The sequence below is a fragment of the Mesoplodon bidens genome (assembly GCF_964165515.1).
Source record: "Mesoplodon bidens genome assembly, chromosome: 5".
NCBI lineage: Eukaryota > Metazoa > Chordata > Mammalia > Artiodactyla > Ziphiidae > Mesoplodon > Mesoplodon bidens.
In genome coordinates, this window is record NC_138161.1 from 95510574 (window position 1) to 95654752 (window position 144179).

The following is a 144179-nucleotide window of genomic DNA, read 5'->3' on the forward strand; positions in this document are numbered from 1 at the left end:
AGGCAAACCATGGACTAAAGAAAGTATTTATAATACATGTGTTAGGTTTAATAGTATCTCCCAAAAATATGTCTCCAAGTCCTAACTCTTGATACCTGGTGAATACGATCTTACTTGGAAATAGGGCCTTTGAAGATGTAATTAAGTTAAGGATTTTGAGATGAGATCATCCTGGATTTAGGATCCAGGATCCAAATCCCCATGCTGGATCTAGTGACCGGTGTCCATATAAAAGGACGGAGAAAGAGAGTCAAGACAAAGAGACACAGGGGAGAAGCCCATGTGAAGATGCACGAGAAGATAGAGGCAGAGGTTGGTGCCATGTAGCCTCAAGCCAGGGAATGCCTCTAGCCACCAGAAACTGGAAGAGGCAAGGGAAGGAACCTCCCCCTAGAAACTCCAGAGAGAGCTCAGCCCTGCTGACACTTAGATTGTAGACATCTGGCCTCTGTAACTGTGAGAGAATAAATTTTTTGTTGTTAAAAAACAAACAAACATTAGGGCAAGCCATCAGTAAGGGCAGAATGGACATTCTTGCCCAGGAACTGACACTGCAGTCCACAGGCAGAATTCCTTTATTAGGGAAACCTCGGTTCTGCTCTTAAAGTCTTTTAACTGATTGGATCAAGCACACCCAGATTACCCAAACTAATCTCTTCTACATAGAGTCAACTGATTATAGATATTAATCACAAATACTTTCCCAGTAATACCTAGATTAGTGTTTGGTTGAATAACTGGGTACTAGAGCCTACCCACAAAGTAGGTATTATTAGTACTCTGATTTTGTAGATGAGGCCAGAAAGATGAAGTGGCATCACTTGCAAAACTGTATCTCACTTGCCAACTCTAGAAAGAAATCCCAGGAGTTTCCTCTGACCCATGTGCAGACCAGCAGCAGCAGCAATCCACGGATGTTAGAAATGCACACTCTGACCTAAAGAATCAGAATCTGCAGTTTAACAAGATCCTTAAGTCCACAATTCCCAAGTACAAAATTTGAGAAGCAGTTGCCAAGGATACATCAATTTTCTAAGTCTCACTTCTAATTCAACACACACACACACCGCTGTACTCCAAGCTCAGGAAGTGAATCACACAAGAACAGAGGGTAGTGGCCAAAAGGTTTTCCTTTATTGCTGCTGGCCGAGTAAGCAGGAATCCTTGTCTGACACCCTAACTCCACCTCATCTCATCTCACCCCTCCTCCTTTTAGCTCTCCCTCACTAAACGAGCCACTGACAGCTAGCTACGCCTAGGCTGGGCAGAGCTTTGGAAACTTTGAAGGGAGAGGGAGGCGATGCAGAAGTTGGGGGTGAAAGGAAAAGCATTCTTCTGGTTGCACTGCCTGCTCACAACAATTCCTTGCCTTCTGCCCTTAAGAAAAATGGCGCTCGGAGTAGATCACTTCCGTTTACGGAGGCAAACCAAATCGGGAAGGGCAAGAGACCGGAAGTGACCGCCTTCTTGCTTCTCCTCCCGCCGCCTCCCAGTCTCCCAGCCTCTCTTGGGAGAATGAGGCGGCTTGAGGGCTGTGGCTGAGGTGCGGTTGCTGGGTGACAAGTCGGAGCCAGGACAGGGTGAGTGCCCGTAGCCTCGGCCGCGGGCCGGTTCACTTTGCTCGGGTGACCTTCGTCCTGCCGGGGGCAGGGGGCGGGGAGTCGTGAGTGGGGCGCTCTGTGACGAGGCGCCGCCGCGGTCCTGCGGAAAAGAAGGGAGCTGCTGCGGTTGCTAGTAGGGCTGGTGGCCGGGTTAGGCCCGCGAGCCCGGGGTACCGGTAGCCGCGGCCGGCGCAAGCGGGCCGGGGGTGGGGTCTGGCTCCGAGCCCTGCGGGCGGGGCGCCAGCGCCTGGTGTGGAGGACGGGGAAGGCCTTTCTCCAAGGTCGGCGTTCACCACCAGCTGAACCGAGTTGTTACCCCCACCGTGCTTTCCCGCTTGTCCCCTTTGGTCTGTCATTTCCTGACGCTTTGGAAGGCTCAGCCTTCTTTATGGTCCCTCTGCTGCATTTGACACACATGCATACCAGGATTAGACTGGTGTGTGATCGTTTTTGTTTGGTGTCTTTTCAGGAGAAGCTGCCACCAAAACTTATTTTTCTTAACTTACACACCTTGAAGTTCTTGGTACTTTGGCTGGAAACGTTAATACTCGCTTTAAGACTTGCCTCCTTATTTGTTGCGATGAGAACTACTTCTTTCTAAACGTTAGTATTGTATTATGATCTTGGAATTTTATTTCCTCATTCTGCATATCCACCTCCACCCACCTAGAGGTCCAGGTTGAAAAACTTAATAACTTAGTTACGGTTCGTGAACTTGGCTTCATGTCACTCGCTGCCGTGTTCCCTCATGTAGTTAAGAGTCACATGCAGGGCTTCCCTGGTGGCGCAGTGGTTGAGAGTTCGCCTGCCGATGCAGGGGACACGGGTTCGTGCCCCGGTCCGGGAAGATCCCACATGCCGCGGAGCAGCTGGGCCCGGTAAGCCATGGCCGCCGAGCCTGTGCGTCCGGAGCCTGTGCTCCGCAACGGGAGAGGCCACAGCAGGGAGAGGCCCAAAAAGAGTCACATGCAATCATAATTTGGCCAGTTTCATCATCAGCAAAGGGAACTAAAGTAGAAATTGCAATCAAGATTTTGGCCAATAGAATTCAGTGGAATATCACCCAAAAGTAGTCTTTAATTGTCTGACTAAAACACTTCTCCCCCAGGGACTTCCCTTGTGGTCCAGTGGTTAGGAATCCGTCCTGCAATGCGGGGTGACGCAGGTTCAATCTATCCCTGGCTGGGGAACTAGGATCCCACATGCCATGGGGTAACTAAGCCCGTGCTCCACAACTAGAGAGCCCGTGTGCCCCAACTATAGAGCCCACGCACTCTGGACCCCACCCCGCGCCGCACCTGACGCAGCCAAAAAGTGAATATATAAATAAAACACTTCTTCCCCCCAGAAATATATCTAAAAGTTTGGAAGTTTGTTTCGTTGGGGAGTTAATGTTGCTGGAAGTGTTGTTAACTCACATGTCTTCATCATCCAGTTTAATTTGTACTTTTCTAACTTTTTATTTTCAGCATAATGGCAGAAACTGCTTCTCCACTGAAGCACTTTGTGCTGGCTAAGAAGACAATTACAGCAATCTTTGACCAGTTACTGGAGTTTGTTACTGAAGGATCACATTTTGTTGAAGGTTAGCTCCTCTAAGTTTTATAAATAATTACTTTTGAAAATATATAAAGGTGCTTTATTCTTTCAGTCTTGGTTACTGAACACATACAGGGGATTGTGCTCTATGAGAGATACCATAAAAAATAAAACCCATTTCTGCCCTCCAAAGGAGGAAGATTGAATTATATTAATAGCAACTAAGAAGTGCATATGTGAGGTCCTATTCTAAGCACTTTATTTTATTAATAACTCATTTAATCCTCACATCAACACTGAGGCGGATATTAATCACACTCATTTTAAAAATGAAGGAACTAAGGCACAGAGAAGGTAAGCAGCTTACCAAAGATCACGCAGCTAGTAAATGCCCAGACTGAAAGTCAGGCAGCCCGCATTTAGCCATTTATACTTATCACCCCCATCAACTCAGCAGTTAAGCCAAGATCTGAGACCTATCTTATCTTCTCAAATGAGGCTGGGATGCAGTGGGAAAAGGGAAAAAGGAGTTTTCTTAAACAGTGTAACTGTTCAAACAAAGGTAGTGAGAATGTCATACTGGGAAATACTACTTTAGAGATAATTGTTGACCTTCAAGCGTACAGTGAAAAGGGAGGGATTCTGTAAACTCCTGTGACAGTGGGAAAACATTTGGTAGGTTGGTAGAATCAAACTTTTTTCCTTTTCCCTCCTAATTCTCTTTCACCAGATTTTGAGTTTCTTGAGAGTAGGGATCCTGCCTTATTTTGTCCGTATTACCAGATCTGACACAAGTTTTGCGTTGAATGAGGAAAAAAATACTGGTTCAGAATCTTAGTTTTCAATGTGGAAAGAATTTGAGCTGGCATGGTGACTTTTGAATAATACTTTATTCTAAAAAAGTTGATGGGAAGTGAAAATGAAGTTAAATGTAACATCTTCTGTGTATTGAGCATGTAATAGATGCTAGGAGCTATAAACTCTAGGAGCTAGTGAATTCAGCTTTAGAATCTGAATTCATTGTTAACTGTTATTGGTGGGTATCAAGCCAGTAGACAACCAAACCACAGATCGGGAGAAGGAAGGATTTATTACTTGCAGCAGGTAAGGAGAACACGGGATCTTTCCCAAAGCAGTGTGTCCCCAAACAGCAAAATTGGGGAAGTTTTAAGCTAAGGGTACATGTGTATTCATGAAGGGGCTTGAGCAGAGGAGAATTCAGCATAGAATTGGAGCAAAGATCAACAGAGTCCAGGTTCTTAGTTGACTGAAGTCAGGAGGGTCAACATCATCATTCAGTTCTCCACCTGGGTGGGGACTTTAGTTCCTGCAGAACTCAAAGATAGATAGATAGATAGATAGATAGATAGATAGATAGATAGATATACACACGCGTGCACACACACACACACATATATATGTATGTTTCTTGAGGAGGAACTGGGACTCTCCTTTATCACTCACTATTGTTTGGCTGCCTTTTCTCTTTTGCTGCATTCCTTTGTTCCCTTAAGATCATCGATTACTGAGACCTGTTCAAGGGCGAGTATTGTGGCCAGGCTTAGATCACAAAATGGCTTAGGCCAGAATGGATTCTCTTAAGTCAAGAAAACCATTTCTGGTTCTCTTTCTCCGGGGACCCCATAACCTATCTGCTTACATTACTGGTTCTAAAACCTCAGAAAAAAATGTTGCAAAAAAGAGGCAAAGCAAGTAAATCAGGAAGCACATAGAAGGCAAGAATGAAATGAAAAACAAAGATGAATGTAATGGTATTTAAGCCAGTCTTGCCTTTATTCACCAAATTGCACATATTTTATCAATGTACTTGAAAAGTATGGTGAGATGTGAAGCTTAAGTTTAATTAGATGGTCACTCAGTAAGTTGTGTCAGTATTTGTCTCTAATTAGGACCATTCAGATAGCCAAATGAATCTTCATGTTTTCACCTTCAAAATGAGATGATAAAAATGTAAAAATATATATTCCTGAAATATAAACAAAACTGAGATACTTTCCTACTTTTCAAATCGTTGCTTTCCCAGCTACCGCCATCTCTGGACGAAGAGAGATTGGGACTGGGGTAGGCAGTTACTCCCAAACCTGACAGGAGTGGGTTACAGTCTGCAATTCTCTTTTCATTCATGTTCAAGGAGCTGTCTTGCTCCACCCCTGTGGGAAGCAGACAAGAAGCAGTAAGATAGCAAGGTATTACCTAGCTTGAAGACCTCCTTGAACCATATCTTTATTTTGGGGAGACTACCCATTCACACCTCACTCTTAGCATGTGAATCCCTCTTCTCAGTTCAAGATTTGAAGCTCCTGTCAAGATGGAATAATAATAGGTGGATATTAGGTTCTAGTTTTGCTGTTCAGAAATGCTTTTTTGTCTTAGGTGGGTATTTTGTATCTAGATGAATAGAGACCTAGATGAATAATAAGTACCCTTTTGACTGGACCCCTGTAATTTTTAATAATTTTGAAATTCTTTTGGGCAGTATTCTTATGACCCATTGCAACGAGGCACTCACCTTTTACCAAATATTCAGATACCATGTTATTTTTATTTTCAAATATCATGTTAATATAGAACAAACCCCAAATATATGCATATCTTAAGTATTCTGTTTTATAATTAACTTAATATTCACCTATATTACTTTCTCTAATACCATTTCAATTTTACAGCAACATACAAGAATCCAGAACTTGACCGAGTAGCTACTGAGGATGATCTGATAGAAATACAGAGGTATAAAAATAAGCTTTCCATCATTGGTGAGGTGCTGTCTCGGAGACACATGAAAGTGGCATTTTTTGGCAGGTAATCCTATATTATTTCTTCTCAAGGGTAGTTTCCAGATACTAGCTTTTCTTATCCGCAGCTTTGTTGCTGACGTTGCAGCAAGTGATATTCTTCGCCCTTTTCTTCACAACAGTTTCTGCCTGTATTAAATGTTAAAAGCTATTAGCATGTAAAAGAACTTGTTCATTTTAGCTCCTGGTATAAAATAAAGCTTTATGAAGGTCAATCATATTTTTATTTTTTAAGGATGCTCATCTCTAAGAATTGGCTTCTTAGCCAGCTATAAGAATAGAAAAACAGATAAGTATAATTTGTGACTTACTCTTTTTAAGTTTCTATTGATTATCAGGTGTGCCTTCCAAAAGGATTTTCAGCTCCATGATTCCCAGAGGGAGAAAAAGAAGTGCCGTTCCTTAATGAAACTTCTGGAGTGGTAGAATGATTTCTGCCACAGCTCATACATTAATTTAAGGACCATTTGTTAACTACCTATGTACCAGTCACTCTGTTAGGTACTAGAGATGCAAAGAGAAATGACGAGGCCCCCACTTGGTTGTTCAGATATCATGTGCTGTTCACCAATAGAAGCATTTATTTAGTCACTAACCTCGTAGGCCTTCTAAGCTATTTCCCATCTTTGGGCTTTAGCACTTGGAATTTCCTATGCCTAGAATTCTCTTTGCCTTGTTGTATGTCTGACTCCTTCTCACTCTTCAAATCTCATCCTAAATGTTACTACAGCAGAAACCTTTCCGGACCACTCTAAGTTATTCCTTCTCAGTTATTCTCTGCTAAAGCACCCTGTTTATGTCCTTGAAAACTTTTCTCAAAGCTCTGTATTTGTTTGTTTTTTGTTTTATGTTGTTATCTGCTTCTTCCACTTGACCATATTCTCAAGGCCTTAAACAGTCTAGTATGAAGTAGGTCCATGAAAGAGGCCCTACCCCAGGTTAGGGTGGTATAGGAGTGGGAGGGAAGAGACCTCCTGGAGAAGTGATGACTCAGTTGTCCTGCTTGAGAAGAAGAAATAGGAATGAGCTTTGCATGTGAAAAAGGTCCAGCCCAGATTTAAGATGGGATGTTAGACCACATCTTGTGATGGGAAGAGTGGGCTGTGATTTCAGATTGTAATCTGGTGAAATTTGTTTTACAAAATTTGCATTCTAAAAAAGTTGGCCTTTGACCCAGTGAAAGAACAAAGTTTTTACTGTTATGTTTTGTCATGATTTTGTGTATTCATTCTTCAGGACAAGCAGTGGGAAGAGCTCTGTTATCAATGCCATGTTGTGGGATAAAGTCCTCCCTAGTGGAATTGGCCATACAACCAATTGCTTCCTGAGTGTTGAAGGAACGGATGGAGATAAAGCCTATCTCATGACAGAAGGGTCAGATGAAAAAAAGAATGTGAAGGTATAGTGTTTGATCTTTAGCAACATAATGTACCTGAAATAATGTCCTTAACTTGTTCTTTTAAAAAATTTTTACAAGATATCTGCATTGCTAGAGATGGAAGAACCATTAGTATTTCTGTTCATAGCTTTTAAAACCATCACTAATATTTTGAATTTTCTAAAATTCTTTTGCTTCAGAGCTAAGTTACTGGAAGAATAAAACCTGTCCTCACCTAAATGAAAGTAAATTAGAATTAAAAGTTTATAAAATTTTTAAAATAGTGTTCCTGGTGAAAAGAACATTATTGAAGTGTGTTGTTGCTGTTTAATCTCAAATCTTGTCTTCCTAAAGAAAACTTTGTTTAAAAAATTGGACTCTGGAATCTGTTTTTGACACATCTGTGCCTTTAGAAATCGTTTTTGCCTTTGGAATATTTGGTAAGCATATTCATTAGTAAATGTTATAGCTTTACCAGATAAAGGCCAGTGGTAGTTCCCTACCTTTCATAAATTTCTTAAGGAATTCAGGGGCACTAGATTTTTTTCAGCCAAACAAAAATAAAAAGCAATTAGGATGCAAGATGTTTACTCTGGAATGAAAGCAATTGGTAAAAGACACTGCTTCTCGCTATACTCGCTTTCTCTTAAGTTGTAAGATTTCTCCCACAAATGCAAAAGTTCAGTGTGTGAAGATCCATGCTATTTTAGTTTTGGCTAAACTGTAGGTGAACTCATAGGTCTAGTCCTCCTTCTGTGAGTTTGCTGTTTGATCAGAGAAAGTAACTCAATCTGTCTAATACCCTTCAGATTACTTACAAACAATAAATAAGATGATAGTTATGAAAATATTTTTAAGCCATACAAATGAAGGAATCACTTATTTTATAATCAAGATAAGTAGCAGACACTATTCTAAATACTTTTAATAACTCAAACCTCACCACAACTCTTGTCAGGTGGGTGCTTTTATTATTTTAATTTTATAGGTAAGGTATTAGGATTTTTTTTTTAATTAAATTTATTTATTTATTTTTGACTGCATTGGGTCTTCGTTGCTACGCACGGGCTTCCTCTACTTGCGGCAAGCGGGTGTTACCCTTCGTTGCAGCGCGCTGGTTTCTCATTGCGGTAGCTTCTCTTGTTGTGGAGCACAGGCTCTAGGCATGTGGGCTTCAGTAGTTGTGGCGCACGGGCCCAGCTGCTCTGCGTCACGTGGGATCCTCCCGGACCAGGGCTTGAACCCGCGTCCCCTGCATTGACAGGTGGATTCCTAACCACTGTGCCACCAGGGAAGCCCAGGTATCAGGATTTTAATACAAGTTTATAATTCTATCAAAAAGTTTATGAAAGCAAGCAGAAAAACCCCTACCTAACATTGTCTACTGTGGAGATTCACTTCAAGCCTGTTCAGGACTATTGTGCCCATTTGAAAATAGATGTTTCCCTTTAAAATTTCATACAAGTCACAAAAGAACCATCGAGGTATGTGTACTGATGCCCTTTCCTTGATTATTAATTTTGTCTTAAGCCCTTTGTACTTAATTGTATGTTTAACACATACATGAAAGGTAATGAACTAATGTATGTCAGAAGTCATCTTGAGAAATAGAAATATTTTAGGAAATTTAAGTGGAAAGAGAAGACACAGTCATTGATTTAAAGCAGGCTTGTGTGAATAAATAACTGCCTAGTGATGTTCCTTTATTTTTCCCCCGTTATTACTAAGCAATAAACTCATTTTAGAAGAGTCAGAAAATACAATTAGACAAAAAGAGAAGAAACTCCAAAACTCTTACACTTCCAAAATTCTTTGGTATAGAGTTAAATTGGTGTTTCTCTGTATTTTTAAAACAAAATTGTTTTATATCATATATGCTATTTTCTTTCTTTGTTAATAATTTTATTTATTTATTATTTATTTGGCTGCACTGGGTCTTCATTGCTACACGTGGCCTTTCTTTAGTTGCAAGGAGCAGGGACTACTCTTCGTTGCAGTGTGCGGGCTTCTCATTGCGATGGCTTCTCTTGTGGAGCACGGGCTCTAGGCACACAGGCGGGCCAATAGTTGTGGCATGCAGGCTCAGTAGTTGTGGCTCATGGGCTCTAGAGCGCAGACTCAATAGTTGTGGTGCACGGGCTTAGTTGCTCCGCAGCATGTGGGATCTTCCCGGACCAGGGATTGAACCCATGTGCCCTGCATTGGCAGGTGGATTCTTAACCACTGCACCACCAGCGAAGTCCCATATATGCTATTTTCTGATTTGCTTTTTTTCTCTTAATATATTGTGAATTTCTTTTCATACATACAATATCAATTTCAGGGGTTGCATGGGATTCATTGCCAGAGTTCCATTTTTTGGACATTTAGAATGTTTCCAGCCCAGATTATCGTTATAGAAAGGTATGAGTAAACTGTTTCAAGGCCTTATTTTTTTTCTTACTTGGTAATTTTAAACCTCAGGTTTCTCAGGATTGCTCAGATGGTTTTATTTCAAAAGATTTAAAGTTCTGCTTTTTCTACATGTTTTGCAAAAATAAATGTACCGAATCATAATATTTTAAATTTTTATTGAATTTTGTTACAAGTAGAGTTTTATTTTTTCTTTCCTTCCCACTTTAGACAGTTAATCAGCTGGCCCATGCCCTTCATATGGACAAAGACTTGAAAGCTGGCTGTCTTGTACATGTGTTTTGGCCAAAGGCAAAATGTGCCCTCTTGAGAGATGACCTGGTTTTGGTGGATAGGTAAAATTACATATGAATTGTTTTCTACATACGTATTTGTATTTTTTTTTTAGAAATGCTGCTTGCTTTTAGCATGTAGTATGTAAAAATTTTAAATGTTCAATTGCTTAAAAAAATGTTCAATTGCTGCTTTGTTCTCATTTGCTAGATTGTAATGGAATAGATAAGTTATTATTTTTTTGTTTTTTAATGGTTTCATAAAAGTGCCAATTTATCAGTTTAATTCTATTACAGGAAATTTCAAGAATTGTCACTTTTTTCTCTAGACTGACTTTGTAGTTTGGATAATTGGTTGGGCCTTAGAGATTGTCTCATTCTAGATACCTAGATAGATAACTCTAAATAGGTATTATTTTTAATCAGTAATTATTCTTGAGACTTAGTTTACCAAAATCACCACTGGACAGTTCATACAGCTTTTCATTGTTCAAGAATTAATCGAATGCTTTTGTAATTTATTCGGGCTCTTCTGATTAACCTGCATTTAATATGTTTTTTCAAAAATCATCCTACTACACTGGTGCTTAATAAAATGGTAATGCCTATCTCTTTAGCATAGTCCTTAACCAAAAAAAGTAGTTAAATGATTTTTTAAAATTGTGGTGTGCTCTTTTGTTTTCTTCAGTTAAAATTTCAGTGTTCTATGGAAATCTTTATTTTTTTGGTTGAGGGTCTTCCCTTTTGATTGAAAGCGAGTTTCAAGTAATCAACAGAAATAGTTCAGATGAGAGAAGGTGCTTGGGAAATTTAAATATTTGGTTTAAATATAATATTAACTAATTAATTTTTCTTTATTTCATGGCCAGATTGTATCCATGACCCCAACCTGTTAACTTGCCTATTTGTCACAGGACATATCAAGTCAATGTATAGACAGTTGGACTATACTTTTTATAGTATAGATTGTATATTAGCCTAGGTTTTATTTTCTGTTTTTCCATTGCTTATTTCCAGTCTTCCAAAGCATAAAGATTTAAAAGATTAAAATAGTGAACATGTTACTTGCTTTGTCAAAAATCACGAAATTTTCTCTCTTTAGTAAATAAACTTTTTTTTAGCATTTGTTAAGTTGTTGATTGGACAGGCTCTGGGGGTTGTCAGCAGAATAGAAGTATATAAAGCACAGATTCTCAGCTTTCCACAACTGCTGTCTTATAGCTGAGAAAGTAATTTAAATCTCCTAGGCTTCAGACTGATAACTGGTAGAAATCCTATCCTTTAGACTTCAACTAATTCTTAAAAGTTTAAAAAAATTATCTCTCTGTAATCTAAATTTTCTTTTTAAAGAATATATAATACAATTCTTATTTTATTCCCATTAGTCCAGGTACAGATGTCACTACAGAGCTGGATAGCTGGATTGATAAGTTTTGCTTAGATGCTGATGTCTTCGTTTTGGTTGCAAACTCTGAATCAACTCTAATGAATACGGTAGGGTCTAATGATTATTTTGTTTGAATGATAGGAAATGAAATGATGTCTGTTTTAATTCTGAAAAGTGAAGGAAGTCCAAGTCATGGATTAGAAAGAATCTCTAATATCAGAGGTGAACGAAGGGGTTTGTGTTTCTGTGGGATTGGAAGGGCTGATTCTGGTTTGATGGCTCTAGCTTCTAGTGAATATTGGAGTTCACGGTGTGATACATGTGTGTTGTTGACATTCACTGTGGTTATTTACAAGTTTCTGAAGGAATAGGCATCAGAATTGTTAGGCTGTTGGCTTAAGTCTTTTGAATAAAGTATAACACTCCCACCTCACCTCCCTATCTGGCAGGCAAGGCTTTTCATACTTTGAGTTTTGTCAGCCTTTTCCGGCTTTATCTGTGTGCACTGTAGGTTTCAGCTTACCTGTGTACACTGTAAGCTGCTGTCAAACATAGAAGATTATTTATCCAGAATGTCTAGAGCCAGACTTATTTCAAATAACTTTCCAGAGTTTCAATATCTAATATCTAAAACTATTGTATAATCTTAAAAAAATGTTATTCATCAGAAGCATATAAATGGCCAAACACCATTAAAACCTAGGTGTTACCAGCAAGACCTGTTTTGTCACTGTGTTATTAGTGTTTATATGGCCCAATCTATATCACATAAACCGTGTTGCTGTGACAACACTGACAGTTGTTTACAACCTGATGGTATAAAAAATAGGGAAATGTTTAAAATCTGTTTTAGAGTAACTACATTATTTAGGTGTTGGATAAACAAACTTTGATACACATCCTGACTTTGGTACCTTTGTTTATGTTATTCTTTGTGCACAGTTCTTCCCCCTCCCAATTTTTCATCCTTCAAAAAGCCCTGTTGTCAGTACTTTTCAAGCCCTTCTTTATCACCACTTCCTTCTTTATGGGGCATTTCCTAATTTCAATTGGATATTTATACTATTTATGGCATATACCTTTATTGTTTATTATGATGTGTTGTACATGTGTCTTACATTATTATTTACTTAGTCTAAATCTTCAAAAAGATTTGAGGTAGCTTTTTGAAAATATGGACTGTCATATCTAGCAGTATCTTTTATGTCATGCGTATAGTAGAAACAGATAAATATTGGTTAAATTGAATTTCAAAAAAAGACTGATGGGAGGAGTAGGAAAATCTTAACTTTTGCTTTCTTATATCTTCGTTTTGTCATCTTTGAAAGTTTAATACTCAGAGTGCTTTGGGATCCTTTATCAGTGGGTGTTCATCACTGTTCTTAAATGGTTCAAACTTTGAGATTCAAATAAAGTTTCAAGTATAAAGGTAAAAATAAAGGAGCTTTAAAAAGTAAACATACTGTTGGATATTTCATGTTTTTCAGGAAAAACAGTTTTTTCACAAGGTAAATGAGCGACTTTCCAAGCCTAATATTTTTATTCTGAATAATCGTTGGGATGCCTCTGCATCAGAGCCAGAATATATGGAAGATGTAAGTTATTTTTTTCTTTAAGTTTTGAAATACAGTCGTGTACATTGCTATCTGAAGAAACAATACGCCTCATAGAATAGAGAACATCATAAGCAGCTATTCTCTTGAGAAGAATATAGTTACAGAAAACCTGAAGTGGATATGTGATAGAGACAGAGTATTAAGCTACTTTGAAGGAAAGCTATGTTATAAAAGTACTATCTAGTCATTTTAGATCTTGAAATGTCCTTCTGTTTCTTTGTTGTTGTTTTTTTAATATTTATTTATTTGTTTGGTTGTGCTGGGTCTTAGTCGCAGGCAGGCAGGCTCCTTAGTTGCAGCTCGCCGATCTAGTTTCCTGACCAGGGATCGAACCCAGGCCCTCTGCATTGGGAGGGCGAAGTCTTAACCACTGCACCACCAGGGAAGTCCCCTGTTTTTTTTAATTCTCTATTTAAGTATAACATGACAGAAAAGTGTACAAATCATAAGTGTCCAGCTCAGTTAATTTACAAATTTGACACCTGTGTAAGGATCCAGATCAAGAAGGATCCGGATCAAGAAGCAGAACATTCCAGCACCCCAGTATCCCCCATTTCCAGCCTCTGTCCTCCAACCCACGAATAACCACTTACCATGTTTTCTGATACCCTAGATTAATTTTTCTGGTTGTTCAACTTTATGTAATGGGATCACATAGTATCTACTTCTGTGTCAGGTTTTTTGCTCAACATTACATTTGTGGTATGTATGCATACTGTTGTGCATAGCTGAAGTGCATTGCTGTGTGGTATTTCATCCTATGAATAACAATTGATCTGTTCATTCTGATAGTTATGGGCATTTGGATAAATTTCCTGTTTTTAGCTATCATGAATAATGCTGCTATGCATATTCTTTTTTATTTATTTATTTTTTGGCTGTGTTGGGTCTTGTTGTGGTGCATGGGCTTCTCTCTAGTTGTGGTGTGCGAGGTCTGTAGTTGTGGCACGTGGGCTTAGTTGCCCTGTGGCATGTGAGTTCCTAGTTCCCTGACCAGGGATTGAACCAGCATCCCCTGTGTTGCAAGACAGATTCTTAACCACTGGGCCACCAGAGAGGTCCCTGTGCATATTCTTGTATATGTCTTTTTGGTGCACATTGGTGTATATTTCTGCTGAGTATATATCAGTGGTTCTCAATGTAAGTGGCTGCGCGATTTTGGCCCCCAGGGAATATTTTGGTTGCCACAATTGAGGGTGTGTGCTACTGGCATCTAGTTGGTAGAGGCTAGTGATGCTGTTAAGCATCCTATAACACAGAACAGCTCCTGCCCCCAAACCAAAGATTTATCTGACTCAAAATGTCAATAACACAGGAATCAGTAATCCATGGGTATAATCTAGGAGTAGAATTGCTGGATTACAGATTAAGAATATGCTGGGGGTTTATTGTTTGTCTTTTGGCCTCACCACGTGGCTTACCAGGATCTTAGTTCCCTGACCAGGGATTGAACTCGCCCCCTTGGCAGTGAAAACAAAAGAGTCCTAACCACTGAACTATCAGGGAATTCCCAAGAATATGCTGTTTTAATAAATACAGCCCAAGTGTTTTCTGAAGTGCTCATACCAGTTTATATTCCTACCACCAGACTGAGAGTTCCACGTGATTTATATCCTTGCCAACACTTAGTATTTTTTGTTTTTTTCATTTTAGTCATGCTGGTGGTTTTAGAAACTTCATTTTAAAAAGGGTAGAGAATCTGATATTTGGTCTACAAATAATATTTAATTTGCTTGATACTACTTTTTCTGATTTTAATAGTAGTATGTGTTTATTATTTAAAAAAACTTAGAAAATACATTAAAAAATAAAATTGACACTATCCCATCACTATTCACATGTTAGATTATTTGCTTTCATTCTTCCCCTCACCCCCCAAATTGAAATTTTGCTTAATATGACGATTTATATCCTGTTGTTATTAACTCTTGCTTTATAATCATACTCTTTCAAATTGGGGTCTCATTTAACCATCAGAGAATTAGGAAATATCACCCACAAATTGTTCTTCTCCATTCCTATTTATCTTAATTTTATTAAGTCTTAACATGGAGATCTCTTATCATAGCCATAATGCTAAAGGCTGGTACTAAACCCTAACTAACTTCTAATCCTTCTTCCTAATTTAGATACCCAAGTGCTATTGTTAAACCTAATGTTAGAGCTCCAATCCCTAGCTAATGCATTCTCCCCAATTTTAATTCCAGGTAGTTTTTTTTTTTAATATTTATTTTTATTTATGTATTTAGGCTGCGCTGGGTCTTATTTGCAGCATGTGGGATCTTCGTTCCAGCATGTGGGAGCTTTTAGTTGCAACATGCAGGCTTCTTAGTTGTGGCCTGCTAACTTTAGTTGCGGCATGCATGTGGGATCTAGTTCCCCAATCAGGGATTGAACCCGGGCCCCGTGCATAGGGAGTGTGAAGTCTTACCCAGTGGACCACCAGGGAAGTCCCCCCAGTGTTTTTTAGAAGAAAAATATACCATCTGTGTTCTGATTTCAAAATAAAAATAACTTCATTATAGCAAATTTATTGTAGCACTTAATTTCTGATTTTAAAGGTATTAATAGCTTCACTGTAGAAAATTTGGAAAATAAAAGCTTAAGGAAGAAATTAAAATGCCACCTAGTTTTGTGGGTATTGCCTGCATGCCACGTATTAATTTACATAAATATGTGTACACATCATATATCCTTAATACAGAATTAGGAACCTTTCCCCATGTCATTAAACACTAATGTTTGTCTACAGTATGTTTCTTAATGGTTGTGTAGTATTTGATGGTCCATCAGAATTTTAAATGTTCAAGGAAGAATCATTAAGTTAAGAGGAAGATTTCCTGTCAGCAAGTATCAAACTTCATTTATTAGAATTTTTGGATTTGTTACGTATAAGGCAACTGTTACCATATCATATAATAATAATATCACTATAAGTGAAGTTTAGTATAGGCCGGTAACTGTTATATTTGTTTAATTATTCGAATTCTTTTAATACCCTGTTTTTCTCTAGGTACGCAGACAGCACATGGAAAGATGCCTACATTTCTTGGTGGAGGAGCTCAAAGTTGTGGATCCTTTAGAAGCACGGAGTCGTATCTTTTTTGTTTCTGCAAAGGAAGTTCTTAGTGCTAGAAAGCACAAAGCCCAGGGGATGCCAGAAGGTGGTATGTATTCATTATTTCATCCTTTTGAAATACAAATAGATTATAAAAATAGCATGCTAGAAATCTTATCTTGCTATATACTAGGTTTTAAAATCTTCACCTATATTACAGGTGGGGCACTTGGAGAAGGATTTCAGGCAAGACTGCAGGAGTTTCAGAATTTTGAACAAATCTTTGAGGTAGGAATTTTGTGAATGTACTGACTAATGTAAAACCATAGCATTGTTTGGAGAGTGATCATAATCTTCTGTTTTCACTACTTACCTTTGTCAATAATCTTTGGTGTTATTTAGTGTAGTTTCTGACACAGCAAGTAAAACGAGGAAAGTTGGAAGAAAGAAAGTCCCTGCAAAATGGATGATCCATAAGAATGGAAAATTAAAGATTGTAATTTCTTCCTATTCTTTTTCTTTAATGTATTTGTATTTAAATGAGACACTAGTTTCTAATATTTTGTTGCTTAGTGGGTAAAATATTCTATATTCAATAGTCAGGCACAAGATTAAAGAAATGTAATTGCTGTTGGAATGGATAATAGAGCAAAATGAAGATTTTTTTTCTTTTGATAGAACATAGTTAATGTCATTGGACAAAAGTTAATTACATTTCTAAACTGTATTGTCACCTGTTAATTCTCTGTGTTTTATGCCAAATGTCCTGAACAAACGAATACAAAAATAATTAAGGTATAGGTCCTGTATTTTAGGAATCTAAACTGCTGAGGTGCATGAATAGATAATGTGTGTGCAGCACTGGGGAGGGAAGATACTCTTATGTTTTGGTGTAGGTGTTTTATTCAGAAACATTAAAAGTTTCTACATTGACTGAAAAATTCTTTAGCTGTTAATCTTCTTGACTCTAATTTATCTCTTAGTTGTGCTTATTAGGTTGCATATCTCCTCACCTGCAGATGAACACAAATACTTCAGAACTGAACAAAAACTTCCATCAGTAATTATTCTTCCTTATAAGTAGTAACTGTCTTAATAGTAAGGACATAAATGTTGAATGTACTTGGCAGAATTTTTAAAAATTAACCATTTGCTCACTATCCCCTATTTTTAATTTGGTGAGAGAGAGAAAGACCATTAGGTAGATAAAGACAAGGTGTTTAAGAAAACTCACTCTCTGCTATCTTGGTAAGATGTTTCTGATTGTTCAGAGGCCCCTGGGATATCAGTAGGTGTCTTGTCAAGCTAAGCTATAGGATATATGATATCCCAGTTACTCAAAGACCATTGTTTATCTTCTTTCCCTTTTGCTTTCACAAGAGATTGAATGCTCTCCTCACTCTTACCAGTTGTAGTCATTTCATCCATGGAGAAAATAATTGGGGAGCGTATCATTGTTTCCCTTGTCTTTTCTTATTTACTGAGCTTTTCTTTCTTCCTGTGTGTTTGTGTGCATGTGTGTTTGTCATTGATTTCTCCTACCAAATTATATACTGTTCAGTTATACATTTACACCTCTTTCATATTGGTTCCTGGTACAGCATTTGATTTCCCAGAATATCTCCTTGAAGAGGTGGGAATGAGAAGAATAAAAGATGTGCTGTAGAGCACTGGTTTTCACACCCGGCTGATGATGAGGTACTTTAGAGAACTGCAGACTCCTGACTCATCTCAGAGACTAATCCAGTAGGGCTAGGATGGACCTAGGAATCTGTTATATATTTAAAGCTCCCTGAGTGATTGCAATAATCAGGCAGACTTAGGAACTATTCTTTTTAATGTTTTTAGAAGAAACTTGGCATTTCACTTTTTTATTGTAAAAGTTCATTTGAGCATCTAAAAATTATATATGGAAAAAACTGTATATGAGCAAGAGCATGGAGAATGTTAGGCTTTAGAGTTTGAAATTTTTGTTTAAAACTATGATATAAAATGAGAATCAGCTAGAAATTATTTGAATTTACCTAAAGAAATAATCAGATGGCAAAAAATTTTGTCTGGATGGCCAAACCTTTTTTTGGTAACTGCACTGACAACTCTTTTCAACTTTTTGCCAAAGCTAAAATATGTTACTTTTAAAACTAATTTTGGTAATTTATGACTTCCTATAAATTGGTGCATTTCTGAGAATTTATGATTTAGTATAAAATTGTTTATTTAAAAAATTTTTGTATTCCTTTTCTATATCTATATATATACTTATATGTAGATATAGATGGATAAAGGATACAAGAAATATCTGTGTATTTTAAACCTTAATTGGATTTACCAATTATCTGATTGCTTTACTTTTCCTCCAAAGACTTTGGTTAATTTATCAGTTGATACATAGTATTTTGGGGGTTCTGGTTTTTTTTGTGTGTGTGTGTGCAGTACGCGGGCCTCTCACTGCTGTGGCCTCTCCCATTGCGGAGCACAGGTTCCGGAAGCGCAGGCTCAGTGGCCATGGCTCACGGGCCCAGCCGCTCCGCGGCATGTGGGATCTTCCCGGACCGGGGCACGAACCCGTGTCCCCTGCATCGGCAGGTGGACTCTCAACCACTGCGCCATGAGGGAAGCCCTATTTTTTGGTTTTTATTCATTAAATTCTATGTTAATCTTTACACAAAGTTTCTTTCTGCTTTCATTATATGAGTGGGATCGTTTTTTGCTTTTTGGTCTTTAAGAAAGGATTTAGGGCCATGAATTTGTGAGTGTAGCTTTGGATGTACTCTAGGTTTCAGTATCCAGTTTCATTGTTGATTAATTTTTAATGATAGCTTTTGGCATTTCCTATTCAATACAGGAGTTATTAAAATTCAGATGTTTTGATTATTATCATCTAACTTTTCTTGATTTTTTTTGCATTGTGATCACAAAATGTGGCCTTTATATACATTTTCTCTGTTTTTAGAATTCAATATTGTGTGTGTAGTCTTATAAGATGATTTTTGTGTAAAGAAAAACTGTACCAAGTTAATCATTTTATCAAACAGTCTGATCTTTGTTTGCCATGGACCTCTTGAGATTCATTTGGTTTAAAAGAAGCTGAATATTATGAACTTTCAGGGTACCAAGTTAAATAAGGCTTGGAAATTAAATAAAATCAGTCAAGAAAATCAATGTTAATTCTATTCATATGTTTCCTTGTTTTCAACCTATATTTGGACAGGTGTATATTCTGAACGCAGTTTAGCAATCTAAAATTTTTTTGCCCAAATATTTGGCCATTAACTATTCTTAATAGTTTTGTGTTAGTGAATTTGTTGTGAAGGACATTCCTGGGACAACTGGTGAAATTTGGAAATGGACTGTATGTTAGGTTAATAGTATTGTCCCGGTGATAAAAGTTCTGAATACAGTAATTGTTTTGTGGTTGTATAGGAAAATGTCCCCGTTCTTAGGAGACACATGTTAATATATTTAGTAGTAAGGCTGTGGTGGTTACAATGAACTGTCAAATTGTTCAGCAGGAAGAAATATATACAGGTATGTATAAAGATGAATATCTATATAGACTTATCTATATAAATCTGCATGGAGAGAGAGAAGGAAAGGTAAACAAAGCTGAATGTTAACATTTGGTATATTTACTTGAAAGGTATATTGTATCTTGGTGTTCTTTCTTGCAATTTTCCTGTCAGTTTAAGATATTTCAAAATAATACGTTGGGAGTGGTAAATAGCATTGTTATTGGGTATTTAGGGTCTTTAATCAAGGGGACTTGTCAAGCTGGTTGTATGTCTTTTTGTGTGTGTGTGTGTGGTACGCGGGCCTCTCACTGTTGTGGCCTCTCCCGTTGCGGAGCACAGGCTCCGGACACACAGGCTCAGCGGCCATGGCTCACGGGCCCAGCCGCTCCGCAGCATGTGGGATCTTCCCGGACCGGGGCACGAACCCGTGTCCCTTGCATCGGCAGGCAGACTCTCAACCACTGCGCCACCAGGGAAGCCCTGTATGTCTTAATTACACATAAATATTAATATTTACAAATTTGTAACTACGTATGACTAAATCATCAGCTGTTTTCTGTAGATGTTATTAGAAAATCAGAAGATGATGATAATTGAGATGTGATTATTGCTTTGGTTCTAAATCTTACAGCCTACAGGATACTCTGACAAGATGGAATTTAAATTGTCTGGTGTAGTATTTTAAACTTCTCCTTGGAAAATTAGAGTTCCTGATAAAATAAGTCTGGGAACTGCTGCATGCTATATATTTCTCCCATGGAGATTCTTAAGTATATTAGTGTATAAAGGGCTCTGAGAAATGGTTCAGTAAAGAACCTTTATTTAAATTAGCATTCCCTGGGACTTCCCCAGTGGTCCAGTGGCTAAGACTCAGTGCTCCCAATGCAGGGGGCCCGGGGTCAATCCCTGGTCAGGGAATTAGATCCCACATGTTGCAACTAAGACCTGGTGCAGCCAAATAAATAAATATTAAAAAAAAATAAATTAGCATTCCCTGTACTTAGTTTGGAATAGAGTATTCCTTTTGCAGTTGACTTCTGATATTTTTCTGATCAGCGGGAACGTCAGTGTGGGATACTTTTTAATTAGAAAAAGATTGCCTGTTTTCTTCTTTATACTTATTCACCAGTGTATATTTTTGAATCAAGGAGTAACTTGTATATTGCCTAATAACTTTTGGAGGTCTTTTCTTTTTCTCTAGTCTAGCTCTAATACTGTGCTGTTATCTACAAATTTGGGGTCTTCATTGCTGATATCTAGATCTGCTTCATCGAGGAACAGAATTTCTTTTAACTTTTTTTCCTTTTAAAAATATTTTTATTCTTTTATTGTTTTTGTGACGGTTAATTTGGCAATTTATGAGATAGTTATTTAAAGTAAAATTAAAACTTTGTTTTGGTCATTAAAAAATAAGCAGTTTGCACTTCAAATATTTAATATTGTGTAGATATTGGTGGCTTCTGCTTTGGCATATACAGAACAGGAATACTGTAACTTCTTATTACTAATCTCTTCAGGATTAGTGATAATTGAGTGATGTATAAATGAGCTTGACAATGTGCAAAAGTAAGACTATGCACTGAAAAAAAGTAATGGGCTCTGAGTTAAGACATAAACTGTTAACTACATGAATTACCCTCATGTGCCCTATAGCTAAAGAAATGAATCTGCTTTGTTTTCTATACCTCAAAAAAATACCAAAGAGAGAATTTAAAAGTCTCTTCTGTCTTAGTGAAATAATCATTTTAGAGATGTGAAGGCTCAGCATAGATTATAAATAGAACACTGAATGAATATATAATATACTAATGATTTCACCATAACAAATATAGTGCTAGAGTATTAAGTGACTACCTTTTAAAGCTTAAAAGCTATTTATTTTGATAAAGGATAGTAATTACTTTCAGAAGTAATTACCACAATTTGTACTGGTTTTATATTAAGTTCAAGGAGATGAATTCATGGAAATATTGGAGAGTTGGGGGGTATATCCCTAATTTGATGTCGTGACCCAGATGAGTGTTCTTGGTTGTTCAAAGACCAGATAGTATTTCTCTACACTTGCGTTGTTTTCAAATGTTATGTCAGTACAGAATTTGACTTTTCTATGATGTAAAAGTGAAAGGCCAATTTTAATTTAATAATTTTGCTAGCACTTAAATGATGAATCACAGTAAATGTTTTAAATAGCAAGTAATATGCACATATATTGAAACTGAAATAAAATTTCACAAAAGAAACATCCATGATCATATGTGGTGCATTCTGATGTATTCTCTGTGTAAAAAACACTGGTCATGAAACACTAATTGATTTGTACAACTGTTAGTAAGTTGTGAGCTACAGTTAGCTTGAAAGTGAAGCATGAGATAAGGCATCATTCTGACCTGTATGCACACACTGTAGTCCAATGACAATAATGGGATTATCTTAGAAATAGCTTTAGATATTTTTCTATGAACAATTTAAAATATTACTTAGGTTGTTTGCTGTTAAATAGTATTTTTCAGTTTGTTCAAGCTTTAATCTGTAGAAGTCCTTTTTACTAACTTTATGTGATCATATCGTTCATTTTTTTCAATGTAGAATTCTATTTCATGGCTTAAGAACTTCATGAGGTTTTCATTGCAAATATGAGAAAAATCAAGATAGATGGACTAGAAGTAGATTAAAGGTGATCCAAATAAAATTAGTAATCCTAATAGGAAGCCTTGTTTAACATTGAAAATAGCACCCTTTTTAATTTATTTTAAAAAATAATATAGTCAAAGAACCATTGCACATTACTGTGTAAAATTACACAAAGCTATGAACTTGCTGTTAAAGCCTTTAACTTTTAAATTTTTGACATTTTTTTTTACCTTTATAATTTTAAGTTGTGTTTGTCATCCATTTATTTTCTATCCTTATGTCTGTTTTGGTTAACATTCCAAACAGCAAGCTTTTGTGTTTAAATTCCTGAAAATGTTGGGATGGAATTACAGTAATGTGTTATGGCTTGGGCCCCTCGCAGGAGTGTATCTCGCAGTCAGCAGTGAAAACAAAGTTTGAACAGCACACTATCAGAGCTAAACAGATACTAGAAACTGTGAAAAACATAATGGATTCAATAAACGTGGCAGCAGCAGAGAAAAGGTATGAATTCATTTTATTGCAAAATAAAAATTATTTTTGTGTCAATATGAATTCTTTAGACTAAGGTTTAAAATTTTTATATTATTAAATACCTTTCACACTAACATCAACCCTGTAGGTTTAGCTGATGCCTACTGGCATGTTTTTTAATGAATATTTGAAACTGTAAATATTTTTTTTACAACCTTGAACAAATACATCATTTACATCCCCTGGATCTCAGTATTCTCGTGTGTGAGCTGTGATTTTAAAATGTTCAGTGGCTTTAAATGTCTTTAAAGCAGTGAAAGAACCATTTCTTCAGCAGAATTTCTCGAAGAAGTCCAAAACAGGTGACCCTCTTTTTACATTCAACCTATCACTCATCTTTCATATGTTCATACATTGAAACCTTGAAATCACTTCTTTATGCCAGTTGTGGTTTTATATCAGCTGGTAAACAAACAAGGTGATACTACCTGCCAGCCAGAAAGTGAATTTGGTAAGCATTACTCTATATGTCATACTATACTGCAGTATTTTATTCCATTTATTACCTTGTAATGATGAAAATGAATACATGAAAGTGCCAACACTAGTCGAAGAAAAGGGTAGTTCTCACAAACTTGGTGTACTTGAAACAGAGATTAAGATGTTATTAGATGTTATAAGTATAATGATGTTAAGCCTCAATTGGACCTTTAAGTGGGCTTAAGTCAATCAATGGGAAGATATAAAGCATCTAAGATTAAATCCAAGATATAAAATTGGGGATTTTAAATGTATTTGATCTTGCTGAGAACAAAACTCCACTCATATCTAGGTCTGTTGCCTAATTTTGACACTTTAGCAGGAATGCATTATGTACAACATTAGAGAATTTGCAGCATATAAAACTCAAGGATCAGAACCCAGATTCTGATCTCTGGCCCTGTGCACACTGTTTCTGTATAGTGAGCTCAGTTGCTTTATTATGGTAGCCAAAGTAAGTATTCGTCCACTGGATTGACCTTAATTTTTATAAAAATATAGGACATTGAAATAAACGTAGCACAAAAAAGATGTGATTTGAGGGTGGTTTGTATAATCTTGCCTTGGGAACAGATGTCTTGGGAAAAATGATCTTAAAAGGATCTCAGGCTTTTATTTTCCTATATCATCCAGGGGTTGACAAATTTTAGCAGATAGTAAATATTCTAGGCTTTGTAGGCCATACTGTCTCTTTGGCAACTACTCAGTTCTGTGGTTTTAGAGCAAAAGCAGCCATATACACAATAGTTTCATGAATGGTTGTGGCTATATTCCAAGAAAACTTTAACAGAAACTAACGGATGGCTGGATTGGGCTTGCAGAGTGCTGTTTACTGGCCCCTGTTTATTAAGTAGACTTAATATTGAGTTAATTCTGTTTTGACTGTTCATATCTATGAAATGGGTGGAGATTTAGCACCCTTATTAATCCTTTGTGGGATTCAGGTACCACATGAGCAGAGAGACAGTTTATATCCAATCATCTGTAAAACATTTTATAAGTGAAATATTATTTGAATCCTTTTAGATGTTGAAATACAAGATTTTTTTTCTTCTATCATGCTAGCAGATGGTTCAATATATAAGTGAGTGTTTGTGCTTAATTTCTTTGGGACTTTAATATACCCTGAATATTAATTCCTTTTCATACTATAATAGGGTTTATTCAATAGAAGAGAGGGAAGACCAAATTGATAGACTGGACTTTATCCGAAACCAGATGAACCTTTTAACACTAGATGTTAAGAAAAAAATCAGGGAGGTTACAGAGGAGGTTGCAAATAAGGTGGGTAACATTAGCTTTGTCTTTGTGATTATAATATCTGGGAATGGAAATACTTTTGATAATGCTAAAAATGTTATCTGTTACCTTAAAGGAATATTTAAGTTTTTTTTCAATTTAATTTTTTTGAGTAGTTGGTAATGTTGTTTAAATATTTTAATATTTTTAGGTTTCATGTGCAATGACAGATGAAATTTGTCGACTCTCTGTTTTGGTTGATGAATTTTGTTCTGAGTTTCATCCTACTCCAAGTGTATTGAAAGTATATAAAAATGTAAGTTAAATTGTAGTTAAATGTTATTCAGATACAGTTTCCTTATTTTATTCTGACTCTTATTCCACTCTTTAGTGGTTTGGCCATTTTAGCGTCTTCATGGCAATCAGTACATGATTAAACTATTACGTCTCCTGTGCACTCTTTTTTTTTTTTTTTTTTTTTTTTTTTTTTTTTTTTTTGCGGTATGCAGGCCTCTCACTGTTGTGGCCTCTCCCGTTGCGGAGCACAGGCTCCGGACGCGCAGGCTCAGCGGCCATGGCTCATGGGCCCAGCCGCTCCGCGGCATGTGGGATCTTCCCGGACCGGGGCACGAACCCATGTCTCCTGCATCGGCAGGTGGACTCTCAACCACTGCACCACCAGGGAAGCCCTCCTGTGCACTCTTGTAATAAATTTAAACTATAAAGTACACAGAAGAATTATCATCTTAGAAAAGAATAAGATCATTTTAGTGTTTACTACTTTTTTGACATTTTAATAAAATCTGCATATATTCTAGAGAAAAAATAATGTGGACATTTACCATTGTTAACAGGAGTTAAATAAGCACATAGAAGATGGAATGGGAAGAAATTTGGCTGATCGGTGCACCAATGAAGTCAATGCTTCTATGCTTCAATCCCAGCAAGAAATTATTGGTAATATTTATGTCTGCAAGTTCGTGTGTAGTTTTTTCTTTATGTCTTTGTTAAAAGATTTATTATAAAATCCTTTAGATATTTTATAAAATATTATTTACTGTTGTTAACTAAAATACCATAATTTGGTTCTTTCTAGAAAATTTGAAGCCATTACTTCCAGCTGGTATACAGAATAAACTACATACACTGATTCCTTGCAAGAAATTTGATCTCAGCTATGACCTAAATTGCCATAAGTTATGTTCAGATTTTCAAGAGGATATTGTATTTCATTTTTCCTTGGGCTGGTCCTCCCTTGTCCATCGTTTCTTGGGTCCTACAAATGCTCAGCGGGTGCTTCTAGGATTATCAGAACCTATCTTTCAGGTATATATATATTTTTTTTTTTGAGTAGGCTTTTTATTAGGTGGTTATTGCTGTACTATACAGGTATGTATCTGATTCTACCAGTTTAGAGTCTCTTTTTAAAAACTTTGTTGAATTTATCAATTCAATAATTTTTTAAATTAATTTTTTTTTCTTTTTTTTTTTTTTTGGCTGCGTTGGGTCTTCATTGCTGCGTGCGGGCTTTCTCTAGTTGCAGTGAGCGGGGGCTACTCTTTGTTGTGGTGCGTGGGCTTCTCATTGTGGTGGCTTCTCTTGTTGCGGAGCACGGGCCCTAGGCACGCGGGCTCAGTAGTGTGGCTCATGGGCTTTAGGGCACAGGCTCAGTAGTTGTGGTGCATGAGCTTAGCTGCTCCGCGGCATGTGGGATCTTCCCGGACCAGGGCTTGAACCTGTGTCCCCTGCATTGTCAGGCGGATTCTTAACCATTTACGCTACCAGGGAAGTCCCTCAATTCAATAAGTTTTCAGAAAACTTACAGAGTTGTAAAACCATTGCCACAATCCAGTTTTAGAACATGTCTGTCACCCCAAAGGCTACCCTTGTGCCCATTTGCAGTCAGTTGTCATTTCCACCTCCAGCCCTACTGCTATTCAGGTTTCTCTAGCTATCATTTTTACCCTTCTGGACATTTCATATCAATGGAATCACACAAAATGTGGCGTTTTGTGACTGGCTACTTTCACTTAGCGTAATGTTCTCAAGGTTTGTCATCATGGTATATGAATGTTGTAGCATGTATCAATACTCCATTTCTTTTTTTGGATGAATAATATCCCATTATGGATATCACACATTTTATTTAGCCATTCACCAATTGATGGACATTTGAGTTGTTTGTACTTTTTGGCTATTATGAATAATGTTGTTTTAAATACTCATAGACTGTTTTTATGTGGACATCTGTTTTCATTCCTCTTGAGTATGTCTAGGAGTGAAATTGCTGGACCACATGGTAACTCCATGTTTAACTTTCTGAGGAACTGCTAAACTGTTTTCCAAAGCAGCTGCACCATTTTACATTCCCACCAGCAGTGTATTAAGGTTCTCTTTCTCCACATGCTCATCAAGACTGGTTATCGTCTTTTTTATTATGGCAGATGTGAAGTTGTACCTAATTGTAGTTTTGATTTGTATTTCCGTAATGACTGATGATTTTGAACATCTTTTCATGTGCTTATTTGTGTATCTTATTTTGTAACATGTCTATTCAAATCATTTGTCCATTTTTAAATTAGGTTATTTGGCTTCTTATCAACTTGTGGGAGTTCTTTATATATATATATTCCAGATACAAGTCTTTATCAGATACATGATTTCCAAATACGTATGTTTTTCTAGTCTGTAGCTTGCCTTTTCATTTTCTTATGGTGTATTTTGAAGTGTAAAAGATTTTAATTTTGCTTTTATTATTATTTTTATTTTTTATTTTATTTGTTTTGGCCACGCAGCTTGCAGGATCTTAGTTCCCCAACCAGAGACTGAACCCGGGCCCTCGGCAGTGAAAGCATATAGACCGCCAGGGAATTCCCAAGGTTTTAAATTTGAAGTCCAGTTTTTTTTAAAGGATTGTGTTTTGGGTGTAAAAAAAAATTTTTTTATATACAGTTTTAATTTCACTTGAGAGTTGAAGGCCTGTTGTTTTAGGTAGACTCATTGTACGTTATGAAAATTCATTCTTCATGATATCATTGGTACATGTCACAGGAGATAATTTTCAGACCATTTTTATTTTCTTCATGTATTTATGGTAAACTCATTAATTGGAGTCATTCTTTTTGTAGATTTACTACTGCAATTTTAAAAGAGAATACAATCGAATTTTGTAAATGTAACTATTCCATTTGTGGTGGTTTAATTGAATTAATCCTCCCCCCCCCCCAACCTTATTAGCTCCCCAGATCTTTAGCTTCTACTCCCACTGCTCCTGCCAATCCAGCAACACCAGATAATGCGTCACAGGAAGAACTCATGGTTACCTTAATAACAGCATTAGCTTCTCTTACGTCTAGAACTTCTATGGGCATCATTGTTGTTGGAGGAGTGGTAAGAAATAATACCTTTTTTTTTGAAACAGTATTTTTTAGTGTAATTGAATTTGAAATTATTGCAAAGCTACCTGCTAGATCAGGAAAAGAAAGATATATTTACTTCAGTTTCCAGGATCTATAAGATGACATGAAAAGTTGTAAGTTAAAATTAGTGAATTGGCTTTCACAAGTCTAATCTTAAAAATAAATATTTAAAAAAAAATTTAATTGAAATATAATTGACATATAAAATAGTATTAGTTTTAGGTGTATGACATGATTTAATATATGTATATATTGTGAAATGATTACCACAACATAAATAATACTTCCTACTTTTACATCATAGCACACGAAGAAACAATATTTGTGCATTGGAGTAACAGGAATGATCCAGGTCCCTTATCTAGCCTTCTCCAAATACCAAAGGGATCTGCCTTAAAGTATTAAATATTATTTTTTGTAGTAGTTCTTATATGCTAAAAGTTTTTTTCATATCATTAACAGCATAGGTTTATTTTGGGTTTTTGTTTTGTTTTTATTGACGTATAGTTGATTTACGATGTTGTGTTTCAGGTGTACAGCAAATGATTCAGTTACACAACTATATATATCTCTATTCTTTTTCAGATTCTTTCCCCTTATAGTTTATTACAAAATATTGAGTATAGTTTTCTGTGCTATACAGTAGGTCCTTGTTGGTTATCTATTTTTTTCTTCTTTTTTCTCTTTTGGCTGCACCACACGGCATGTGGGATCTTAGTTCCCCAACGAGGGATCGAACCTGTGCCCCCTGCAGTGGAAGCATGCAGTCTTAACCACTGGACCGCCAGGGAACTCCCAGTTAACTATTTTATATATAGTTCATTTTGGTTTTTTAAACCTTTGACCTGAAAAAATTAACAGCCCTTTTTGAGATACATTAAATCAACTTACCAAATGCCTGGCAGGTTATAAAAGTTCTTGCCTGGTATTTATGTGCTGCTCCTTTTTTTGGCTTGATTTCTGGTAATTTCATATTTTCTCATAGAGAAGGAATATACATGTTTAAAAAATGGATCTGACTCAAAGATCTGTAGGGAGCCAATGAGTTTTCTAAAATGCCTTTTAGTACAATCTCCCTAGTGGTATTTTTCTTTCTCAAAGTAAGCTGTGAATTTATCTTACAGATTTGGAAAACTGTAGGCTGGAAACTCATATCTGTTTCATTAAGTATGTACGGAGCTTTGTATCTTTATGAAAGGCTGACTTGGACCACCCGTGCCAAGGAGAGAGCCTTTAAACAGCAATTTGTGAATTATGCAACTGAAAAACTGCAACTGATTGTTAGCTTCACAAGCGCCAACTGCAGCCATCAAGTACAACAGTAAGTTGAAAGATTCATCTATTTTTGTTTTAAAGCTTTACTGAAGTAGGACATACATGCAGAAATGCATAAATAAGAGTACAGCTCAAAGAATTATCACAACATGAACACATTTTATAATTGCCACCAAAGTGGAAAACATAGAATGATACCAAACAAGTGGGCTCAAAATGCATGGTGGTAAATGTAATTTATTTTTACTATTATAGCCCCGATTTGTAGGTTTAAAGGCATGACTTTTTAAAAATCAAGAGAATTTTATTATAATAATAAATACCTATGTCCACCGAGTTTACGTATCTTTAATATGTTTCATTGATTTAGTAAAAATATATAGAACTCCAGTCAAATCAATGCATAATATTCTGTATTAGAGTGCCCCTGAGAGCTGAATTAGAAAGTTTTCTGAGCTAAAGATGATTGCAATTTAATAGAAGAAACAACATGTATATAATTATAATAAAAGGTGAAAAGTAAAAAGTAATGAGAGCTTCATAATGTGAGGCTCTAGAATCTTTTTTTCTTTTTTAATCACATTGAGTATGTATTTATGTATTTATTTATTGGCTGCATTGGGTCTTCGTTGCTTTGTGTGGGCTTTCTCTAGTTGCGGCGAGTCGGGGGCTACCCTTTGTTGCGGTGCGTGGGCTTCTCACTGTGGTGGCTTCTCTTAGGCGCGCGGGCTTCAGTAGCTGTGGCTCACAGGCTCTAGAGCGCAGGCACGGTAGTTGTGGCACATGGGCTTAGTTGCTCCGTGACATGTGGGATCTTCCCGAACCAGGGCTCGAACCCGTGTCCCCTGCATTGGCAGGCGGATTCTTAACCACTCTGCTACCAGGGAAGTTCCTAGAATCTGAAATCACGAAGGATAGTGGATCAGCAAAGTTTCCTAGAGGAGAGGTAGCCTGATGAGACTTGAACATCAGAATAGAAAGAGTGAGACAGAGAAAACAGATCAAACCAAAGGCAAGAACGTTGGGGGAAAAGGAATGTGTTCAGAAACGTGAGATAATTTCAGTGTGGCAGATGTGTACATAAGAAGGGGTCCATTCAAGTATAAGCCTAACACTAGGACTGAGGTTTGGATAATTAGGAACGCTGGGAGTGGTATCATTAACATTTAGCTCTAGAACAGGTAACTTTGCAGTGGTGTGGTGTGTAAAGTGGTTTAGACTCAGGAGACAAGAATGGCAGGGAGATTAAACTGTTTCAGACACAAGATCAGAGCCTGTACTAACGTAGTTATGTTAGAGCTGTAGGGAATGGAAACAATGAGGGCACAGAATTGAGACCACTGAATTAGTTCACTCATTTACCAAATATTTATTGAGCTCCTATTTTATATAACTGTTAATTTTGATTTATTTATATTAAGATCTTTAATGAGGATAACCTGGACCTCCAAACAAAATCAGCTGAGGTTCACATTCATAAAAAGAGAATTAATGAAGCTTACTATTCATTTCATCATCAAACATTTATTAATTGCCTACCGTGTGACAATAACTATGCTAGAAGTTATGGGAAATTAAAAGTTAAAGATAACTTGTATTCTTCCTTAGAGGACTTTACACTCTAATGGAGGCAACCTCAAATAATTACTCCAGTTAAAATAATACTAGCTAAATATTAATGTAATAAAATATTAAAATAAAAAGATGCTTCATTTGTCTGATATTGGTATTTGGTCAGATAGGGAGAGAATGGAGGGGGAAAGGACCCTGGGAAAGATGAAGATGCGCAGGAGAATAGTTGCAGAGAAAAACAAGTCACTTCATCAAATTCCAGCAGTACACACCTAGTAGGCATGCTCCCAGTTGCAAAAATATAAATATAATATTTGCCAAAGTTAACATATTAACTAGCACACAAATTAAATACAGCCCTTTTGTTCTAGAAATGTGGTTAAATGTTGCTATAGTTTAAAGTATTTTTGACTGTCACAGAAGTTCATGAAATTTTCTTTCCTGTTCTCAGTAATTTATATTTATAGGCAGGGGACAAGAGTAAGGCTTATTATGCTTCTGAAGAAATATACCCATCCTTCGCCTTTTTATAGCTTATTCATATTCACAGCAATATGGCAGAGTAATATTATTACCCACTGAGCATTTGTCTTGAGGCCAGATGAAATTAAGCCCACAGTCATATTAAGCTTACAAGTGCCATACCCTCCCTCATACCATTCTTAGCCGTGTTCTTTGATACCTTATATTTTGGGGAATTTTTTAAACTTGTGATCTCTTTTTTTATATAAGCTTCAAATTAAAGCTTATTCATTTTAAAAGACATTCATGACTGCTGATAAAATTATTTTTTATTTGAAGGGAAATGGCAACCACTTTTGCTCGCCTGTGCCAACAAGTTGATATTACACAAAGACATCTAGAAGAGGAAATTGCCAGATTATCCAAAGAGATAGATCAACTGGAGAAAATACAGAACAATTCAAAGCGCTTAAGGTAATTGAACCTTTTTTCCTCAATAATACGAACATTTATTGGTTTCATTACCAAAATATAATTATGTAAAATCACTAGCAAATTTATGTTAAAATTTTTGGCTTTCTGCATTGCATTAATTGTCATTTTGCAATTTCAATGAAAGCTAATTTGAACAACAAAAAAACAAATCTGAATTTAAAGGAATTTTTTAGATCTAAGCTTATAGCTCTATGTTAAGCTATACTAGTCCTTTTTCAGAGCAGAAGTTTTGTAATTAAAGGTATGAATTTTCAGTCCTACATATCCAAGACCCATAGCTTTTCTTCTCATTGGGGACTGTTAGGTATACTTAAATTTGAAGCAACGGAAGTAAACAAGATATCCTAATATAATGTGGAATTCTGGTTTAATATGATTTGCCATGGATTCTTTGGAGTCTAAATAAATTGTGCTTTGGGGGTCAAGACCAGAAGTGTCACCACGAGATCTATACTTCTTGGCAGTTCTTAACTTTCAGCTTATTACCCATTAGCTGGCTCACCTACAAGTCTGGTAGAATCATTAAGCGTCATTTACTTCCTGCTGCTACTTACCAGGGCACATGCTACATACAGTTGCCTGTATAAAAACAGTTTGCAACTTCTGCAAATTGGAGAGGCTGTCCTTATGACATGGATTTTGGGACATTATACTTAAAACACCTGTGATAGTGTCCATCCCTGGTATCTTAATCTGAAAAGATTAAGCAGTCACATTCTCATTGCATCTCCATTTCAGGGTCTCTGAAAAAGGTGACTGCCTACCACTTAAACCCCAGCATCACTTCACACACACAAATACACCCAAATGAATTTCACATATCCATTGCTCCTATTTTAAGTTCATCCCAAATACAGCTTTTCAAATTTGGTGAAACTATATCCAATAGAAATTTTTCTTTAACCTAGGTAGGTTTTTTAATATTTTTTCATCTTGCTATAGTAAAAAGCCGTAACTGATAAAATAGATTATTGGTACTTACGTAGCTTTCAAATTTTGGCAGGACTGACTTGAATAAGTATCAATATTTTTGATCTGCTAATTCTTCTAATAGGAAAGTTTAGAATAATATTAACATAATATTATAAGTTTAGAATATTATTAACATAATATTTGGAATCTCCCTTGTTACTAAATTGGGCTTAGCCATTCAGATATAATTTAACTTAACTAATGCTTCAGGAGCATTACCTGAAGAAATATACAGTGGAGTTCACATGAACATTTAACTTATGACCTTGACCATATGCACTTAGCAACAAACAAAACAGGACCAAGAAAAGAGAGAAACTCATTTAAGTATGTGTTTGTGCCCTGGCAGAGTATGAGAATGGGAGATTCAAACCTGCATTCCCCTGTCAATTTACATTCTGTTTTCCCTCTTGTTATGGGCATTTGGCTGCATCAAGTACAGTTTTAATATTTAAAAAAAATATTTTTGGTAACTATGGTCCTTTGACATCTGCCAGCTACTTTGTGTATACATAAAGCCACTTATTCTACACTTTATGCTTAATGGAAATTCAAGAACAATTATGTCTTTATGTGACTTAGGATGTAACTCCCATGTAAGGTGATATGACTCCACTGTCTCTTAGGCTTTTCATTCTTATTAAAGATTTTATCTCAGTATACCTTTCTTCTGGCCATTGGATTCTGTGTTTATTGCAGAGTTACAGTAGCACATATAATAAATGCTTTAAAAAGAGTTGATGATCTGAGTTCAGACAAATGTAGCAACAGCTGGCTAGTGATTTTTTTTTAAGATTTGCATGGGATGCATTTTTTCTCATTGACCTTTATGATAATTAGATTGGTGTTTTATTCATTTTTTTAAATTAGAAATAAAGCTGTTCAACTTGAAAACGAGCTGGAGACTTTTACTAAGCAGTTTCTACATTCAAGCAATGAAGAAGAATCTTAACAATAGAGATTGCTTTGGTGATCATGATAGGAGAAGATGGAACTTGGAAGATTGGGACAGTTATTTTTATGAAGTGACTTTAAATATGAATTATACTAACTATACCTAAGTAGCAAATCCTTGAGTAGATCCTGGTATCGATCTATCTCAGGGTGTGTGCATTTCTGAAAAGTGTTGTGATGTCTCTTTAGTTTTAATTTTGGGTAAAGAAAAATCCTTTGATATGTGAAAATGATGAATTAGTTTAAAGAACCAACTCTCTGACCCCTGAGGGGTGGGGCCTTGCTCTTAATTAGGGCTCTCTTTGTTTTTGATTCTGAAAAACTCTGCTTCCTGGCATCCAGGAGTTAGAGAGTGCTCCTTTCATCTTCTTTCTCAAAACGAATTTTTGATGCCTATTTCAATGGGAATAGTCACATTTTTGTTTTATAAACTGCATTGCTCTAACCACAAAGGAGTGTGGAATGTTCTTGAGTGTATTATTTATGCAGGTTACAATCACTTTTGCCATCCTAGCAGGTATGTAAACCACTAATAATGCTTTTTACTACTCCCTCTTTTATTCCCATTAAAATTGATGTAAAACAGTACATAGGTTTGTTATTATAGAGTCCTTATAAAGGTATTTGGGTCTAAATAGTTTTCTCATGTTTCTCAAGAAACACTTCCAGCTTCAACTCTGATTCCAGTAAGGAAAGCTTTCTCAGTTTTAAGAGTTAAGTTTGAGTGATTAAAAAATAGCCAGAGATATGGGAGATCTGAATTTTGGGTGGCTACAGTCACGTACAAATGCTGTTCTTTAGAAAGTATTTGCCAAGGATACTGCTGGGTTGTCCCCCGGAGTGGCTTTTAAACATTTAATTGTATGAATTTGACAGGTCACGGTTAAAAATTATTACGTTTTTTACCTTAATGAAATGTTTATGAGTTCAAGTATTGTTTGTTTCTGTTAAAAACTAATAGAAAACTTACATGGAAACATTAAAAAACTGACAGTCTAAGGCTTTGCTACACAAAACGTAGTTTTGAGGACCACCAAATCAGCATCACCTAGATGCTTGTTAGAAAGGCACAATCCCAGAAGACACAGCACATTTGCCCAGTATAGTTTATGCTGCTTTTCCATGGGAGGGATAACATTTCATGCTTTTTTCTTTTAATACTCAGTACTTCTTTTTCTGTGCCTTTAAGGCTCCTGGATGCTCTTCAGTCTTTTCACAACAGGTGCAACACTGTTTTCCAGGATATTTTAAGGAGAAAATAACATTTAGGCCACAGAAGCCTTTCAAAAATATTTTTATGCAAATCAGATATTAGAATGCAATATTCAAATCCAAATAAATATTCATTTATGGCTAATATTGTTGCTTTATAACCAAAAAATGATACAGGCCACCAAGAAGTGGGATTAGGTAACAATTGCAACATGAAAAACATGTCTAAGACTGGGTACTGCTAATTAAGTTTACAATTTCAAGGCCTTAATCTTTTTTTTTTTTTTTTTGGCCTTAATCTTTATACACAAGTACTTGAACTTTCGAAATAGCATAGTGGTTTGGTATCACCTCATTAGTATAGTACAGTGGTTCTCACAGTTTAGTCCCTCAGTCAACAGTAGCACTACACTAGGGAGGTTGTAAGAACTACATTCTTGGGTCTCATCCTAGACCTACTGAATCAAATACTAGGTTTGGGGACCAGGAATCTCTGGTTTAACAAGCCCTCAAGGTGATCTGATGCATGCTGAAGTTTGGGAACTACAGAATAGTGGTTCTCGTATAGTAAGTTTATACTAAGTTTTTCATCACTAGTTTGAATCCAGTTCCGCCTGATCAAGCTTGAAAATATGAGTGTTGGAAATGGGACACTAAAATAATGAAGCCCAGCCTTTATGCTTAGGGATAATAAGTGCACCTATGACCAAGCCCATGAATTATAAAGAATTGTAGCTGTTATCGTTCAAAGTTATTGCACATTTACTTGACTGTCTACTATGTATGTTTGCAGGATTATTTATAAACTTTGTGTAACCTTCAACTTTTTACAAAACTAGATTTTTTATAAGTATGCAAGGTGAAAATAAAATTTGTTTGCCTGATAGTTGATAAATGTAGCATTTATACTGGCATTTAGTGAGTTTTAATCTTTTTTAATGATTTTTATGGCTATCTTGGGGAGACCGGCTCATCTTGTTCCTAAGGGAGCTTTAAGGGAAAAAATGACAATTTTGCTTTTTGATGAAAATCTGTGGCCTTTTAACAGTAGGCTAACATTCACAGTACTACAGAATAGGTCAGTGGCACTCCAATCTCTTCCCTGCTTCCAGCAGCCCATTGATTTTTCATGAAGAAAATAATTACCAATGTTTAGATAAAGGAATTAGAACTGAACATGAATTACTGGGCTTGGAGTTTAGTTCTGGGACTTAAAAGTAATTCTACTAAAAATCAAAACATGCTACATGAAATCTGTTAAAAGCACTTTATTGATTACAGTATCAATTCACAGCAACATTATTTCACAGAGCTACTGTACAACTAAAGGAACGAATTACTGCAAGAAGGATTCAAGAATACTGTTAAATCATGATACAAGTCCATAGTTTGGTTTAAAGCTTTTTTCTAAGAGCTTTAATCTAATACATTCACCTTTCCCACAGACTACTGATACTCAGATTCAGTTGGCCACAGCTGTTGTAGAAACCATTCTAGGTGAAGAAAAACACTTTAATCAACTTAAAAAACCCACTTAGACGTGAATGCCTTTGGATAAAAATATGCAAATGCAAGTGTTCAGATGCTTCTTTGAAAAGAGAAAACAATAGGATAGAGCACCATTGTGTAAGACACAGAAAAGGCTTGAAATATCTACCAAGTATATCACTGAAGTTCTATTAATTAAAAAATACTGTATGATGTAAGATTTTGTCAGGCACATTTAACACCAGTTGAAACATATAACCAGCTTTTTCATATGCTGCATTAATCAACTATTTTGTAGGATCAATTGGATTTAAGAAAAAAGACTTAGGAAATTTTATCAACATGCAAACAAATTTGCTAAACACAAGGTGTACCATCATTCTGATTAATAAATTACTTTTAAAACAATGCTAGCTTAGACATTCAACTACAGACCACTTTACTGAGTACCTATTATAACCAATACTTTTAAATACAGCACTGAATTTAAGGCAACTTACAATGAACAATGGGAGAAAAACTAGTAAATATGAAGGGTACTTCACATTCTACTTAACCTAATTTAAAATACCAATTTTATTCACTGTGCTACCATTTCTCACAAGATAGTCTGACTGGTGGGTGTTTAAAAAATTCTAACAGGAGGTAGGAAACACTTTAAAATTTTGCTTTCCACAGTGGCAAAAGGGAAATTAGAAACTGAACATAGTACTTAACTTAAAAATGTTTTTAAGTCTGACTCACACTGTGAAGATTTTAGAAGGAACATCTTTATTACTAAAATCATAGGTCCATTTGGGAGATTGTTTAATCACTTTCCATTAACGTTTAAACACATCAACAGGTAAGCCGCAAGTATTCAACTGTTATACTTTAAACTGAGACGTTCACCAATGATCAAGCATAAATTTCCCTGAATGTCTTCATTTTTAAAAGTCTTAATAATATTACTAAATCTAAGACATCAAAAGTGTTGGAGAAGGTTAGTTATATAATATTGGCACAGTATTTTTTGTCTTAGCAACAATAAAAATTTCACTTTGTCACCTAGAGAAGCCAAGATCCATTTCTCTTTCAATATGTTAACTTTAAAATTACTTAACATATTCCAGAAGCAGCTACCTCCGTTATGTCTAGGAAACTAGTTTACTATCATCATGCAATATTAATCAGTTCAACTGAGTCTAAATTAAAATAAGGAGATTGCTTACTAGGCTCTCTTGAAGAATTAAGTATCTCTTGATACTTAAGTATCTCATGAAATATTAAGCCTAAATCTTTGCCTCTCTGAAGATGGAATTCAATATGCTGTTGTAACCACAGACTCAACTATAAAAATCTGAGCTAGGGAGGGATCTTGGATATTTAGTCTAAATCTCTGATAGCATAGCTGCCAAAAATGAGGCCTGTCCATCAAAGTGGAGGTGATGTTCTTGCTGATAGCACAAAGTGCTTTCTTGAGCAGGTTTATGGGATGATTTGCTGAAGCACATGGCAATCACTCCACTTTGTTTTAGAAAAGAATATGTGCCTTTAAAATATTCTTGCCACATCTTAAAAAAAACTGTTCTTTATGAAGTGATTAAAGACTCTACAAATACACCTAACTGAGGCGCATGACGTTTAAATGTTTCTTAGGTAAAAAGAAATCAGGCACCAGAACTGCAATATTGATAAAATTCCTTAAAACTACTTTTGGCCACATTTTTTTTAAGTTTTGAAAAACAGATTCAAACTGTACTGTGCTTCTACAAATTATACTGACTTTAGGAAGTTCTTATGCACAAAAGAATTAGACGAGCAGATGAACTCAAACTGCAAGGAAACAAATATTTAGCAACTGGAACCCATATCACTAAACAAAGGTTTAAGTAGTAAGTTAATGTGGTAATGAGGTCACCATTCGGTCATATGTATAATACGGTCATAATAGCCGTAGCAGTGGTTAATTTTCAGTTGCCTAATACATATTTAATTATGGGAATTGCTTTTTAACTATCTACAAAAACTTTAATAACATTAAATCACTTTTATTAATATTTTGAAGACCACAGACTTCTTATAGTCTGTGCCTCTGACTAAAGTATCTTGTTACTAGAACCACTTTCAAAGTAGAGGAGATACTCTCTTTTTATATATATAAGGCTATTTTGCACATGGTAGAAGTGCTTTCTTGAAGAGGATTTTGGAATAAATTGCTGAACTACATGGTAAACCCTCACCCCTCTCTATTTTTGGAAATGAATATGTCCCTTTGAAGTATTCTTGCCTTATCTCAAAGAGCTTCTCTTTATAAAGTGATATAAATAGTCCACAAACATTAACAGCTAAAGTTCATAGAAATCTTGAATGTGTATATAAATATACATTCATGCCTGCCATCTACAAGTCTGTTTTTTTGGTCCTATATCTTAATCTTCCTTTTCCCATTTTATTCTTTTTAGTATCTTAAAACATTTACTGATTTCATTATGGTTGATGCACTTACTAGCACATCCACAATATAAAAATGAAAATTTACAAGTAAAATTTGGGAGTATTTAGGTTAGGGTTACAGGTGATCAAAAGTTAACAGACCTATCTCAACAGTTACTGACAGACACAGTTCACTGTTACAAAACACAATGCACTTCTACATCAGAAAAACCCCACGGCTTTACCATCAAAGAAGACTAACAATCTTCTACTGTCAATCATTTAGATTATTTTTAAGAGAAATCCAAGGGGCAAGGATCTCTGTTTAAGTTCAAGGGGGCCTGTTCTAGTAATACACACATTATTATATCACTGACAAGCAGAGGAATTGCTTAGTATTTTCCTCTGACTCCTTCAAGAACTGCTCTTAGAATCTTCTTTTGGCTTTAAAGTGGGGGTCACTTTGATCTTAGTATCCTTTGAAGCAAAACCACTTAGAAACCAATATTTTGTGCTAATGGGAGGAAATATTAGAGAAGATCAAAAAGCTTGAATGTCTGCTTTTTAAATTTTTGAAGGCATGGGGAGTTAACATCAATTCAGATTTTATATTATGTGAACAAATTCATAAAGCAACCTTCTTAATGATTATAACTAGTCAGACCTGGTGATTGGTTAGATTTTATACTTCTTTGAAAAACAATGCCATCACATTATTTTTCCTACCTAGATACACATTGATGGAGAACACTGGGAAAAACCCTTCAGATGCAAGGACAGTCCAAATGTTCATCAATCTTCTGAAGTGAGTGTACCTTACAAACTCAGTTCTAGAATATGAAATCAATAGGAAAGCCCAGCTATTTCGAATGCTACCTAAGTGTCATTTGATCATAACCAGCTTTTTAAAATAACAAGAACCATTCTCATGTGATTACTGCTATCTACCAATTAATATAATATGAGTTTCTTATGTATGTCTAAAATTTCAGAGTGAGATCTCTATTCCCTGGCCATCAGATTATGTCCCCTTCAAAAGACTAAACATGAGCACTAATTTAAATTGATAAGATGGCAGAGGATATTGCAGAAACTAATGATATTCACAAGGACTCCCCTCAGTGGTACCTAGGCCTGTCAGCATTCTTAAACAGTAAGCAACCAGGATCTCTTTTAGATCAAAATGGTCGGAATACAAGGAGACTTGCTTCAAATATCAGTACCCACATCAATGGTATCACTTCCATCTATTACTGTGCCTGGTTCCTCCACTACAAAACTCAAAACTATGACACTTTTTAAGGTATACAAGGTTAAAAATGTAGTTCTTAAAAAATGCAAACACATACTTCAAACATGATAGGCTGCTATAATGTGTACATTCTGTTCTACACAAAGAAAAAGAATTAGACAGTACAAGCAAAAATTCATCACGGTTAAATTAGCTCCACTCCTCAAATTAATACACTGGTCCTGATCTCAGCAAGCACCTTTACCTTGTTTTCACCTTTTTTTGTTTTGTAGTTTACTGAAAGCTTCTTTTTGTATATAATAATCTTAATAGAAAAATCTTCACCTGCAAATATAAGGTAAATTCTTTTTCACAGCTATAGGCTGTAGTACTGATTTCTCCAGGTATCAGTGGAGAACAGAAAATTTGTGCTGTTAATTCCAGATTCTAAGAAAACTGTCCCAAGACCCTGTTGCCACAGCCATGCCATCATCAGTTACACCTAAACAGCTGACACGGTTGTCATGACCAGCAAGAACACCTGAAAAACAAAAGTTCAGTAAAAAGTTAGCAATGGGCAAGTTTTAGAATTAAACAAGTGTATGCATAAAAGATTTGGGAGGGTACTTAAAAGCTAACAGGTTCCCCTGAATTGAGAGACTGAGTGCCAGGGGTAAGCTGGGCATGTAGGTAAAATAAAATTCTTTGTATTCCATGAACTTCTGACATGTGCATCAAATTGTGTTTTTCATTTTTGAAAAATTATTTATAATTATGCTTATGTTCAAAATCATCTGTTCGACAACATGTAGACTTTTACATCTCTAACAAGTTCACAATACTTCTAAATATTGCCAATAAGCTATGCTATTTTCAACAAAAACAGAATTTTAAATGAAGTTCAATGAATTTTTACCACCAGAACAACAAAAACACAAGAATGAAGCTGACTTATGCTACCACTTCCAAAAATAACAACATAATTTATTTACTTTATTCCTTTAACCACCAAACCCTGGAATGTTTTGGTCATAACTTTCTGAAACCATCAAACTCATCTAGTCTTAGTTTTCTTTTGTATATTTAACCTATTTGATCTTCTGACCACTACACAGGATAAAATTAAATATTCCCAAATATTTGGGAGGAAAATGAGAAAAGTAAAGATTTAAAAGAAAAATTAGAATATATCAAATTCTCAAAAAGAATTTTTTCTTTAATATACTGTTTGAGTTTTCATTATCTCCATATGTAATTAAGCATATCATTTTCACCCAATCTTAGGAACAGAAGTTCATCTTGTCTAACTCATTAATATTCTGTGCAGTACCTTCAGTATGGCAATGTTTGGCAACAGGCAAATTTACCATTATGGGTTGAAATAACAAAAAATGACCACTGTGACTAAATACTCCAGGTCATATTGGAAAGAAGAATGAATTAGCAATTCATGAGTCACATTTCAATTTTAAGGTGAAAGTATCCAGTTGAGTCAACTTGAAACCAAATAGCTGTAAGCAAAGCAAAACTAAAACTCAAGCATATGTTTAAAAAAATATGGAAAACAAACACGTTTTTATTTTGTTATGGATATTAATTCATTTGATCCAAGCAAAATACCTAATACCTCAAAAAAGTAATTGGCTTTGTACGACAGAGTATCTCCAAAAATTTACTTGCAAAATGCTAACCCTTCTGCAGTCTCAAGAGAGGTTGTAGAAAATTATTCCTGGTAATGTTGACATTGCCTCCACTCCCTCAGAAACCTCAACAACTGTATAGATGTTTAAAAGGGCAAGGACATAAACCCACAAGGACAGCAAGGATATGAGAGCAAGCAGTGGCAACAAAATTTTGTGAGCTGTATGGTGGTAAGTGTGTTAGTGGACCCCAAAATGCTAAGTTCAAAGCAAATGGTCTGATAAGCCAAGAAACAAAAGCAAACTGCAGAACCTCCAAAAGGGTCAGATACTAGTGGAACCAGGTATCTCTGGAGCCAGAGACGGGCAAAGACGGGGTAAACTGGGGCTGCATTAGAAAGTGTCCAGGAAACAGTTAGACTCCCCAGGTCTCTTCCTTCACTCTGCAGAGTCAGATGATTTATCATCCTGCACCAGAACATAAGACTAGAGACTTATTTGCTAGAGAGAGTAAAAGAGGGTCTCAACTAGAAGAAAATAGGCACAGTTGAGATTGTTGAAACTGCTGAAAATGGGGAATAAGTAAGTTTACTTGCTAATTGTCTTGCACCCCAGCTTCTTCCCAGAAATCAGCCCCCAAACTGTCAGCTTTCTACTTCAGGTAGAAAAGTGGAACAATCCACCTCAGAGAAGACAGCTGGCCCAAGGGAAAAAAGGCCATAAGATATATCAGAGGTTCTCCAATGAAAGCCTGGCCAGATCACTGTTCAGTGAGGCCTACAGTCAGTACACCCCAACCATGTGCAGAGGGCTTTCAAACACTTTTAGTGCCTCACTCTTAAGGATAAATAAGAGGCTAAGAATCATCAGAGTTTTAAGGAAATATAATAGATAGGACACTGAAAAAATAAGAAAGAAGGGGGGAAAAAGGCAACTTGGAAAACAAAAGATTATGCTTACAGAAGAAAACTTCAAAAAAGGCTTCCATTAATGACCCCAGAAACACAAAAGACTTTTATTCATGAAAAAAAGAATGGGGGCCCTAAAAAAAAACTCTCAAAAAGACGGTAGCAAAAATGGAAAACCAAAGCTTAACAGAAGGTTCATGGAAAGAAAAGGCAAGGATTTCTCCCAGAACATGGAGCAAAAAAAGACAGATGGAAAATATGAGAGAAACTAATAAAGTCCAAGAAGTCCAACATCAGAATAATGGGAGTTCTGGGCTTCCCTGGTGGTGCAGTGGTTAAGAATCCACCTGCCAATGCAGGGGACACAGGTTAAAGTCCTGGTCTGGGAAGATCCCACATGCCGCAGAGCAACTAAGCCCTTGCACCACAACTACTGAGCCTGCACTCTAGAGCCCGTGAGCCACAACTACTGAGCCTGCATGCTGCAACTACTGAAGTCCGCATGCCTAGAGCCTGTGCTCCACAACAAGAAAAGATACCGCAATGAGAAGCCTGCGCACCGCAACGAAGAGTAGCCCCCGCTCACCACAACTAGAGAAAGCCTGTGTGCAGTAACAAAGACCCAGTGCAGCCAAAAATAAATGAATGAATGAATGAATGAATGAATGAATGAATAATGGGAGTTCTAAAAACAGAATGATAATGGAGAAAAAAGTGCAACCAATTAAATAAGCCTCCTAAACTTCCCAGTACTACAGGGTATATGTTTCCAGGTTGAAAAGGTCCACTGAATGCCCCAAATGAGGGATGAAAATGGATCTACTCCCAAACATATCAAAACTTGGAAAAAGTTTGAAGATTAATTAGTGAGAAGTACATCAAAACTAAGAATGTACGCCAAAAAATTAATTTGACCCTAGAGAATATTCAAAAGCAGCACAGCAAAAGAAGTCACTGCATATACCTCACTGCTTGGCAGTAAGTGCTGTTTAAAAATTCATAATTGTGTAATAAACACTGACTGATGTTCTAAACCAAATTCACTACATGGGAAAAACTGGAAGATGGAAGCTGTGGTGGGAGGAGGGATGTTGAAACCAAACCCTCAACAGATAATGCCTAAAAGTAAAAAAAAAAAAAAAAAAAAAAAAAAAAATCAATACAGGATGTTCTTTAAAGATACAAAAGTAAATACTTAAAAGTAGCTACCACTGGGAGCAGAGAACATGGGCTGGGGTCAGAGGACTGCTGTGTTTTGGTAACAAGCCATGTAGACCTATTTGATTCCTTGAGTATAATTTTGATTCTAAAAAAATTTTAAGTCACTCTGTGTAATTTGTTATTAATGACAGTCCCCAGTACAACTGGATGCTAATATTCTGGAAGCTGCAGGGGAGAACACAGAGTATGGGGTTAAGGGGAGACAGTGGTTCCATGTCCTGTCCCATACAAGATCTGAGCCAAAAAGAAGATCCATGTTTCCTGTCAGGTTATAAGAGAACTGTAATTTGGAAAAGACCATACTAAATTATACTAAATTATATACTAAATTATATTCATCTTTATGTCAAATATATTCATCTTTATGTCAAAACTTACCAAACAAGAAAATATAGAATCAGATATTACTCTTCAGAAAACAGAAACATAAATATGGTTTATGGACTGTAACTGCACTCAAAGATCAACAATGACCATGAATGAGAACTGCCATGTTGCCATTCCCCAGGGTGCCCATGGGGGCCCCAGAAACAACCGATGGGAACCTTTTCACATTTCCTGACAAAATCAAAACCTCATGTGTACTTATTTACTAACCTGCACGATCTCCTTTTAGTGTGTCCCATACGTTACAATTGAAGTCATCATACCCAGCTAACAGGAGACGCCCACTTTTTGAGAAGGCTACGGAAGTGATCCCACAGATGATATTGTCATGAGAATACAATAATAACTCTTGGTCTGCACGAAGGTCAAAGAGTCGGCAAGTAGCATCATCAGAGCCAGTGGCAAAGGCATATCCATTTGGGAAAAACTAGAAAGAAAAGCAACAAACATTTATTCCATGAAAATACACAAAAATTATGTGAGGCAGTGTAATAATAGACTCTGGGGTAAGACAGACCTAGATTCAAATTCCAACTTGGTTTCTTACCAGATGAATGATGTTAGGCACTAAAGATTCTTAAACACTTGAGTCTTAGTTTCAGAATTTAGTGTGTTGGTTAGGGCTGAATGAAATAACATGCAAAGTACCCATAACCCACTGTTCAGCACAAGGCAAGTTCTCAAAACACCCTGGCTCTGGTCCTCCATATGTCTTACTAAAATGTTTAAATCACATATTACTATTTATAGAATTTATATATGTATGCATACTCTTAAATGTTCCAATAATCTCATTATGAGAAATAAATAGGAAACATTTTATAAAAGAGAACAAAAATCATCTAGTTAGGCTAGGTTATAAAGTTAAGCTAGTAGTAAAGAAAACTATGCATCATTAGTTTGTGAATCCCCTTTCTCAGATACTGTGGCACTACTCAACACTTTGTACAAAGAGGAAATCACTTCATATATCTATTGGTCATCTGTATTACTCTGTTAGTACCTGCTGATGTGTAGGAATAAAATGAAGAATATAAATTTGTTTTCTTTGTGGCAAATATTTTATAGTTTGTCATTTGCCTTCTAATATTGTTTACGTTTTTAAAAATATAAAGCAATTTTTTGGAGGTATCACTCTCCCTGATTTCAAACTACTACAAAGCTATAGTAATCAAAACAGTATGTTACTGACACTAAAACAGACACATAGATCAATGGAACAGAATACAAAGCCCAGAAATAAACCCATGCACACACAGTCAACAACAAAGGAGGCAAGAATATAAAATGAGGAAAAGACAGCCTCTTCAATAAATGGTGTCAGGAAAACTGGTCACCTAGATGCAAAAGCATCAAACTGGATGACTTTCTCACACCATATATAAAAATAAACTCAAAATGGATTAAATACTTACACGTAAGACCTGAAATCATAAAACTCCTAGAAGAAAACACAGGCAGTATGCTTTTTTCTTTTCTTTTTTTTTGGGCCACGTTGCGCAGCTTGTGGGATCTTAGTTCCCTGACCAGGGATCAAACCCAGGCCTCCCTCAGCAGTGAAAGTGCAAAGTCCTAATCATCAGACCACCGGGGAGTTCCCAGGCAGTACGCTCTTTGACACTGGTCTTAGTAGTATTTTTTTTTGGATCTGTCTCCTCAGGCAAGGAAAAGCAAAAACAAACAAATGGGACTACATCAAACTAGAAAAAGCTTTTACACAGTGAAGAAACCTACTGACAAAAGGAAAAGGCAGCCTACTGAATGGGAGAAGATATTTGCAAACAATATATCCAAAACATACAAAGAATTCACAAAAGTCAATATCAAAAAAACAAACAACCCAATTAAAATATGAGCAGAGGAACTGAATAGACATTTTTCCAAAGAAGACATACAAATGGCAAATAGACACACGAAAAGATGCTCAACATCACTAAGGATGCAAATAAAATGGAAATGCAAATAAAAACCATAACGAGACAGCATCTCACACCTGTCAAAATGGTTATTATCAAAAAGACAACAAAAAACAAGTGTTGGCAAGGATGTGGAGAAAATATCCCTCGTGTTGTTGGTGGGAATGTAAACTGGTGTAGCCACTATGGAAAACAGTATGTAGGTTCCTCAAAAAATTAAAAATAGAACTACCATATGATCCAGCAATTTCACTTCTGTGTATTTACCTCAAGAAAACAAAAACACTAACTGGAGAAGATATACATGCACCCTGTTCAATGCAGCATTGTTTAGAATAGCCAAGATCTGGAAGCAACCTCAGTGTCCATCGATAGAAGAATGGATAAAGAAGATGTGAGATATACACGTACACACACACAGACACACACATATACATACACACAATGGAATATTACTCAGCCATAAAAAAGGAAATCTTATACCATGTTCTTGAATTGGAAGAATCAATATTGTCAAAGTGAGTATACTACCCAAGGCAATCTACAGATTCAATGCAATCCCTATCAAACTAGCAATGGCATTTTTTCACAGAACCAGAACAAAAAATTTTTTAATTTCTATGGAAACACAAAAGACCCTGAATAGCCAAAGCAATCTTGAGAAAGAAAAACAAAGCTGGAGGAATCAGGCTCCCCGACTTCAGAGTATACTACAAAGCTACAGTAATCAAAACAGTATGTTACTGGCACAAAAACAAACACACACTTGATTCCATTGATCCACAGATCAATGGAACAGGATAGAAAGCCCAGAAATAAACCCACACACTTATGGTCAATTAATCTACAACAAAGGAAGCAAGAATATACAATGGAGAAAAGACAGTCTCTTCAATAAGTGGTGCTGGGAAAACTGGACAGCTACATGGAAAAGAATGAAAGTAGAACATTCTCTAACACCACACACAAAAATAAACTCAAAATGGATTAAAGACCTAAGCATAAGACTGGATACTGTAAAACTCTTAGAGGAAAACATAGGCAGAACACCCTTTGACATAAATTGCAGCAATATCTTTTTGGATCCTTTCCTGGAGTAATGGAAATAAAAACAAAAATAAACAAATGAGACCTAATAAAATTTAGAAGCTTTTGCACAGAAAAGGAAACCATAAACAAAACAAAAAGACAAGGACTTCCCTGGTGGTCCAGTGGTAAAGAATCCAGGGAAGTAAGATTCCACATGCCGCAGGGCAACTAAGCCTGAGCACCACAACTACTGATCTCATGCACCTCGATGAGAGAGCCCACGTACCGCAACTACAGAGCCCATGTGCCCTGGAGCCCACATGCCACAACCAGAGAGAGAAAATCCACATGCCACAACTGGAGAGAAGCCCATGCACCACAACAAACAGCCTGTGCAGCAATGAAAGATCCTGCATGCCTCAACTAAGACCCAACGCAGCCAAAAAAATAAAGAAAATAAATAAATTAAATAAATAAATATTAACAAAACAAAAAGACAACCTACAGAATGGCATAAAATATCTGCAAATGATGCGACTGACATGGGATTAATCTCCAAAACACACAAACAGCTCATGCAGCTCAATATCAAAACAACAAACAACCCACTCAAAAAAAGAGCAGAAGATCTAAATAGACACTTCTCTAAAGAAGACGTACAGATGGCTCAACATCACTAATTATCAGAGAAATGCAAATCAAAACTACAGTGAGGTATCATCTCACACTGGTCAGAATGGCCATCATCAAAAAATCTTACAAACAATAAATGCTGAAGAGGATGTGGAGAAAAGGGAACCCTTTCAAAATCAGAAGAAAACATTTCAAGAAATGAAAAATCATATAATAACTTATCAATACGGATGCAAAATTTAAAATTTTAACAAATCAAATCCACTAGTAACTAAAAAGGATTATGCATTATAACCAAGTGAGGTTTGTCCTGGAAATGTAGGGTTGGGTTAATATTTGAAAACTAATCCACATAAATTCACCATTTAACAGACTGAAAAAGAAAAACCACATGATCATCTCAATAGATGAAGAAAAGACATTTGATAAACTTCAACACTCATTCCTGATAAATCTGTAGCAAACTAGGAACAGAAGAGAAGCTCATCAACTTGATAAAGGTGGTGGGATGAGAGATGGAGAGGATTGCTTTTGCCTATTCCAAAATTCCACTCTTCAAACCAGGTTGGCCTAATAGGGGGTGGGGGTAACAAAGCCTTTACTTTCTCTGATATTCTCTAAAGATTATATAAAATTGACTTTCAATATGCACATGATAAATAAAAACCAATTTTTCCCAAAAAAGATCTTCTTGCAAAATTAGAGTGTATCTTATACCCATAAACACTTGCAATTACAGTACTTTAGGAAATTCTAGTCGTATCTATACATTTTGGCATCTGATCCGCATAGGACAATTTACCCAAGTCAAGTGGTATCCCACCTCCTCTTAATATCCCTCTCCTCAATTCTGACTGTTTGATAAATCATTTTGATTGTCATTCAAAATGCCATTTTAGTTTTAATTTATAAAGACATATGACTAGTTCATTCTCGTATATACTAAGTACTTATTGTCTGGCTTAATCTATTTGTGGATACCTGTTTGAGGGGTTTTTTTTTCAATATGAAGGAGATTATAAATAATTTATACCATTTATTGAGCATCCAATCTATAGTTTCATTTAGTCTTCACATTATTCTTTAATGTAGGTAGCATTATTCCTACTGAGGAATGTGTAGCTCACAGAGGTTAAGTAGCCCACCTGATCTCACACAGCTGGTTCCCAGCAGAACTAAGATCCAGAGTTTGCTGACTTCAAAAGGTATACTCTCTATACTAAACAGCTGCCTCTGTCTTCCTGACTGTCTCTCTTTGGGTTGTTCCCTTGACCCCAGAGATATGGGACTTTGTTCTCCTCTGAACACACTGTTGATACTCATGATCTGCTTGTTTGCTCAAGATGATCTATCCCTCTAAATCTGGAAAAAAAAAATTATTCCTGTTTACCTGCAAATAAGGACCTAGGCCTATGGATTAAAACCTTTCCATTTTAAAAAAATTAAACCCTTGTTATTTGGGGGTTAAATGTTATAAAAGCATACTATTTATAAGAATCCTTGAAGGGAATCTGTTGTTAAAATCATACTATAGAGTTCAACACTTTATATGCACAATAAATTTTCCTTAGAAATGCTCTTCACTTACACTGACAGCATTAATATCCGACAGATGGCCAGTAAAAGACTGTCTACACATTCCATCTCGAATATCCCATAATTTTGAAGAGGCATCACAAGCACCAGAAACAAAAGTCCTCATGTCAGGACTCAGAGAAAGACTCATCACATCTCCAGAATGCCCAGTGAATGTAGTGGTCTGCTGGGCAGTTTCGATGTCCCATAAAGCACTATAATTAAAAATAGAAATAATTAATGACTGTTCTTTCTTCTTACATTAGTTCCTACTACCATCCTCAACCTCAAAATCAGTAATCTTCTGGAATAAACTTACCAAGTTGTATCTCCTGAACTTGTAACAATTTGGCTGTCATCTAAAAAACGACAGCAGGACAAGTAGCCTACAGCACAGAGAGTAACAAATGTTAGGTTATCACTGATTAATTCAATTACCGTATGAAACAGTAATACATATTTTAAAAAATATAATACCTGGGCAAGTGTTTGTTAGTATAATCTATAGTTCTACTTTTAATTACTTCCAACTCTATGCTGCCTGAAACTGAATTTTATCAACAAACTCTCTTAGGTATTTACTGTGTTGATGACTCTGAAAGTTACAAACTTGAGTAAAAGATACAGTCCTTTCCACCTACCACAATTACCTAAGAGAAAGATACTCCTTAATACAAATATCTATTATAATCTATAGCAGACTAGGTTAAGTACCTTGGAGAAATACTTTAAAAACCTCAGGGAAGGAAAGGTGGCACTCAAATGCTCAGAATTCACCTGTGCTTCAAAATATGGAAATGTCAGGAAAAATACCATTATTGAGATTGTGTAAAAAGCACAGTCAAATAGTACTTCCAAGAATCCAGAGAGGCTGAAACCTGGTGAGTGGTGATAAATTCCTAATTAACACTGCTAACCAAATACTGTATTATTGAACTACGGCGTGCACATTGAATGCACTATCACATAGTGAAACATATTTCATAAATGTATCTTGATACACACTTTCAATTACATAATTAAGAACCAAAATCCCATAATTGTTATAGGTTTGCAGAGAATACAGAAAATTATATTTGTTTTCTTTTTGTATTTTTCATTATTTGAATTTTTTGCAATAAATTTATAATTTTTATGAAAACAATACTATTTTTGGAGTTATTTATTTTCTTTCTTTTTCATTGATGCACAATATTAAAAACAATACTATTTTTGAAAGAAAAATAGAAGTATGGTCATCATTTGTATAATTATAAAAAGTCAGTGTTTCCCAGATTCATGGTAATTTCTACTCTCACTTGATTAATATGCATCCTTTGGCCAGCTGATCTCACTTTGTCACTCCTTCTCCTTGATCAGCTCATTCTTCAGGAGGAATCAGGTTTAGGAGAAAAGGACAATATGTAGTGATGCTCACCCGTGTGACCCGGTAACTCTCGGCTCACTCTCACATTTCCCTCTCTGGTTTTCAAGTTATATATAGAGCAGATGTTGTCCAGTCCTCCACAAGCAACATAATTACCAGAGGGAGCATAAGCACAGGTCATCACCCAGGAGGACCTCAAAGGAATAGCATGCATCTATAGGACAAATACAACACAAAAACTAAGTACAAAAACTAAATCAAGAGTACAAAAACAGTCATTAATTTTTCAAACCTATTTACAATGAAGCAAATATTACTGCAATTTAAATGTACTTTAAAAATAGGCCAGGGCTTCCCTGGTGGCGCAGTGGTTGAGAGTCCGCCTGCCGATGCAGGGGACACGGGCTCGTGCCCCGGTCCAGGAAGATCCCACATGCCGCAGAGCGGCTGGACCCGTGAGCCATGGCCACAGAGCCTGCGCGTTCGGAGCCTGTGCTCCGCAACGGGAGAGGCCACAACAGTGAGAGGCCTGCGTACCACAAAAAAAATAATAATAATAAAATAAAATACTAATGCACACTGAAATGCCTGTTATATTTTCTGTATTATTATCAAATCATTTGGATTTAAGTTCTCTTTTCAGGAAGTATTCTTTTAAGAAGAACAAGGACATAGGACATTTCAACACTAACAGAGCCATTTGAAATATTAAGTGTAAATGTTAAAGACCTTAATAAATTTTTTTGTTTTTGCATTAGTGCTCAAAAGATGAATTTCCTCTAACATAACACTGAATAATACAAGTACTGGAGTTGAACAGAATGGTTCTTCCACAAAGAACTATGACCTTCTAATAACACATATTCTGGGCTCGAATTCAAACAATGGTAATAGTTTGCACTGATCTACTCATACCATTGTATGATGCCTTATTACCCAACACCAAGCATTTGCAGGTCAGGTAGCAAAGTTTAATGTGAATGGGAACATAAAGGCTAAGTGGCCCATACACAGAATCAACACATTGTGGGATTACTATGCTCTCACATAACCTAAAAGAATATTTTTCTGTTTTAGGAAAATATAGTTGAAAGACACACTCAATTCTGATTGATACAGAAAAACTATTATATTACAAATGTGTCTTAGCTAGCTTTAAATTCTCAACCAGGCTGAAGTTACTGTTTATTTCACAAAATAGTACTTCTAAATCTTTACTAGAAACAGTGGTATAAGTGCACACAGAATCTAGAAGTATTTGACTTGTGAGCATTTTCCTGGAGCTTCTTCATGATCACTCAACACCTCTATGTGAGGGGTTCCTTCCAGTGGACATATTAAGAGGACCCACTGGCTTTTACCACCAAGGGATCTAAACAAGTTGTAATTTGCCTCCAATCTACTGTATCTTCTGAGCAGTCCAGAAACACAAATCAATGCCTAGTGTGGACCAAAGAAAACATTCTAGCTTATCCACAACTAAAAATAAAAATTGCAGGGTCGCTGTCACATTAGGAAATGGGACCTTTTAAAAAAAATCATTTATATGTAAAACTGATGCACACTGTCTTCTAATATTCAAGTATGAAATATGGGACTCAAATAAGACACACTGAACTATATATTCCTGTAGTTGTCCTTGGGAATAAAAAAAAGGTTAAATATTAAAAGCAAACACTAGGTCTAAAGAAAGGATCTAAGTTAAAATTAACGGAGTAATTTTATCCTGGAAAGAAATTAAAGCTTGAAGTAATAGAATAAAGGAAAGAATTGGTGGACATCAAACCAAATAAAAGGTTATATAAGAGGATGATTAAGAAACTCTACCTTATTTGTTGTATAGCTATCCCAAATAATTAATTTTCCATCTTGGGAAGCACTGACTAGTAGCCTAGAGGAACAAACACAGAAATAATGTGACACTTAGAGGAAAAAAGTAGTTTAAGTTAGTTATGCATTGCATTAATGTAGAACAGTTCAAAAAGACAAAAATAATTTTTCGAATTAAAAACTTGATACCAGAAAATATTCTCACAACTTAAAAAATATATATTCTGCATGCCAAAAAAAGTTCAACATTAAAATTTTTTAGACATTTTACTAAAAATGTCTCTGGTTATAACAACTTTTTCATGGTAACAACATTCTAGTTCTTATTCAAGATTCTGCTGACTGGTTTAGTATGTACTGACTTAAATATAATGACAGTAGAGTACATATAAGCCTACAAACCACGTTTTATTCAATCTAAAAATATCAACTGAGAGCCTGTGAATGCAAGGCAGTGTTATGGATATAATACAGGCTATACCACCTACCTTGGGGCCCTCCATCATCTGGTGGGGATAAGACATTTAATAAAATAAATTAGGTAAATGAAAATAGTCAGAGGAGTGGTATAAAATAAAGGCCATAGGAAAACAAATGAGGGACAAATAAGTGCTAACTGGGTTACTCAAGTAGTCTTGCAAAAGAAAACAAGTCTTGAAAAAATGGAATTTCGAAAGCTAAAGATAGAGAAGTCTGTGTTCTATGAGGAGGGTATGTTCCATGGCAAGAGGTGGAAAAATACAACAGGTGTTTCAGGAATTGTGAATTGCCCAGTTACACAGAGTTTGTAAGAAATGGGAAAAACAGTTTAGAAAAGGGGACTGGGCTTAAACTACAGAAAGCTCTGTTTGCCAGGCTAAATATGAAATCTTGACTAAGTTACCTGCCACTGAATTTTTTGTTTTGTTTTGGAATTTTATTTTTCACTATGGTATAAAATTCAAAAACTACAAAAGGATAGATATACAGTGAAAAGAATCACCTTCCCGTCCCTATCACCCTTCACTGTAGGTAAATAACATCAGGTTCTTACATAGCAATTACTGTAAGTTTTATGAAAGGGAAGATCTAACCACAGGGTATGGGATGGAACCTAAAGTTCTTCAAAAATCAGTTGGCATCATCAGCATTGAGTTGAGAAGGACATTAAGTTACAAGTTGATAATCAGAATGGGTAGAAAGACAATGTGAGATAGGTTCTGTTGACACTTTTGGTTCTCTATTAAGATTAATAGTCTTGAGAAAACTATAAGAAAGTAAGAACCATTAACATAGTTTCAAGTGATTGTATTTCGAGTTACACATTTGCTATCTCAATAGGTAGATTACTTCTTAAACTTCTTTAAGAAAAAGAATAAAACATTTGGCTTAGTTTTATGTCAGTTGCCAGTTATATAATTTTATTTATTCCCTCTTAAGAGGCACAAGTTCTATATTACTGTATTCAAGTATCTTATTTAAATCAAGATGTGCCAGGCATTAGCAACAGGTAGCAACATTTTTAGGTTCTCCTGGAAGAAGAGAAAAAATATGCAACTTCTATTAAAAAGTAATTTTTTAGTTAAGACTTTTTCCCAATTAGGTGAACCAAATCAAAGGAACAAGTCAACCACTATGGAAGCAGTGCCAGATACTCTGAAAAAAGCACAGGCCACACTGTAACCCTATGAACAAAGTAAATCATCATGACCAACCACACAACTGCAACCAGATGGTGGCTCTGTGTGTGTGTGTGTGTGTGTGTGTATGTGTGTGTGTTCAATACACACACACTTGTATGATGGGGTTAGGGGAATAAAAGATGTATTCAACAAAAATGTCATTGTTTTATGTAATTCCATCCTTTGTGAATTTAGGTAATAAATAATTACGGCAATATCTGGTAACTTGTACATAGCAACATTCAACAAATATTTCCTTATTAACTGAAATTTCAATGTTAATACACAATAAAGCTGCCTTGGCATGTTAAAAAAAAAAAAAAAGTATAATACCCCACTGCAAAGAAAAGAAATCCTAAACGCTTTGCCTAAATCATTTGATAAAGGATATTTCTGAGAGGTAAATCTGTTTTCCATATTAAAGGTTTCTAAACTTTTAAAGTATCAATGAGTATTTTTATTAAAAGCAAAGCGTTCGGGCCTCCCTGGTGGCGCAGTGGTTGAGAGTCCGCCTGCCGATGCAGGGGATACGGGTTCGTGCCCCGGTCTGGGAGGATCCCATATGCCGCGGAGCGGCTGGGCCCGTGAGCCATGGCCGCTGAGCCTGCGCATCCGGAGCCTGTGCCCCGCAACGGGAGAGGCCACAACAGTGAGAGGCCCGCGTACCGCAAAAAAAAAAAAAAAAAAAAAAAAAAAAAAAAGCAAAGCGTTCACATTAGATGCATTTTCTGCAAATACTTCATAGATATAGGTTGTTTCTAAAAAGAAAATGCAAATGATGACTCAACAAAAATAATTCTGCACACAGTCTGAAAATGGCAGGTACAAACCTCGAATCATATCCCCAGTGCATAGCATAGATTTTAGCTAGGTGACCCCTCAGTGTACGTCTTGTTCGCATTTGTATTCGACCCACGGAATCCATATTTGACGTGATCTATAGGAAGTGACGAGAATGTCATTCTTTACCTTAGACATAGCTCAGAAAATAAAGTAGAAACAATTAATAGGCAAAAAAGCAGACATAAAACAAATTTATAGCTATTGAAGGTATTTTAATACAAATAATCCTAGAGTCATTATAGGATTAATATGTTGTTCAAGAAAAAGTATGATTTATTTGCACACCTTCCAGTGAGAACATCTTCTGTAGACTATTAAGTAAAAAGAACAGACATACCTTCCAACCTTAGTAAAAAAACAGCCACAAATAAAAATCTAATAGCAGATGATCAAATAGTAAAACATTTCTAATTTTAACTATCTAAAGAAAGCCAATTTTATATTTAAACAACACATAAAATATCTCCTTAATAAAAATTATCAATATTAATTAAACTAATGAAACCTTCCTAATAGTTTACATAAGAAAAAAGATCTTAACCAGGGCATATCAAAAGAATCAGAAGCTACCTAAAAAGAAACACATACTATATGAATGTACATATTTTTATTGTATTTTTTCGCAGACTTCCATTTTAACAGGTATGCTTTAAAAAGCACTTCTACCAGCATCTGACAAATTACAAAGTGTTTTTAAATAGAGATCTCATTTCTTTCAATTAAACACTAATAAAGAGAATCTGAACGTCATTTGCATCAGTATCAAGCAGTTTCATGGGAATTAATAAAATGAATTGAGGAAAAATAAAAACTTTACCTGAACAAGCGTGGCATCATTACATGCTTTTCTAGCATCCTGAAGTAAAGAAACATAATTATACATTTAGATATGGAAATCCCTAGATATGATTTAAAATAATATTTTCATTGGAAATATAGATTTGAAATATACTTCTTACTGTACCACACAATCTTTATTTTTAAAGGTTTAATGAGATAAAATTCACATAACATAAAATTAACCATTTTAAATCATTTTAAGGTGTGTAGTTGGGTTGGTTAGCATATTTACAATGCTGTGCAACCATCACCATTACCTAATTCCAGAACATTTCCATCACTCCATAAAGAAACCCTATACCTTCCAATTCCCTCTTCCCCCATCCCCAGGTGACCACTAATTTACTTTCCAATGGATCGCTCATTCTGGACATTGCATACAAATGGAATCATACAATATATGACCTTTTTGTGTCTGGCTTCTTTCACTTAGAGTAATGTTTTCAAGGTTCATTCAGTTGTAGCATGTGTCAGTATTTCACTTCTTTTTATGGCTGAGTAATATTCCACTGTATAAAAATATAACATTTGGTTTATCCATTAATTAATATGATGGACATTTATGCTGTTTCTACTTTTTGGTTTTATGATTAATGATGCTTTGAACATACATTTTCAATTCTCCTGGGTATATACCTAAAAGTGGAATTGGTGGGTGATATGGCAACTATGTTCAACATTTTAAGAAACTGTCAAATGGTTTTTCACAGTAGGTGCACCACTTTACATACCCACAAGGAATGTATGAGGGTTCCAATTTCTTCATGTCCTCACCAACACTGTTCTTGTCTTTTTCTTCTTCTTCTTTTTTAAAAAAATTATTACAGCTATCTTAGTGGATGTCAAGTGGCATCTTAGTGTGGTTTTGATTTGCATTTCCCTAATGATTAGTGATGCTAAGCATCTTTTCATGTGGAGTGTCTTTACATGTGCTTATTAGCCATTTGTTTATCTTCTTTGGAGAAATGTCTATCAACTTCTTTGCTCATTTTTAAATTGGGTTATGTGTTTATTGTTGAGTTATAGGAGTTCTTTATATATTCTGGATACTAGACCCTTATCAGATTATGATTTGCAAATATTTTCTCCCATTCTGTAGGTTGAGTTTTCACTTTCTTGATAGTTTCCTCTGACACACAAGTTTTTATAGTTTTGATGAAGACCAATTTGTCTATTTATCTATTTTTTTCTTTCTTGCTTGTCCTTTAGTGTCATATTAAACTGTTGCCTAATTCAAGGTCACAGAGATTAACAAATAGGCTTACTTCTAAAAATTCTACACTTTTAGCTGTTATATTTAGGTGCCATTTTGAGTTAATTTTTATATATGGTATGAGGTAGGAGTCCAAACTCATTCTTTTATATGTGGATATCTAGCTGTCCCAGCAATATTTGTTGAAAAGACTATTCTTTCCCTATTGAATTGTCTTGTTACCCCTGCTAAAAAATCAATTGGCCATAGATATATGGCTTTATATATAGACACACAATTCTATTCTATTGCACAAATATACTTTTGGTTTATGGTTAAAAGATTTTTAATTGCATTCCCCAAATAAACTGAACTAGACTGATTTAATAAGCCCATCATATTCAGAGTTATATTTGTTAATAAGCTTCACCAAAAAGCAAGAGTTCTGAGTTCCCTTCTATTTGTTCTGGCAACTAGAAATTGAGGTGATGGGAAGAATATTTACAGTATAACCCAAGTCATTTCAGAAATATTTTAAAAAATACATAGTATTTGAATACTGGACAGCTACATGTAAGAGAATGAAATTAGAACATTCTCTAATACCATATACAAAAATAAACTCAAAATGGATTAAAGACCTAAATGTAAGACCAGAAACCATAAAACTCCTAGAAGAAAACATAGGCAGACACTCTTTTACATAAACTGTACCAATATTTTTTTGGCTATGTCTCCTAAAGCAAAGGAAATAAAAGCAAAAATAAACAAATGAGGGCCTCCCTGGTGGCGCAGTGGTTGAGAGTCCGCCTGCCGATGCAGGGGATACGGGTTCGTGCCCCGGTCTGGGAGGATCCCATATGCCGCGGAGCGGCTGGGCCCGTGAGCCATGGCCACTGGGCCTGCGCTCCGCAACGGGAGAGGCCACAACAGTGAGAGGCCCGCATACCGCAAAAAGAAAAAAAAAAATAAATAAATAAAATAAAAAAATAAACAAATGGAATCTAATTAAACTTAAAATCTTTGCACAGCAAAGGAAACCATCAACAAAATGAAAAGAAAGTTAGACAAAATAAGACAGCAGAGAACTATGTTCCAGACAAAGGAACAAGATAAAACCCGAGAAGAACAACTAAGTGAAGTGGAGATGGGCAATCTGCTTGAAAAAGAATTCAGAGAAATGATAGTAAAGATGATCCAAGATCTTGGAAAAAGAATAGAGGCACAGACTGAGAAGATATAAGAAATGTTTAAAAAGAGCTAGAAGATTTAAAGAACAAAGAGATGAACAATACAATAACTGAAGTGAACAATACACTAAAAGGAATCAATAGCAGAATAAATGAAGCAGAAGAACGAATAAGTGAGCTGGAAGACAGATTGGTGGAAATCACTGCTGCAAAACAGAACAAAGGAAAAAAAGAATGAAAAGAAATGAGGACAGTCCAAGAGACCTCTGGGACAACATTAAATGCACCAACATTTGCATTATAGGGGTCCCAGAAGGAGAAGAGAGCGAAAGGAACAGAGAGTCCCATACAGGATAAACCCAAGGAGGAACATGCCAAGATACATATTAATCAAACTGATAAAAATTAAAGACAAAGAGAAAATATTAAAAGCAACAAGGGAAAAGCAACAGACAACAAACAAAGGAATCCCCATATGGTTGTCAGCTGATTTTTCAGCAGAAGCTCCACATGCCAGAAGGAAGTGGCACAATATATTTAAAGTGATGAAAGGGAAAAACCTACAAGCAAGAAGACTCTACCCAGCAAGGCTCTCGTTCAGATTTGGCAGAGAAATCAAAAGCTTTACAGATAACCAAAAGCTAAGAGAATTCAACACCACCAAACCAGCTTTACAACAAATGTTAAAGGAACATCTCTAGACAGAAAAGAAAAGGCCACAACTAGAAACAAGAGAATTACAAAAAGGAATGCTCACCAGTAAAGGCAAACATAGAGTAAAGGTAGAAAATCATCCCCAAACAAATATGATATCAAAACCAGCAATCATGAGGAGAATGCAAATGCAGGATATTTGAAATATATTTGAAATGAAAAGACCAGCAAATCAAAACAATCTTGTATATATATAGACTGCTATATCAAAACCTCATGAGAACTGCAAAGTGAAAGTCTACAATAGATACACACACAAAAAAAGAAAAAGCAATCCAAACACAAGTCTAAAGATAGTCATCAAATCACAGGAGAACCAAAGGGGAAGAAAAAAGACCTACCAAAACAAATCCTAAACAATTAACAAAATGGCAATAAGAACAAACATATTGATAATTACCTTAAATGTAAATGGATTAAATGCTCCAACCAAAAGACACAGACTGGCTGAATGGATGCAAAAACAAGACCTGTACATATGCTGTCTACAAGAGACCCACTTCAGATCTAGGGACACATACAGACTGAAAGTGAGGGGATGTAAAAAGGTATTCCATGCAAATAGAAATCAAAAGAAAGCCGGAGTACCAATACTCATATCAAACAAATTAGACTTTTTTTAAAAATCAAAGTAGAGTTGATTTACAATGTTGTGCCAATCTTTGCTGTACAGCCAAGTTGACTCAGTTTTACACATATATACTTTTTTAAAAATATTCTTTTCCATTTTGGTTTATCCCAGGAGATTGGATATAGTTCCCTGTGCTATACAATAGGACCTTGTTGTTTAACCATTCTAAATGTAATAGTTTGCACCTACCAACTCCAAATTCCCAGTCCATCCCTCTCTCTCCCCCCTCCCCCTTGGCAACCACAAGTCTGATCTCTGTGTCACAAGTCTGATCTCTATCTCTGCGAATCTGGTTCTGTTTCGCAAATAGGTTCATTTGTGCCATATTTTAGATTCCACATATAAGTGATATCATATGGTATTTGTCTTTCTCTTTCTGACTTACTTTGCCTGTGTGCCACAACTAGAGAGCCCACGCACTGCAAGTACTGAGCCCATGTGTTCTGGAGCCTGTGCACCACAACTAGAGAGAAGCCTGCACGCTGCAACGAAGAGCCTGTGGACCACAACAAAAGATCCCACATGCCACAAATAAGACCCTGCAGTGGAAGGGCAGAGTCTTAACCACTGGACCACCAGGGAAGTCCTCCTTATATTTTCTTTCTTCTCTGACTGCCATGGCTAGGACTTCCAAAACTATGTTGAATAAAAGTGGTGAGAGTGGACATTCTTGTTCCTGATGTTAGAGAAAATGCTTTCAGCTTTTCACCATTAAGTATGATGTTTGCTGTGGGTTTGTCATATATGGTCTTTATTATGTTGGTAGGTTCCCTCTATGCCCACTTTCTGGAGAGTTTTTTTTTATCATAAATGGGTGTTGAATTGCATCAAAGCTTTTTCTGCATCTACTGAGATGATCATATGGTGTTTATTCTTCAATTTCTTAATGTGGTGTATCACACTGATTGATTTGTGGATACTGAAAAATCCTTGCATCCTTGGAATAAATCCCACTTGATCATGGTGTATGATCCTTTTAATGTATATTGGATCTGGCTTGCTAGTATTTTGTTGAGGATTTTTGCATTTATGTTCATCAGTGATACTGGCCTGTAATTTTCTTTTTTTTGTGGTATCTTTGTCTGGTTTTGGTAGCAGGGTGATGGTGGCCACATAGAATGAGATTGGGAGTGTTCCTTCCTCTGAAATTTTTTGGAATAGTTTCAGAAGGATAAGTGTTAACTCTTCTCTAAATGTTTGATAGAATTTGCCTGCGAAGCCATCTGGTCCTGGACTTTTGTTTGTTGGAGGTTTTTGTTGTTGTTGTTGTTGTTTTGCCGTATGCGGGCCTCTCACTGTTGTGGCCTCTCCCGTTGCGGAGCACAGGCTCCGGACGCGCAGGCCCAGCGGCCACGGCTCACGGGCCCAGCCGCTCCACGGCATGTGGAATCCTCCCGGACCGGGGCACGAACCCACGTCCCCTGCATTGGCAGGCGGACTCCCAACCACTGCGCCACCAGGGAAGCCCTGTTGGAGGTTTTTTAATCACAGTTTCAATTTCAGTACTTGTGATTCTGCTGTTCATATTTTCTATTTCTTCCTGGTTCAGTCTTGGAAGGTTGTACCTTTCTAAAAATTAGCCCATTTCTTCTAAGTTGTCCAACTTATTGTCATATAGTTGCTTATAGTAGTGTCTTATGATCCTTTGTATTTCTGTGGTGTCCATTGTAACTTCTCCTTTTTCATTTCTAATTTTATTGATTTGAGCCCTCTCCCTTTTTTCTTGATGACTCTGGCTAAAGCTTTATCAATTTTGTTTATGTTTTCAAAGAAGCAGCTTTTAGTTGAGACAAATATTGTATGATATCACTTAGATGTGGAATCTAAAGAATAAAACAAACTAGTGAATACAACAAAAAAGAAAAAGACTTACAGATATAGAGAGCAAACTACTGGTTACCAGTGGGAAGAGGGAAGAGGGAGGGGCAAGATAGGCTTAGGAAATTAAGAGGTATAAACTACTACATATAAAATAAATAAGCTATAAGGACATACTGCACAACACAGGGAATATAGCCAATATTTTAAAATACCTATAAATGGAATATAACCTTTAAAAATTATGAATCACTATGTTGTACATCTGAAACTTATATAATATTGTACAACTATACCTCAATTAAAATTTAATTTTAAAATAACATTTCTTTAAAATACTTTGCAAGTATACTGTATACAGGTGCTATTAGAAATAAAATACTTTTGATCTAACATGATAAAAAGATACAGTATGTCAGGAAAATAATTTTTTATATAATGAGTTATATTTTTATATTAAAAGCAAATTCCCTACATGTAATCAAGTGTTTTTGCCTAAGTATTATAGGGTAGCCTTTCAAAAAGACCTTAAATTTTTACACAAACTGAAGAGAATTTTTTTTTTTTTAAAGAAGAGAATTATTAAACGGAAGATAGTGAAACAAAAATTAATGTAACAAAATAAGTAACGGCAAGCAAAGAACATGTTTAATAAGCAACAAAATGTTTTAAATCAAGTTTATCAGTTAATGATAAATTTAGAGGATTCATATACATGGGAAGCACAATTAATTCTTCCTACTAGATTTGTTCCAATTTTTTCCCCCAAAGGTTAGGGTAGTGTTGTCTTCAACTCTATTCTTCCCCAGTGTGCTGTGCACGCTTCTGTGCAGAGAGACACACACGATATGTTGAATTACTGTCCCCAAAGGACAACCTGTTCCATTCAGCCAGGGGATGCCTGCCACCGTCTGCAACAAAGACTGGATAAGTATGCAATCTTTTTGGCGGCCTTTTCAACCTATTTATAAGCACTTAGACTATTTCTATGTAAGGGTGTTCATAAGTAGTTACACAAACATATGATTTGATTCTCTCATTCTCAGATTGTGGGTTTAGAAACCTCATTTGGCAAGGAATAATTTAGCCCACTTTCCTACAATGAAAAGAATTTCCAGAAATGACAGTGACAGCCTGAGCCATGTCCAAAAATGCTGGGGTAGAAGACAATTCTATAAAAAGAGCTCTCTGATTTTAAGCTTTATGAAAATGAACTATCACTGTTTAGATCATCTTTCTTAATTCAGTCATTCAATAAAAAAAGTCTGTTGCACACTGTGTCAGGTACTATGCTAGGCACCATGGATAGAGCAGTAGACAAACCAAAAATCCCTGCCCTCATAGAGCTTACCTTAATATTAACAACACAATTAAAACACTGCAAGTTAAAATTACTGAACTTATGAACACTTTTATCCATTATAAAACTGAATATAAGAGAATCACTCCCAATTAACAGCTGAATTCTTTATTGCCCACCTTAAGAAATAAAGCTCTGATATTAATATCTTTGTGCAAAATAAAAGTGGTGTTTCTCACTCCAAATCAAACAAGTAACAATTACAAAAGACAATCTACATTTTCTCTATTTCTGTTTTTTTAATTTAAAATGAATTATAATCAATGCTACTCCAATATAAAATAAAATAAACTTTTTAAAGGAAATATGTATTGCACCAAATAGCATACATTTCTATTATGTCATGTGTTATACCATAGTTAAATATATAGTTAAATTATATTTCTGGAATTAAGGGGGAAAATGAAAGAAGGAAGAAATGGTCTTTAAATATAGCATGACATGATGAAACTGATAAGTACATGGTATTTTACATACACATGGTTACTTGAAATCATGGAAGATGATTCAGTGAGCAACTATGCCCATGACATTCTGCTTGGATGCTGGTGAGATACAAAGATAATTAAAACACAGAATTTCCCAGCCAAGTACAGGTAGTAAAGACAAATGTGCACAAGGAACCATAATATCAGGTGGGCTGTAATCAGCCTTGTAACACAAATCCAAAGGGTTGTACAAGTAAGGAACTGCCACTTACTGGCATTGATCTAAATCCTTTACATGTCATTTTGTTTACTCCTCTCCGCAAACCTATATAGTGGGCAAAGACATTAAGCATTCAAAAAAAGCTGTAAACATGTCCTGGCCACAAAATAATTAAAAGATGGAATCCATGTCCCTTCCACCAGGCAATGCCGCCTTCCAACAAAAGAATAAGAAATCCAAGTGCAGGACTCTGGGAGGCTTTTTAGAGGAAGACTAGGATTCAATGAATAGAAGTCCCAGGAACAAAATTAGAGCAGAGGTAGGTAGTATAATTCCACGCGAAGGAAACGATTTGAAAAAAGGCAACAAAGTGGAAAAGAGCAATGCATGTTCAGGGAATGACAACCAGATTCATGTGGCTATAGCACAGGCTACAGAGCCAGATCTTAGCAGACATGATGGGGAGGCAGGGCCACAGGGGTACCTATGGCACAGGCTCTGGGACCAAAATACACCTGGCTTGAGTCCTGATCTACCACTTCATAGTTATGTTACCTTCGCCAGTTACTTAATCTCACTGAGGCTCAGTCTCCTCAGCTACGAAGTAACACCATCTACCTCATAGGGTTATTACAAGCATTAAATGAGATCAGCACATGACCAAGTGATTGGCCAGTCACTCCAGACAAGAACACCACAAAAAATGAAAATTGCAGGCCAATATCCCTGATGAACATAGATTCAAAAATCCTCAAGAAAATATTAACAAACAGAATTCAACACATCAAAAGGATCGTACACCATGATCAAGTGGGATTTATTCAAGGGATGCAAGTATGGTTCAACACCCACAAATGAATCAATGTGATACACCACATAAACAAAATGAAGGATGAATATCATAAAATCACCTCAACAGATGCAGAAAAAGCTTTTGACAAACTTCAATATCCAATATCGATTTATGATAAAAACTCTCAACAAAGTGGATATAGAGGGAATGTACCTCAACATGATAAAGGCCATATATGACATATATAACATACTCAATGGTGAAAAGCTGAAAGCTTTCCCTCTAAGATCAGGAGCAAGGCAAGGATGCCCATGCTTGCCACTTTGATTCAGCATAGTATTGGAAGTCCTAGCCTGAGTGATTAGGCAAAGAAAAGAAATAAAATAAATAAAGGGCATCCAAATATGATAGGAAGAAGTAAAACTATTGCTACTTGCAGATGACATGATATTATATACAAAAAACACTAAGGACTCCATCAAAACTGAGAACTAGTAAGTGAATTTGGTAAAGTTGCAGGATACAAAATAAATATACAGAAATCAACTGCATTTCTATACACTAATAAAGAACTATCACAAAGAGAAATTAAGAAAACAATCCCATTTACAATTGCATCAAAAAGGATAAATTACCTAGAAATAAATTTAACCAAGAAGGTGAAAGACCTGTACACTGAAAACTAAGACACTGATGAAAGAAACTGAAGATGACACAAATAAATGAAAAGATATTCTGTGCTTACAGACTGGAAGAGTACTGTTAAAATGTCCCTACTACCCCAAACAATCTACAGATTCGATGCAATCTCTATCAAAATCCAAATAACATTTTCCATAGAAATAAAACAAACAATACTAAAATTTGTATAAAACCAGAAAAGACCCCAAATAGCCAAATCAAGCTTGAGAAAGAAGAACAAAGTTGGAGGCATCACATGCCCTGATTTCAAGCTATATTACAAAGCTATAGTAATTAAGACAGTATGATATTGGCACAAAAACAGATACATAGATCAATGGAACAGAACAGATAGCAGAGAAATACATCCACACATATATGATCAATTAATTTACAACAAAGGAGCCAAGAATACAAAACGGGGAAAAGACAGTCTCTTCAATAAGTGGTGTTGGGAAAACTGAACAGCTACGTGCAAAAGAATGAAACTGGACCACTATCTTACTTAATACACAAAAATTAACTCAAAATGGATCAAAGACATGAATGCAAGATCTGAAATCATAAAACTCCTGGAAGAAAACATATTCAGTAAGCTCACTGACATCAGTCTTCGTGATGATTTTTTGGATTTGACCACAAAAGCAAAGATAACAAAAGCAAAAATAAACAAGTGGGACTACATTAAACTAAAAAGCTTCTGACAGCAAAGAAAACCATCAATAAAATGAAAAGTCAACCTACTGAATGAGAGAAATATTTGCAAATCGTATATCGTATAAGGGATTAATATCCACAACATATAAAGAACTCATAGAGCTCAACAGAAAAATAAAACAAATAATCTGATTTTTAAAATGGGCAGAAGAGGACTTCCCTGGTGGCGCAGTGGTTAAGAATCTGCCTGCCAATGCAGGGGACACGGGTTTGAGCCCTGGTCCAGGAAGATCCCACATGCCACGGAGCAACTAAGCCTGTGTGCCACAACTACTGAGCCTGTGCTCTAGAGCCCGTGAGCCACAACTACTGCAGCCCGCATGCCTAGAGCCTGTACTCCGCAACAAAGAGAAGCCACTGCAGTGAGAGGCCCGCACACCGCAACAGAGCAGCCCCCACTCTCCACAACTAGAGATAGCCTGCACACAGCAATGAAGACCCAACGTAGCCAAAAAATAAAATAATAAAATAATAAAAATAAATAAAATGGGCAGAGGGTCTGACTGGCATTTTTCCAAAGGAGACATACAGATGGCCAACAGGTACATGAAAATGTGTTCAACATCACTAATCATCAAGGAAATGCAAATAAAAACCACAATGAGAGAGCAACTCACATCTGTCAGAATGGCTATCATCAAAAAGAGAAGACATAGGGGGCTTCCCTGGTGGCGCAGTGGTTGAGAGTCTGCCTGCCGATGCAGGGGACACGGGTTCGTGCCCCGGTCCAGGAGGATCCCACATGCTGCGGAGAGGCTGGGCCTTTGAGCCATGGCCACTGAGCCTGTGCGTCTGGAGCCTGTGCTCCGCAACGGGAGAGGCCACAACGGTGAGAGGCCCACGTACAGCAAAAAAAAAAAAAAAAAAAAAAAAAGAGACAGAGAAGAAATAGCAAGTGTTGACGAGGATGTGGGGAAAAGGGAACACTGGGGACTGATGGTGGGGCTGCAAATTGGTGCAGCCATTATGGAAAACAGTATGTAGGTTCCTCAAAAATTAAAAGAAGAACCACCGTATGATCCAACAGTTCCACTTCTGGGTATTTATCTAAAGAAAACAAAAACCCTAACTCAAAAAGATATATGCACCCCCATGTTCACTGCAGCATTATTTATAATAATCAAGATATGGAAACAACCTAAGTATCTGTTGACAGATGAAAGGATAAGAAAATGTGAGATACATACACACACACACACACATACATACACACAATGGAATATTATTCAGCCATAAAAAAGACTACCTTGCCATTTGTGGTGACAACATGGATGGACCTTGAGGGCATTACACTAAGAGAAATATGTCAGACAGAGAAAGACAAATACCACATAATCTCACTTATATGTGCAAGCTAAAGAAAGACAAAAAACAAAAAGCCAAGCTTACAGATACAGAGAAAAGATTTTTAAAAATGAGACGGCCATGTGACCAATGTGCTTGGCCAATCAGTCATTCCTGCTCAGCATCTGGAGCAAGTGACACAAAGTAGAGATGGTGGAGAATCCATTCTGGTGGTGGTAGCAACATCTAACTCAGAGATTAGCCTATGAAGCCTTCTCTAATCATCCCAGAAAAAATAAATCCCTCCTTTGTTTTGACAGGTTTGTTCAGACACCTAAGGTATCCACTCAGAGTTCTCATTCACATTTAAATCACTAACTTCCTTGAATTCCTGGTGATCAGAATGATTATGATTTTAATCCGCTCAGAACCAACATTTTTCTGCTGAGTGTTCTTCCCCCATCCCTCGATTTTCCTGTTCCTTTCCTCTCTTTCCTGTAATATCTTTGCATAGATCCTATGATTGTTCCTTTTTTCTTATTCTTCACTTTTAAATTAGATAAGTAATTCTGAAATCGCTACTGCAAAAGATTCATACTGGAGAGACCACAGCAGTGTTCCAAGTTACTAATAACTTGGATTCTCCATGCTTCGTTATGAAGTTTTTCATTTATATTTGTAAGTTGTTTAGCTCTTAATTTTCCCTGTGAAAAGAAGTAGGCAGCAGCAGGCTATACACAATTCAGTCTCTCCTCTACCTTCTCACCAAGAGGCTTCCTAAAAGACAGCATGTCTATATCCTTTCATGTTTATTTCTGCCCTCCTTGATATTTCTCAGTCCAGGGAAGCATCTGTTTTCACTGTTCCAAAAGAAAGGAATGATGTTGTCCCTGAGGGAGTATGAGATTTACAGCCACAGAAACCCTCTCTCAGAGCCTTTCCACACCCTAACATTTGACAACTTTTCCCCACTCTATTAGGTTTTGCAGTTCTAAGTGTCTTTAATTTTGTTAAAGATGAAGCTTGTAATTTGTTCCTTATGCTCTTTACTGTTTTGAATTGATTTCCAAGAGTAAAGATGACAGACATCTTCATGATGCCACCAATAATTTTAATGTTTTCTGCAATCTAATGGTTTAGAGATTAATTTTCTAATAGATTACATTATGTGATATTATGTAACATTATGATATTACATTATGCTTCATCATACCAAAAATCAAACTACGATTCCAGGTGTGTGAGTAGAAGAGAATTATCATGTCAGCAGAGATTACATGTACACTATTAACTTCTTAGGGACACAGGGGCCGTTGGTCCACATAGGTATTTGTTAGGAATGATTTTTGGAGAGTTCTTCAGAGGCATGATAAAAACAAATCGACCATTTCTCACCTTACAAATTATTTGATATATGTAGACTGATAAACTAATGCACAAATTTTGTTCATCGCTGGTATTACATAAAAATGTTAAAATTTCATAATGAAAAAGTTTGCTCTTACCTGGATCTGATTCCGCAGCTGCTCGGCTTCTTGCCTCAACTGTTCCAGCTCACTCATCCTTGAATTTGTTTACCTCAGAAACTAACAAATGAAAGTCACTATTCAAAAAGAAAGAGAGACAGACTGACTCAGTTCCCCATTTACATATTAATCTGCTTTTTAAATACTGACATGTAACTTCCTTTTGGTCCCTCTGAAACTCAAGTGAGATAATTATTACTGGAACTTAAAACTGCTTAGTAAATATAGACCTAGATTATTTACTAAAGGACTTTATGGAGGAATGGGATCAGAGGAAGGAAGAGACAGCTTGAGTTGTAGTATTCAAGACTTAATTATAGAGAATCAGTACTAGAATGGAGTCCAGGGAGAAATACTTTACAACAGTTTCAAGGGCACCAGTAGACATCCACACTTGGATGCCTAACAGACACCTCAACTTATTTCAAAATTGAACCCCACACCACCCTTAAGTCTTCCCCATCTCTGTAAATGGCAATTCCATCCTTCCAACTGTTTAAGCCAAAAACCTGAGAGTCATCCTTAACGGCTCTGTTCTGTTTCTTTCATACCCTACATCTAATCCATCAGCAAATCATGTCAGGCATTCCTTCAAAACACATCCAGGATTTGACCAACTCTGATTACCTCCACTTTGACTACCTTGGTCCAAGCCACCATCATCCACCTGGTCTCCTTTCTACTGCCCTTGCCCACTCTCCAGTCTATTCTAAATATAGTAACCAGAGATGCTTTTAAAACAAGTCACTCTTCTGCTTTAAATCCTACAATGGCTTTTCACTCCACTCAGAGCAAAATCTAACTCTTTATCTTGACCCACACAGCCCTACACAGTCTCTTACACACACCCCCTCTGACCTCGTATCTCTCCTCCCCCTACCCCTCTCTGCTCCAGCCACTCAAAAGCTTTCTTGATGTTCCTTGAACACCCTAAGCAGGCTCCAGCTTCAGTCTTTGCACTTGCTCTTACCTCTGCCCGGAACCCTCTTGCCCCTGATATCTTCACTGCTTGCACCCTTACCTCGGTTCAAATGTTACCTTCTCAGAGCAACCTTCACCGATAGCACATATGTACCCAACTAGGCCCCTTACCCTGTCTTATTTTTCACTGTAATACTCAATGCCATCTAACATGTATTTGCTTATTTGTTGTCTGCTTCCTCCTAGTAGAGTGTAAGCTCCTTAAAGGCAGGGACTTTGCTCACTTTACTCTTTGCTACATCTCTAGCACCTGAGACACTTCATTCTCCAGTAAATTAACCAACCTGAAAATAATCTAAGAACTATAGGAAAATTCATTCTAAGGATTTAGCATGAATCCTAGAAGTAAAAGGCAAGGATGTTATGACCTCAAGAAGAAAACAGAGACTGGAAACTGGCAGTATTCTTTCACTACCTGTCCTGCTTCTCTCTTCATACCTGCTTTGTTTTTCTCTTTCTACAGAATGACTTTCTGTAGGTATATCAAGGGGCTCAAAGAAGTCTCATATAACTTTTAAGGGCATTCAAAACCACCTCTTACCCAACTCTTCTGCTTTTCCACCCCCAAAGCCACAAACACACAAGGGACCCTCTAAAGAAGAGCTATCTGCAGCTAACAAGAGTTATTCAGGAAAGACTATGAGTTGTTCCAAGTGAATGAAATTTTCCAGCTTGGGTGCCAAAAGGATGGAGGTACCGCGAATAGAAATGACAAAGAGGAAGCAGTTCCCTCATCACCAGCACTACTCTGTGGAGGGGGAATACTAGGAGAGGCCATGGGGCCCTGAGCATCCCTGCACATTCTTGCTGCATATGCCAAAAATACAAGACCCTAGTTACTTTTACCTAAGCCGTTTCTCAAAGCTGCATTTGGAGTGAGCAACCTTGAGGGATGAGACAACGTCTGCCCCAAGACAAAGAGAGACCTTGCTGCTTCTTACTGTAAAAGTGGTAAATTCCCTAAGCTCAGTGTTTCTAGAGTGCGATGCAAACCCAATGCATATGTGGCATCCATCTAGGCACACCTGGGTCACCTCCATGGGACTGAGGAGCATGGGGAACGGGCAAAAACCAACGTCAGGCCATGCTACATGGGGTGCTGCGAGTAATAACGTCCTTGGTCTCTGACCCAAGAGTCTTATGTCTTCTGCCAGCATCCACAAAACACTAACAGACTAATTTATAAGCTTATAAGTAGGTAAAATCCCAGACCCTTTACAGTCCATGACAGGCAGAAGGTTTATATGAAAGATAAGGGGTCCAATGTGAAATAGAGTGAGTTTGTGGCAATTCCCCCTTTTTAAAATTGAGGTATGTACAACTGGCATATAACATGGTGTAAGTTTAAGACATACCTGTCGATTTGACCTTTATATATCTATATGATTACCACCAAAGCGTTAACTAACACCTCCATCACATCACATAATTACGATTTCTTTTTTGTGGAGAGAACAGTTAAGATCTAGTCTCTTAGCAGCTTTGAAGTATATAACACAGCGTGGCTGACTACACTCACTGTGCATTAGATCTCCAGAACTTATTCATCTTCTAGTTGCAAGCTGCACTCCCTTCTCATACAGGCTGAATTTCAGGTCCAGCACTTCATCAACAACTCTGCCAGTACCCTAGTTTCCCCTGCCCTTCTATTTGGTCACATTCAACCGACAAAAATCACAACTTCGATGAACCCAACTCTGTACTTTCTTTCAGCCAGCACTCAATCTATCAAACACGGATTGAAAAGTCAAACAGCGGGGCAAGTTAGTTCTACTACAAGTTCATATAAGCAATCTAGCTGGGCCCTCAAAACCACCTGGCTACCATATGCAGCCTTTTACCCATCACGTCCACTCAGTATCAACGATTTCAGCTCCTTTGCATCCTTCGCCAGCCTCTGATCTTCTCACAACCCCTCTTTGCAGCAAGTGAGCTTACCTTCTATATCACAGAGAAAACAGAAGCCACCAGACATGAACTCTTTCAATTTTCCACTATTAGTTTTACAAAATGATACATACAGGACTGACTCATCATATGCTCCTCCTTCCCTTCTGTTAGAATAGAGAAGCTGACTTTTCTGTCATTTGGGTCAATTCCTCCTCCTGAGATTTAAATCCTATCTCTCCCTATCTTTTCAGTAATCTTACACTTCTGATTATCCTTTTTCATCTAGTACATTCAACCTCTCACTCTTTCTCGATTGTTTTAGTCTTTTTATTAAGAAAAATGTCAAACACAGAGAAAGGCAGAGAAATTAATATAACAGACATCCATAATGTCCACCGTGAAGGTTTACAAATTGTTAATACTGTTACTGTATTTGTTCCATCTTTTGTTTTTGCTGAAGTATTTTAAAGTCAATCACAGACATCAATGGATAAAGGTACACACACACACAATGGAATATTTCTCAGCCATAAAAAATAATTAAATAATGCCATCTGCAGCAACATGGATGGACCTAGAGATTATCATACTAAGTGAAGTCAGACAGAGAAAGACCAGTATTATATGATATCGCTTATATGTAGACTCTAAAATATGACACAAATGAACTTATCTACAAAACAGAAACAGAATTACAGACATAGAGAACAGACTTGTGGTTGCCAAAGAGAGAGGGGTGGAGTGGGATGTATTGGGAGTTTGGGATTAGCAGATGCAAACTATTATATATAGAATGGATAAACAACAAGGTCCTACTGTGTGGCATAGGAAACTATATTCAATATCCTGTGACAAACTATAATGGAAAAGCCTATGAAAAACAATGTGTATATATGTGTGTGTGTGTGTGTGTGTATAACAATCATTGTGCTGTAGAGCAGAAATTAACACATTATAAATCAACTATACTTCAATAAAACAAGTTTTTAAAAAATCACAGACATCAAGATACTTTACCCCTAGGGCTTCCCTGGTGGCGCAGGGGTTAAGAATCCGCCTGCCATTGCAGGGGACACGGGTTCCAGCCCTGGTCCGGGAAGATCCCACATGCCGCGGAGCAACTACTGACCCTGTGCTCTAGAGCCCGCAAACCACAACTACTGAGCCCGTGCAACGCAACTACTGAAGCCCACGTGCCTAGAGCCTGTGCTCCACAACAAGAGAGGCCACCGCAATGAGAAGCCCACGCACCACAACGAAGAGTAGCCCCCGCTCACCACAACTAGAGAAAGCCCGTGAACAGCAGCAACAAAGACCCCAACACAGCCAATAAATGAATAAATTTATAAAAGAAAAAAGATAACTTTACCCCTAAACACTTCAGGTACACATCTCCAAAAATATCAAGACATTTTCCTACTAAACCATAATACCATTAACAAACCTCCCAAATTAACACCAACTATTTAGTAGCGAATACCCAGTCCATTTTCAAATTTCCCCAATTATTCCACCAACGTCTTCTACATCAGATTTGTTCAAATTAGGATCCAATTAAAGGACTATATAATATATTTGGTTTTATCTCTTAAATCTCTCCATCCAGAAGAATCCATCTCCTGCTTTCTTCTCTATGCTAATTTACTTATTGGAGACAGCTGTCCTGCAGAATGTCCCACATTCTGTTTACTTCCCATGGTATTGTTTAACTTGTTTCTCTATACTCTATACTGCCTATGAACTAGAAGGAAGTTAGATCTACAGGCTACATGATATTCAAGTTCAATGTATTTGGCAAGAATACTTCTAGGTGAGACTAGACTTCATATTACAATACATCAGAATGAACTTAATGTTTATGCCGCTATTAGCGAAGCTAAGATTGATCAGTGTATTCACATCTACTGTAAAGTTGTAATTCAGTTTCATTCAGCAAACAACCTCTGGGGAGCATTTCACTCTCGACTGTATCCTTTCCATTAGGGGTTACACACTCAAGTCTCTCCCTTTAAGAAAAAAAAAAAAAAAACTCCTTGATTCTATATTTCACCATCACTTACAGTCCTTTTTCTATGCTTAAGAACTTTCAAAGACAGTTGCCTTTACATGACCCTATTTCCCCATATGGAATTCTGAATCCTCAAGTCTCATGCCCAATGACTTCAGCTAAGTTTAAGCAGGCATAATGGAAAAGAAGGGGGTAATTATAAGGCAACGGACTGTCTGAGAAACGTTTCCAAGCAGCAAAATCAGAACCCTTGTGATGCTTGTGCCCAATGAAGGGTAGCAAAATATGCCTACCCAAAATATGCCTCTTAGGCAGGAGGATTATCTTGAGAAACAACAGATACAAGAGAAACTCTGAAAACAAGAGTAGAAATTACCCCTTTGCAATGGAGAGTGACATTTACAAAGCAAATCTCCATTTGTAAGGGTGTCTCCCTCTCGGTACCAGCAGTGAGGGATGACTATAAATGACAAAGAGTCTTGGAATTCAAATCTGCATATCAAACCCTACCCTTGCTTTTCTTAGGATCCTCCCAAGACTAGTCTCCACCCCTAACCTCCCAACCTTTCTTTTGTCTTTAGCTGAAGATGGTATTGGGTTGGCCAGAAAGTTCATTCGGGCTTTTCCTTAAGCTGTTACGGGAAAACCTGAACAAAGTTATTGGCCAACCCAATATTTAAGCTGGTGGCTTGGGTTACCTCAGGGAGTTACTCATTTTTCCCTGGGTATTTCACATGTATACTGGAGGTATACATATTAATAAACTTCTGTGTGTTTTTCTCTTGTTAATCTTTTATTACATGGGGTCTCACCCAAGAACTCAGAAGGGTAGCGTGAAAATTACTTTTCTTCTGCTACTGAATACCACAAACTTTCTCTGGATGTCTGAAAAATGTCAAAGCAGCCTTCCCCGCCTATCACATTTGTTGCTAAAAACAGGAACTAACTTTTCACTCTTTATTTGAAAACTTATTAGTGTTACCCGAAAACTGGGTTCACCTCTTGGTGGGTGTCAAGCCAAAAAACACAACCAAGCTAAAGATTGGGAGAAGGAAGGATTTATTACTTGCACCAAGTAAGGAGAACACTGGGGATCTTTCCCAAAACAGTGTCTCCCAGCAGCAAAACTTAGGAAATTTTAAGCTAAAGATACATGCAGATTCAAGAAGGGGCTTGGCCAGTCTTCAGAGGCTAAACTGCAGTTGATTGAAGTTACCAGGGTCAGAAAAGGTCAACAAACATCATCATCCCTTAGGTTCCAGTTGATCTGGTGGTTGAGCCCTTCAGGCTAATCTTTTACCACAGAAATAAAACTGGGAGTCTTTATGACTGATATATTATCTTTGCTGTTGTTACATCTCTTGCCTGTCGTTCTTTCTTCCCTTAAGATCATTAATTACTAAGACCCGTTCAAGGGCAAGTGTTGCCGCCAGGTTTAGAGCACAAAATGGCTTAGGCCAAAATGGATTCTCCTCTGTCAAGAAAGCCATTCTTGATGCTCTTTCTTGGGGACCCGCTACCTGATCTGCTTACATTAGTCCTGTCACTATGGAGGAAGAACATTTTGATTATACAGACTTTCTGTTGATGGTTTCTTCTCACCTGACAATTGTTGTATTCCCAAGAATACCAAAAAAAAAAAAAAAGTACATGCAGCACAGACTAGTAGATTATAAACTACTTCCAGACAAGCCCAGAGGCTGATTAGGGTAAAAAGAAGCAACAGGATACCCCCAGATGAAGCCTGATATGATAAATCCTAATAAATTATGCTTTGAAGGGGAGGATTTAAAGAAGTAGCCCATCTGTGTATTTGCCATGGTCTGTGTGTATATAATACGGCTTTGAATTCTTGAGAAAAATATTGTTGCTTGAGGTATAGTTTATTAAAGTAGCTCCCTCAAACGATACACCTAAGAGCATGCTCCAAATCAGAGAAGTGAAGTCTCTATGGGCATTTCTTTTGACTTGTAGAAAACAAAGTCATCTGACTACTTGCCCTCCTGCAGTTCCTTTGCATCCACAGTTAATAAAGGACAGAAATCAGGGAAGTGGCGAAATATTTTATAAAGCATTGTAAATTCTATGTGGGGAAAAGAAAAATATGGAAAATAATGACAGGAGAACACCAGTAAGACAGTCACCAACGAATGAAAAAATCCTCAGTGGGTGTAGCCAGGCAGACTAAGTGCAGTATAAATTAACTTCTTAGATAAGGAAGAGTCTTATCTAAATTTTAAAATAATCTAGATCCCAACCTAAGAAGGGAGTAAACCAAAAAACAGTCTCTGATCAGACTTTCCCTAAGTTATTGACCAAAAAAGGAAGTGATTATAGACAGAAATAAAAGTATACCATGTACACTGGTTATGTGCATAACAGAAAATTGAGTATAACTTCTCCTAAGGACTCAGACCTGGTAACTGGCCCAAAACTGAAAACAAAGAGGCAACAAACACACTACTTTTTTAAAAAGCTTCCAACATGTGGGAGCAGAATCACTCTCCAGGCTTACTAAACAGCCCAGCAGTCTGTTGCACACCACCGCACACACACACACACAGTTGATGATGATTTTCACAATTATCCCTATGTACAAGAAGACGGAGGAGAGGAGGAAAGGTCAGCTATAAGAGCTAGCATCTTCAGCTGTGGAAGTACAGTGTATGCATGATGAGAAGAGCAAGAAAGAAAAAAACAAAAAAACGAAGGCACAGATCAGAAAAAGACAGCTGCAAGCTAAAATTCAAAGAAAGGATTAGCCTTATAAAAAATTAATGAACAGAAAATTAAATAGAGTTGGGAGGTCAGAAGAGGGAGCTCTCACACCCTGTGACATAATACAGCCCAAAAGAAAGATGCCTCTTCTTTCCTGGCAAGGACTCAGCCAATGAAAAGCCATGGACTCTGCTTACTAGAGCCCTCCCAACTTCATTTTCATCTCTATAAAAGACTTCTCATTCCCTTGCCCTGCGAGACTTGCAGCTGGTTTGCCCTGGTTGCAGACCCTGAATTGCACTTCTCTGCAATAAACCCAAATAAACCCACCTTTGCTGGAGAAATATCTGGCAGTCTATCTGTTTTAGGTCTACAGAATCTAGAATTTAAAATTCCTACAAGCTAATAATAAAATACAAGCTAATAATGAAAAAGGCTGATGACCCAAAAGAAAAATGTGCAAATTATAGCACGAATAGCAGGTCACAGCAGGAAAACCAGAAGAGGCCAATATACAAATGAGAAGATACTCAACCTCAGTAATCAGGGAAATGCAAATAAACAATTTCATACCTATCAGATTAACAGATTTTTTTTTTCTCATCCAGGAGCTGGCAAAGATGTGGGGAAATGGTAACATATTCTGGTAGGACAGTTCTTTGGGAAGCAATCTGGCAATATCTAACAAGGGTGATGATATGTGTATCTTCAATCTGACAATTTAATTCCACTTCTGGGTAGATGAGCCCTAAAAGAAACTTAAGTACTTGTGCTCAAGGGCTGGATTCATACAGCACCACCTGTAATAGCAATAAAATAACACCCGCCAATAGGAAAATGGATAATTACAGTGTTTTCACAGCAAATTATTACATCGCAGTGAAAACGAATGAGCTACAGATGTATACAACATAGATGAATCTGAAAAATACTGCTAAGAGGAAAAAAGCAAGTTCCAGAAGACACATACCAGCATAATACTCTTTACAAAACTCAAAACCAACTAAAACTAAATAATATATTGTTTAGGAATGCATATATATGCAATAAGACTTTTTTGAAGCAAGAGAATGATAAAAGAGAAGGAAGGAACACACAAGGAGTTGCAAGTAATTGTTAATTTCCAAATTCCTGAGTTGGATATTTGCTTTACAGGTGTTTATATATTATCAATAAGCAAGCAAATATAAATATATAACAGTGAGTCATACATGGATCCATGAACACTATATTTACAATTAATCCAATTCTTGCACATGTTCAGTTAAACAAGGAGGCCATTAGACTGAGGTGATTCTAATACCTTAGCAGCCTGTGTAAGCAAATCAAAACCTAAGCCTGTAAATGCCTCAAGGTTAAGTCAAAACCTAAGGACAACCAATGGGGACTTCCCTGGTGGTCCAGTGGTTATGACTCTGCGCTTCCACTGCAGGGGGCTAGGGATGGGGGAACTAAGATCCCACATGCCTCACAGCACGGCCAAAACAAAACAAACAAAACCAATAAGGCAATCACATAAACTACAGCCAATCAAATAATTCCCTTGCTTCACTTCCTCCTCTTCTCTATAAAAGTCCTACCCCTACCTCCAGAGGTGGCTGGTGGAACACTCCTAACCACTCTGGTTTGGCAGTGCCCAATCCAAATCGAGTTTTGCTCAGAAAACTTAAGCTTTTTAATATTGGGTTGGCCAAAAGGTTCATTCGGTTTTTTCCATAAGATGGCTCTAGTAGCACTTAATTGTCTTTAACTTCATTCAAAACAATTTTGTTACACTGTATTGTGACAGCTGTCATATTAGTGTGCATTAAAAAAAACTTATCAAAATTGGTGAATTTTTGTGTAGCCATTTAATACTGAGGATGGGAGAAAAAAGCAACATTTTCCACATATTATGCGTTATTATTTCAAGAAAGGTAAAAACCAAGTGAAACGCAAAAAAAAAGATTTGTGCAGTGTATGGAAAAGGTGCTGTGACTGATCGAATGTGAAAAGTGGTTTGTGAAGTTTCATGCTGGAGATTTCTTGCTGGAAATCGATGCTCCACGGTCGGGTAGACCAATTGAAGTCGATAGCGATCAAATCGAGACATTAACTGAGAACGATCAATGTTATACCACGTGGGAGATAGCTGACATGCTCAACATATCCAAATCAAGAGATGAAAATCATTTGCACCAGCTTGGTTATGTTTATCGCTCTGATGTTTAGGTTCCACATAAGTTAAGGGAAAAAAACCTTCTTGACCGTATTTCTGCGTGCGATTCTCTACTGAAATGTAACAAAAACGTTCTGTTTTTAAAACAAATTGTGACGGGTGACGAAAAGTGGATACTGTACAATAACATGCAACAGAAGAGATTGTGGGGCAAGCGAAATGAACCACCAACGACCACACCAAAGGCCGGTCTTCATCCAAAGAAGGTGATGCTGTGTATATGGTGGGATTGGAAGGGAGTCTTCTATTATGAGTTCCTTCAGGAAAATCAAATGATTAATTCCAACAAGTTCTGCTCCCAATTAGACCAACTGAAAGCAGCACTCGAAGAAAAGCGTCCAGAATTAGTCAACAGAAAACGCATACTCTTCCATCAGGATAACTCAAAACCGCATATTTCTTTGATGACCAGGCAAAAACTGTTACAGCTTGTCTGGGAAGTTCTGATTCATCCACTGCATTACCAGACACTGAACCTTCAGATTTCCATTTATTTTGGTCTTTACAAAATTCTCTTAATGGAAAAAATTTCAATTCCCTGGAAGACTGTAAAAGGCACCTGGAACAGTTTTTTGCTCAAAAAGAAAAAGTTTTGGGAAGATGCAATTATGAAGTTGCCTGAAAAATAACAGAAGGTAGTGGAACAAAACTGTGAATACTTTGTTCAATGAAGTTCTTGGTGAAAATGAAAAATGTGTCTTTTATTTTTACTTTAAAACCGAAGGAACTTTTTGGCCAATCCAATACGTCTCAGTTTACCTTTGTTTTCATTTTATTTTTGGCTGCGTTGGGCCTTTGTTGCTGCGCACGGGCTCTCTCTAGTTGTGGCGAGCAGGGGCTACTCTTTGTTGTGGTGTGTGGGCTTGTCATTGCGGTGGCTTCTCTTGTTATGGAGCACGGGCTCTAGGCACGTGGGCTTCAGTAGTTGCGATATGCAGGCCCTAGAGAGCACGGGCTTCAGTAGTTGTGGCACATGGGCTTAGTAGTTGCTGCATGCGGGCTCTAGGGCATGCAGGCTTCAGTGGTTGTGGTGTGTGGGCTCAGTGGTTGTGGCTCGCAGGCTCAGGAGTTGTGGCGCACGGGCTTAGTTGCTCCGTGGCATGTGGGATCTTCCCAGACCAGGGGTCGAACATTGGCGAGCAGATTCTCAACCACTGCGCCACCAGGAAAGTCCCTCAGTTTACCTTTTAACGCACCTTAAGTCCACTGGGAACCATAAAATAAATGTAATGGAATGAAATTTAAAAATAAACCGAGGTTAGGTTAAACAACTTGCCTAAGATTAGATGCAGAGTTGGGAATTGAATCAAAGCGTGTATGACTCTGTAACCCAGTCTCTCAATCACTCCACTTCGCCTCCTTGGAAGGGCATTTTGTTAGATCTCTCCACTGAATCTAATGATCCTCCCTCTTATTCAAGCTTTACTCCAGTAGCTTTCCAGACCCCTCACTTCCTAGATCCTCCTTGTACTTCACTGACTATTCCTTATCCGCACCATTGTGGGCTCCTCCCCCCGCCCCTTCCCACCCCCAATTCATTTCTTAAATATTTATGTTTTTCCAGATCTATCTTCGATCAGCTAGTTAAGAAACTTCCCTCCTGGGAGGAAGGAAAGATACAGACGTGTATGAGATATGAGCCATCTCTACCTTCCTTTACGAAAAAACACAAAAAAATCATCAGAAAGATACAGTCAAGGAATTTCACCAACAGTGATTTTTACTCAAGATCCAACTGGAGCTGTTTATCACAATCTCTGCAGTTGTACTGAAATTACTAACTAAGGCAATTTTAAACTAATAATTTAACAGAAATTAGTTTGATATAAGCATAGTGCTCTTTTAATTACTATAACTTCTTGACTAGGTTCTTTCTCAACATGAATATGTGATTCATTTAACACATTTTAAATAACTTGATCATATAGTGAAAGCACTGTTAGTTGAGCAGAAGGCAGCATATCAATTATCCTTTAAAAAGTTCAGCTGTACCAGTTACAAATATCAAAAAATATCAATGGGTCATTGTATCCAAGCCAACTTATTAAATAAAATGGAAAAAAATACAATTGCATAATTCAAATAGACTTCTCTCTACACTTCTTAAAATGTCCACAGAATTTTTACTAAAGCAAGGCATTATGTAGCCTGTACAATTATATTGCTGTGTTAGTGAACAGTTATTTTAATCCATGTAAGACAAAGACATACAAGTATTTCTTAACCTTTAATAATTTTCATATGGATCATGAAAAGCTCATGTAAGGCATGAAAGAATATTTTAAACTGTACTTTAAAATTTTAAATGTAAACTACTTTTACCTACTAGTAGTCTATCAGAAAAGTTTGCTATTATTATAATTAAATTCTCTAATGTTCTGTTTTTCTCTCTGCAATCCTGATTCATAATTTCTATATTTTATTTATTAAAAAAACCCCTAAACCCTTAATGAATTAGTTAAGGTATTTAAAGCTTTTATGATCATTCTCAGAAGAATGTAAAAACACACTTGCTTACCCACCCCAAGTAGTCTTCCAATTACAGATATTCCCATGTGGCTTTCTTTCTCAAGAAGTTGGCCAAAAATCTAAAGCTGTATGGAGTGAGTGGATAAGAGAGGAAAATAGAAGAGATGCTGACATTGTAGTATAGGCATTAAGTTTTGCTTTTGTATTTTGCTACCAAATTTCTCATTACACTGAACATTTTTAAGTGCCCCAAAAGTAACATGATTCAGCCTCTTGTGAACTGAAGGCAGTCTGTTTTGTCTGTGTTCCAGGAAAAAACCAGGTGCTGCTCTCAAGTTTGTTTCCCTTCACCTAACTGGTTTGTTCTGGCACAGTTCATTCTCTCACCAAACATTTACCGAATGCCTATTATGTGCCAAGAACCAGGGCTACATATGAATTAGATATAGGCCCAGCTCTCGAGGAGTTTACAGTCTAAGAAGGAAAACAGAGGTTTAAGGGCATATTCACAGAAGTCCATATAATCCATTACCCTAAGCCCTAAGGGCCAAATGCATTTCAGAATTTGGGAGTCTACAGATTTTAAAAAGATTTTTTAAAAGCTTTTCAGATTTTTATTTTTGGTCGCACCGCGTGGTTTGTGGGATCTTAGTTCCCCAACCAGGCATCAAACCCGCACCCTTGGCAATGAAAGCGTAGAGTCTTAACCACTGGACCACTGGGGAATTCCCAAGTTTTCAGATTTTAAAAGGTGTATTTATCACATATTTCATTCCACACCAACTGGACTCTGGGGCAGCATCCACATAATCCAGAAGGAGTATTTCTGCAGCAAAATGTAAGTGTCGTCGCAACTAGGTGGGGAAAAAGTAGACTAGCAACAGTTTCACGTTAGTTCAAGTTAGGTTGTGCCACCAAACGAGTTCAAATCACATAGGTTTTGCCACTAAATGATATATGAAAAAAATTGCAGTTTCAAAGCATTCTGGATCTCCAAATTATGAATAAGAGATCCTTTTTCTTTTTTTTAAGCAAATAACAGTTTATCTAAAAGATGTTTGAGGCATTCCCAAGAAATGAATACTTTTCCAGTAAACACAATCTATTATGTAGTGATTAATCACTGTCTCATTATACAGTTAAAGCAAATCTCCTAGGGTATAACAAATGATTTCCTACAAAATTGATGGCTACAAGAGATGTGGCTGGCAACACAAATCAACTTCTCAAGTATAAGCGGCCAATCCTGATTCTGAGCCTCCACCTTCTCATTGCAAAAGCCAAACAAACTTAGCTTGATCCATGATTCTCAACCCTTGTGGCACACAGAACCACATAAGCTGGTATGAGATTCTTGACCTATAATATATAAGAGGAGGATTACCTGGATGACCCCTGATGTTAAAAGATACTTAGTATTTAGCCAACCAAGAGATGACATTTATTAAGCACTTACTATGTGTCACGCACTGTTCACAACTCTTCACAGTAACTCATTTAACGACCTCAAATTAACCTCAAAAGGTAAGTACTAATATCATCCTCATTTTACAGATGAGGAAACTACATGTTTTGGAGGTTATGAACCTCACCCAAGTTCACACAACCTAATGAGAGTTGGAGTATGACTATACTTACTGTGTGATTCCAGAAACTGTTTAACTTCTGAGTCTCAATTCCCTCATCTGTACAGTGGAGACACTAATGTCTACACCCAAGTGATTGTTTTAGGGATTAAATAACACACATTAACAAAACGTCCTTGGAACTTTAAGTCAGAGCTAATTTGGCCCAACAAGGTAAATAGAAGAAGGTATAATCATAAACATGACTCAGGCCAATATTTGTATCTGTTGATGGATCAATAGATATAACACAATAATACTTTAAACAAAAAAGGAAAATAAAATTATTACCACAAAGAATTCTGTTCATGGCCTCAGCATCCCAATTCTCCTGCAATGTAACCTCCTCTTTCTCTCCTCAGCTCCTTGAGAAGCACTGAAGCTTCCTCCCTGACTCTAGAAGGTATAAGTTTGCTGGGAGAGGACCTAAACTACCTCTACCCCGTTTGCACCCTTACTTATAGACTAGGACTCTCTAACGAGCGTGGAGGAGGAAGATTCAGAGGGGGAGAGGATAGGACAGAAAACATCCAATCATTTAAAGGGCTATCTCAGGGACTTCCCTGGTGGCTCAGTGGTTAAGAATCTGCCCGTCAATGCAGGGGACACGGGTTCGAGCCCTGGTCCAGGAAGATCCCACATGCCACAGGGCAACTAAGCCCGTGCACCACAACTACTGAGCCTGTGCTCTAGAGCCCACAAGCCACAACTACTGAGCCCGCACTCCACAACTACTGAAGCCCATGTGCTCTAGGGCCCACGTGCCGCAACTACTGAAGCCCGTGCACCTAGAGCCCATGCTCCGCGACAAGAGAAGCCACCACAATGAGAAGCCCGCGCACCGCAACGAAGAGTAGCTCCTGCTTGCTGCAACTAGAGAAAGCCTGTGTGCAGCTATGAAGAACCAACGCAGCCAAAAATAAATTAATTAATAAATTAATTTTTTAAAAAGGGGGCTATCTCAAACTACACCCACCTCCTGAAGATCTCAATACCTGACTCTCCCAACAGCACCTTGCCCATCCCACTCCAATGCCGTGACTCCTGGATTGGGGCATTATTAATGTTATATCAATCAGGTGTGTAAGGGAAGAAACATGGTTGAGAACCACTAATTTAACCAAATAGCCTAATCATTAGTTCTCAGAAGGTGGGGACCAGTAGCATCAGCATCACTGAGGACCTTGCTGGAAATGCAAACTTTTAGGCCCTTTGTCAGGCCTAAAGAACCAGAGACTCTGAAGGTGGAGTCCAGCAATCTGTGGTTAACAAGCACTCCAGGTGATTCTGATGCCTCCTGGAGTCTGAGAACCACAGGTCTAAACTCTTGTCTAAAACCACTGGATTGGAGGAAACCTCAAGGGTGTGTGTTCATTTATTAAGAAGTTCCTAAAAAACTAAATGGCATTTATATTATCTTCCTGGTCAAACACAACACCTAGATACTTAAAAAAAATTAGGATAATAGATGGAATACATAATTACAGAAAGAAATCATTCCCATTCCAATTAGTTTTAAAAATAGAGCAAAACTGGACTTCCCTGGTGGCGCAGTGGTTAAGAATCCGCCTGCCAATGTAGGGGACATGGGTTGGAGCCTTGGTCCGGGAAGATCCCACATGCCGCAGAGCAACTAAGCCTGTGCACCACAGCTGCTGAGCCTGCGAGCCACGGCTGCTGAGCCCACGTGCCACAGCTACTGAGCCTGTATGCCTAGACCTGTGCTCCGCAACGGGAGAAGCCACCACAATGAGAAGCCCGCGCACCTCAAAGAAGACCCAACACAGACAAAAATAAATAAATAAATAAATAATAGAGCAAAACTATTTCCCATATCTGAATTATGAAATTTTTTAGTTTTATTTTTCTGAAGGATAGCTTGGGAATGAGAAAAGACGCAACAGGAAAAAAACAGAAGTTTACATATACATTTCCTATTTCAACACTCACACCTTAAAATATTTTTTTACAAAGAAATCATTAACAATTCCTTGACGTATTTCAGGTGTTATCTTCCCTTTCCTCAAGGGAAACAATGCATCTGGTAAAATCTTTATTTTCTTTCTTTTTTTTTTTTGGCAGCCATTGCCTCCTTTAAAATAATCTACTTGTATTTGGTCTTGCTTTACCCTTTAAGAAATATAAGAATGAAATAAACACCAGGATTGAAAAGGACAACTTAAGAACCAAGCTATCTTCTATGTTGAAATACCCATGTCACCTGAAAAGACAGATACTTGAAAACAATTTTTTAAAATTCAAGTCTTAAATGTATTAATCTTTGTTAAAGTAGCAAAGTATATGAGAAAATACCCCGAAGAAAACAGTGTTTCGTGTATCCTTGGAATTAACTAAAAAAGGAACTTGGATTATGAAATGCCAAAACTGACTTTTATATATTTTTCTTTAAAACAAAAAAAAACCCCACTTGTGATTAAGTTTTCTTAACAAGGCATAACAGGATCAGTCTACACATAGTTATAAATCAATCAACAAGAAACCAAGTTCTTTATCTAAGTGTCATAAACAGATCCACTTGTGGTGAACACCTTGGATAATAATTTGAGGCACTATCATTGAACAGGCCATGTCATTGTTGCAGAAATCTAAACTGAGATGGTAAATTCCATGACCCCAAAAAGTATCATGCATAAAATTTTTTTTAAAGAATAGAAATTCATGAAATTAAAAGCAAATGGATTTTGTTGTTTCGTTCCTACACATTTTTTACATTTGTGTTATAAATTAAATGTGAGACATCTGCAATGTCTTAAGACTATTTGCCATTTAAAAAAGCTGTGTTTAACCCTAAGTTCTTTGAGTTTGATTTTTAAATTAAAATTAAATTAAAATTTTAATTAAAAAATTATCCTTAATCAAGGAAAGGGAAAAGAAGGGGAAGAAGTCTTGAGGCAAAGCTAACAAAAACTAAAACTACTGTAATATCAAGTACTACATGAAAACCTGATGCAGAGTACATGTTTTAAATATAAAGTGGATATGCTTCTGTTCTTTTTAGTGTATCCCTTTTAAATTCCCACATACATATAGAGAGAGAGATACAATGGAAAATTTAAGTGAATAGGTTTAGCTTTTTTCCATTTAACATTTTGGGAAGGCTTTCAAAAAAAGAGTTTTCTCCCTGCATTTCCTATTATTTTTATCTCTAGTCCGAAGTACATAATAAATGAGCACTATGCCAACTGCTGTCAATTCAAATCATCATGTGATTTACTCTTCCACTCAACAAACATGTATTTAACACCTACCCTGCACCAGACACAAGAACTGACCCATCCCAATCAGAAAAATTCATCTTCTCACAAGAAAGACAATAATTACACTAGGATGTAAGTGCCACAATACTGCACATATTTAGAGTGTTATGTCACCAAAACCAAATGTTTCATGAGAATGTGACTGAACTCAACATACTAAGGATTTCCCTCAAACTAAATGCAATACATTCCAAAACCACTGTGTGAATCCACTGAAACCACTTGCAGTACGCTTGTATTTTTAGCTGTACAACCTCTTAAAGTAACCAGTTCTATAAATTCGCTGTCAGAGATGTAAAATAGGAGGGTATTTCCTTTTACTTAGTCCTCAAACTACTTTCTCTAAGTTGCAACGCCTCCAGTTTTAGTATTTCCAAAGCTTTGTGAACTAAACATTAGGAAAATGAATGATGATTATGTACATCACAGATCATATCCTTGTCAGCCTGTCTTTTCTCATATGACTTCACTCAAATGTTATCACCTCTTGGATTTTTTTGATAGGACCATGTATGGTTCATCTCTGTACCACTAAGTCACAAAGTCTTATACCCTTTAAAGTCACATAATTTGCTTTTGTTTTACCAGAAACAACACAAACTCACCAGACCTGATTACATATTACTCTTGATTATATCTAAAAATTTTTTTAAATTAATCCCACTGCTAAAGGATGAAAATATGAATGTTGGATACATCAGAATTTCATCCAACAAATTTTTATGAGTGCCTAGCAGGCATCAATCATGATCTAACTCATTTGCTGAGTTGGCTTGATAGCACAAAACGTGACTTGTGTAATTAACATATTCATAGAAAGGTAGCTACAATTCCGTATGTTCAGTTTTAATAAAAGTAAAATATCTTAAAATTACCAATAATAAGTCGAAATAGAGTATAGCACTCAGTGCCCTTCTCCCAGGGCAGATTTCATTCTTTCTAACATAAAGCTATAATGCCTATGCATGAGGTAAAACTTTGTTAGTTTTACTAATTAAGAAGCAAGTGTACTTATATGATGTTGATCTGAGATGAACAGATATCCACCAACGCTACTTCAGAATCACACTTTCTTTACCAAAATGTCATCTGATTGCTCTCTTGGGTTTAGACTAACAGCTAATTAATAACCTACACTAACTATTTGCAACTCCACTCCATCCCCAGCTCCCTACTCCTACAACTAATATCCTCAAAATCCATCAATCAACAGAGAGTTTATCTCCACCAGGTGGCTTGAACAGTGTCCTCACTTTTAGTTACATTTACATTGTAGTTGCATACAGTTTTAGTCTACTGCTCAGACTGTCCTATTGATGTTTTCATCCTGCCACACTCACTATCACATACACCAATACTGCCCTTCAGCAGCCTTAAGGAAACACACACTGCTCCTGACGCTTCACAATCCCTTCATAACCTGTCTCTCTATCATCTCTAGAAACTATACACAGATGTTCCCTCATGGAAAGATTAGTTATAACCATGGGGGAAATTTACATGCAAACATTTCTCTCCTTTTTTATATCTTAAGGCATGGAGGAGTCTTTGTGTGCGTGTTTGTTTTTTGGGGTTTTTTTGCGGTACGCTGGCTCTCACTGTTGTGGCCTCTCCCGTTGCGGAGCACGGGCTCTGGACACGCAGGCTCAGCGGCCATGGCTCACGGGCCCAGCCGCTCCGCGGCATGTGGGATCTTCCCGGACCGGGGCACGAACCCGTGTGCCCTGCGTCGGCAGGCAGACAGACTCTCAACCACTGCGCCACCAGGGAAGCCCTGTGTGTGTTTTTAAATTCATTTTCCCCCAAAATCTTCCTTAGTGGCACATTAATAATTAATAAACATAATAAAATCCCTTGTTGATAAAGTTTAATTCCCAAAAGTAAAGGTTAATATAACCATGAAAACTGATATCTATTAAAACTTTAAAAATACCAACTGCTTTTGCTTTTTTACACCAAATGACAAGGAGACCACATTTTTCAAAAAGTTTATTCTCTCCCAACCACTTCCCTAGGGGCACATTTAGTAAGCAATTCACATAATGAAGATCCCTTGTTGACAAATTTCAATTTCCTTAAGTAATTAGCTGTCTACCATTTTTCCATTTAAATACATAATTTAATTTACAGAAGCCTAGAAAGTAAAAAATGTTTCAAATTATTTCCTTATAAAACTGGACATTATAAGCCTTGTTAATTATCCTAAATACAATGTATCAATATAATCTATGTCACATGCCAGTTGTACAACAGAGCCTCATTCAGCTTAAGTTGCATTACTGGGGTTTTAATTTCACAAACTGAAGAGTTAACGTCCAATTTTCATATTTTAAACAATTCCTGACTAACGGTGTTTAGGTGGGGAACTCATAAAAATTGAAGGGGAAAAAAATGGAGTCAAGCCATTGGTAAATGTCATCATAACAAAAATACCAAAACTTCCTATGTAAGAGCCCAGAGGTTATTAGCACTTTGAGCACAGGAACCACTGTCCTCATCTTTGTCCCTACCAAAGTAGTGTTCTCACTTTATGATACAGATTCTATAAATTTCTCTATAGCTAGAAATGTATTACAAATTAGATGATGAAGAAGAGAAAGTACGGCTTCTAAAAACATGGTAGGACTTCCCTGGTGACGCAGTGGTTAAGAATCCACCTGCCAATGCAGGGGACACGGGTTCGAGCCCTGGTCCGGGAAGATCTCACCTGCCACGGAGCAACTAAGCCCGTACGCCACAACTACTGAGCCTGAGCTCTAGAGCCCGCGAGCCACAACTACTGAGCCCACCTGCCACAACTACTGAAGCCCGTGCGCCTAGAGCCTGTGCTCCACAACAAGAGGAGCCACCACAATGAGAAGCACGCGCACCACAACGAAGAGTAGCCCCCGCTCGATGCAGCTAGAGAAAGCCCGCGTGCAGCAACGAAGACCCAACACAGCCAAAAATAAATTTTAAAAATAAATAAATAAATAAATAAATAATAAAAACATGGTATTTTTGAAGAGGTAAGAATGAATGTTTAAAGACAGTCATTACCCAATTGTTTATATAACCAAAAATTATAAAAATAAATCAACTGGGGCTTCCCTGGTGGCGCAGTGGTTAAGAATCCGCCTGCCAATGCAGAGGACCTGGGTTCAAGTCCTGGTCTGGGAAGATCCCACATGCCACGGAGCAACTAAGCCTGTGTGCCATAACTACTGAGCCTGTGCTCTAGAGCCTGTGAGCCACAACTACTGAGACCACGTGCCGCAACTACTGAAGCCTGCGTGCCTAGGACCTGTGCTCCACAACAAGAGAAGCCACAGCAATGAGAAGCCTGCGCACCGCAACGAATAGCCCCTGCTCTCCACAACTAGAGAACACATATATATGGAATTAAAAAAAAAATGTCATGAAGAACCTAGGGGTAAAATGGGAATAAAGACACAGACCTACTTGAGAATGGACTTGAGGATATGGGGAGGGGGAAGTGTAAGCTGTGACAAAGCGAGAGAGAGGCATGGACATATATACACTACCAAATGTGAGGTAGATAGACAGTGGGAAGCAGCCGCAGAGCACGGGGAGATCAGCTCGGTGCTTTGTGACCGCCTGGAGGGGTGGGATGGGGAGGGTGGGAGGGAGGGAGATGCATGAGGGAAGGGATGTGGGAACAGATGTATATGTATGACTGATTCACTTTGTTATAAAGCAGAAACTAATTAAAAAAAAAAAAGAGAAATCTAGAAACAATAAATGCTGGAGAGGGTGTGGAGAAAAGGGAACACTCTTGCACTGCTGGTGGGAATGTGAATTGGTACAGCCACTATGGAGAACGGTATGGAGGTTCCTTAAAAAACTACAAATAGAACTACCATATGACCCAGCAATCCCACTACTGGGCATATACCCTGAGAAAACCATAATTCAAAAAGAGACATGTACCAAAATGTTCATTGCAGCTCTATTCACAATAGCCCGGAGCTGGAAACAACCTAAGTGTCCATCATCGGATGAATGGATAAAGAAGATGTGGCACATATATACAATGGAATATTACTCAGCCATAAAAAGAAACGAAACTGAGCTATTTGTAATGAGGTGGATAGACCTAGAGTCTGTCATACAGAGTGAAGTTAGTCAGAAAGAGAAAGACAAATACCGTATGCTAACACGTATATACGGAATTAAAAAAAAAAATGTCATGAAGAACCTAGGGGCAAAACGGGAATGAAGACGCAGACCTACTTGAGAATGGACTTGAGGATATGGGGAGGGGGAAGGGTGGGCTGTGACAAGGCGAAAGAGAGGCATGGACGTGTATACACTACCAAACGTAAGGTAGATAGATAGTGGGAAGCAGCCGCAGAGCACAGGGAGATCAGCTCGGTGCTTTGTGACCGCCTGGAGGGGTGGGATGGGGAGGGTGGGAGGGAGGGAGATGCATGAGGGAAGGGATGTGGGAACAGATGTATATGTATGACTGATTCACTTTGTTATAAAGCAGAAACTAATTAAAAAAATTTTTTTAAATAAATAAATAAATCAACTGGAGAGCTAAAGGCAAAACTGGGGAATAAATTTTAAAACTGTATATTGCCTTAAATGTTAAATATGGACATTAAGAGAAACTTTATATTATTTTAGCAAGTCAATAGTACACAAGTGTTGAAATCATTTAATGTGATTTCTACTTCAAAACAGATTAAATAAGATATAGTTGTCAGAAATTCTGTAAGAAAAAGCTCTCCATAATGCACACTAGGAAAGTGGTATTGAGGAACACATGCTGTGAACTTATCAAGCTTTTTTTTTTCTTTTTTTGGCTGTGCTGCCCGACCAGGGATTGAACCCGTGCCCCCTGCAGTGGAAGCACGGGAGTCCTAACCACTGGACTGCCAGAGAATTCCCCTTATCAAGCATTTTTATTGTCGTTATTCATAACTATTACACCAAAGGAAATTCTTTGGTGCCTGTACCATTCACAGGACATTAGTAGGAAGGCTGTACTGAAGCACAGTAGTTAAGAGTGCTGCCTCTAGTACCCAACTGTTGGGGTTTGAATACTGGCTTTTCCCCTGGCATATGTTAACTGACAACTGGAAAAGTCAACAAAGGTTAGCTGAAATTATTAGTACAGTTGAGAAAAAGATGTCTTTGAACTAAAGATGGAAAAATGTTAAAAATATTTTAAGAGAAGAATTATATTTAAGCAGAAATTATTTTAAGTAATCAAAACATTTTGGAGCTAGTTTTATTTTTCATCCTAAGCCAGATAGTTCTTTAAATCTAATTACTGCCAGTTTTCTTTTCATTCTTTCCAACCTTATTATGGTTAATTTTGAGGCTTACCTAAAATTTAAATTTTCAAATCTTTGTAATTTAAAAGTTAATTATCCAGTTTGTGATCAAGACTCATCCACTTTTATTTCTTCCTACTGACCTACTCTACTATCTCCTGCTTAGTAGTACTCCCTCCACCAGAGGGCAGACAAAAGAAAGATGAAGTCGTGAAACACAAAGCTGATAACTTGTTAGCTTCCAGAAAACCTGGAGCAGTGTCACCAAAAAACAGCACCGATGTTATGGGATTCTCTGAGACAGTCTTCTCCAATTGCAATAGCGTTAAATAAAATACAGCCAGAACGTTGGCAAATATTAATTCATGCATTTATTCATTCATTCAACAAATATCTGAATTCCAACCACATGCCTGGCACATTCCAGGCTCCAGGGTTTCAGCAGTAAACAAAACAGAGTTTCCCGTGGTCATGGAGCTTTATTCTATATTTGTCTAGGAGGAGATTATAAAGCTCGTGAATAAATAACAATTTCAAGTACAGATAAGTACTATGCAGGGGGAAAAAAACCCTGCAAGAAGTTAGAGGGTGACCAGGAAGGCTATTTTTAAATAAATTAATCTAAGTAAAGACCTGAATGAAATGAAGGAATGAGCCATGCCTTAAATGGAGAAGAGCATTCCAGGTACAAGAAATAGTATTGATAAATGCAAAGGCCCTGAGGCAGAAATTAACCTGGCAAACTGAATCAACGGGAGAGAGTAGAGTAAGGCTGGAGGGGAGTAAGCAAAGCAGAAGATATAATAGAGGTGGGCAAGAGCCCAACCATGTGATCATGTAGACCTCCTGGCCATAATAAAAACTTCAGTTTTCATCTAACAGTAATGTGTTCTGATGACTGGGAGATAAAATCTGATTTGATTCATACCTTTTAAAGTTCATGCTGGCTGCTAGGGGACACAGACACTGAAAGCTGAAAGACCAGCTAGGCACTACTACAGTAGTCTGGACCAGGAAAGATGGTGGTTTGACACAAGGGTAGTGGCAGTGGAGGTGATGAAAAACAGACACATTTGGAATCATTCTTAAGTTAGAGGCCCTAATACTTGCCAATGGAGGAACAGATATAGGATGAGTCAATCAGGATAACTGTAAGGAGTTTTAAACTGAGCAACTGGGTGGATAGTGATACCATTTACTGAGTTGGAAAAGAATAAGAAGCCACAGCCAGTGAGGCAGGATGAAAATCAGAGTTAGTGTCCTGGAAGTCAAGGGAAAAAATGTCTTCAATAAGGAAGGAGTTATCTATCACTTGTGTCAAACGTGGCTGAGAGATCTAACTTGGCAAGACTGACATCCCTGGTGACCTTGAATGGTTTTGTGGCATAGGAAGGATAAAGTCCCTGGAGTAGGTTCAGAAGAAGAGGGAGAGGAGGAGTTGAGAAGTAGATACAGCCTACATGGAATCTTTCCAAGATTTTTGGACACTAAGTAGCTTTATTAGTTTTTGAAGTTTTAACTTCCCATGTTTTTGGAATTTCAAACTTAAGGTTGAAAATTTTAATATAGTGAATACCCTTATTCCCTTCACCTAGATTCACCAGTTGTTAACATTTGCCACATTTGCTTTATTGCTCTCTCTGTATGTAATAATTATTATTGCTTATCCATTTGAGAGTAAATTGAAGATATTTTGACCCTTTACTCCTAAATAATTCACTGTGTATCTTCTAAGAACAAGGGCATTTTCCTACATAACTACAGTACAATTATCAAATTCAGGAAATTTAACATGTTAAATTTGATACAATATTATTTAATATTCAGTACATATTCAAGTTTAATATTTAATATTCAAGTTTTGCCAACATCCCCATAATGTTCTTAAAGTAACTGGATTTCCCAAAACCCAAGATCCAATCCAGGATTATGCATTGCATTTAACTGACAGGTCTCCTGAACTTCCTTTAATCTGGAACAGTTCCTTTGCCTTTCTTTGTCTTTCATGACAGTAACATGTTGGAAGAGTACAAGCCAGTTACTTGGTAGAACAATCCTCAGTTAAGGTCCCTCAACTGTTTCCTTGTGATTAGATTTTGGTTACGCATTTTAGAAATACCACAGAAAAGTAATGACATCCCTATTTCAAGCATGTCAAAAGGAACATTTTTTTTCTAACATCTTTATTGGAGTATAATTGCTTTACAATAGTGTGTTAGTTTCTGCTTTATAACAGAGTGAATCAGCTATACATATACATATACATATACCCTCGTATCTCCTCCCTCTTGTGTCTCCCTCCCACCCTCCCTATCCCACCCCTCTAGGTGGTCACAAAGCACCAAGCTGATCTCCCTGTGCTATGCGGCTGGTGCCCACTAGCTATGTATTTTACGTTTGGTAGTGTATATATGTCCATGCCACTCTCTCACTTTGTCCCAGCTTACCCTTCCCCCTCCCCGTGTCCTCAAGTGCATTCTCTATGTCTGCATCTTTATTCCTGTCCTGCCCCTAGGTTCTTCAGAACGATTTTTTTTTTTAGAATCCATATATATGTGTTAGCATACGTATTTGTTTTTCTCTTTCTGACTTACTTCACTCTGTATGACAGACTCTAGGTCCATCTACCTCACTACAAATAACTCAGTTTTGTTTCTTTTTATGGCTGAGTAATATTCCATTGTATATATGTGCCACATCTTTATCCATTCACCTGTCGATGGACACTTAGGTTGCTTCCATGTCCTGGCTACTGTAAATAGAGCTGCAGTGAACACTGTGGTACATGACTCTTTTTGAATTATGGTTTTCTCAGGGTATATGCCCAGTAGTTGGATTGCTGGATCATATGGTAATTCTATTTTTAGTTTTTTAAGGAACCTCCATACTGTTCTCCATAGTAGCTGTATCAATGTACATTCCCACCAACAAGGCAAGAGGGTTAAAAGGAACATGTTTATCCCACTACTGGTGATGTTAATTTTGATCACTTGACTGAAGTGGTATCTGCCAGATTTCTCCACTGTGAAGTTACTGTCTTCCCCTTGGTTGTTAATCTCCAGAGAGATCACTGGAAATGGTAGTAATACCCTTTTCCTCATCGACCTTTCTCTATTAGTAACACTTGCCTGAATCAGTATTATCATGATGGTTGCAAACTAGTGACTTTTCTAACTCTATTGTTCCTTCTACAGTTTTTATTGGTGGTCTACCAGGAACAGTTTTTCCCTTTTTCTTATTTTATTTATTTATTATGGACTTGTGGATTCTGATTTCATTCAGTGGGTTATAAGACACTACTATTATTATTCATTTTGATGCTCAAATTTTCCCAGATTTGGCTGTTCAAGCTAGTTCCTACATCCCTTTGACATGCCCCCCTTATTTTTTTGAACCCTTCCTTACTTTGTGTTCTAGGCTCATCTTATACTTTCCCTTCCCCAGCTCTCAAACCAGCCATTTAGGTCTGTGCACTGGTTGTGTTCACTGCTACTAGGGTGTCATTACTTCTAGCCCTTTCATCAGACAGAGCTAGGAATTATATGCATGTCTGTATGAATGTAGGTACATTTTAATCATGAGTTCATATGTATAACTCTAATTCCAATCCAACACCATAGAGGTCTTCATTGCCTTCTTCTGTTTCATATTTTTTATTTCCCTTCTCCCACAGTGAAAACCCTAGCTCTCAAAATAGCAATGAATTTACTCATTTGCTCAATCCTACAATACACACGAAATAGTTTCAGAACTGCTATATCTCTACACTATAGATAACAGCCTACTACACATGATTCAAGGTTTTTTGTTTTTGTTGTTGGCAGTCCTTTCACCTTTAGGTCAAAGTCCTGTGTTAAAAACTTACTTGGATTCATTTTTTTTCTTCTGAGAGTTTACATTATTCACTAAAATACAGTTAGTTCATCTGTTGCTGTTTGTATTCAATTTTGGAGGCTTTTTTCTCCCAACTCTGTTAATTTCATTTTTGAACATATAAAACATTACCAAGTTTCCAAAGCTCATAACTACACAAAAAGGTATAATCAGAGCAATGCCATTCCCTCCACCATCCCTTTTACTCAGTTCCTACCCACCCCCTACAGGTAGCTAATTAGTTTCTGGTTACCTCTTCTCTATTTTTGTTCTATCAAAAGATTATGCTTTCTCAATGTGGAACAGAGAAATGGGACAGCATACTGGATCAAGAAAGAATTTTAAGATGGAAGACATAACAGAATGTTTGTATTATAATGTAAATGATTCCACAGAAACTGAAATTGAAGGTGGAGAAGGGATGGGATACCTGCAGAAAGAAATATCTATCAAAATAACTTCTGGTTTAAATTTGAGGGATATCAAAAGGTTCCCATATTCCAAAATAGACTGCCATCCTGTTTGTAACCTTCCAAATTAGTTATACCTATGGCTCTAGAGAACCCACATAAAACGGGGTTATTATTTTGGAAGGATAATTAAGCTATCACTACCTATTAATATTAGTAGAAGAAATTCTGCCCTGGCAAGAGGGAGGTTTTGAACTTTGAGCTAGACATTTAAGCAGGAATAGAGAGGTGAGAAGAGAATGGCTGACACGAGGATCTGTGTAGTAACACAGATGGATAGTAATGATCGTGTTAGAAAATCAAACCCACATCTCTGGCACGTCTTGGAAAATTTACAAATATGCTATTGAGTAACTGAGGGTTATTCCTCATGTCCTGGCACTAAGTCAGTGTGGCAGAGGGAAGAACATGAACTTTAGAGACAAAGCGGTCTGGCCTTAAATCCCAACTGAGTTACCTAACAGCTACATAACCACTGGCAAGTTACTTAACATCTCAGAGCCACAATTTTCTTACCTGTAGAACTGGATATGTCTCTTTTGCCAAGTTAATGTAGAATATAAACAGAATAATGTATAGAATTGCCCCTAGCCCAGAACATATGCTTAATAAGTAGTTCCTATAATAAATGCAGATTAACAAGGTAAAGAAATTATACAGTGTGTTTCAATAACATGCCTAAAAGAAATAAGTGAAATCACACCATCTCAGGCAGTATTTGGTAAGGGCAAAAATAATGTCCAACACGTAGTTCCAATTCTCAATTTTCAAAATGTCCCAGAGTCTATTTTTAAAGTGTAAAAATACGTGCTGACATACTAATGTGCCAATGATTTAAAAGAAACAATTCTGAGATGTTGATCAAATGTTAAAAACTTCCAGTTAGGGACTTCCCTGGTGGTGCAGTGGTTAAGAATCCTCCTGCCAATGCAGGGGACATGGGTTCGAGCCCTGGTCTGGGAAGATTCCACATGCTGCAGAGCAACTAAGCCTGTGCGCCACAACTACTGAGCCCGCGTGCTACAACTACTGAAGCCCGCACGCCTAGAGCCCATGCTCCGAAACAAGAGAAGCCACCGCAACGAAGACCCAAAGCAGCCAAAAATTAATTAATTTATTTATAAGATGAATAAATTCTGGGGGTTTAATGTACAACATGGTGACTACAGTTAACAATACTGTACTGCACACTTGAAAGTTGCTAAAAGAATAATCTTAAATGTCACACACACACATACACACAAAGGCGATGGATGTATTAACTAACTTTAACTGTGGTAATCATTTTGCAATTTATATATCTATCAAATCATCACGTTGTACACCTTAAACTTACACAATGTTATATGCCAATTATGTCTCAATAAAACTGGAGAAAATAATAAAAGAAGCAATACCAACGACTCTGAATAACCTCCTAAGTAATGCCTATGGCTCACAAAGAGATGAACATAAATGTATCAAAAGCCATATTAACCAATTTTATAATTTTATAAATGTGTATACACAAGAGAATTAAGGACGTTCAATAAAGCAATGTTTTAAAAGTTTCTATTTCACTTTCAAATTAATCTACAAACCAAAATGCAACATGGAAACTCTTAAAATGATCTTTAACTAAATACTGAAATATACAATAAACTTTCAGAGCCTAGAATCAGTAATAACGCCAAAGCCCCACACTGAAGAGCCTTAAAATGCGCAATGGCAATGAGACACAAAGCATACAATTTTACCCGTCGTTTTCCTCGCCGACTAGAAATGACTTCTCTTTCATCTTAAATAAGCAGTGTGTGCTCTACCTCTGTTCTAGAAGACGCACTTAGAGGTCACAATCTCAGTATGCAATACCAAGACGATTAGAATTCATCAACAATTCAATGCCGAACGTCTTAAGAAAACTTTCCAGTAGGGTGCTAATCCACAGACCGAGCTATTTTGCTTGTGGAAGGGGAAAGATGCATCCACACCCTTTACTAAAAGAGAAAAGGAAGGAGTGGGAGAAAAGGGAAGAGAGAGAGATGCAAAATAACAACACTGCTTCTATAACCAAATGAAAGTCTGTTTTTAAACTTTGGGAAATTCTTCCTCTGCCGAAGAGCAATAAATATCAAAATACAATACAAGGCAATCATTTGTGTTTTGAAGCAGAAAAAGAATGCGGAGAGAAAAGGAAAACATTTTATCATGTACTGAACTTACAAGTATTCAAAATCCTTAATTCCTTCCCCCCGCCAAATATTGGGCATCATATCCTTTACAAAATAAATTTAACACGAAACCACTGGACTCATTTTTAGCACTCGGTGGAGAACTTTTATCTCTCCCAGCGCTCACCACCCAATAACCCTTCTGGGAAGCCCTGAATAACCGCTATTCTCGGGACAAACGCAAGCTCGCGTTCCAGTGCCCCGGAGGCGCCTCGGGGCGCCTCGGGGCGCGGAGAGGAACCTGGGGGTCTGGAGGCTAAGGACCATAGACCGCCCCCTCGCTGCCCAGGAAGTGCCCGAAGCGGCGGCCGAGCGGCTGGTCCCCGCACCGGAGCGGAGCGCCACCGAGGCGCGCCCGCCCCGTCCCTCCCGGGCAGGGTCCGTCTCCCGGAGTCCCCAGTCCCCAAGTCAGGAGGACCCCGCCGGCCGCGCCTCACGCCCCCCGCGGGAAGCCCGGGATGCCCCCGCGGGGCGCACCGACAAGCCGCAGCTAGCTCGGCCGCCGCCTACCTGGAGGGAGCTTGGGCCCGCGTGGACTGGCGTGCGGAGGTCAGCTGGGCGCTCAGCAGCCCCTGGCGCGCGGAGCCGGCTTGCAGAGCGCAGAGTACCGCCGAGACCAGCGCCGCCGAGATCCGCCGACCACACCCAGGCCCGCGCCTCCCAGCAGCCAACTCCGCCGGGCGCGGGGCCGGGGCGGGGACGTGGCTCGAGGCGCGAGGCGCGAGGCACGAGGCGCGCGAGCCCGCGGGGACGCGCCGTGGACGCGCGCAGACCCTGGAGCGTGCGCGGCCCGGGCGGGGGGCGAAAGCAGCTGGCGGGGAGCGGAGCGTCTGCTTCCTATTTTCTCTCTCGTTTCCTGCTAGAAGAAGAAAAACATTTATTCCCGGGCAGTTTCGTTTTCTTGGTTCGGCGCCTGGACGCCGGAGCACACTTCTGAGTAGCGCCCAAGTGGTGTGGCCGGTTTCCTTCCTGCCACCGCACAGGCCTCAGCTTGCTCGTGGGCAGGATAGAGGGGCTGATTTAGAAGACCTCAAGGTCCCATTTAGGTTTAACATTCTGGAATTCTAAATGTAAGAGAGTAATCTGAAGCCCAGAGTCTTACAAAACTGCATTGCAATCCCAGCTCTACCGTCCCTAGTTGTATGACCGTGTACCATCTCAGGGCCTCAGTTTCATCATGGGCAAAATAAGGATACTGTACCTGCCTCAAAAAGGTGCGAAAATTTTAACTGCGGTAACATTTGCACAGAGCCTGCCTCTAAATAAATGATCAATGCTTGGAAGTTATCGTTACTGTTGTCACTGATGAAACCGGGCCTTCCAGATAACCCTGTCAAGTTGCTCATCTCTGCATGAGTTAAACATCATATGCAACCGAATTTTTCTAGATTTCTAGGGGTGTTTTATGTTTAAAATGTCATAAAATGAATGCATCTACCCAATTTGCTTCCTCTGAAGTCAGTACCGCCCGGGAGCAATTTTCCTCTCCCCACCCCCATCTTTCTTCTGAGTTAATTCCAGTTTGACAGACTGTTGCTATAGCATTCCTGCTCTGACGTCAAACAATTTAAAGAAACAGCCCTGGGTAACGACAACTGCAGAGGAGTTCTTTGTGGAGTTTTTGTGCTGGAGAAACGTTTGAACAATATCTTAAGAGAACTTTAACACCTCCGCAGCCTTCCATTTCTTCTTCAGCAGCGTCCCACCATCACCTGGAATAAATCTTTTAGTACCTTCATGATGAGCACACCCTGACTGCAGCTGTGGAAAAATGTGACCGTTTTGTTTAAAAGCCAGACCATGACAAAGATGGAAACAGCTGTGGTGCTAGGGTGATGAAATTATAGGTGTTTTTTTCCCCCAAATTTTCATTTTCCTTAATGTGGGGTGCTTGTTTCCATTAAGAAGAAAGAGGAGAAATGCCAAATCTTCTACATATCAGTGTCTGAAAAGTTGATTGGGACCTGAATAGTTTGCAGCTGTAACTATTTATATGTTTTAATGATTAAAGCCTGAACTTTATCATTGTCATTTTTCGGAGGAAGCAAAGGGAAATTATTATTTAAGGAACTCCTATTACGTACCAGGCTCCCTGCTTTCTTATATTGTACTTAATTCTCATCCTAACTTTACAGTGTGCATTCTACCTCCATTTTACAGACAAAGAAACTGAGGCTCAGTGAGATTAAGTAATTTACATAGAATACACAGTAAGTGTCTCAGCCTTACATGGAATCTAGATTGGATTGACTCCAAAGCCCACTTTCTTTTAGATTCTTTTCTGTCTTGTTCTTGTGCTCTGGCACTTGTACAGGTCTTTGAGAGGTGGTTGGGTTAAGATTATTAGCTGAAAAACAAGTTGCTGGTATTTAGGAAAACCCAGTGGAAAGTACTGTGTTATTCTATTCCACAAAGGATTCGGGGAAATATAAATCAACAGCTTCTAAACACAAAAACCTGAAAATAGTTTACAGGAATTTTACTGACCATTATTTGAAGACTTGAGAATAAATTACACAAAATGATCACTTCAACCTTCCTGAAAATTTGATGTGGACTAGAAGAATAAAGTCAAAGTACAAGAAAGGAAAGTTTATTATCCAAACTAGTTCACTTCCAAGAATATTATACTTCTGTTTTGCCACATCTGCTGCACATTTTTCTGGAAGGAACACTTACTTGTTAAAGGACAAGCCTGTGTTGTAAATCTGAAAGTAGAGCTGATGAAAAGAATTTCATTAGCAGGAATAATTTCCTAAAAGCACAGTGATGCATATAAGTGACCCAGCAATTAGTAATTTTTCAAGTGATAGCACAATCCATGGAGAAAGAAAAAGAGAGAAGGAAAGAAAGAAAGAAAAAGAAAGAGAGGAAGGAAGGAAGGAAGGAGGGAGGGAAGGAAGAAAGGAAGGAAGAAAAAGAAAAGAAAGAGAAAGAAAGAAAGTGTTATTAATATTCTCGAAGCCCATAGATTTGTGTAGACAATTGTAATGATGTATCCTGCCTGCTTCTAATATTTAAACCCAGTGTTCATGTGTTTGGATGCCACTGGCTGATATTTAGATTTCTAACTCATTACACCCATGTTGTCAAATCCTATTCTATTAAAAGAGGATGGGGGGCTTCCCTGGTGGTGCAGTGGTTGAGAGTCCGCCTGCCAATGCAGGGGACATGGGTTCGTGCCCCGGTCCGGGAAGATCCCACATGCCGCGGAGTGGCTGGGCCCGTGAGCCATGGCCGCTGAGCCTGCGCATCTGGAGCCTGTGCTCCGCAACGGGAGAGGCCACAACAGTGAGAGGCCCGCGTACTGCAAAAAAAAAAAAAAAGAGGATGGTGGGGTCCCTGCTAGAGAACCTTTGTAGACAAAATCCCTGTCTGTTTCATCCTTGTGTTCTTTGTGGTGTTTAACAGAATACCTTGCACCTACTAATTATTCAGTGAGCAGATGAATGAATAAAGGTACCTGGCTACTTGTTTTACTCAAATAACCTTCATACCAACCACCCTCAGGCCCTACTCAGAATCATAGAAAGGAGAAGAGTGATCATTATTTTTCTGGGACTCAGTTGTAGTTGCTTCTACAAGGTGTTTTGCTCTCTTATGACCAAGTTCAGAGAAGCTCTGCTCTCGGTCCTCTATTGGATGAATCTGAATCCTGTTCTCAGCAAGCTACCCTAAAATCCACAGTGCCACAGGTTCATAACCTCTGCTTTTAAATCATACCCCAGGGCTTCCCTGGTGGCACAGTGATTAAGAATCCACCTGCCAATGCGGGGGCACAGGTTCGAGCCCTGGTCTGGGAAGATCCCACATGCCGTGGAGCAACTAAGCCAGTGCGCCACAACTACGGAGCCTGTGCTCTATAGCCCGGGAGCCACAGCTACTGAACCCTGTGCACCTAGAGCCCATGCTTCGCAACAAGAGAAACCACCGCAATGAGAAGCCCGTGCACCACAACGAAGAGAAGCCCCCACTCGCCACAACTAGAGAAAGCCCACGCGCAGCAACAAAGACCCAAAGCAGCCAAAAATAAATTAAAAATAAAATAAAATAAATAACTCATACCCTAGAAATAGTCTATTTTTTTTCTGAGCCTGCTTTGCTGTCAGACAACACCAAGTGCGTTATGAAGAACAGAACCGTCAAAGTGTACAGTATTCCAGTACTACCTTGTTGTATATGTTGTATACATTCCAATTCTATTGTATTCAGGATGAGACCAAATTACATACATGGAATATACTTTATAGAACATACATGGAAAATACTTTATAGAACTATACATATAGAATAAGTTGTATACATTCCAATTCTATTGTATTCAGGATGAGACCAAATTACATACATGGAATATACTTTATAGAACTAAAGTAACAGGTTTTCTTCCAACTACAACAAAATAGTTCAAAAATATTAAACGGAAATTTTCTAATCGGATATGCAGCAGAGTTCCTCAAGGATGTGGGAAACGATTTCTTAGTAGACTCTAAGAATTGAGTTTATGTGTTGTTTCAGACATCCTTAATCCCAAGAAGTCATGTCCAAACACTTCCCTCTTGCTTATGCACATTGCATTTAGATACAAGCTTTTTCTACAGCTTATATTTTGAGCCCGCCTTTGCTGTGTTCTTGTGACACTCCTAATACATATCAGTTATAGCTCTTACGCCTTTCTGCTCAGGTTCTCTAACGGCAATTTGGGTCCGTCACCTACATGCACATCAGTGACCTTAGGAGAGCACTGTACTTGACTAATGATGTCTGTCTCAGGCATAGGAGGGGAATATATATTTGCCTCTCTAGGTCCTGTGGTTCATTTCTCTGGAATCTGTTATTGGGAAGGGACAGGCAAAGTGGAAAGAATACTAAACTGCACATCAGAAGACGTGATTTAGAGCTTTGGCTCTGGTACTAAATATCTGTGTGAGCAGATCACAACCTGCCTACATTCTGTCTTGTTCAATATATACAATTGGAGTGCTGGATCTTAACAGGATTGGCAAATAGCACTGATGTCATCCCTCAGTACTATGCCCAATGTATAACTTCACTAATCAGAAATGCACTCTTCCCCTCTAAGCCTCATTACCATCCCCCAAATTCTTCTGAACACAGGTATCCTCCCCCCGCTTCAGCAGTTCACTTTACACCACTTCACATTTATGAAGGACCTACATTAGAACCTGTTTTTACTAACTGAAAGAAATCTAAAGAGGATTTTGCTTTTATGGAAAAGCAAAAAGACCAAAAGCGAGAATAGCATTCAGCATTTGTTTTTTAACAGCCCTTACAGAGGCATTGCACACCCAGAGCAGCAAGGAGAGCAGCACTACCCAGCTCCTTCCCTGGGAAATGCACTCAGCATCTCAGCATCCAGCCGCCATATCTTTGAACTATGTCTGTGAGCATCTAGGCTTTATCTTGATTTATTTTGTGCTTCCATTAGGAAGATGGGTCCTAAGGTAATTACTTCTTCACTTTAGGCCATTTCAGCTTACAAATTGTTTCCTAGGAAGGTTCTACTTTTGGATAGCAGGGGAAACCTATACCACACTCCAGGAAGGCATTCTGATCTATTGGTTTGATAAGTGAGTAAAAACATTGTTGTTGGCTATCTGTTGCTGTGGGACAAGCCTCCCCCAAACTTAATGGATTAGCACAACAGCAATCGTTTATGTTGCTCATTATAACCTACTTAGGCAGGGCTTGGCTAACACGCTCTGCTCTGCTCTGCTCTGGGCCGTGTCAGCTAGTTTGATTCTACTTTTAAGATGGCTCTGTCATATGGCTGGCAAGGTGGTGCTGGCTATTTGTTGGAAGACCAGCCAGGGCTGTGGACAGAGACCTCTGTTCCTCTTCACTTGGCCTTTCCATGGGCTACTTGGAATTCCTCACACTACGGTGGCTGAGTTCCAAGAGCAAGTGTTCGAAGAGAACAGGGAGGAGGTGCATAGCATTTTCATCACTTAACTTGGGGAAGCACATACTGTAGCTTCCAGCATCCTCTCTTGGTCTAGACAGTCACAAATTCAAATCATAGGGACATAAAACTCTTGATGGAGGAGTAGCAAGGTTCTAGAAGAGCATGTAGGCTGACACCTATTTCTGCAGCCATTTTTGGAAATACAAGCTGCCACAAGCATATTTGCTGACCCTGGGTTAATCTATGAGTCTAATGATCTAAGATTCTGTTTTTCCATTCCTTTTTCCCATTTAGCATTGTTTTATTTATTTATGCTAATGTGCTCTGTCTAACAGATATTTCAAACAATGGAAAATATCTTGCTTTCCTTGCTAATTTGGTTTTTTTTGGCTTTTTTTCATTTTTAAAATTGTCATACTGTGAAATTGATATTTTTCTTTTGGTGTATGGTTCTATGATTTTAAACACATGTACAGATCCATGTAACCATCACTACAATCAGGATACAGAACAGTCCTATCATCCCCCCAAAATTTCTCATGCTATCCTATTATTATTATTATCTCACCTCCCTCCCTATGCCCTAGCAATCATTGATCTGTCCTCCATCCCTACAGCTTTGTCTTTTCGAGAATATTATATAAATGGAATCATATCATATGAAACATTTTGAGACTGGCTTCTTTCAGTCAACATTGTACCTTGTTCCTTCTTATCACCGAGTAGTATTCCATGGTATGGAGGTACCACAATTTGTTTACCCGTTCTCCCACTCAATGACATTTGGGATGTTTTCCAGTTTGGAGCAATTATGAACATAGTTTCTATAAACACTCATGTACAGGTTTTTATGTTAATGTATGTTCTCATTTTTCTAGGGCAGGTAACCATGAGTGGGATTGTAGTGTTATATGGTTAGTGTATGTTTAACCTTATGAGAAACTGCCAAATCATTTTCTGGACTGGCTACTCCATTTTTCATTCTCACCAGCAATGTATGGGAGTTCCAGTTGCTCTGAGTCCTTGTCAGCACTTGATATTGTCAGTGTTTGTTTGTTAATTTTTGCCTTTCAGATAGATGTGTAGTGGTATCTCACAATGGTGGTTTATTATTGTATCTTCTTCAGCATCACATATACATGTTATCTCCTGCCTTCCCCTACCCTGATCCAGTCTATGCATTTCTGTCAAATTAATTTTCCTAAAACACAATAGTGATTAGATTCACTTTTGGCTCAGAGAACCTGCAACAATTTCCAATTACTTACTGAATTGAATATATCTGTCTTGCACTGGCTTTCAAGGCCTTACATAATCTGGCTCCAACCTACATTTCCAGGTTCATCTTTTACTCCTTTATTTTTCTCTCCACCTAGCCTTTTTGCTCTTCTGAGAGTAGCCTTCTCATCTTTGTCAGCGTTGTTCCCCAAACTGTCTCCTCTGTCCTTCTCTCTGTATCTCTCAAGAACCAAGAACTTGAGGGGACTGTCCTTGCCCCTCTGTGCCTGGAATACCACCATGTAATACCATGCAATCTAACCCAGACACTCTTCCCAGGCTCTTCAAGCACCCTCCTGGGCAGGTCAGAAAATCCAGGACCGGGCAGGTAACCAGCTGGGGAATGAGTCTCCTTTGTTGATACAGACCAACTATTTTCCAAGTGATTCTACTTGGAAATAATGATATTATCTCATGCCTATCTTACCAGTTCTCTGAGAGGTTTTTGAACCATTTTTGAGATTTGAGATTAATGATATGGTAATTTTTCAACTGACTTTGCCATAAAGCATGAAGAGCTCTGATAGCTGTCAACAATATATCACTTCCCTTCAGCAATGAAAGCTGAGAAAGAATAATTTAATAACATTAATTGTTTCCTGATAGAAACAATTGCTTTGGTCTGATACCAAGTCACTTAGCCTGGACTTCAAACTCTACCTAGGAAGTTAAAAAAAAAAGTGAAAAGATGATATATAAATCAACTATTGCGCTAAACATTTTTATTTGAATGTTGAAGAGACACCATTCTCAGTAACAACAAATATTAATGAAGCTGCTCTTTCGAACAAACCTCTAAGATTAAAGGAATGATTTTGAAAGCCTTTGCTTGCTCCAAGGATTATTTAAGAGAAAAAGAGTTATGTGTTGAGACTCCCTTCGCCATATTCTCTAAGTGGGCCAGGACATCTAAATCATGTTTTCAAAAGCCTATATAAATTCTAAGAAAGTTAAGTGAAATTGTTAATGGTAGCAAATTCAGTTCAGGTCAAGAGTATGATGTATTCAAGTTACATTCTACATAACTTCCCTCTTCTATAATTATGCCCATAATTATAGTGTCTAGAGCATAATATATTATTTTGCATGAGCTAGAGGTTTACAATTATATGACTATTCCATGCCACAATCTCACTCCTGGGACTCACATCTTATCACTGTATCCTTAGTCTTAGCACAGTACCTGCATATAGCAGGGATCTCTCATGTTTGCTCAATGAATGAAACAATACAGAGCTCTAAGGAGAGGTTGCTGGGAGTTTCATTCATTCATTCATACATACATCCACTCATTTATTCATTCATTTGCAAGCATTTAATAAGTTCTCACACAAAAATGTATCTTCATAGCTATTTAGGAACGAATAGAATCAGACTAACAAAATGCTTGATTCAACATTAATGCTTCTAGGAGTGGAGTCTTCTCCTGGCAGATGGGTGGTCAAGCTGAGGTGGAAGCAGAGCACAAGGTCTAAGGCTTGGGACAGTTTTACACTTTTCCTTCACTCAGCCCTCTTATTGTCATTTTAAGTTCTTAATGTGATGTGGGGAGGGGCAGGGACTGCTCTCACACTTTTGTCATCCAAAGGACAGCAGCTAATAAGGGTTTCTGGAGCAATTCACTCTCCTCAGGGACCAAGGATGGGAGAAAACTACTGGGCAGAAGCCAGCTTCTGTTCTCATAGGGTGTGCTGAGTGCACTAATGGGTGTGATATCATCACCTGTTTTTAAGTGCTCTATGGGAAAGCCCAGCTCCTTTGCATTTGAGACAGACTATTAGTGGGGGTAATCATGGTTTAAACAGGACTGCTTTTCTCTTCTTTAAAGTACCTTTAGAGGAAAAAAATCAACAAATAGGACTAAATGTCTGAAAATAAATATTTAAAATGCTCTAGAAACACGGCAGAGTTAAGGTTTTTTCAAAACAGAAACAATCTTCTTTGGAACAGATATCCTAAGTTAGTATTTCCCCTTTGGTATCTTTTAGGTTTATATACATTTATTGAATATTTAGGAATCAGCATTTCACATTATTTACCTCATTTACTATCTACAACAGACTTAAAAGGAGATATTATTATTCTTATTGTGCAAAGGAGGAGATTTAGGCTCAGAGACAGTAAACTCTTGCTCAATGTCCTGAGGTAGTGCCAGGGGATGAGTAGGAAGGGCTCAGGCTCCCATCCTTCTTATCTCTCTCTAACCTCCATCTCCAACAGCCCTCCTGGCTACCCCAATAATTATACTACCTAAGGAAAGGGTTATGCAAATTTTATGCAAAACCTGCCCCTCCCTCAGCAGTTCCCTACCCCTTGAGCCTCTCCTGTACCGAATCAAACACCTAATACATGATAGAGCTTTCAAATGGAGCCAGAACTTTCTGACCCGATGCTTGGGTGTGTTCCCGTCCCTGCTCTTTGAAGTCTACTCACCAGCAGTAACACAACTGCCCTCACTTAGGTTTCATTTTGGATATTGTATTTCCTTCTAAATAAATTAGGTCAAAACCTCTGGTTAATGAATGCCTCAGAAGTTTTTCTATCTCTTCAGTTGTATTACATAAATAAAAATCAGGCAGGTAGAGAATTTAACCACTCCACCCTCATCCAGTTTGACTTGCCCCAACACTTACCCAAATCTAAGAGACTTCACAAATTCTTTCAGTCAGAGAACATCAACTTCTTTGCTCTTGTTTGCCCCCCACCCTTGCCCCTTTATCAGGATAGCTACTTACTGCTCTTCCCGTTTTGCTTTAACTGAAATGAATTTGAGCTCTTATCCCTTCTGCTGTTTGGATTTCCTGCTTAAAAGCTCTGAATCAGAATGACATTAATCCTACTTTTCCTGCCATGTGGCATTTTTGTTCATTACAGATACTTGTACTGCTCCTTCTTACTTTCTGAGAATTTCATGGACTTTCTCATTGCAAATGAGTCAGTGATTTGGAATTTGCATCTTCCCAAGTAACAAGTAGGCTGCCTCATTTTTTAAATCTCATTTTTTAAAGAAAATTCTAGTCCAATTTATCAATTTTTTCAAAATCTGATTTAGTTACACCCAAACCCAGAATTTAATTAACTAGTGTTTACATTATTAGCAATGTCCAAATTTAAGTATAGTTTCTGTAGAGATCAACCCTAGGGCAGCTGCACAAGTCTCTGCAAGAAGGTTCCTCTTCTTTGGTGACAATGAGTCAGATTTGTATTAACTCAAAAATGAACTTAAGGAGAAAAAAAAAGAAACTTTGTCATCTAATGAGTAACTGTTTCATCTTGGTTTAGTTGATAAAGCAGCAGCTCTAAAAATAAAACTTTCTGTACATTTGTTCTTTTTTCTCTCTTTTAAAAACTAAACTCTTAACTTTGCCCTTTGTCATACCTAACGAATATATAATTTAACAAAATGACTCCAAGAATTAGTAGTTGGAAGGAATTTCTTGGTTTGGAGATGGCGTGCTAATTGCTTGGGTCCACATGTGAGCTGAAATACAAATTTCAAGAAAGTTTAAATGTCCCCAATTTAATTATTTTCCATGAAATCAGACATAGTTTTTTTTTTTTCCACATTGACAATGATTGCCTAATAAGTCTAACCTAGGCCAACTAAAACATGACAACTTTCCAGATCTTTTTCTTCCTCAACTTACAACTATGATGGTATTTTACACATTCCAGTGACATTTATTAAAATCTGCCTTTTATTGAAGTTATTTGTATAACTGTGTAAAAAGTGATTGCGTAATAAGAGTCTTAGAGATATAAATCAAGTCTGAACCACCTTTGTATCCCTTATGGCACCAAACAGAGTTTTCTGACTTTCTGGGCCCCAATCCATCCAATATACTACTGTTAAATTCATTTTCCTGAAGTTGAGCTTTGCTTAAGTAACTTTTTGGATAAGAATCTACAACATTTTCATGTTGTTTACTGAATTAAATGCCCCTGTCACACCTGGCACTCATAGCCTGCCATTACCTAGCCCTAACCTGTCCTTTCCAGCTTTTTCTCTATGGTATTTTCCATTGAAACTTGGCTCTTCCTACTTCTGAGAAGAGGTCCTGGGATTTCCCACATTTCTTGTGCTATTCTCACTAACTAGAGGGCTTCATATAGGAACCTATCCACAAAGCCACATCCGATCCTCCCAACTGAACACATCTCTCCTTGTTTCTGATCTCGGCAGCACTTGGTTTGTACTACTCTTGTGTACTTCTGTCACTACTGCCCACTTTGGCTTAAATTATAATCATCTGTGTGCTTGTTTTATCTCCCAGATTTGAGATTAGGCATGGCATGCTGCAGAGAACACGAGCTATGACGTTGGAAAAATCTAAATTCATATAGTGCCTCTATCACTTCTGAGCTTTTTTTTTTTTCACTTATAGAAAAGTCATTGAATCACTTGCTTTCTCATGCTCTGAGTTATCACAAAATTATTGTGAGTAAAAAGAAGATTCTTTCCACCTTACCCAACCCCATTTGTCATTACCAAAATAAAAAGTGATAAAGATAAAAGGGAGTAAACAGGCTAATGAATAAAAAGAGACAGAAAGCTTGTACAGAAAGTCTAAGGAGGTTTGAAAAAAATAATTAAGGGTGTTTAGCTGAGAAAAGAAAGAACAGAAGGACAGACTGTATTTTTCAATTTCTTTGAGAAATTTTATTAGCGGTCTTTATATTCACTGAGTCAGGGAGCAATACCTGCAGTCACTCAAAGCAAAGAAGCCCCTGTAAATCAAAAAGAAGTCAAACTCATTTCTCTCTGAATCTGTCATTCCTCTACTATGTCTTTCAGAAACAAGACATTGAAAAGAAACTGTGCCATCTGGCATATATTGGGAGATCAGATACTTTGTCTCACAAAACAGAAGAAATTTATCATATTATAAAGGACAATTTCCTGAAATAAATTTGCCATTGTTTCTGCAGGAGAGGAAAAGAATTAATATACACATTAATAATAATAGTAAAAATAATAACCCTAAACATTTGTCAGGTGTTTATTATGAGCCCGTTAAGTAATTGGTATCCAAAACTGTTGTCTTGCTTAATAGTCCAATAATTTTGCTACTCAAAGAGTGGTCCATGGAGCTTGTAACAAATGCAGAATTACAGGTCCTGCTCCTCATATTCAACCTATAGAATAGAATCTACATTTTAAAAATATTCCCAAGAAACCACCAACAGAATAAAAAGACAACCTACTGAGTGGGAGAAAATATTTGCAAATCATATACTGATAAGGGGTAATAACCAAAATACATAAAGAACTCATACAACTCAACAGCAAAAAAAAAAAATTGTGGTTTAAAAATGGGCATTTTTCCAAAGAAGATATGCAGATGGCCAACAAGCACAAAAAAAGATGCTAAACATCACGAATCATAATGAGATATTACTTCACGCCTGTCAGAACGACTGTCATCAAAAAGACAAGAATTAACGAGTGTTGGCAAGGATGTGGAGAAAAGGAACACTTGTGCACTGTTACTGGGAATGTAAATTGGTATAGCCACTGTGAAACACAGTGTGGAGGTTCCTCAAAAATTTAAAAATAGAGCTACAACGTGATCCAACAAGTCCACTTCTGGATATTTATTCAAAGAAAATTAAAACACTAACTGGAAAAGATATATGCACCACCATGTTTATTGCAGCACTATCTACATTAGCCAAGATATGGAAACAACCTAAGTGTCCATTAGTGGATGAACAGATAAAGAAGTTGTGGTATATGTATACATATAGTTGTGGTATGTATATATAATAAAATATTATTCAGCCATAAAAAAGAATGAAATCTTGCTATTTACTACAACATAGATGGAACTCGAGGGCATTATGCTAAAGTGAAATAAGTCATACAGAGAAAGACAAATACTGTATGATCTTACTTATATGTGGAATCTTAAAAAAAAAAAACCCAGGGATTCCCTGGTGGCGCAGTGGTTGAGAGTCTGCCTGCCGATGCAGGGGACAGGGGTTTGTGCCCTGGTCTGGAAAGATCCCACATGCCACGGAGCGGCTGGGCCCGTGAGCCATGGCCGCTGAGCCTGCGCGTCCGGAGCCTGTGCTCTGCAACAGGAGAGGCCACAACAGTGAGAGGTCCGCATACCGCAAAAAAAAAAAAAAAAACAAACAAACCAAAAAACCAACCTCATAGATACAGAGAACAGATTAGTGGTTGCCAGAGGTGTGGTGGTGGTGGTGAAATGGGTAAAGGGAGTCAAAAGGAACAAGCTCCTAGTTCTAAGATAAATAAGTCATGGGGATGTATGTACAGCATGACAACTATAGTTAATACTGTATTGCATATTTGAAAGTTGCTAAGAGAGTAGATCTTAAAAGCTTTCATCACAAGGAAAAAATTCTCTAGCTACTTATGGTGATGGTCATTAACTAGACTTATTGTGGCGATCATTTTGTAATACATACAAACATTGAATCATTACGTTGTACATCTGAAACTAATGTAATGTTGAATGTCAATTATACCTTAAAATATCCCCAGGTAACTCATAAGTACACTACAGTTTGTGAAGCACCGATAAAGTCCTTTCCATGAGGATTCTAAGATCCTTAACATTACGAAACAGTTTTTTCCTCTCTCTTTCCACCTCAGTCTTAGTCACTTGAGGTTCTTTAGTGTCCACTATGATTTGGACTAATATGGGTTTGAAAAATGCAAAAACATACTAATGTTAATATGGCTGCAAGAAGGTTCTGAAAGTGATGGCATCTTTTCCACCTTGACTATACTGAGGCCAGGGAAATGCAGTCAATAATCAGAAATTCTTTTCTAGTCATCTATACCTGACCTTTTCAGGAGAGTTAGTATTAGTCTCACATAAAAGAGCTGTGGGTTGAACAGGTGAAAATAGACTTTGAGGAAATCAAATGGAGAGACCACTTGTAGCAGAATTTCAGATTCAGGTGGATAATTGTCAGTATACCCTTTCTGTAGGACAATTTGCCAATAGGTATTAAGAAAACTAAATCTCTTTGACCCAGTGATACCACTTCTAAGAATTTAGCTAAAATACATAATCAAAGATGCACACAACGATTAATGATTGAAAATTTTGTATGTGCCATTATTTATGTTAGTGAAAGTTATGTCACTTAGATATTCAACCCAATAATGGAATGATTAATTAGATGATGATGTAGCCACATGATGAATTAATATGCAGCTAATAAAATTTTATTTTTGATTTGGGAAAAGCTCACAATATTTTAAATGTAAAGGTAAGCTCACCAGATAAAAATGGAGTATGATCCAAATTTTATACAAAGTACTTACACGTAGAAAAGAAATATATCAAAATATCAACAGTAGTTATTGCTCAGTTTTAAATTGTGGGAATATTTTATTTATTTATTTATTATTTGTAATATTTACCAAAATTTTTACAGTGTGTTATTTCTATCATTAGGAAAAAAATTAAATAACAACAAAATGTATAGTCGGTACTCCTTGATTAGTGCTTCTGATTTCAAGTCTTGAGTTGGAAAAGAAAGTGTATTTTTGAAGGAATATTCTATCATTTTTCTACTTACTGCCCATATATTTGGAAAATGACCCTCCACAGACAATAAATATACCCTTTGAAAATGACAAAGGTCTGACTACAGACATCCCTTCCTTTATTCTTCTACTAAATTCAAGAATATAGCAGTAATTTTATCCAAGGTTAAAAGTCCATTACTCATAGTGAAGGAACTTTAAAAAAAGTTTTACTTTGGAATAAATATAGATGCACAGGAAGTAGTAAGGATAATACAGAGAGGTGTGTTGTGCCCTTCACCCAATTCCCTCTTGAAGCAACGTTTAAACATGAATTATTTGCTGGATTTCATTTCTTTATCCTTATAGCAGGAGACTAGTGCTGAGCAGCTGTGTCGTCAGTTCTAAAGGCAAGTCCAGTCCTTTCAGTTTCTCTATTTTGAAAACGGGGAAATAACTTTTTTCTTAACTTCCCACGGTGACTCTGAGTCATAGATGTTTACAAAGAAATCTCAGCCTGTTATATTGTATCATTTCTTCTGCCAAATCCATGTGTAAATGTAACCTCTTAGTTGCAGTTTCAGTTCAAGAGTGCGTTTGCGCTGAGCTTCTCTCTTTATAGGGAATTACCAGGTACTGCTGGTACTCTGTTCGGCTAAATTGATGTAATGGATGCAGAGAAAGAGAATGGAAAAAATAGTCTTGACTGATATAAACTTCTCTATTGTTTTTAATGTGTTGAGGCTTCAACATAACTGAAACTTAAAACATTGAGGATTGAGCTTCCCTGGTGGTGGTGGTGGTGCAGTGGTTAAGAATCTGCCTGCTAACACAGGGAACACCAGTTCGAGCCCTGGTCTGGTGAGATCCCACATGCCACAGAACAACTAAGCCTGTGCGCCACAACTACTGAGCCTGCGCTCTAAAACCCGCGAGTCACAACTACTGAAGCCCATGAGGCACAACTACTGAAGCCCGCATGCCACAACTACTGAAACCCACGTGCCTAGAGCCCGTGCTCCACAAAAGAAGCCATCGCAATGAGAAGCCGTCACACCGCAAAGAAGAGTAGCCCCCACTTGCAGCAACTAGAGAAAGCCCACGTGCAGCAATGAAGACGCAACGCAGCCAAAAAATTAATTAAATAAATTTTAAAAAATTGAGGATTGAAAAAAATAGTACCCTATTAAAAGACATCTGCTTGATGATGAGATTAAAACCAAACCAAACCAAACAAAGTGACAAAACCTGACTACTTTTCTTAACCATTGTTAATGGTAAAATCACGGAGGCTCAGAGATGGCAGGAGTCAATGGTTAAGTGGGCACTCTGGAGTCACTTTGCCCAGATTTAAATTGTGGCTCTGCCGCTTATGAGCTGCGTGGCCCTGGGCAATTTCTTATTCCTCAATTTCTTTATCTTCCTGGCCCATAGTAGGCACTCAAGAAGTATTAGCTATCATTCCTGTTGTAGAAATTATAAATAGTGAATTCACATTCTTTGGGATTACCAACCCCACTTTACTCACATTATTCAAGAAATCTTTCTCTTTTTTTTTAGAGTTTGAGTAGGATTGGTATTAATTCTTCTTTAAAAGTTTGATAAATTTCACCAGTGAAACCATCTGGTCCTGGACTTTTATTTGTTGGGAGGTTTCTGATTACTGACTCAATCTCCTTACTAAGAATCAGTCTGTTCAGATATTCTATTTCTTCATGATTCAGTCTTAGTAGGTTGTATGTTTCTAGGAATCAAGAAATCTTTAAAACCAGTATAAAGTTGCATATGTACTGCGATAATGTTGATTTACAGGACACTAAGACACAATTCAATTTTAGCCTTTAGCAAGTGATTCTATATAATATCATGTGTCTACTTGTTTTTAATTTAATTTATTTTTTAATTTTTTGGCCACACCGTGTGGCATGTGGGATACTGGTTCCCCGACCAGGGATCGAACCTGCATGCCCCCCTCATTGGAAATGCAGAGTCTTAACCACTGGACAGCCAGGGAAGTCCCCACTTGTTTTATTTATTTATTTATTTATTTATTTATTTATTTATTTATTTATTTATTGCTATTTTGGCTGCACTGGGTCTTCCTTGCTGTGCATGGGCTTTCTCTCTAGTTGTGGTGAGCAGGGACTACTCTTCGTTGTGGTGCAAGGGCTTCTCATTTGCAGAGGCTTCTCTTGTTGCAGAGCACTGGCTCTGGCCACGCAGGCTTCAGTACTTGAAGCACTCATCTTAGTAGATGTGGCACACGGGCTCTAGGGCATGCAGGCTTCAGTAGTTGTGGTGCTCGGGCTCAACAGTTGTTGCTCACAGGCTCTAGGGTTCAGGCTCTGTAGTTGTGACACACGGGCTTAGTTGATCTGCGGGATGTAGGATCTTCCCGGAACAGGGATCAAACCCATGTCCCCTGTGGATTCTTAACCACTGCGCCACCATAGAAGTTCCCCCACTTGTTTGGTTTTTTTTGGGGGGGGGCTGTGTTGGGTCTTTGATGCTGTGCACGGGCTTTCTCTAGTTGCGGTGAGTGGAGGTTACTCTTTGTTGTGGTGCGCGGGCTCATTGCGGTGGCTTCTCTTGTTGCAGAGCACGGGCTCTAGAGCGCAGGCTCAGTAGTTGTGGAGTGCGGGCTCAGTAGTTGTGGCTTGCGGGCTCTAGAGTGCAGGCTCAGTAGCTGTGGCACGTGGGCTTAGTTGCTCCGTGGCATTTGGGATCTTCCTGGACCAGGGCTCAAACCCGTGTCCCCTGCATTGGCAGGCAGATTCTTAACCACTGTGCCACCAGGGAAGCCCCCCACCCACTTGTTTTTAAATGGCTGGAATTCTTTTCTCTCAACACACATCTCCAGGTGCCCAGTTGAACAAATTTCCTGTCTACAATTGTGTTTGTCTCCCATAAACATTCAGGCATCCTAACATTTTTATGTTCATTTTATGTAGAAATTGAAAAATTATTTGCGAGAAAATCAAATGAGATTATTAACCAGAAAGCCACTACTTTTCAGGCCAAGAGACCAGGACAGGGATAATTTGGCTTTGTCTATCCAGTGAAGGAGTACCAAAATTGAAAAACAAATAAAAAATCCCTGTCATTTTGCGAAGCTAATGGAGGAGTATTTCCCTAATCCACATAAAGGCATCCTATGAGCTAATTAATTAGTTCAATTAAAAGTAGAAGAGGGCTTCCCTGGTGGCACAGTGGTTGAGAGTCCGGCTGCCGATGCAGGGGACAGGGGTTCGTGCCCCGGTCCAGGAAGATCCCACATGCCGTGGAGAGGCTGGGCCCATGAGCCATGGCCGCTGAGCCTGCGCGTCCGGAGCCTGTGCTCTGCAACGAGAGAGGCCACAATAGTGAGAGGCCCGCATACCGCAAAAAAAAAAAAAGTAGAAGAAACATTGAAGTGCACAGTGTATAAGAGCGCATGTTAGAAAAAATACTCAAATAGCTACAAACTCTTCTTAAGTAGCAAGTATCAGATTATTACAGTCTTCGAGTCTTCTTAAGTGATCCAGCATCCCTTAGAAATATTGTTCTCAGGTCATAGAATAACAGAATTTTAGAAACATGAGAAATCCTAAGGATGGTGCAGCCCAACCCTTCATTTTACAAAGGATAACAAGTGCCCCAGTGGAACTGACTTGCTTAAGTGCATTGGATACAACTAGTAGCTGAACCCAAATATTCTGACCCCCTGTAATGACAGCAGTAACAATTTTCTGGTGCACAGCTCTGAACACCTTTCCTTATGCTATCTCTCTTTAACTCTCACTGTCTTTATTTTTCCTTCTCTCCATCATAAGCCAGGCTGTCATTCCCAAGGTCCTGGTATCCTCTAGGAGAAGCCTGGGAAACAGCTTGTCTCCTTCACAGCCCTTTTCTCATACCATGCACAATCCCACCCACTACTTGATACTGTCATTAAGTACAGAGGGGTTTGTGTTTATTATCCAAGTCCATATGGATGAGATATAGTGTAAAGAAGCAGAATTTACTATTACATGAAAATACTCACTAATGAAATCACTGATCAAATTCCAACATCTTTAACACTGGTCTTTTCTTGTCCATGGCATCTACAACTTGGTCAGTCAGTCATCTCTATCTGATTTTTAGATATGGTCAACATCTGCTAAAAGAATGGGAATACAGTGCAAACTGACTGAAAACTGTAGTTGTAAATCTTGTTAAAGTTGCCAGAATTCCATGAGGTGTGTAGCTGTAAAATCAGTCCTAAGAAACAGAGTTTCTTACTTCTCTCCTTCTAATTTTTCAAAGACAGCTAATGTCATTGATAGTGATGATCTGACACAGTTTAAGAAGATTAAACTTGTTAATTAAACAAAAGAAGTAGACAAGAATCATACCACAATAGGCATTTTTTAAAAGAATGATTTAATTTAAAAATCAATGAATCGTCTTTTAAATTATGCTACAAGTATCAAATATATTTTGTTCAATCGATTGCTCCAAAACAAAGTTAAGACTTGATTCATTCTAAGACTTTGGGCATAGTCTCAACTCCAACCTAAATTTTGTTCAATATAAGATAAATTGAATTTATTTTCATAATTTGCTCCTTTTAAATATCAAGTTTCAATCAAATATTTATTTATTATCTGCTGTAAAACTATGGTCCCCTTCTTTAAGTGATCTTTTTGTAACGCCATAGCTCCTCAGAGAGGGAATGTATGCATACATAAACAAAGATTAGAAGACTAGAAAGACAGAGTAAAATCTTAGTACAAAATAGGTCATCTCTGGAGTGGTAGTGTGGCAAGTGATTTTTGTGTTCTTCTGTGACTTTTTCTAAATTTTTCAAAATTTTCTAAAAAATAAACACACCCTGCTCTTGAAATATGAAAATACTTACTTTTAAAAAGACTGAATTCTCTTTCCACTCCATCTCCTCATAAGCCCCCACTCCCACCAAGAACCTGAAGCATTGAGGCTGCAGTTCTTCTTTCTACTAAGACACTAATTATTCCTGCTGTTTTCAAGGGTAGAACCACTTCTACTGCCTGTCATCGATGCAGTTAATCTTCAGTTTTGCCATTCAAACAAAATAATCTATATTTCTGAGTAAGTTTGCAATTATTCTAAAGCTTTTCATGACCCTCCTTTTTCAAGCAGGGGAGGTGGTATAGGTAACGTCTGACAGGTGGAAATCTCTTCATTTTTTGTCTGACTTTTCTGGCCTTGGGATGTAAAGTTAGTCCTGAGAAATAAAGTATCTTATCTTCCTCCCCCTAAAAGATAATGAGCCTTTTATGATTTTTACCCTTTATCATGTCAAGTGTAGGAAGTCCTTACCCTGAAGCCCTTCTTCTAGCAACAATCAGCTAATGGGCCAGTGGTCTGTTAAGGCCAACCCTGGTTCATGATCATAAAACCATGATGCCCACATATATAAGAAGCCATAGACATAGTTCTGCCGGCTGGAAAACAAGGGCTCACCCTTTTTCTATCCCAAAGACAATTTAATGTTTTCTTTTATTTATTTATTTCCTTTATTTGTCTGTTGTCCTGTGTATGCTCTGTCTCTTTCCACAACAGAGAATACTTTTTCCCTTCTAATGCCAGAGTTGTATGGCTGACAACAAAAGACCCGTAAAATGAAAGAGTAAAATAGAAATAGGAGTTAAAAAGTCAAGGATTGAGAAAATTATAAATAAATAGTAATACATTTGTAATTAATTAACATATATATACTATATTATAAACATATTTTTAGTCAATTTATAAGTAAGTAGTATAAGTTACAAATAGGATTAGGAAGAAGAAAAGGCTCATAAAGGCACAAGTCTTGAAAAACTATATAGTTGTTATTGTGGAGCTTCAAATTTCACTCTAAGCTGCCTGGCAATTAAAGCTAAAAGAAAGAAATAATCAGCATAATTTCATTTTCCTTCGTTAATTCAGTGGGGGACTCTATAGTAGATTTATATGATAAAGCAATTATTGACATCACAAATGGCAGAAAACCTGTGACAAACAGAAAATGGTTTCTCATGATACTAAATATAACCTCTATTATTAAGACTAAAAAAATTGTTACCTTGGGCTTCCCTGGTGGCGCAGTGGTTGAGAGTCCGCCTGCTGATGCAGGGGACGCGGGTTCGTGCCCCGGTCCGGGAAGATCCCGCATGCCGTGGAGCGGCTGGGCCCGTGAGCCATGGCCACTGAGCCTGCGCGTCGGGAGCCTGTGCTCCGCAACGGGAGAGGCCACAACAGTGGGAGGCCCGCATACCACAAAAAAAAAAAAAAAAAAAAATTGTTACCTTTTACCAGATAATGGTTTAAATAATCTTTTGATATTCTCTGTACATTATTTAGATAGCTTATTTCCATTTTCACTTTAAGAGAATTCTTTTCGTTTCTGAGAGTGTCCTAATAAAGATTAGGGTTAGAAAATGTTAACTAAAGTAAAAAATATTTAACGAGTTTTATTACAATCAATATAGTTTAAGTAATTTTGAATTATCCCTCACCCATTCTCTTAAGCCTCTTCAGTCTCTCAAAATTGCGGAATTCAGGCCCCAAAGAAAGGATGTTAGAACTTCTCTTGTTCTGTCTCCTCATTCAGCACTTATGGGCATATTTTCTCAGTGTCTTAGTCTCTGAATATGTATAAAGTACAATTTCCAAATTGTAAAAAAAAGTGACTCTTGGGTAAATAAAAAATGAACACGTGTCAAAGATTTTATTCAACTTGTTAATTAATAAAGGAACCAGGGAATTCCCTGGCAGTCCAGTGGTTAGGACTCATTAGGACTTGCGCTTTTGCTGTCATTGCTTGGGTTCAATCCATGGGCTGGCAACTGAGATGCCGCAAGCAGCACAGCGCGGCCAAAAAAAAAAAGGAACCAGAAGATATTAAAATCAGTTCAAAGAGCAAATGAGAAACTGGACTGACAAAGGCAGACTAATTGATTTCTGTCTTAGGTATAAAATTGGGTAACCCTCCAGCAGAGCCATACATCACGAACTATAGGGTTCTTTTCACTGGTTAGAAATTATTCGCATCTCTGCAGGATGAAGAAATTCGATCTTCATTATTTGCGGAGTCCTTATCTGTGAAATTCTGCTCATTAAAACTTATTTGTAACCCCCAGATTAATACTCACTACGTTTCTGTGGTCATTCGAGAACATGCACAGAGCAGCGAAAAATTTGAGTTGCCTGATGTGCGTGTTCCCAGCTGAGGTCAAACAAAATGATACTCTGCCTTCTTCTTGAAGCTCTCACATTGTAAACAAGTGTCTTTTTTTGTGGTCTATTGAGTGCCATGTTTTTTACATTTTTGTGGTTTTCTGTTGGTGATTTCACTGTTTAAAATGGCATAGTGCTGAAGTGCTGTCTAGTGTTCCTAGTGCAAGCAGGCGGTGGTGTGCCTTGCGTGTGGTGTGTATTAGATAAGCTTTGTTCAGGCATGAGTTATAGTGCTATCGGCCATGAGTTCAATGCTAATGAATAAACACTACATATGTATATATTAAATAAGGTATTTCAAACAGAAACACACGTAAAACAAGGTTCTATATTGCTCAGTTAATGAAAATGTGACCCGAAGCTCTCAGGAACTTAACGTTGTATTTCCCATAGAAGCAGTAGTATTTGCTAATTCAGTGTTCATGGCGACTTTATAGAACACTACCGGGAGTACTGAGACTCAACTGTATCTATAAGTTAATCTCTGCAGAATTATAAAATAGGCCTGGAAATAGAAAGTCAAACCAGCACTGGATGGCAAGAACATGTGATAACTCTTTCCCTTATTTCCAAATTTCAGATAATATTTCTAGTAATATTTAATTAGCTTTGTAAAATGCCTTGACACCACTAGAGTTCTCTGCTCTTTTCTGAAACTGTGAAACACAAAGCAGGACATACTTCTCCACTAACATTTTGATGAGTACCATGTGGAGTGCCTTTTCCCCCTTCTAACTCCAGAAATGCATTGTCTTCCAACATATAAAATGCAGTCTCCTGTGCTTTAAACATCATCACTTTAAATTCATATTTAAGCTGTTATTCACTGACTCTTAAATCCCTTTCTGCTATTCCTACTCTTTTTGTTTTGTTTTGTTTTTAAAATTTTATATATATATATATATTTATTGGAGTATAATTGCTTTACAATGTTGTGTTAGTTCCTGCTGTACAATGAAGTGAATCAGCTATATGCATACTTATATCCCCTCTCTATTGGACCTCCCTCCCACTGCCCCCCATCCCTCCCATCTAGGTCATCACAGAGCACCGAGCTGAGCTTCCTGTGCTTTATAGCATGCTCCAACTAGCTATCTATTTTACACATGGTAGTGTATATATGTCAATCCTAATCTCCCAATTCGTCCCACCCTCCCCTTCCCCCCCGGGTCTACATGTCTGTTCTCAACGTCTACATCTCTATTCCTGCCCTAAAAATAGGTTCATCTGTACCATTTTTCTAGATTCCACATATATGCGTTAGCATACAGTATTTGTTTTTCTCTTTCTGGCTTACTTCACACTGTATGACAGCCTCTAGGTCCACCCATATCTCTACAAATGACCCAATTTCATTCCTTTTTATGGCTGAGTAGTATTCGATTGTAATATGTACCACATCATCCTTATCATTCATCTGTCGTTGGACATTTAGGTTGTTTCCACATCCTGGCTATTGTAAATAGTGCTGCAATGAACATTGAGGTACATGTGCCCTTTTGAATTATGGTTTTCTCAGGGTATATGCCCAGGAGTGGGATTGCTGGGTCATATGGTAGTTCTATTTTTAGTTTTTTAAGGAACCTTCATACTGTTCTCCACAGTGGCTGTATCAATTTACATTCCCACCAACAGGGTAAAAGTGTTCCCTTTTCTCCACACTCTCTCCAGCATTTATTGTTTGTAGATTTTTTTTTTTTTCTTTTTTTTTTGTGGTACGCGGGCCTCTCACTGCTGTGGCCTCTCCCGTTGCAGAGCACAGGCTCCGGACACGCAGGCTCAGCGGCCATGGCTCACGGGCCCAGCCGCTCCGCGGCATGTGGGATCTTCCCGGACCGGGGCACGAACCCGTGTCCCCTGCATCGGCAGGCGGACTCTCAACCACTGCGCCACCAGGGAAGCCCGTTTGTAGATTTTTTGATGATGGCCATTCTGACCAGTGTGAGGTGATACCTCATTGTATTTTTGATTTGCATTTCTCTATAATTAGTGATGTTGAGCATCTTTTCATGTGCCTCTTGGCCATCTGTATGTCTTCTTTGGTGAAATGTCTATTTAGGTCTTCTGCCCATTTTTTAACTGGGTTTTTCTTTTTTTATATTGAGCTACATGAGCTGTTTGTATATTTTGGAGATTAATCCTTTGTCCGTTGCTTCATTTGCAAATATTATCTCTCATTCTGAGGGTTGTCTTTTCATCTTGTTTATGGTTTCCTTTGCTGTGCAAAAGCTTTGAAGTTTAATTAGGTCCCTTTTGTTTATTTTTGTTTTTATTTTCATTACTCTAGGAGGTGGGTCAAGAAAGATCTTGCTGTGCTTTATGTCAAAGAATGTTTTCCCTATGTTTTCCTCTAAGAGTTTTATAGTGTCCAGTCTTACATTTAGGCCTTTAATCCATTTTGAGTTTATTTTTGTGTATGGTGTTAGGTAGTGTTCTAATTTCATTCTTTTTGTATGGAAACACAAAAGACCCCGAATAGCCAAAGCAATCTTGAGAAAGAAAAACAGAGTTGGAGGAATCAGGCTCCTGGACTTCAGACTATACTACAAAGCTACAGTAATCAAGACAGTATGGTACTGGCACAAAAACAGAAATATAGATCAATGGTACACGATAGCAAGCCCAGAGATAAACCCATGCACATATGGTCACCTATTTCTGACAAAGTAGGCAAGAACATACAATGAGAAAAGACAGCCTCTTCAATAAGTGGTGCTGGGAAAACTATTCCTACTCTTTGGAAAACTTATATTTCAGTTATACAGTTATTATATCATATTTTGGTCTCAACCCAAATATAAGATGGCAAATCAAACTCTTACAATTCCTTAGATTTGTTTGCTTTTGGAAGTTTAGTGAACCTTATTTAGGAAATATTGTTTAGGATAAGAGCCATTTAGCTCACTTAAAAGACTTGCTAAATACCATCAGAAGACATTTCATCAAGTTCTGTCACTCACTAGTTGGGTGATCACAGGTAAATCATGTCACCACTCTGTGCCTCAGTTTCCTTATCTCTGTCTCTCAACCATAAAATGAGGTTGAGAACAACCTAACTTGCTTACCTCTCAGTATTGTTTTAGTGGCCAGGTACAAGTGCATAAGGCAAACAATGTCTAACCTAGTCTCAGGGATCAGGAAGTAACATTTAAGCTGAAACTTGAAGAAAATAAGGAGAAAGAAGGGATAGCTTGTGAGAAGTCTCATCTGGAAGACAGAGCGTGACACAAATCTTCACACTGCAAATCCAGTGTGACTGGAGGGTCGAGGGGGCCTATGGTGAGGTTGGATTGAGGTGTGGGTTTTGTAACCGCCTTCTTTCCACTAATTGTGAATATTCTTCAAGCCATACTTCTGTTAAACAATTGAAACTAATCACATGTTTATTTACTTAATAAATCCCCTTTTAGGTGAACATTTCCCTGCTTATTTTGCTCTACCTTAAAATTGTGATATTAATCTGAGGGGTCTTAATCTAGCTTTTCCAGTTCCCAGCTACAGTCATCAATTCTTGCCTAAAGTTGAAGAATATTTGTATATCTTTCGCTAAACAAGAGTAAGAAAATGTAAAAAGTAAACAAGAATACCACTGACATCTCCTGCAATATTATAGGATGCCAACTGAATTTTAGGAGGACTTCCTAGTGACATAGTACAGGTTTTGATCCTATTTTAGTTGATGTGGCAAATTACAAGCACACTTAATCCCAAAAGACATCTTAGCAGGCAGAAACTGGCCAACCCATTTTAGAAAGCAAGGTTTTACCTCAAATTCAGTAATCTGGGTGCACAAACATGCTGCTGCACTGCCATGAACTGGATTACGAGGGAAAATCTAAGGCTTCAGAAAACAGTTTTCAATCAAAAATTAGGAAGTTGTGTTGCCCTGTGAAAGGTGAGCTTGTGCCTGCAACTTAAAAACAAAACTGTTTAAACATCTGGCCTCACAACATAATCATACAACTCTTTTAAAAACATACTGGCATAAATCAAGCTGGAGAAATTGGACCTGTAGTTAGAAAACACTTCTATTTAAAAATGGCTCCTTCTGGGGCTTCCCTGGTGGCGCAGTGGCTGGGAGTCCGCCTGCCGATGCAGGGGACACGGGTTCGTGCCCCGGTCCGGGAAGATCCTACATGCCACGGAGCGGCTGGGCCCATGAGCCATAGCCGCTGAGCCTGCGTGTCCGGAGCCTGTGCTCCGCAACGGGAGAGGCCACAATGGTGAGAGGCCCGCGTACGGCAAAAAAAAAAAAAAAAAAAAAAAAAAAAAGGCTCCTTCTAAGAGAAATCTGAAAGAAAAAAAAAGAAAGCTTTCATCAGAAGCATGAGACACTTCATTATTTCAAAATCTAACCAAACCTATTTTAAATAGGAGTCATTTAAAGCAACTTGTGCTTACTCTGAATGTCTTTAGACTATAAACTAATTCCTACAGTGTTTAACAAAGAAAGGCATACTGTTAACTGTGATGAATATGCTAATAACATTTGAAGGAAGGAAGATTATACAACCACATCTTATCACATCACCTAATTTTGTTAGAAAAATATTCTTCATATGTTATTAGCATCTTATATTAAGTGTTTTTAAAATGGGTCATATATAGGAGCAATGCCAGTTTAAGATCTAAAATGATAGCTCTAATTGTAAAATATGAATTTTAGTTGTAAGCTGTGAGTATTCTATGACCAAGTGTTCATGACTGTGAAATAACTATATCTATTTTAATTTGAAGTGATTTATTTTATAAGGAAATAACTGCAAACTTTCAATTCAGGAACATAAAATGTTTAGTAGTACCATATAAATTAAAAGGTATAGTATATAGTAGCTTTTTTATATTATGTTCTATCTACATCCAAAAAGCTTAAAATATTTTACCATAAAGGTCACATTATACTATTTGACTACTGCAATTTAAAAAATGGAAAATAAAATGGCATGTTATTCTACAGAGGCAAATATACCAGTTACACAAATGAACATATTGATTGCTCATCACACTTAGCTCTGAGCCTCCTGTCAGCCAAAGCATGAAGAAAAATACAAGTTACATAATTCTTACCATATGATCAAAAGAAGCATACTATTTCTTCAGGCAATCTTTTCCTGATACTAAATTCTAAAAGGAAGTGGAATTAACATTTATTTTCTATCTTATATATGCTGGGGAATTTACAAACATCATATGATTTTTATCCTCTCAGTGAACATCACAATAATCTATTTTCCATTCTATGAAATGTAGGTTCAAATATAGGACTGCTTAATTTCAAGTTTTATGCTTTTTTGCACATCTCCCAAATTCTTTGCACAGAGCACTTTAGACCCTGCAGTGGATCAGGATACATCTTAAGGACTTTCCTAGCATCTCAGAACCATTCTTCATATGGTCATTTCTTCTATTTAACCTCTATAGAAATGAAGGGCATACGGTTTTTTGGGTTTTTTTTTTTTTTTTTTTTTTTTTTTTGCGGTACGCGGGCCTCTCACTGTTGTGGCCTCTCCCGTCGTGGAGCAGCGGCTCCAGACGTGCAGGCTTAGCGGCCATGGCTCACGGGCCCAGCTGCTCCGCGGCATGTGAGATCTTCCCGGACCGGGACACGAACCCGTGTCCCCTGCATCGGCAAGCAGACTCTCAACCACTGCTCCACCAGGGAAGCCCAGGACATACATTTTTAAAATGACTTAGTAAGGTTCTGTTCTGGGTAAGATAGCACAATTCACTCTCTTTCATCCACTGAATACCACTATGAAATCTAGACGGAATGCATGGAACAGCTATTTTAGGACTCTTGAAAAGTAAATCATAGCAGATAGATTGGAAAAGAAGATCAGAATTGAAGTATCACTGAACTGGCGGTAACTTTCCAATTTTTATCCCTCTAATATTCCCTAACCTGAACGGAAGGCAGCCCCAAACCCAGAAGTGTGATCAAAATTTGTAGCCTGAACCCAACCAAGTCAATTACCCACTAAAACAAAAATATCAGCATTCTCCATAGGATTTCAATAAGACCCAGAACCCTATAATATTCAAAATATCCAGAGTACAATCCAAAATTACTCAGCATCGAAAGAACCAGTAAAGTCTTTACTCACATTGGAAAAGACAATAGATGCCAACACCAAAATGACACATACGTTAGAATTATATGACAAAGTATTTGAAGCAACTATTATAAAAACTCTCTAAGAAGTAAGGGTGAACAATCTTGAAACATATAGAAAGGTAAAAATTCTCAGCAAACCTCTGAATACTTCCTTCTTTCTAATTCTTTTTGAACCATCCTCAGCATCATGCAAGTTCTATCATTCATTAGTGAATTAAATATTTGACATGTGCTCACTTTATGTTCATATGAAAGTTATATATTTAACTTTTTGAAAATTATACTCTGACATATGAAAAAAATTCTCAGCAAAGAGACAGAAAATATAAAGAACCAAATGGAAATTTTACAGAGAGAGTAAGAAAAGGTCCCTGTGCTCAAAGCGCTTGTGATCTAACTGGAAGGGTAAGAAATGTTTAAGTTACAAAGATCCAAATTAATGGATCGATGTCTATTCACAGATTTCAACAAACTCAGAGCACCTACTAAGACATGTAAATCATGACAATCCATTATGGAAAGTGCTGTGACAGAGGCATGCACAAAGAGCAGAAGGGCCAGATGGAGGGAGTGGTCAACCCTGGTGTAGAAAAAGATTAGGGTACATGTACTATTTAGGATTAGATTAGCCTAAGAGCGACAGAAACTCCCCCCAAATCACTATTTTTTGCTCTTATAAAAGTCTGGATGAAAGCACTCCAGAGCTCATATAGAGAGTCTACCATTCCAGACTGACTGGATCCCAGACTGACTGCCTCTTTCTACTCCACAATCCCTAAGGTAAGGTGTCAACCCTGGCCAGGATGGAGTTTTAGGCATCCCAGACATGTTCTAAGCAGCAGGAAGGAAGGGACAGGAAAGGGCAAAGATCTTGCCCTGCTGTTTTTGTTTTGTTTTGTTTTGAAGGAAGATTCCCTGAAGCAGCCACTGACGTATTATTGGCCAGAACTTATCACATCACCACAAAAACTTTAAGGGAAACTGAAACTTTGTCTTTATTTTGATTGGCCAGGTGTCCACCTGAAATCTGGGAGTTCTAAACCTCAGGAAGAAGACAAGAAGAGATATCGTGGGGCACCCCAGGATGTTTGATACAGCAGGTTTCATGGAGTAATCATTCGAACTTCTCTGGGCTTCTAAGTCTCCCCTTTTTCTTAGTTACTCTCCTGCTTCAAAGGCCTCTCTTTCTCTCCTAACTGGCTTCTCCTTGTTTTTAGGTTATAGGTTTAGTTCTCTGGGAGCAGATGCTGAGACAGTTTGGTGTATGAGATGTGTCTTAGGAACCAGCACCTATGAAAGGAAGGAGGAGAGAGCCAGAATGGATGGAGAGAGAAGTCACTTGCGATAGAGGCACAGCAAAACAGTGGTCAGCCCAGTGGGGCGCCTGAACATGTGTTACTGGTCAGCGCTGTCCTGTCATTGGACAAAAATGGCCAAGCTTCTATACTCCAGCCCTGGGAGAAGGTGGGGCTTTGGGCAAGGTGCCCATGTTGGCTGCGGAAGCTTCTGCTGGCAGGTAGGGTGAAAGTCTTTCCTTGAAGCGGAATCTGGGCAACACCTCTCTTTGTCTACCTAGCTCTCAGTTTCCAGACCTTGATTCCTCTTTCTTTATAGCTACTCCCTAGATTTTTTCTGGTGTTTATAACTCTAGCCTGGACATGGACTTTTTCACTCCCCTGAACTCCAGACCCAAATATACAATTGCCTACTTCATATTTCCTCCTGCCTGTGTAATGACCATCTAAAACTTAACATGGGAAACTTATAACTGAACTCCTGATCCCCTTCTTCTCCCTCCTAATATTTTATCCCCATCTTCCAATTCTCAGTGAGTAACTCAGGTAAAAACCTGGGGTCACCCTTGAGTTCTTTCTTTTTCTCATGCCGCATGTCTGATTCACCATCACAGTCTATTTTCTCTACCTTTGAAATGCCCAGAATCTGACCACCTCTCACCACTTCCAGTATTACCTCTTTATTCCAAGTGCCACCATCTCCTGCTTGTGATTATTATACATGCATTTATTTAATAGGGTAATATGCCCTCTTATTCTTCTGTTTTAGACTTTTCTGTCATAAATTTTATAATTATTTCGCTATAGTATAGATGGAAAGTCCCACTGATATTTCCATTTCAAAGGTCTTAAGCCTATAAATTAAGTTGGGGAGAATCAACATCTTTATACTGTTTAATTTCTCCACTTAGGAATATGGCTTTTTTTTCATATTATTAAACCCTTCTTTTATCTTTCAGTTGATTCATGGTTTCCTTTATTTATGTCACACATTTCTCTTGTAAACTTGTTCTGAGGTATTTCATATTTTAGATGCATTTGTGAACAGCACCATTCTTATAATATTTTCTAGTCTGCTATTGCTGGTATAGTTGTTTAATGAGTGGAGGGAATAATTGAGTAGGTGGTGGTAGCCTGTAGTTTATCCTTTTGGTGGACTTTGAAATTCAAGCTTTTGAAAAAAAAATAAACTGAACTTCAGCAAAACTTGATGAGATGGAATACGCAACCCTAAAAGTAAAATATAGTCATTTAGATTAAAAATCTATGTTCCAGGTGTATGCATTTGTTAAAACTTGTTAAGCGGTACATTTAAGATTTGTGCATTTCACTGTGTGTAAATTTTACCCCACACACACAAAATCCCTAAACAAATGTTGAACTCTAGGTAATAGGCAGGCTTAAGTGTTTAGAGGTGAAGTGTACTGATGTTTGCAGTTTACTTTGAAGTGCATAAAAAAATAAGATGGATTGGTGTATAGATAGAAAGATGAATAGATAGGTAGCTATCTATGTAAGAAGGCAAATATAGCAAAATGTCAATTATAAAATCTAGGTGGTGAATACGTGTGAGGTTACTACAATTTTATCAACTCTGGTATGTTTGAAATTTTTCATAATAAAATTTCAGAAAAAAATTCCTCTTATCAACTACATAGTTTGTTAAAGTATCCTGGGCTTCAGTAGCTGGTCAATATCTCAGTGGTTTTACCTCCAACAGAGGGAATTTCTGCCATTTGTGACTTGTCATTTGCTTGCTAGTGGTGAACTAAGAACATCTTTGATTTTCTGTTCCATGTTTCTATTCTAAGACCCTTATAATTAACACCGTTGGGAGCATAATGTCATTGCACTCAGTGCTATGTAGTGCCAGCAAGCAGCCCAGACACAGCCATCAGCCTTCATGGTGTGTTGGCTCATTATCCAGATACGAGGTTGCAAACCTACTATAGTTGCATTCAAAAGGCTAACTTAAAGGGCAATGGCTTTCAACTGTAGAATGAATCATAAGCCAAACTTGTTCAATCTGTTTTTCACTTGCTAGCAGCCGAGAAATGAAATATTACTCCCGGGTCTCTGCATTGCTTTCTTTTGCTTATAAGATTAATAACAGATAAAGCTAAGTTGAAGTAAACTGGGGTATGACTGAGCTCTGAATTCCCAGATCTTTCTAACCCTTTTACCAGTTGATCAGAGTTTCCAGGGATGGATGGGACATGTAAGTTTTCATAACTGCTTTCCTTTGGTATTATAATCCTTTTCATTTATATCAATCAGAATTCTGAACTTTCTAATCTTGTTTGCTATTTCACAAGTCTGTGCTTTTAAAAAAAATAGTGGTGAAAGTCTTTTTTTAATTTTTTTTATTAGTTTCTGCTTTATAACAAAGTGAATCAGTCATACATATACATCCGTTCCCACATCCCTTCCCTCATGCATCTCCCTCCCTCCCACCCTCCCCATCCCACCCCTCCAGTGGTGAAAGTCTTCTATGCAGCTATCTTAGATATAAGAAAGAGGTAACTTTTTATAAAAGTAACTAGATGTCACCCTCTCCCATCTCTCTCATGCCTGACGTTAACCAGTTTAGGTGTAAAACATGTCACAGAAAATATAAATTCTGAATATATATGGCATGATATTCTTTTGTCTTTGTAATGGTTATTGCCCCAACGTAGTAAACAAAAGGAGCTTTAAGGAACTGGTAAGAGGTTATAAAACTTACTTTGTGACTCTAAGACCAACTCCCACCTCCAGCCTGTAGATGAGATGAGGACTGTTGGAGGTGAGAGTCACTTTTGGAAACAGTTATTGGGGAGCTATGCTTTGAAATCTTCCCATCCCACCCCCACCTTAAGTGAGATAAGAGCTGTAAGAGGGAATTCCCTGATGGTCCAGTGGTTAGGACTTGGCACTTTCACTGCCAATGGCCTGGGTTCCATCCCTGGTTGGGAAACTAAGATCCAGCAAGGTGCAAACAAAAAAAAAAAAAAAAAAAAAAAAACAATAAGAGAACATCTCAGAGAACTTGCCATGGGTCTTCAGGTGTCTGGAGGACCCCAAAACTGACTTGCACCTGGAAGTCTAAAGGCAAGGGCTCACTAGAGCTGCTGCTGATGACAGAGTGAGGAGTGAGGGCTGTAGTGGGAATAGCCAGCACTTTCAGAATTTGGTGGAGCAAAAATATGAGCATTTCCAGTGAACCAGACTGGACATCACAGTAGGTGATCAGCATGAGTGTCTCAAAGCATCTTCATTCTAGAGGTCTGTCTACCTGACAAGATGGCCCTGAGAGGAAGAGTGGTCCTGGGGTGTAAAGCGAGAAGCAAGAGCTATGGGAATAGTGGTGGGGTCAACTGGAAGATGCTTGCCCACATCAGGGAACAGTGCAGTGGGGACCTCTAGCAAAGAGTCTTTAAACAACCCACAAAGAGAAAGAGCCAGAAACTCTGCGTCTGTTAGACAGAGGGCCTAAACCAATGTGGCACCAGTGAAGCAAAATGATTAGGGGAAGAGGTAGAACAAGTGGAGAAAAACAGACTCACTGCAAGTGTCCAAACCTAGGTCTGATTAAGAGCAGCTGTTGAAGAGAGAAGCGTTAACTGAATGAGGGATTAAAGTTTTAATTTTGATCAAATTGAACTTTTTAAGTCATAAAGACAAGACTGTGTGATCAAAACCTCAAAGTTGTAAGAAAACCTTTCAGTTCTGCCCAAGATAACGTCCATAGTTGGGAAAGGGGATGCCACTCAGTCATATTTGAAAGACAGTAAGAAAAATAAAGCTATTTAATAATTTTCCCACAAAATCCACCTAGTTCATAAAGATGATACACAAAGAATAAGCAAAACACATGTATCCATAGGAATTTAGAACTGAGATGGAGTTTATTATTGTTTCAATGACTCACTGTCTCTCCATGTGAGAGGATTCTACTTCCCCACCCACTGACATCAGGCTTCACCATGTTACTTGCTTTGACCAATAAAGTATGAGTGGGAGTGATGTACAAAACTTTCAAGCAAAAGCTTTAAGGGTCATTTCATGACTCCCCCAACATTTTTTTCCCCCTGCCACAGAATGACATGTCCCAGATAGAGGTTGCTTCAGCCCACATCCCAAGGTGAAGAGCATGAAATATGAGTGAGAAATAAATATTTTTGTTGTTGAGACTTCCGTGATGGTGCAGTGGTTAAGAATCTGCCTGCCAATGCAGGGGACACGGGTTCAAGCCCTGGTCCAGGAAGATCCCACATGTCGCGGAGCAACTAAGCCTGTGCGCCTCAACTACGGAGCCTTCGCTCTAGAGCCTGCGAGCCACGACTACTGAAGCCCACGCACCACAACTACTGAAGCCCACGTGCCTAGAACCCGTGCTCTGCAACAAGAGAAGTCACCGCAATGAGAAGCCTGTGCACCACAACGAAGAGTAGCCCCTGCTCAACACAACTAGAGAAAGCCAGCGTGCAGCAACGAAGACCCAATGCAGCCAAAAATAAAATAAATAAATTTATTTTAAAAATATATATTTTTGTTGTTGTAAGCCACTGAGATTTGGGGGTTGTTGGCTACTGCAGCATAACAACCTAAGCTGATACACACAATATTTGGTAAAACCAAAACACAAGCTTATAAAAAGTTAAAAAACAATATAAAAATACCATAAAGTAGATTGTGATAAGAGGTAAAATAAGTGCCACTGACAATAAACATTTTGAATTTGGAGAAGGGAAAGATGGCATAATGTTGGAATGGTCAGAGTTGTTCTTAATCCTGAAAATTGGAAATGACAATAAAATACAACATAGTGCTATTAGGTCATTAAACATTATGCTATAGAGGAACCTTTAAGGGCAGAGGAAGAGATCCTTGTTATACTGTTTGGGTTTGAAAAAAGCATGTTAAAAACCAAAATATACAATATGATCCTCTTTTTGTAAATAAAAAAATATGTTTTCTCTCCTCTCCGCCCTTCATTAGGAAAAAAATGGAAAATTATCCTAAAACATTAACAGTATTTATCTTTGAGTGACAGGATCATAAACTGTATTTAAATTTTCTTCTTTTTGCTTATAGGAAAATATTTTTTTTTAAATGCTTAGCTTTTTATTTATTCATTTATTTGTTTATTTAATTTTGGCTGTGTTGGGTCTTCGCTTCTGTGCGAGGGCTTTCTCTAGTTGTGGCTAGTGGGGGCCACTCTTCATCGCGGTGCGCGGGCCTCTCACTATCGCGGCCTCTCTTGTTGTGGAGCACAGGCTCCAGACGCGCAGGCTCAGCAGTCGTGGCTCACGGGCCTAGTTGCGCCGCGGCATGTGGGATCTTCCCAGACCAGGGCTCGAACCCGTGTCCCCTGCATTAGCAGGCAGATTCTCAACCACTGCGCCACAAGGGAAGCCCTAGGAAAATATTTTTAAGGAAAATATTTTAAAATAAAAAATACAAACAAAAAGAAGGAGAAATACACAGATTAAAGGAACAGGAAGAAAGTGTCTGAGCTCTGGTGATAGCAATGACAATGAAAAGGAAGCTACAAGAAGATAAAAGAAGGTTTTCCAGCCTCTGAAATTCTCCGTGGCTTCAGCATCCATTCATACTGAAGCAATTTTAGGTCAACATATTGTTCGGATCCTTGAGATCAGTTACTTTCTTCATGATTCTCAAATGCAAGCTCCATATTCTCATCCCCATTAGTACTCATCCCTCTGCTCTTTTCCCTCTCATTTTTCCTAAGTCACCCTCTCTAATCCTCTCTCTATTGTAAATAAACTCCTGCATATCATGATCTGTTGCAAACTCCCAAGAAAACATTGTGCCTTTCACAGAGTAGAAGTTCAACAGATATTTGTTGAAGGAATACTTTGTTCATACTGTTATTCCAATTGGTACCGTCATCATTTTTCCCCACCCTCCAGCCTGTTGCTTATCCTTTTGTGCTCATATTCTAAGTGAATGGTGCCACCACCCACTTAGATGTCAAAACCAGAAGTCTGGGAGTGTCCTAGAGTCACCATCCATTTGCCAGTCCTATTGGTTCTGTCTCCTACAATTCTCTCAAGTCAGTTTTCTTCCCACCATCTTTTCTGCCACTGCCCTTGGTTCAGGCACTCAGCGTTTCTCCCCTGAATTATGGCATTAGTCTTGCCTTCAGATTTTTCCTCTTTCATTTCATTCTTATTCTCTGACCAACCTTTGGGCAATTTTTTTAAAAGAGCAGTTCTGATTATATCACTACACAATTTAAAATCCTTCAAGGGCTTCCCCGAGAGTTCAGGTAAGAAACCAAAATTTGTAACATGGTAAGGGAACAAAATTCTTCACCATCAGGTCTCTGATTCTCTTTCTTCTTCCGCCCAACTGTGACACTTCAAGAATAGTGAAAAATATGTAGTTCTTGAAACACATACTGCTCTCTTTTACCTCTGAGCTCCCCCTGGAATGCTCTTTCTCTCATCTTCATCCTCTTCTTCTCATAAGTAAATCCTACTCCCACTTCCCCCACAAAACTCAACTCAGGCATCACTCCCTTTATGAAGTTCTCCTTCATTAGAGTTTTTTGTACTCCCTTTGTTCTCCCAAACCATCCCCTGCCTACTTCGATTACAGCACCTTACACCATACTGGGATCATTTATTTTTTCTTTGACTTCTCCACTGAAATGTAAGCTCCCCCTTGGAGTCACCAATCATGTCTTATTTATCATGTGCTTGGCATATAGTTGATGCTCAAAAAATATTGATGTCAGATGTCTTAGTGATTGATAGAGTATGAGACTAAACAGAACAGAGAAGTCCACGTTGACCAAAGTTTTGATACTGGGTGATTAAGAGAATTGAGGTGCTGAGAACACATAGAGGGAAGTTTGGAGGCAGAGTTAGTTCGAGAAGAAGAGAGATGCTTTGGCTTTATACATAATGAATTTTAACTGACAGTATACAAATGGGAAAGACAAATATGGACATTTTCTTACGTAACCACAATGCTCTTACCCACACAGATCCATGGCAAACATACCACCATGGGGGACATGTGGGCATGGCTGACCCCTCACTGGAGTGGCAGCCAGGGCAGTGTGAGTATCCCCTGGTCACTCCTCTCAGTATTGATTATGAAGAGGATATGGTTAAAATAGATACCTATATGCTTATATTTGCAAAACAAAATGTTGCAAACATAAACCAAAACTAATAAAAATGTAGATGGAGGTAATCCTTCCCAGAGTATACTTTTACAGTTTTAGCATCTTGTTAATATTTTAAATTTCCAAGATAAGTCAAAAAAGAAAAGCAATCTCTAAAAATTGAAAAAGAATTAAAAAGAACGTTTCCTTGTTTTAAACTGTGTATCAAGTTGGTGATATAACTACACAGAGAAAATAATTACTTCAAGTTATTAATCCAGCATTTTGACTGGATTAATATATCAGTGGGATATATTCTAGGGACAAATAGAGCTGCAAAGAAATCATAAACTTCGTGCATTAGTTTTATTGTTAACAGTAATATTATTTTGTAACTATTTTTTATATTGCAGGATAAAGCAAATAACTATGTTAATGTTGTTAGGAATCAAGATTTTCCACAGTAATATTATATATATATATCCCTGTAATGTTAAATTTGAATTGGAAATATCAGTATGTGCCTGTGATTTTTTTTAAAGTTTACAGAAATATGTATTTCCTAACTCTGACCACAGAAAAGGCCTAGATGTAATGACAGCACAGATTGTGGCCTTTAAATACCATTTCCCACTCATGAAGACAAGGCTCCTTGAAGGAATGACTGATTCCAAATCTAAGACCTGGTATATATATGTCATTATATATATATATATATATATATATATATATATATATACATACATATATATATCTCATCACAAAGAAAGTTAATTATCAAGCATGTCTTAGATTATGAGGTCCTGGGTTTAACCAAAAGAGATGAATTTATAAAATCAGAATGCCTATTTATTATTTTAAGAGGTGAAGTGAAACTACCAAATAAACTGGATATTCATATTTGCATTCTCTGTCTGTAGACAGATCTTGGGAAACCAAATTATAAGCAGAAGTAGCATGGGGAGTACCAAACCCAAGTGACTAGAGTTAGCTGCATAATTCTAGAAGCTGTTGTTACCAAGCCATAACCATCTGAGGCAGTCATCTCCACCCAGATGATTCAATACACACCTGTTACGTGGAGCGGATTCTTGTGCTCTGCTTACCTGGTATTGCAGTATTACAGAGCCTTGGTCTCTGTTCACTCTCTACTCATCTTCCCTTCATTATTCTTTTTTTCTGACCACTCCTCTCCCCATAGGCAGCATTTTTCATTAGATATAGTGAGATTATCAAGTCTTAGGAGCAAAAGACCACATCTGTCCTGCAGATGTGGATTGTGTCACTTAAAGTACAGCATTAATTGCCCACATAGCACATGAAAATACAGATTTCTGACTTCTCTTTTTTAAAAAAAAAAAGCAAAATGGAAAAAAGGAACTGGGCAACAATTAGCTGGAGTCATAGGAGCAGCACACAACCCCTAGATCACCATGAACTCCACCCAGCCCACATCACTCGTTTCTGTCACCTGTCTTGCCACTGTAGGCACTGAGTTTGCAGCTGTCATTTTAAGGTGCCTCTGTAGAATCAGTCACTCTTCTGAGCCACTGCCCTTGTTCAGTAGTTAAGTCTCAGAAGGCAGGCTTTCTTCCTAGTGTCCAGGTTCAAGGCTAGAGCAGGATATCTATATCCTGGTTAAAGTCATGAAATAGAGTGACTTTGCTGAAGAGGAAGAAACTGAGGTCTGAGTCTTGGGGAAAACCCACAGCAGAAAAGTGAGAGGAGAAGAAGCCTCTTCAGAACAAGGTTCCTGTTTGCTCTTTTCCTGCTTTTTAATTTTTTTTTTCTCTTTAACAAAATTTCTCACTTGCAGAGTTAAGAATCAGTGCTCTTTCTGGAGCAAAGTCTCTGGAGTCAGAAGCCCTGAAGCAAATCTCTAATTCAAAGTTTCCTAGCTGAGTTTTGCACATGCTTGCTGTGTCACCCACGGACATGACTGACACAGGCATGTGCTCAGGTAGCCCCTGTGTTTAAGTTGTGCACAGGCTGAAACCCAAATTATTTTCCGTCCCCATTACAGATGTTAGCCTGCGTTCCATTTTTAACTCTGACGTAGGCACGTGCACTGGTTGCCCAGGAGACACGAATCTGGGCAAACCAGGGAGAAGAGTGCCCTAAGGGAGGGCAAATTTGGTTTCTGTGTGGTCCTGCTCACCCAAGCCTTCAGCCTCACCCTTTCTCCCCCACCGCCCCCTCCCACAGAGACCGGTGGTAAACACATCACTGCAGGGGGCACAGCTGACCCTCACTGGGTGGCAGCAGCCAGGACAGTGCAGGCCCCCTGATCGTCCCTCCTCTGGGTGTTGCTTGCACTGTTCAAGTTTCACCTGCTCACAGGAGTCACGCCTGGCCTCTCTGACTGGGTCAAATCTCATTAAACATTCTCAGTACTGAAGGCCAATCCTTTGTTGGCACACTGCTCCCCACAGCAATTGTCCATGTATTTACGTTTGAATAATGTCTGCTTCTCTCACTATGAGGGACCGTGTAGGCTTTGTTTGTCGATGTATACCCAGAATCTAATATACCCCCATCCAGAGCAGACACTCAACAACCACTGCGTAAGTGAATGAATCCTAGGCCATTGGCAGTGGAAAGGACCTCAGGGGGCATTCGGTCTGCTTTCCTCGTTTGATGAGTGAGGTGAAGAAATTTCCCCAGGTCACATGGATTTTCAGAAAGGCAGCATTAAGTAGTGGTTAAGACCACAGACTCTGAAGGCAGAATTCCTGGTTCCTAGCCAGGCTCTACCACTTACTGGCTCACTAAGTTAATGTCTTTGTGCCTCAGTCTCCTCATCTGGAAAATGGGGATAGTTGTGAAGATTAAATGATTTTATACAGTACTCAGAATTACACTTGGTACATAGTAAGCACTACATAAGGGCTTGTCAAAAAACAAACAAAAAAAAAGCTGGAATAAGACCAAATTCTGGGTCTCTCAACTCCCTATCTAGTGCTTTTTACAAAATGGCCTAATGTTATTTTGTCATTGGTGTAAACCAGTGCTGTCCAATCGAGTTTTCTGTCATGATGGAAATGCTCTACATTGCCCAATATGGTAGCCACTAGCCACATGTGTCTACCAAGTACTTGAAATGTGGCTAGTGTGACAAAGAAAATCAATATTTAATTTTATTTTAATTCATTAGAATTTGAATTTAGACTCAATGAGGGACAGTCAGGAGCAGGTTCCTTGCAGCAGCCGAGTCATCATGGCTGATGGAATAAGTGTCTGGCTACCCTGGGAGATCCTTTTGAGCATGAGAAGCTCAGTCTCCTGGAAGCCAAGAAATTCCCCACATCTTTATTTTGGTCAGGCCTCCCAGGCCAGGCACCTGGCATCAAGGCAGAGTTGCTATTCTATCAGATAGCTGTGCAGGTTGGCTTCCCTGCAGAACTGTGGTTGAATAAACTAATTAAAAGCATCTTTTCTTTTTTAAGGGCCATACACTGTGAATTTTAAAACAACAGTCTACAGATAAACAAAAAGTTTCAAAGCTCTAACTTGAACCTTTTTTTCAACGGGTTTTAGAATATATATTCTTCAAGAACATTTAAAATGCTTAAAACTCCTTTTCCAAGTGTATAGCTATCTACTGCCATTTAAAAAAAAATCAATCCAAGGAAAAGGCAAGACCTCAACTGGTTGGATTCCAAATTAAGCTACGGCTTGAGCTAAAAATAGCTTGCCAGTGTTGAGAATGTGTTCTCTGAATTTAAATGGCTTGCCTCTCTCCCAGAGGACAACATTCAGTGTGTTCTATGGCAGGATTGGACTTTGGAAAAAGCACACTTCGTGTTTTCTCTGGACTCATTTCTACTTCGTGTTCAAAGCAGAGTGAAAGTAACTCACCATAGTTTTAGGTTCTACACTATGTGTTGTTAGGTGTAATGAGCATAACTATCTCTAGTTTCTCTTAGTAGTTGTGTGTGTGTGTGTGTGTGTGTGTGTGTGAATTCAGCTTTGTGTCGATAATCCTAAAGGTATACATAAAAAACTGAAGGAGCATTCTGAAATAGACTTTACCTTTTTTTCCCCCAGCCATGTTATCATTTACTGTACTAAAATCTATCTTCTCCTAATTATCACTGAAAGACTGCTTTTTTTTTTTTTTTTGGCTGTGCCTCACGTGGGATCTTAGTTCCCTGACCAGGGATCAAACCTGCGCCCCCGGCAGTGGAAGCACAGAGTCTTAACCACTGGATGTCCAGGGAAGTTCCTGTGCTTTTTAATTTCAAAAACAATCTCTGTTTTGTCTCTGGAACTCTGGGATAGCTTTCCCTGTAGTGGTGAAGACCAGAAGAGAAAAATTAAATGATAAGTTGCAGATTCGATATGTGATAAAAATTATATTTCAAAATGGATTTCATTACATATACTTAAAGTTTTTTCAATACCACAGAAATTAAGGATAAGGCATTTGTCATGCACAGCATTTTTTTTCAAATTTTCATTTTTGTCAGTAATTCATGCACATATCTTAAATAATCAAGTAATTCTAAAAACCTTGTAAATTACTTTTGGGGATGAGCACCTCTGCATGTGTACACACCTCGGTCAGGTGCCTCCAAAGCCCTCCTCCTTCACTATCTTGGCCACAAAGACAAGGCATTTTAGGTCTACTAACCATGCTTCCTGACATCAGTCTTCTTCCTCCCACCTACCTCTTTTTAAAGATGTTTGAAACTTTCAATACTTTTTTTTATTAAAAAAAAGTAAGGCATATAGATCAAAAAATTCAAAGAATTCAAAAATATACAAAATATAAAATGAAAGATCTCTGAAATCTCACTCCTCTAAGGATAACCACAGTTATGCTTTGGTGTTTGTCCTTCCAGATCCCTCCTACTCTGTCTGCTCCTACCTGGTTGTCACTGGCATGCAAGTGACATTTCATTCAACTCATTTTTTGGAACATCTGTGTAGAATAAGACTCTACGCTGGGGAAGGATTATGGTGGATGAATCAGAACTGGTTGGTACCCAAAGAACTCATAGAGGAGCTGAAGAAAAATGGAGAAAATGAAAAGTTCTGAAAGGGAGACACCATACTTTGGGAGTTCAGCCGAGAAGGGAGGATTTCCATCAGGGAGGATTGAGACACACTTCCTGGAGGAAGCAGCAGCTAGGCTGGATTCTGAGGTATAGATATGATGTGGACATGTAGAGGTTGGGAAAGGCATTCTAAGAGCAGGGAACAGAATGAATACAAAAAAGAACATACCTCAAGCAAAACAACATACAATGAATTTTGCTCAAGACATAGAAAAAGCCTAGAAGTGTGGTGAGAGGTAACCCTCTTAGTCATCATGACTTAGGTTGGACCTGCTCTCAAGCCAGGGAGGAGAATAAGAATTTTAAGGCAAGGGAATGAGGCAGAGTTTTATGGACTGAATTGTGTCCCCATCCCTCTCCCCCCATCAAATTCATATGTGGAAGCCCCAATCCCCAATATGACCTTTAAGAAACTAATTAAGGTTAAATGAGGTCACATGAATGAACCGTAATCCAATAAGACTGGTGTCCTTATAAGAAAGACACTAGGAGTGTGCGTGCACAGGGAAAAAGGCCAGGTGAAGACACAGCAAGGAGATGGCTGTCTGTGAGCCAAGAAGGGCTCACCAGAAACCACCCCTGCTGGCACCTTGAGCTTGGAATTCCAGCCTCCAGAACTGCGAAAAAAACAGAATTTCTGTTGTTTAAGCCACTCTGTGGTATCCTGTTGAGGAAGCCCTAACAGACTAAAACACAGAGTTTAGCATTTGGTTTAGAACATTTCTTGGTCCTTACTAAAGAACTGACTTTAGGGTAATTCCCTGGCAGTCCAGTGGTTAGGACTCTGCACTTCCACTGCAGGGGGCGAGGATCCGATCCCTGGTTGGTGAATTAACATTCCACATGCTGCACAGTACGACCAAAAACAAAACCAAAACCAAAAAACAGCACAGATTGCTGGACTCCGCCTTCAGAGTCTCTGGTTCTTTAGGCCTGGCAAAGGGCCTAAAAGTTTGCATTTCTAACAAGTTCCTCATTGATGCTGATGCTACGGGTCCCCACCTTTTGAGAACCAATGATTAGGCTATTTGGTTAAATTAGTGGTTATCTACCTTGGTTTTTCGCTTACACACCTGACTGATAAAACATTAACAATGCCCCAATCCAGGAGTCATGCCCCAGTCCAGGAGTAGGATGGGCAAGATCCCTGATCAGGGAACTAAGATCCCACATGCCGCTCAGAGCAGCCAAAAAAAAAACAACAATTGACTTTTGGGCTTCCCTGGTGGCACAGTGGTTGAGAGTTCACCTGCCGACGCAGGGGACATGGGTTCGTGCCCCGGTCCGGGAAGGTCCCACATGCCATGGAGCGGCTGGGCCTGTGAGCCATGGCCTCTGAGCCGGCACGTCCAGAGCCTGTGCTCCGCAAAGGGAGAGGCCACAACAGTGAGAGGCTGCATACCGCAAAAAAAACACAAAATTGACTTTAGAATGGTCACATCTTAAAATGATGGAATTGTTCTTACTGCTTTGTGCTTTGCTTCTCCATTTAAACAACTAAGACTGACACCATTGCAGTTTGTTATTTAGTATGACAGCCAGATATTGAATACCCATTCCTATTTACAGGATGCTAAGTTCTATACAAATATTCAAAGGTCATGATCTTAGCACACTGAGTAATTTTAGGTAAAATGGCTTAATAATAAAAAAAATAAAATTAACATAGCGGTTAACACAGTGCTTACAATGTAGCAGACACCCTTCTAAGTGCTCTTTGTGTATTGATTCATTTAATACTCACAACAATCCTGTCAGGCATTTACTAATATTATCCCCATTTCCCAGATGAGGAAATCAGGCACAGGAGGTTAACTAACTCATCCCAGGTTTTACAGGTAGGAATTGCAAACTGAGATTTATACAGCTGGAACTGACCTAATTTACCTAGATAATTGTCCATGTAATTAGCATCCTAATAGGAAGTATTACCATTTGACAATGTGTTGAGGATGATTTGTTTATTTTCAGATGCAACTGAAAATTTAAATAGAATATAGGGACTTCCCTGGTGGTCCAGTGGTTAAGAATCTGCCTTCCAGTGCAGGTGACACAGGTTCTATCCCTGGTCAGGGAACTAAGATCCCAGATGCAGCGGGGCAACGAAGCCCGCATGCTCTAGAGCACGTGCACCACGACTAGAGAGAAGCCCGGGCACCACAGCAAAGAGCCCGCATGCTGCAACTAAGCCCCGACACAGCCAATTAATTAATTAATTAATTAATTAATTAATTAGAACATGAGTTCTGCGATGAAACTAACTGTCGCATGTGATGTTGTGTGTCAAAGGCAGGGTATGAGTATTTAGCCTCAAACTGAATTCAAGCTTTCTTTGCCTCTCTCCACCCAAGTATCACTGAAGAGAAAACATATTACAATCCAATTTGCAGCTTTCTAACCAAACGTTCCTCACAAGATTCTAATGTCTAAACCAAAACTGGGCCCGTAATACTGAGGGCTACCCTTTGGAGACTGGAGGGCCTTTCTCTAAACCTCTGAGTGACCTGCTGATCTCTCTCCAGACATCTCGATTTCATTCTCTCTAACTCAGCACTGTTTCCACTATGTTTATTGCAAAAATCCGAACTGTGCCTCTGTGCCGAGACCCTGTCAAGTTATGCTCTAGACTGAGTTTTCATAGCCTGGGTATATAAATTTTGAAAAACAGAGAACAAAATCTTCCTCTCTCTTTTCTATGTTGAGTAGTTCCTTAGATGATAGAGACATTACAGTGTTGCACATATAGAAGATCTTCAATAAACACTCTGAGCTATAAAAAAAAATGATCTTTGGTGCCATTGCCAACAAAAATTTCATTTTATTTATTTATTTATTTATTTATTTATTTATTTATTTTGCGGTACGCGGGCCTCCCACCGCTGTGGCCCCTCCCTTCACGGAGCACAGGCTCCAGACGCACAGGCTCAGCGGCCATGGCTCACGGGCCCAGCTGCTCCGTGGCATGTGGGATCCTCCCAGACTGGGGCATGAACCCGCATCCCCTGCATCGGCGGGCAGACTCTCAACCACTGCACCACCAAGGGAGCCCCCAAAATTTAATTTTATATACGATTGGTACAAATGGATACTGTAGAATGGGTAAGAAGACTTTGGGGAAAGGAAAGGGGAATTCTGTGAACAATTCTCCATCCCAGAAGATAAGAATGTTGTAAGTTTGTACATCGTTCTGGGAAAAGGGTCTTTAGCAGTTAAAGAGTTAAGCCTGAGTGGCGGCAGGCAGCAGCAGGAGGGAGCATTTATGGTGCCAGGCAGGAAGGGTGGAGTCCAGGACTTGGGCTGGCAGGAAAGGGTAGAGGAGGGGGGAGGCAGAAGAGAGCACGGTGCCTGGAGGGGAGGGTTTTTAGTGGTTCTCAGCCTGGAAGACTTTCTCTCACAATTTGAAGCCAGATGTTGGCCGGGAAATTTCTCCCATTGCTGCAGAAAGGATTAAAAGGTACTGAGTGCAGATAGAGTGATGCCAAAGTTGGGAGATACAGGCCTTGTGCCCAGAATGTATTTGGGACTTCCAGCATTTGAATGGAACTACCTGAAAGTAGGAATTGAGATGCTTAGACATCTAGAAACATGCTGATTATTGTTTAAGAACGCTTTAAGATAAAGAGTTCTTAAATAATAATCATAACACCTAACATGTATTTAGCGATTTTTACATGCCAAGAGCTGCATTAAATGTTTTATATTCATTATCCCATTTAATTCTTAAGAACACTATGAGGAAAGTCTCTGTTTTAGAAAGTATTCCTCAGTGAGGCTTTGCAGGCTACATAGTTTGCCCAAAGTGTAAATTTAAATAGTACAAATTTTTAAAAGTTAGAAACATGATCTCCATACAAATATATAATGTCCAAGATTTGCTTATCTCATTTATGAGGGAAACAGATGGTTCAGAGGGGAGGATAAGAGATTGTGTGTGTGGATGCGTGCTCGCGCGTGTGTGTATGTGTGTGTGTGTGTGTGTGTCTCACCATTGGAAGACAAGAATCCTAGATAAGATTGCAAAGAAAGATAGAGAAGACTGACTAATGTCCTACAGAGCAATAAAACCAAAACATTTAGGGTTCTTTTCCACTGGACATAAATTATTTGTTTACCTCTGTAGGACAAAAATAATTTGCAACTTAACAATCTTCTAGACATTAACATCTACTTCCAAAGACTTGGAACCCTATTCTGTAAAACACAGTAGATTAAACAAAATTGATCCCCCAGACAATTGGATAACCTCAGGTGGATTTATTGGGCAATGTTGTTTACAGCACTATCCAATGAAACTTTCCATGATGATGGAACTGCTCTGCAACTGTACTGTCCAGTAAGGTAGCCACAGGCCACCTATGGCTAGTGAGCACTTGAAATGTGATTACTGTGATTGAGGAACTGAATTTGATTTGATTTGATTTAAATTTAAATAGTCACATCTGACTAGTGATTGCTGGATTGGATTGTGTTAGATGACATGGCTCTTTGAGTTGAAAACGCACAGTCTGCAGAATATGCAGAGGGTTCCAGATGCACAGTAAATATTAAAAGGCACTTTCTTGGGTGATACTGACAAAAGTTGTCTATGTTTTCATTGGAGTAGAGTTGATTTACCGTATTCTGTTAGTGTCAGGCGTCCAGCAGAATGTTTGTTGTTTTGTGCTTTCAAAAGCTCTGCTCAAATCCATACTCTTCTAGGATCCACTTTCTAAAAAAAGCAAAGGTGGTATTATCCATCCCATTTAACAGACAGGTAACAGATGGTCAGCTGTTGAAGGCAATACAATTAGTGGTAAAGCTGGAATTTGGACCCAGGTGTGTCTGTTGGAAGGTTGAAGTCACAAATGCCTACAGAGGCCAGGTAGGGCAGACAGATGAGTCAAGAGCTTTGGTTATAAAATAAAGCAGCTAGTCTGGATCTGGTTGATTACAGACCAGAATTGCCAGGTCACATCTTGTAATTTTTTCAGGAAAATCTGTAATTCTGGACTCTTATGTAATATATTCTTGGTTTTAAGACCTTGTATGGACCAAACAAAACAAATTTGCAGCCCTGATACAGTCCACAGGCCATCAGTTTTCAACCCTGGCTAGCACAACAGTGGGAAAGCTTTCCTCTTTGCCCGGCTGCTTCTACAGGGAACTGAGAACGTGGATTTGGTCTTCCCAGTCCTTTCCAGGCAGAGTCAAGGGCTTCTCACAGCAATGACCCTTTCAATATTTGTCACATGTCACTAGATGGTTATTTACATGTTTGCCTTC

The 144179-nt window shown here is 38.0% G+C and overlaps 2 protein-coding genes across 10 annotated transcripts; one reads left to right on the forward strand and one right to left on the reverse strand.

The window, feature by feature from the left end:
* The first annotated feature begins 1478 nt into the window (after nt 1–1478).
* MFN1 (mitofusin 1) lies at nt 1479–35723 on the forward strand. 2 transcript variants are annotated; one of them, XM_081234561.1, is made up of 19 exons: nt 1479–1580; nt 2071–2204; nt 3071–3186; nt 5828–5963; nt 7193–7355; nt 9957–10081; nt 11404–11512; nt 12893–13000; nt 16035–16188; nt 16300–16367; nt 22605–22726; nt 24394–24520; nt 24687–24791; nt 25330–25432; nt 25572–25801; nt 27713–27865; nt 29019–29215; nt 31543–31677; nt 33541–35723. In XM_081234561.1, the coding sequence occupies exons 3-19, from the start codon at nt 3075–3077 to the stop codon at nt 33620–33622; spliced, it is 2229 nt and encodes a 742-aa protein (XP_081090687.1). In that variant the 5' UTR covers nt 1479–1580; nt 2071–2204; nt 3071–3074; the 3' UTR covers nt 33623–35723. The 2 variants fall into 2 exon arrangements, with proteins under 2 accessions (XP_081090687.1, XP_081090688.1); XM_081234562.1 differs by lacking the exon at nt 2071–2204.
* A 366-nt stretch (nt 35724–36089) lies between these two features.
* Nucleotides 36090–107439, reverse strand: GNB4 (G protein subunit beta 4). Of its 8 annotated transcripts, none has more exons than XM_081234764.1 (11): nt 107335–107439; nt 97909–98257; nt 68353–68450; nt 55797–55835; nt 54967–55073; nt 52473–52536; nt 50697–50859; nt 49599–49665; nt 49293–49494; nt 44337–44553; nt 36090–40511 (listed from the first exon to the last, which is right to left on the reverse strand). In XM_081234764.1, the coding sequence occupies exons 3-11, from the start codon at nt 68407–68409 to the stop codon at nt 40405–40407; spliced, it is 1023 nt and encodes a 340-aa protein (XP_081090890.1). In that variant the 5' UTR covers nt 68410–68450; nt 97909–98257; nt 107335–107439; the 3' UTR covers nt 36090–40404. The 8 variants fall into 8 exon arrangements, with proteins under 8 accessions (XP_081090890.1, XP_081090891.1, XP_081090889.1 ...); XM_081234765.1 differs by having other exon boundaries at nt 68353–68433; nt 107233–107439; XM_081234763.1 differs by having other exon boundaries at nt 97909–98254; nt 107233–107438.
* Nucleotides 107440–144179: the final 36740 nt, after the last annotated feature.

Excerpts from the sequence above, each read along its gene's own strand:
- GNB4 (XM_081234764.1), bottom strand. The coding sequence starts at position 68,409 with ATGAGTGAGCTGGAACAGTTGAGGCAAGAAGCCGAGCAGCTGCGGAAT. Across the intron at positions 50,860-52,472 it reads ATAGCTATACAACAAATAAG|ATGCATGCTATTCCTTTGAG; the intron begins GTAGAGTTTCTT and ends TTTGTCCTATAG. Across the intron at positions 44,554-49,292 it reads CGGATATTAATGCTGTCAGT|TTTTTCCCAAATGGATATGC; the intron begins GTAAGTGAAGAG and ends TTTTCTTTCTAG.
- MFN1 (XM_081234561.1), top strand. The coding sequence starts at position 3,075 with ATGGCAGAAACTGCTTCTCCACTGAAGCACTTTGTGCTGGCTAAGAAG. Across the intron at positions 7,356-9,956 it reads ATGAAAAAAAGAATGTGAAG|ACAGTTAATCAGCTGGCCCA; the intron begins GTATAGTGTTTG and ends TTCCCACTTTAG. Across the intron at positions 11,513-12,892 it reads AATCAACTCTAATGAATACG|GAAAAACAGTTTTTTCACAA; the intron begins GTAGGGTCTAAT and ends CATGTTTTTCAG.